At 44.8% G+C, this 144,179-nt stretch overlaps 3 protein-coding genes across 4 annotated transcripts; 1 reads left to right on the top strand and 2 right to left on the bottom strand.

The window, feature by feature from the left end:
* Positions 1 to 30,761: 30,761 nt before the first annotated feature.
* On the bottom strand, positions 30,762 to 53,565 carry UBE2V1 (ubiquitin conjugating enzyme E2 V1). 2 transcript variants are annotated; one of them, XM_075011659.1, is made up of 4 exons: positions 53,526 to 53,565; positions 37,744 to 37,892; positions 32,902 to 33,027; positions 30,762 to 32,507 (listed from the first exon to the last, which is right to left on the bottom strand). In XM_075011659.1, the coding sequence occupies exons 1-4, from the start codon at positions 53,545 to 53,547 to the stop codon at positions 32,361 to 32,363; spliced, it is 444 nt and encodes a 147-aa protein (XP_074867760.1). In that variant the 5' UTR covers positions 53,548 to 53,565; the 3' UTR covers positions 30,762 to 32,360. The 2 variants fall into 2 exon arrangements, with proteins under 2 accessions (XP_074867760.1, XP_074867759.1); XM_075011658.1 differs by lacking the exon at positions 53,526 to 53,565 and adding an exon at positions 42,608 to 42,656.
* Positions 53,566 to 67,822: 14,257 nt separating this feature from the next.
* Positions 67,823 to 102,284, bottom strand: PEDS1 (plasmanylethanolamine desaturase 1). The gene is made up of 6 exons (XM_075011657.1): positions 101,972 to 102,284; positions 92,078 to 92,197; positions 82,494 to 82,585; positions 78,251 to 78,395; positions 77,249 to 77,461; positions 67,823 to 72,336 (listed from the first exon to the last, which is right to left on the bottom strand). The coding sequence occupies exons 1-6, from the start codon at positions 102,126 to 102,128 to the stop codon at positions 72,215 to 72,217; spliced, it is 849 nt and encodes a 282-aa protein (XP_074867758.1). The 5' UTR covers positions 102,129 to 102,284; the 3' UTR covers positions 67,823 to 72,214.
* A 16,142-nt stretch (positions 102,285 to 118,426) lies between these two features.
* On the top strand, positions 118,427 to 120,791 carry CEBPB (CCAAT enhancer binding protein beta). Its single transcript, XM_075011619.1, has one exon. It carries the CDS (start codon positions 118,656 to 118,658, stop codon positions 119,655 to 119,657), a length of 1,002 nt encoding a protein of 333 aa, XP_074867720.1. The 5' UTR covers positions 118,427 to 118,655; the 3' UTR covers positions 119,658 to 120,791.
* The last annotated feature ends 23,388 nt before the right edge of the window (positions 120,792 to 144,179 follow it).

Raw genomic sequence — 144,179 nt, 5'->3', positions numbered from 1 at the left:
AAATGAACTGTGGGTTTGTCTTTGCCTTGTTTGTTCCTGTTAACTCATCCCTGTTTAGGTACCAAAACCTCACAGACCAAGGCAGTGACTTCACTTGGGTGATGTGGTTGACGGTTTGTAACTCACACGGTCTGTACAGAAAATTCTGGCCAACACCCCCAGGTAACAATCAATTACCGCTCCTCCTCCAGTCTCTTCCCACAACTCCTCAGGGTGCACCCAACTGGCATCCTGTCTTGTCACCTTCCTGTTCTCTGGTCCCTGACCGGGAGTCCCCTACCTTCGTATGGTACTGCTCAGCCTTACCTCACCCACCTCATCCCTACCCTCCTGGGCCCTACATAGCAACGGCTGCACTGCACCCACCCTCCTCAGTCACACAGTACTCCGAGAACTCTTAGCTTTGCTTGTCGCTAGAAGGTTGGCACCCATGAGTTTGTAAGGTGGCTTTTTTTCAATGGATTGGGAGAACGACCCCTCCGTATAGCCGCTCGACTTGATTGAAGAGTGGAGTCGCTCCCTTTAACTTACTTTTGTATCGAAACCAGCTACATGCAACCAGTACAGCGCTGGGAGAAGGGCTCTTGGCATGAGAAGCAGCATGGAATTGTCACCACCTTCTGCCAGTATTTTCCCTTCCTTGTGCCCTGAGGCTGAATGGCTGGTGAGGTATGAAAAGCAAAACCTGCTAGAAGCAACTCCCCAGGTCTGCCTGGCAATGGAGCAGCATCCACAGCAACCGGCCTGTGGACATCACCGGAGGAGATAGCGTTAACTGGGGAACCGCAGTGTGTATGTGTGTGGGAGGTGGATCTCACTGTAGCTCTCCTCTCTCATTTCTGTCTCTGCAAGGGCACTGAACAGCACCTCCAGTCTTGCAGGGCTGTTGCTCAAGCCATTACTTGAGCTAAGTGAACTGGCCGTGTTTCCTAGCCACAAATTGTGTTCTGTGCTAGATAAGATAAGGTGTGCAGAAGAAAAGACTTTGGAGTCCCTGACTCACTAGAGAGCCTCTTCCAATATCTCAGCTACAGAGACCGATAATGCACTTAACTATTTGATAGGCTTATCAATGAAACTTAAATGCCCATCTTTTCCTCTGGAAGGGAGACTCTTATCAGGAAACAAGGTCATCCCACCTAGGTGTTAAGCACGGAGGGCCCTAGCATTGAGCAATCGTCAGCATTGAAATGCAGCGTTTGCTTGCTCCTCTCCTGCAGCCACTTGGCCAGTCCTGCTCTGTGGATGCCCACAGAGCACAAGCCCTCGCTTGCTGGCAATAATTATTGCGCCTTTCGCGGTGCTTGGTGGTTGCATAGGGAGGCAGGGGTGTGTTAGCCAGGCCTACGATCCATGCAACCCCTGCACTGAGATGTTCTTTCCCTACCAAGCTGCCAGTGAAACCTGCTCTGAGCCCAGGGCTGCTAGTCAGAGGAACAGCATTGCCTAAGGAATACTCAATACACCTTGTTTGCTGGAGTCTCAGCTTCTGATCACTTAGTGTGTATATATGTATGAGCCTAGTCAGGCAGGCACTTGGCACCTGGAACTCCCATTCCTTTCCCAGATCAGGCCATGTAGTTTAGATTGCATTATTTCATTGTTTTGGGTCGTAGGCTCCTTGCCTGCTCCTGTGCTTTGTACACGCTGAGAACAATGATCAGCTTCTGGTCTCCTCTTTGCAAACAGGGTAATACTGTGCCAGACTATCCATTATGCTCTGGTTCTCTGTTGGAGGGAAACACCCAGCGGTCATAAAGCAAGAACAGCCAATTTCTGTGCCGACTGCCCTGTGTTCTCCAGCACAGGGAACTGGAGAGGCACTGGCAGAGCTCCACCCCACTACACTCTGCTGTTCTGATCTTTCATTAGCATAAATTAGAGCAACCCCAACAGTGCTCTAACTCATGGCAGGGCCAGGCCCACCAAGGCTCAGGGAACTGTCTCCTGCTCCACCACAGCCTCCTCATCGAGCTCAGCTGTACGAGGGAACTGAGCCGGTATCATTCAGAGCAAATAAATTCCTGGATGAAAAATCAGGCAAGGAAAGAAACGCTGATGACAAGTTGTCAGGAAAGGTGATTATTAGTTCACACCTGAGAAAACTGAGGCAAAGGCTCCAATGTAGAACAGAAACAAAGCTGGGGCAGAAGACAGGGCTCTTGATACCCTGACCAGTGCTCAAGCCAGACTCACTGAGCTACATGGTGCCCCTTGCATGACTCGGGTTAGAGGCTCTGGATGCATTGCAGTAGCACTGCAATGAAAACCTGCCGCACGGCCATGCTTGGCCAGGGCCAGCTGCCTGGAGCGCCGGGTGTGGGGTTCTAAGATGGCAGTATAGCTCTTCAGGCTTGTGCTGGAGGCTGGACTCTGAGACCCTGGGCCTGGGCTACAGCCTGAGCCCAGCCATTGACACTGCAATTTGTAGCCTCACAGCCCCAGGATCCTGCGTCAGCTGACCCAGCCCCACCAGCTGGAGCCGCTGGGTATTTGTTGCAGCGTAGAGGTCTCTGGGAGCTCGCCCACCGTAAGGCTGGCGGCGGGAGAGAGCCAGGCCCACTTGCCAGGCCTCCCATCGGTGCCGCAGTTCCTCTGTCGACTGCTCGAGGGATGCAATTAGCAAAGCCTCTTATTTCATTAAAATAGCGTTTCTCCCTCTCCCATCTGTTTCCTGTTAGCATCACGTTCCCAGCGTCACGGAGGCTGGAATATCCTGTTCAGCTTGGGCTCTGATGCTGAATGGAGTGTTAAATACATGCAGGTGGGCAACCAGCGAACCCCCTTCCCCTCCACCTGGCTGTGTGTGAGGTGCAGCAATATCCTGGAGAGGCAGCAATAAGGAAAGGATTAGAGACCGGAAGGGCAGGGGGAGGGAAGCCTCCTGCTCAGGCGGTAACAGGTAGGGCTTGGCCATCACAGGTTCTGTACCTGCCATTGGAGTTGCAGACCTGTATTGACCTGGCCTTAAAGCAGGCACAGAAAGGAGCAGAACCTTTAGAACAAGAGCCAACTGGTGCAGCTCTGGCACAGGCAAGGCTCCCCCTGAAGCAAATGAGCGTTTTTCTTGAGTCAAAATGAAGAGACCAGTTATGCCAGTGTGAATCTGGAGTAACTCCACTGAAATTGATGGACTTACGCCTGATTTAGGCCAGCAAAAATGGGGACAGAACTGTGGCCCTAAACTCTTCATGTGTTAACACCAGGAGCCTGGTTCTCCTGTCACTCACTCTGTCCTGGCCCTCCCATGAGGGAGAGCAGCCCCAGTCCAAATGGCACCATCAATGCGAGTGTGAACATTAACCCCTAAGGAAACACGATCAGCCCCAAATGCTCGGCTTGATTTGGCTGCATGAGAATCGCCTATCTCATGCTTCAACCTGCATTTCTCTTTCCCAAATAGTTCGTTCACATCTCATCTGGCTGCTTCAGGCTCTGAGGCCTCTCTGATTCTCTCACCCCAGCTGCAGTAGCCCTCAACCCTGGAGACAATAGGGAAGCTGCTGGCTGCATCATATAGGGAGGCTGGGCTTGTGATTAAGATACTCAATGGGGCCCTTGTTGATCAGAGGCCTGTTCCCACCTCTGCTACAGACTTTTTAAGTGGCCTCAGGCAAATCATTTAATTTCTCTGTACCTCAGCATAGACAGACTAATAGTGTGTGCTTTGAAGCCTTAGGGACCTGGCAAACAGCCTCATTTTTGATAAGACACAGGTGGAGTAATGCCTCCCTGGCAGTGGCTACCACTAATCTTCTACATCACTGCAGCCCTATGTGACTGGGGGAACGAAAGGTGCCGGGGGGTGGGGGGAGGGCTTGAGGAGCAGGGCAGAGTGGCCAGTGGGTGCCCCATGCAATTCTGAAGTAAGCTTCATGTCTGGTTTCTGTGCATAGCATCACAAGAAACAGGGAGCTCCAGTGACTAGGATCCCCTAAATAGGGCAGTATAAGCAGCTAAAGATAATTTCACGAGTGGGCTTCCCTGCTCCCTGCAGAGGCCATTTAGTCCAAGTTTCCAAAATTCACTCAGAGCCAGTGGTCCCGCTCATACTTTCCATCAATGAGCAGATTAAATTTTATGCGCACTGAGGCATGTGCGTATGTGCACCCCCAGGAGGAACACATGCTGCCGGCTGTGGGCACTCTGCTAATCTTTTGTGTGGCATTGACGTGGGGGGGGGGGCGGGGGGGGCACCCAACCACTCATCCTATAGGGAACACTGCCCATGCCAGGATTACAGAACCAGACCTTGAAGCAGATGAATTCAGATCAGTCTTGGCCGTCGCGTCCCTGGGCCTGACTGGGCAGTGCTTGAAGCAAGAGCTTGGGACGAGATGGTGAAGGAGAGATGACTGTCTGATATCTTTGTGCTCTACAATGCTGAAGGTCGCACAATTAGAGCACCCTCAGGGCTGTGTCACAACCAGCACAGTGCAAAAGGGCCATACTGAGGCCCAGGGTCAAAGAGGTGCAAGTTGTTCATAACGTAAAAGGAGCATAAAAATGAGACTGAGGTGAAACAGAAAATGACCCTTGTTGAACAGTCTGCACTGGTATATTTTTGAGCATCTAGGCGGGTGTAGCTTGGCAGCTCATACCCATCTCAGCTGGTCAGACTAACGCTAGTTGTTTATATACTAGCCATGATATTAAGGAGCTTAAAACAACCCTTCTGGAGATGGCATCGTCCACCCTGCTCAACAGCCAATAGTTATTGTTTAAGGAAAAACTCAGTTGCTCTGAGCACCATCAGCTTGCACTAGGGACAGGCAAACTCAGGGCACTCAGAAGTTTGCTCCTTTCAGACTATTTTGGTGGGGGCGGGCTCAAAACTAGTCCCAGCTTCCGATCATTTGTTTTTTTGCATGTTGTTTGACTTTTTAATCAAAACCAAACCAAACCTCAGGTAGTCACGCACCAGCCTGCAAGCAGAGATCTGGTCGCGTGTGCTATCCTTCTCTTCCTGTGTGCTTCCCCTATCACCAGTTTTCTCTGGCTCCCCTTGCTTTGCACTTTGCCCCTCTCTTGGCTCTGATTAGGCCCTATTTTTTTAAATTCTTTCTGCTCCTCTTATTTAATCTTTCCAGGTAATGCTGGAATCCAACATATGAAACCACAACAGCTGAGGAGTGATTCTGGAATTAGAAGTTTGCCACCCATCTTTAAACCTAGTAGCTCAGACTCTTATGTACTGATCCAATCCTGCAAATACTTCTCCATCAGGCGTTAGGCTCACAAGCCTGCCCTGACGCTAACGGTATCGCTCAGTGTAACAAGCGCTAGGGCCAGATTTGCAAAAAAGTTCAGCACTTGGCCATGGAACAAAGACATATTTAAATGTACTAAGTCCTTCACTTAGCTAGAAGAGCAAACTACTAATGTTCTTAGGCCATGATTGCTATTCATACATATGCTTGATTAATAATGGTATATTCCTGTTAGGGACTTGTCCAACTTAATGCAGCTGGTACACGGGACTCTGGAAATGCAGCCATCTTTGGGAAGAAGCACAACAGTTGTGCAATAATGCAAAACATCTCTGGGACTTTGCCTCTGAGAACAGTACTGCGCATGAAGGCCTGAGAACAGTACTGTGCATGAAGGCCTGAGAACAGTACTGTGCATGCTGAGTGAGCTAATGCATTGGTCGTACCTATCACACCTGAAAAGCCAGCCCAAGAGATTCTGGGCGGGGGGGGAGTTTTGGGGTCTTGGCAAGAACCTGTTCAAACTTTGCTGAAGCAGATGGCACAATTCAAGTCCTAACACAGAGGGAGCTTTCCTTTCCTTTCCTTTCCTCTCCTCTCCTCTCCTCTCCTCTCCTCTCTGGAAAGCCCTGCACATGAGCTTTTGATAAAGCCACTCTGTCAAACAAGGCCTGAATAAATCATGATGTGTTACCAAGACGCATTACAGCTTTTAAAACAACCACCATGGCATTCTACCCCACGGACTGATGAGCCGGGGGATGCCAGATCCCTGACGCTCAGCAGCCATGCTGGAGCCAGCGCACATCTGGAGTGCAGTAAACGTACCCAGAAGCAAGAAAGCAGCTCTGTAAGGGTCAGGAGTACAGAGAGCGGCTCCTGACACCAGGCGCCACCCCAGAACCCACATGCATTTCCTTATGTAAACACATGTGGCCAAAAGTCTTCCATGGTCACCTTTCTCCAAAGCCAGCCCTATAAAACCGCCAGCAAAGTGCAGAACAATGTCACTATTATTGTTCCAGAGGAATTCCTCTAAAGCAGAAAAGCATAGCCAGGCTGCCTACAAGAGTGGCTTTAAAAACAGGCCTGACAATTGCCTCCAGAGCTGAGGAAAATCGACCATTATTTGATCAGTTGCAGTGGTCCTGCCCTCATTTTAACCTGTTGTGTTCTGAACACGGCAGGTTTGCTGGAGGATGAGGGTTGAGCAAGACTATGGGCTGTCATTGGTGCTTAGAAAGCTCCTTCCCATGCACCGGCTCCCTGTCCTGCTCTCACTGCGGTAGGTACAACGGAGGTAGGATCTGGGGGTTAAAACTTAGGCATGTGATTCTGGAGAGCTGGGTGCAGGCAGAGAGTTGCTGGATCATGGGTAACTCATGAGCGGAGCTGCATTCCCTGTAAGCTGCGTGCTTGGGTGGCTGTCCAGGAGAGAATGGGGTGCTGCCCAGCTGGTTTGCAGAGCCACCACAGCAACCACAGCCAGCAGCATGTGTTTCTGAGTGGTACATATGGCTCAGCACACATAAAATTTATTCTACACATGCATGGAAAAAATTAAAGGGAACAGGAAAGGGTTATTATAGGTGAGTCACAAAACGCTGAGCTGGATTTCAAACACACAGGCTATGTCTACACTAGAGTGATCTGGCAACAGGAACAAGAAGAAGGCCTGTGGCACCTTATAGATTAACAGATATTTTGGAGCATGAGCTTTTGTGGACTTTGCCCGTGAAAGCTCATGCTCCAAAATATCTGTTAGTCTATAAGGTGCCACAGGACTTCTTGTTGTTCTCAAAGATACAGACTAACACGGCTCCCTCGCTGGCAGGAGTTACTGTCAGAAGAGATCATCTGACAAAACTTCTGTTGCCAGATTGCAGCCACCCGTAACAGCGGCTCAGACCAGCATTCTGCTCTGTCGACAGCAAGCAGCCAGCCCACCCAGCCGCTCTTGTGAGAGAACGGCCAGCTGGAAGCCCAGCAGACAGGGCTGCCTAGTGACCCAGAAGGCCTGGCTGTTGACAGAGCCCTCCCCCCGGCGCAGCCACACTGCTTTTTTTTGTTGACAGAGTCCATTGAGAAAGGCTGTCAGCAAGAGTGCCACGGTCTGGCGATTTACTGGCACCAGAACACATTTTTAGTGTGGACACTGCGCAAGTTTTGTCTCCAAAACTCTCTAGTGTAGACGTAGCTACAGTGCTCACAAGTGTCGGGTCAGCCCATCACAGCTGCCCTGCCTCAGTCTGTTGGACAGCCATGTTCAGCATTCGCCTTCCTGATATCTAGAGCCCTTATGACTTCAAAGTTATGTTCTCATAGGCACAAATGGCTGGTGGATGGGGAGGGGAGGAGGAATCTGTACCCCAGGCTTAGACATGAGCCTTTGGTAATGTTTTCTTCCTTTTATCACAATGGAAATAAAATAACAATGGCACAGCAAATACCACGAGAAGAAAAATCCCGTCTGGGTCAGGCTCTCACACGGGGTAGTTCACTTCACAGTTTAAGTAAATAGTTCCCATCCCTAAAGCCTTTGGGGGTCACATGAATGTGCCTCTTTGTATGGATGGGCCTATTTGGATAGTAACTGGGTGCCTAATGAATTTGCAGCTTTCCCAAATGGTGGGTGTCTAGAATGTGTGTCAGGTTTTTTTTCACAGTGAGATAGAAAAATCCTATCAATTAATCTAACTTTTATTGCGCCTCTGGGGCATGAACATGCTGCTATTTAAACAAATGGTTCCCATTACCTTCAATTATTTTATAAATGTTTTGCACTGATTTATAGGCATCTATTAAATGGACAATATACTTCTGTGCTCCTGGGGGTGGAGGGGGTGTTCAGGAATCTAAGGGCTTAATTCCCACCCGTGTCCTTTGCGCATGCAGACATAACCTTGCAGTGCCATTTAATTAAAGGCAAAGCGGTAGAGCCTGGCCAGCCAGACACCTCAGCTGAGGTTTCCCTTGAAGCTGGAGGCTGTGCCTGAAGGAAGCTTCAGCAGTGGCTTCTCCAGCTACACCCCCGCTTTCTGTGACCCATTTGCCTTGTCTGTGACCAGCTGCTACTGGGCTCACCATGAGGATTCTTGCCCGGGGGCTCTGTCTGCACCACCTTTTCCTAGGCACACCCTAGAGCCAAGTTTCTCACACAGGAAACCTGTCCTGAACTTGCCCATTTGGCTTCAGTGTGAGCAGGAATGGGCCCATTAGCTGCACCATGACACCACTGACACAACGAAAGCACCAGGCAGTTCTTTATCCACACTCATTGGTTTTGTAATCTAACCCAGCCCTCTTCTCCAACAGCCGCTAGGGCACTGAAGGGACTAGCCACCAAAAGCCAGCTCTCTGTTATGTCCAGGGGCATTAATTTGCTGGGATTACCTGAGCTTTAAGGGGGTTTTTCTGTTATGTGCAAAGGTTGCAGGATTATTTTTATTTATTGGGGGATTTTTTTTTTCTTATTTCACAAACACAGTTTAAAGGCCCTTTGTGAACACAAGTGCCGCTTCTGGAAAGGGCCGAGCCCTTTCAGCAGGTGGTGCAGGAAAAGCCCTACGAGCTGGATACTGGCCGATGTTTGTCTAAACAGCTTATTGTGGGAAAGACCCGCTGGGGGTTTCTCGCATCCCGCTGTCCAGGCAGCTTGTGGGATGCATCCCACAGCACAGCCTGGGACCCGCGCCACAGGAACACAGCGAATGGCTACGGCCAACCCGCCCCCTCTGTGCTAAAGGCACCGCTCCTGGCTGGCGTGCATAAGAGCCATTTACAGGACAGAGCCCAGAGAGTGTGAGTGACACCTGTCATACATGGTACGCAGCGCCGAGCCACCTTGCTGGAGATTGAAAGGGCTCAGCGTGCTGCAGGGGCGCAGGCAGGCATGCGAATGGCAGCATTCGGGGCATGGGCTGGCTGTGTTCCCTGCAATCTGATCACTTGGAAGGCCGCCCAGGAGAGATTCGGGTGCCACCCAGCTGATAAGCAGTGCACCTACAGCTGCCCGCAGCCAGGAGTATAGGTTTCCACTGGAGTTGCACACCCACTCATGCCTTGGTGCACGTAAAATTTATTGCATCTATGGGTGGAAAATACTAGCAGGAAAACTGCTGGCTGGTCACAGGGGCTTCCCCCACCCATGGCATCGGGACAGGCTAACTGCATTTTGGGGGGGTGCTCATTGGGTACAGGCTTCTGCTGAAGATGACTGTTGTGCAGGGAGCTGGAGCTGGCTCTGCAGCAGGTGGAATCACAGCCGCCCTTTGGAATTGCTTCTGCCACGTGCCACCCTACGGTGCTTTAGACAAGAGCATGTCCCCATGCTGACTGGCTGGGGGGTCGGAGCACCTGCTGCTCAAGGACAGGGGAGGAGCTGTTGGTCACATCAGTCTGAACCCAGCCACCACCAGCTCTGTGCTTCTCTGCTCTGACAGAGCACAGTGGGTGCAGACATCCTCTTCCTGCGTGTGCTGAGCACCCCCAGCTCCCACTAACTCCCAGAGGAACTGGTGGAGCTTAGCTGCTCTCAGGCTCTTGATATTGGTGTGGGGGCAGGATTAGCGCTCGGGCCATGGGGGCAGCTTGGGAATGTACAAGCTGGATCTGTGTTTTGTATGGGTTTTTTGACCAGGAGATTTCCAATTCGTTTAGCCACAAACCAGGATTCCCTCTTTTTCTCCATCCAGGAGCAGAATAAATTTTGTAACATGCACCAAGGCAGGTGCAGATGTGCCCCACCTGTAGAAACACATGCTGCCAGCCAGGAGCACTCTGCTAATCAGCTGGAGGTCCCCTGAACCGCTCCTGGATGGCCACTCCAAGCTCTCAGCTTACAGGGAACACGGCCACTAACCATGTCCCAGCTAACGCCAATGCCCTCACTGCCGAACTCTACTGCATGGCACACAACTGGGCCCTTGTTGTGCAGGAGGGGGACAGAATATTTCACCCCCCACGCCAAACCTGCTGAACAGGGAAGAGGACACCCATTCCCCAGAGGCAGCACAGACCATGCTGGCTTTGTGGGGGGAGGGGGTTGTAACAGGAGCATCACGGAGGGTAATGTGGATTGAGCAGAGAACACTTATCTCACCCAGGGGCACTCAGAGACTCGGCTGCTCGAGCAGTGACCTCCCGTTGCCATCCTCTGACAGGACCTCATCCATCTCCAGCACCACAGCATTAGCCTGTGACCCCTCAGAGCTGAACATGCTGACAGACGGGCCAGCCCTTAAGTACTTGGTGAACGAATTCACTTGAGCCTGTCTACATGTCACATGGGCTCGGAGCTAGACGCCTGTTTACAGAGCCTGCGGCAGTTTATTAGTTTTCGGAGGATGAGAGGGACTGCTTGCATTGCAAGCTGGGAGTTCGGTAAGGCACACGGCCCCATAAAGAGAGATTAGGAAGGAACAATCAGGTTCACACATACAGAATGGGCAGTGAGGGTCTAGGAATGAGTACAGCAGAAAGGCATCTAGGGGTTGTAGTGGACCACAAGCTAAATATGAGTCAACAGGGTGATGCTGTTGAAAAAAAACCAAACATGATTCTGGGATGCATTAACAGGTGTGTTGTGAACAAGACACGAGAAATCATTCTTCTGCTCTGCTCTACACTAGTTAGGCCTCAGTTGGAGTATTGTGTCCAGTTCTGGGCACCACATTTCAAGCTCATCACCTAACAAATTATTTTGTTAGTCTTTAAAGCGCTACTGGACTGCTTTTTTGTTTTGATCGTATATAGACTAGCACGGCTCCCTCTCTGTCACTACCCACATTTCAAGAAAGATGTGGAGAAATTGGAGAGGGTCCAGAAAAGAGCGACAAGAATGATCAAAGGTCTAGAGAACATGACCGATGAAGAAAGACCGAAAGAATTGGGTTTGTTTAGTTTGGAAGAAAGAAGATTGGGGGGGGGGGGGGAGACCATGATAGCGGTTTCCAGGTATCTAAAAGGGTGGCATAAGGAGGAGGGAGAAAACTTGTCATCTTGGCCTCTGAGGATAGAACAAGAAGCAATGGGCTTAAACTGCGGCAAGGGAGGTTTAGGTTGGACATTAGGAAAAAGTTCCTAACTGTCAGGGTGGTCAAACACTGGAATAAATTGCCTGGGGAGGTTGTGGAATCTCCATCTCTGGAGATATTTAAGAACAGGTTAGATAAATGTCTATCAGGGATGGTCTAGCCAGTATTTGGTCCTGCCATGAGGGCAGGGGCTGGACTCAATGACCTCTCAAGGTCCCTTCCAGTCCTAGCATTCTATGATTTCTGTACACACCAGTGAAGCATTCCCTTTTGTGCAGGATTACCTCCATTCCCACCCATGCACATATACCGCCACCCCCACTACAAAACCCACCCGCATACATCTGACCGGCTCCCATGATGCTCCATGGTAGAGAAGCCCCCAGCAGTAGTGATGAGAAAGGCAGAATGCTTACACTGATTTTCCATCTATATTGTTCTTTGCAAACAAGATAAGCTTCACAGCCCCCAGGGAGGCTTGTGGGTCAGTAGCATTAGCCCCATTATACAGACCGAGAAACTGAGGTGGGGTAGATGATATCACATGACCAAGGTCTCAGAAGGAACCTGTGTATCGAATCTCAGGACCTCCTGGCTCTGAATCCCATTTACAGGCCACAGGTCTCTCTCGCACTCTGGTCCCCGCTGGCAGTTACCATTTGTGAACTGGTGTAATTTATGCAGGGTGACACTGGAGGTCCATTCCCCATGGGAGGTTCAGACTGACTGAGTGGGTCAAAGCCATTAGCATCCTAGTCTTAATGCGATGGCTGAAAGATGTGCATTGCCAGGGTGGGGTGGGAAGGGTGCAGACATCAAGGGCCCAGGATAGGAAGCTCACCCACAATACCCATGGTGGCAGCAGGTGCAGGGCTGTTCCCTGGTGCACATGCTAGAGTTTGGTTTAGACGCCAATTACATGCGTGCATGAACTTTGATTGGCAGGCAGAGGTGGGCTCCAGCCCTAGATGCTGGCTCTGGGCTCAGACTGGGAACAGCCCCCTGGTGCGTGATGGGACCCTAGGTTGCTTTAGGTGTAAATTTCCCAGGTGTTCATCAAAACATCTACCTGCATTACCTTCTGGAGTCAGTGCCTAGCTCATTGCCACAGACTAGCTTCCAAAGCACAGCATAACAATTCCTGGGCAGGAATTTCCAATCTAGTGCTGCTGAATAGTCAACATAGGATATCTTAAACGGCCTGACTTTTAGAGGATGGGTGCTCAGCACTTTCTGAACCAGGCCCCTTCAAAGTGTGGGAAGTTGAGCTCCCTGGATGTGAGGCAGCACAAATCACCACTTTGGAGTACTTGTTAAGTAAGTACATGAGATACAACCGAGAGGAGACAATGCCATGGCTTTCGTTTATACGAAGATGGGTGAGATGCTTGGACAGCCTGAAGGAAAGAACCTCTATTCCACCGCAACGTTCCACTCTGTCAGGATTGAACCACGTCGCAAAACTGGGTTGGTTTTGCCAGAATTAGGCTGAGGAAGAAAGCCTGCTGGGAATGCTAGCTGTGTTGCAAGGTCCCCTTCGGACACTTTTTTAAACTGTTGTTTTTTATTTTGAAATGACTTTTCATTTCAATAGATGTAATACAGTGTCTAACAGCTTTCTTTAAACAAAAAAAAAAACAAAAAACAAAAAACCAAACCAAAGCATTTCAATGGAAATTTTGAAATCCATCATGAAACAAAACTTCTATCCTCTGCCTTGGCTGCAAAAGACAGCTGATATTTTGCCAAGAAATTTAGAGCAGCAACAATTTGGCACATGGATCTTAGGCCAGGCTTCATCCCCAAGTAGTTATCTTTTTGTGATGATTTTACCAAAGGGCAGTTTTGGTCCAGAAACAAAACATCTCCAATAGGCACCACATTTTGGTGCAAAAAGTGATGTTTCTGCAAACAACACACTGACTTCAAGTTACTGAAAGTCTTGCAGGGCTTTGGTTCAAAGACCCAAGCATAAAAATGGCAACGTCCTCCACATTTCTCACACAAAGTGACCTGGGTTTGAGGAAAACATGGAAATGTCACATCTTTGTGAAGATATGTTCCCTGACATTGCGGCAGCACCTCGGGGCCTCATTAATAGCCCAGGACCCCGTTGTGCCACGAGCTGCGCAAAAGGAACAAATAAACACCCCCATGCGAAAGAGCTTATGGTCCTGGTAAAAAAGCTGCTGCCACGCTGGGCCCCTCTGATTTTCACACAACCAAGTGTCAATTGTTCTGACCATATAAGCAAAGGCTGCTAACCCCATGGGAACTGAAGCTGCTGAATTACTTCCAGTACCAGGAGTACTGGAACAATTTGTCTAGTGGGGGTGTCGAGAGCCATTGAACCAAACTGTAAATACTGCATATAATGGCAACCACTTCAAGCGAGGCGGAGGAGGGCAGCAGCACCTCCAGCACCCCTATTTCCAGCACCTTTGTCTGGTATAGTTACACAATAGCCTACCAGATCATGCTGACTTCCTTAGTTGACTCCATCCCTGTAGTTAGCCCTGAAACCAGGAAGTGACTATCCCTGTAATGCACTCGGGCCCACTGAAGTCAAGATTTGGCCCGACCCCATACCTGCAGAAGCTCCGCAAGCTCCGCTTAATTTTGGCAGGACTGTTCCTTCAATATTTTGCTATGAGCTGTACTCCTACTAAGATCACTGGCTACTGGAGTTACAATGGAACACCCCAGATCCATTAACAATACCAAGGAGCTTTTTTTCTGAACCTGCAATGAATCTGAATCCAGCAAAAGCAAAGGTAGAGAAGTAACCGGTATTAGACTGCTCCCAACGTCCCTGCTGTAGCTCCTGCTTAATGCCACGGCTATCAGTTAAATGGCTCTGGAATCCTATCTATTAAGAGAGCAGAGCCACACCCAGGATTCTCCACATGCATCCACCTATCACACATCTCTGCTGGCAAGCTCAGTTTTTCCTCTCGCCTTTGATTTTTTTTGCTGGATGTTGCAGCAGGAAGGCTCAGTCTGCAGCAGGAGTGCGTGTACAGGATCATATGAACAGATGCCAGGCCTGCCCACACAGTGTTGAGCATCCTTTGCAAACCCACAGAGCCTTATAACTCCCTGGCACCTGCCCCTGCTCCCACTGAAGTGAATAGAAGCGGAGGAGATGGGCAGAGGTACTCTGCACCTCCCAGCATCAGGCCTTCAGCCTGCCTGAGTTGGCATCTATGAGAGACAGACTTCTCAGGTGTTATCTTCCACCCAACTCTTTCCCTAGCCCCAGTCAGAAGCATCCAGAAATAACCAGAAAGGTTGCTTAGGAAAAAATGACAAATGTTCACTTTTACATCACAATTAAATGTGAACCCAGGGTTGGCCACCCACTCTATCAGCAAGACAGAACAGTGGGACCTGCCTACTCACAGCATAGATGGGGCCTGATAGAAAATGGCCCAGAGAGGATAACTGACCACCTGGCCCTGAATCTGACCAGAACCAAAGGGTGTGGTGGGTCCAGACAGTACTCCGGGGGTGTTTACAGAATTCCAGAACTAACAGGGCAATCATTTTACACACACTCGCTGGCTACCTGAACGGTGCTGGGTGGAAGGAAACTTATTTTCAGACTACATTCTTGATGGAGCTAAAAAATACGCTCCTCAGGCCCTTTTCAAAGAGCTGCTAGTCTGGGGGTCTTGCTAAAAGGCATTTTGTCCTTTAATTCCCTGGAAGGTCTGTGACCCTTACACCAGCACAGTGGGAAAGCAGGAGCCTGGCTCCTGCTGACCAGACCTTTCACACTGTTTAACTCAGCTTGTGAAATCGGTCACGCAGCAGGGAGCTAATCCATTCATGGGGGGGTGGGGGAGAGGAGATTCTGAGCGCTGAGATGCACAACGTCGGTTCCACTGCAAAATTGCTCTCCTGCACCCTACACAATGCTTTAAACCACACTGAATTTCAGCATCTTCTAACCCAGACAAATGCCTGTTAAGATATAGAGTTAAGCCCCTCTCTGGGAATTCAGGGTGTATGAGCTTCTAAAAATGGCCGATTTATGGCAGCAGCAAAAGTCTGGAAGCCAGGAAATGGGTAGGATTCAAAATACACACCCAGATAACAACTGCAACGTTAACTCTGCCTCAGCAGACACAACTCCAACAAAGTGACAGGTGAACTCTAGAATCCCCATAAAGCTGCAGTTTAACACAGTGGTTCAACACAGACAGCTGTAGGCTGGAGAACTGCGGGTGGGGAGTTAGAGGGGCCCAGAGCTGGGACAGAGGCACTGGGCACCTATACAGCTAGCCAGGGGATCTGCCAGACTTACGAATGGAGCTTTGCCGCAGGACAGCATGTTCTGCCTCCTGCCCTTCCCCCGTCTGAAAGGAGTGGGATGCTGGGATCTTCATTCCCCAGACCCTGACCCTGCAGCTTTGGTGGTGAGAGGTCCTGCTTTCCCTTACGTTTGTCTTATATCCCTTAAGTCAGTGACATGACACTAGCATGAAACTGGTGTAAGTGAGAAAGTCAAGTTTCCATGAGCTGGTGGGTAAGGAAAACGATAACTTACAGGGAGGCTGGGGCATAGCAGGAAATGCAACCGACAAAGGGTGTAGGTGTAAGCAGCTTCCTGGGGCACACACATCACGCACTTTAACTCTCATCTTTCACTTCCATATACTCAGTAAGCAGTAAGCAGCTGCTGCCTTCACTACATTCAATGGGAGCCGCACCAAATCAGTGTAAGTTACTTGCATCGTACACATCTGTTGCTTGCTTGGCTGCTTCCAGAGCTTACATTATTTGGGATCCTTGACATCAGTGGTGAAAGTGATAGACAGGTAGCCACATTAGTCTGTATTCTAAAAAACAAAACAGCAGTCATGCAGCACCTTCTAGCTTGGGTTTTCACACTGTGCTCATCCCCAGGTGCTAGAATCCAAACTCCTCCTAACAGAATGCAGCACTTACTCTGGTATATAGGTCTGCTCATATGGCCTTTGCCCCAGTCATTTGCCATGTGTTTCATTAATCATCCCCATTTTCCGTTTTCTTTAAAAAAAAAAAAAAAATCATGTAAGTCTTTTCCTAAAAGGCTAAGAAATGGAGTGTGATGCAGGAGGATACTGCTCACAGTCTGTTCTGGAAGTCCACCTGGAACTGAAGCCAGAAGCCCACCTCAGACGCTAGGAGACATGTAATCATTTCCCTTGGCAAACGATGCAACTCTCAAACTTACAGGGTTCAGAACAGCTCATACCCTTGTGATCGTTCTACCTTTGTTCTAATAAAAGGTGGTATCTCAGTATAGATTTTCCCAGAGTATGGTTCAGATTGGTCTCCTATCCCCATGTATCGTAGTACAACTGAGGCCCTACTGGTCCATTGTGGTCGATTTCATGGTCATAGGATTTTCAAAATAGTCAATTTCATGATTTCAGCTATTTCAGTCTGAAATTTCAGAGTGCTGTAACGGTAGGAGTCCTGACCCAGAAGGAAGCTGCGGGTACTGCAGGAGTATCATTGGTGGGCTGTAGTATTGCCACCCTTACTTCTGTGCTGCTGCCACTGCCTTCAGAACCAGGTGGTTGGAGAGCAGCTGCTGCTGACTGGGACCCCAGCTCAGAAGGCCGTGCCATTGCAAGGAGCAACACAAAAGTCAGGATGGTGTGGTATTGCTCCTCTTACTCTTGTGCTGCTGCCTTCAGAACTGGGCCTCACAAGCAGCGGCCCATCTTCAGATGCCTAGCTCTGAAGGCAGTGCAGATGTAAGGCAGCAATATCATGACCCCACCACAATAACCTTGTGATCTGCCTGCAATTCCCCTTCGGATTAGAGTCCTGCGTTTGAGAAATACTAGTTTCCCCTATGAAATCTGGATAAGATAGAAGTGCGCAAAAGACCAGCGTGTGACATGTTTTTCAGCTACAACCGAAACATGCAGGAACTCTCCCCTAATGTTCTCAGGGCAAACTTACAGCTAACGTTTGCAATTATGACTCCCTGACTGTCAGAGGGTGTTGTTAAGGCCCAGGACATAAAGAGGGTTCAAAAAAAAGAGCTAGACAAATTCATGGAAGATGTGTCTATCAATGGTGTCCTTCCTTCTGTTTGTCAGACGCTGGCAAAGGGTCACAGAAGAGGGACTTGAGGACTACCTGTTCTGTTCACTCCCTCTGAGGCCTCTGGCAGTGGCCACTTCAGAAAACAGGATACTGAAACAGATGGGCTTTTGGGTTGACCCAGCATGGCCATTATGTTCATGGGCCAACCTCTGATCTTACATCAGTGAGACTCAATATTATTGTCCCCATTTTACAGATGAAGAAACTTGAGAGGAAAACAAAGGGATGTTCCCAGGACAACACAGCAAAGTCAGGATTAGAACTCAGGCCCCATCAATCCAACCGTTGTACTCAATATTTCAGACCACCTCTGAAACAGCACTGGATAACAATAGCACTGCCAGTAACGATGGAGACACCAGTTATCCTGCAACAGTAAATATGAACCTGCACACTGGGGCTGCACAAGCAAACTCAACTGCAGCACATCCCACCATCTCCAAGACCCATCCTTTAATGCTTCCTGCTTCTTTTGCCACAGGCTGTGAAGTTTTTCCATCTATTGAAACACTGTGGTCACCCACCACCCTGTCCTTTGTTTGCTTGAACAAGGTTGAAGCTGAGAGATAGAAATAGTGTACTTGGAAGTCACAAGTTTGTGAGAGACAAAAGTGGGTGTTGTCTCAAAAGACTGGCTGGGAGTCAAAGCAATGAAACACTAACAATCTTGGAGTGCACTCGCACAGCAGCAATTCTGAAATCATATTTCATGGCAGCAGGAGATAGTCTTCAACGCATTGCTCCAGATTCAGAAGGATTATTCTATTTTTTTTTTGCGCTGCAAGGTTATTAAAAACACTTGATCCTGAAACAATTTCATTGTGTCCATGCATTTGCTATTTATTATTCTAAAGGAAGGGTGTCGGGGCCATTACAAATAAATTGGAGGGGTAAAAAGCGAACAAGTAGTACAAGGAAATGGGATGATTGAAAACATGCAGCTCAGCTTCCAGGGCAGAAAATTCCACTTTGGAATAATGCCTTTCCTTGGCCAGGCAGAGAAAAAGACATCTAATTTTATTTTCCAATTAAGCCGCCTCCCCCTTTCACCTCTAGGGCACGAAGCACTCCTGTACCATAGGAAAGAATAGATCAGTTCGAAATAGAAATGAGCCCGGACATCTACCTCCAAAACACACCTGAACTTTGGGGAAGTTCAGACTTTGCTCTGCGTTTTGGTTCCAACTAAAAGGAGATGGGATGAGCATTCCTACTAGGATATGGAGTCTCCCACTTGTAGGTCTGTGGCTCCCAAAACAAACCTGCACTGGCTGTAACCGAAAGCTATCGACAACTCATGACTCTTGCGGTGACCTGCAAGTAATGAGCAGTGTTCCCTGTAAACTGAGCAGTTGGTTAGCTGTCCAGGAGAGATTCAGGTGCTGGCCAGCTGATTATCAGACCCCACTGCGGTCAGCCATATGTATCTACTGGTGGTGCACATTCACACATACTTCAGTGCACATAAAATTTATTCTGCTCATGGATGGAATAAATTAGAGGGAATCCTTGTAGTTTGAAAGGTGCCTCGATCCATTGCCCAGTGGACATTGTAAAAACCACCTTCACAGCTGGAACTCATCGGTCTCTGTTGGCTGCCTCACCCCAGAAAGGATTCCTCCAGCTCACAGCGGAGACAGAATGGGGAGTGCTTAGTTGGGGAGGAAGCTTGCAGTACTACACCAATGCTACACCTTCTATTGAGAAACAAGAGCTTTGCAATTTCCAGGCATCCATCCAGCATCTATCACATGGCCAGACTTTAAACAGGATAGCATCTATCCCAACCATTCACATTCATTCATTTCTCCCTCCCAAAAAGACACAAGTAAGAGTGATTTCCATGTAAGGGCCTTGAGGCAGCAAGATAGGTGACTTACTGACAAACCACCATAAAGACAACATGGTGAAAAATCACACGTGCTATTTAACAGGGTGATTGAGGCAGCATCTCCACAACTCCTGAATATATCAATAGGATTAAAAGGAGCCCCAGGAACAAGTTCCAAGACTGTTTTCTCTTTCCCTCCCAGCAGGAGGCAGCTCCAAGATGCAGAGAGGCTAATCAGCACAGAGGGATGTGGGATTACAGAGAATGTTTGGGGAATGATTTTGAAGAATGAGGGTCAAAAATTCCTGTATGTGACTGCAATCAATTAGGAAGAATGTAACCGTAGGAGCTACAGAAATGAAACATTGGCCTGCCTAGCCAGCAGCAGGCCAGCTCTGGATCAAAAAGAGCTGCTGGGCATGTGCCATATTATTAGATCATTCTAAATTAGCCAAATCTCAATTATTTGTCACTTTCATACACCTATATGCAGCTAAAAATAATGGGTCAGATTTTGATCTCATTTACTCCCATCCTTTGAAGATAAGAGTTATTCCCCATGGATACTGAACGTAGAATCTTGCTCACAGATCTTCAGAAGGAAAACTAGCAATGCTCCAAAAACATGAGAGTTCAGGATTTGACCAAGGAACTAAATCTGTGCAAGCTTTATAAGCATACTTTATATGTTGACTTTTTAATGCAAGATACTGCAATTAAAATAATTAATTGCTGTCAGTTTTATTCTTGAAAAGCAAAAGTGAATATTCACACACAGGCATCTCAGAACTGAAAATGCTAAGTTACATCATTAGTCAAATTCTTCTTGCTTTACTCCTAACACTCCCGTTTTTCATTACTTGCATTAGGATTAGCCGTACAGCATCAGAGCTCCCACAGTGTGTAAGGTGCTGTACACACAAGAGATAGACCCTGTTCTTAGAAGCTTACAATATAAATAGTAAATAAGAAAACAAAACAGCAGTCATGTAGCACTTTAAAGTCTAACAAAACGATTTCTCAGGTGATGAGCTTTCGTGGGACAGACCCACTTCTTCAGAGTGCTACATGACTGCTGTTTTGTTTTGTTAGAATAGAGACTACCTCTCTGTGACTAGTAAATAAGGAAAACAGACAAAAAAGTGGGCAAGTGGGTGGGAGACAGAAGTGAAGGGACTTGTCCATGATCACACAACAGGTCAGTGTAGCATTAGGAATGTAATTGGCACCGTTACATTGAACTTAAAGGAGTCAGACTGGGGATGAATTCGGTCCAAAAACTCTCAAGGTGAGCAGAGCGAATGAGACAAGGCAAAAGGCTCTGGATACGTTAGAAATTTTCCACTGGATTCTTATTGCTGTTTTTTGCTTTTGATTGTGATTGTGCATTGCTAAGTGCAGGGCTCATCAAGCCAAGTGACTTGGCAACTGTTGAAAACACAGGCGCCAGCCACAGACATGGAACCCCATTTTGTCCAGACAACATACATGGTTTGGAGGCAACTGGCAAATGACGGGGGTTGAGTGGAGAGGGAGACTGGCATCTTTCTTCCACCATCAAATTCTCAGTTCCATGATGTAGCTTCAATAGGGAAGACTCCAGACATAGAGATGGTGCTGCAATAGGATTTGAGTCTATTTTTTTCTTGAGAAGTAACGACTTACATTTGAATCTATAATCTGCCACCTGGGACGCATGCTGAGTGTAGCTGGAGAAGGCAGGATCTGGGCAAAAGGATGAGTCTGCTTCACAAGAATTATTCTAATCAGAACTGATGTTTCACATATGTTTTGCAAACGTTATCCAAGGTGAAACTTCGCCATTGGTATTTGCCCTTTCTGGATGAATTTTCATAACGGTGTTGCATGGAATCAAGTGGAGAACTGTAATGATTGAACTGAAATAATTCCACGAAGTCTTGGCAAAGGACTGCAAAATGAACTCCGTAGCTCAGGAGTGGGCATGGTGTGGCCCCTGGCTGGATCCAGCCCGCCCAGCCATTTAATCCTGCGACTTGGGGGAGAGCTATGCATGCTGCCCCCGCCACCAGCAAAATCTCTCAGCTCTTCTTACTAGCTGGAAATCAGCCAATGGAGACAGATAGTTTACTGGAGGGGCGGGTGGTGGGTGGGAGTGCAGCACTGTTTCTCGGCAGCCATTGGCTGGAAACTGGACAACAGGAAGTCAGATTTTCCTGGGGACAGGGACAGCAGGTGAAGCCTCACCCTATGGCTCAGAGAGCCAACAGTCCAGGGGTGGTGGCAGGGCCTTAAAATGCTGCTGACTGGAACGTGCTTATGTGACTACCCTCCTGGCTGGAGCCTGCCCCCACCCCAATTCCCTCCCAGTCACTGCACACCTCCTACACTCCTCCCCAGGCCAGAATCCTCTCCTGCAACCATACCCCCTCCCAGACCCTGCAGCCCAATCCCCTGCTCTAGGTCACAACACACTCCTTCACTCAAGCTCCCTCTCAGACCCACGCCCTCTCTAACCCAGCTCCCTACCGCAAGCTCCCTTCTGCACCCAGCCTCCACCCCAGAACCCTAACCTCCTCCACAGAAAAGTATGGCCCTTGACCACTTACCAAAATCTTGGCATGCCCCCCACCATAAAAAATTACTGCCCACCCCACTCTAGCTTGAAGTTTTGTAACGTCTCTTCATGCCAGGCCTTCCAAGGACTCTGCCTAGCTGTGTACATACTCCTCCACTCAGAAAGCAACAATTGCACTGAAAGTCATCTTCATATTGTACCTTTTCATACCCTCTTTGGACACCTAGCCCACACAAAACGCAAAGTGATTGAATGAAGACAGGAAGGGTAGTTACTGCCTGAAGCCCTCTCTCCCCCAGCACATACCCCAACAGGAAGTGACTGGACAGCTTTGGCACTAGAATCATATGAATCAGGTTCATTGATAGGGTGGGCCACAGGCCAGGATCAGAGTAGCACGTGTGACTCAGAACACACTGAGGTGCATCTCTAGAGGCTGGGGAGGAGTCAAGGCTGGAATCTCCAAATGGAGTAAGGGCCAGGATCATGAAACACTGGCAGCTGCTAAGAGAAAGCTTGCACAACAGCTCACTGCACTGGGATGGCTCATACCAGAGCTATTAAGCTTTCATTTTCCTGACCACCACATTGACTTACACATTTTAAAGAGCTAAAACCTCTGGGCCTGATCCAAAACCCATTAAAGTCAATTAGTAATTGCTGACTGAGGCCCTCTGTTAGATGAGGGGGGAACAAATGGAAATAATATATACCCAGCTCAGTTGTGTTAAAAACCATACAAAGAAAACACCACAAAATAAACTCACCCTCCTGAATTCCTGGTAGTGCCAAGGTGCGTAAGAGCAATCATTTCAAGTTGATAAACACACTAAACAGGATTGATTTAGTGTTGACTGAATTTCATTCTAGTGGTCTAACTGTAACACACTTCCAAATGCCAGCAGGACAAATTAAGAGCAAAAATAAAAGTTAAAAAAAGTTCAAGAAAGCATAAACCAAACTTTGTAACATCTGTAGACTTACGTAAAGTCCTAATGTGGTGTCAGGGCAAACTGTGATGTACAGGTTGAACCTCTGTAGTCCGGCAACCTCTGGACCTGCCCAGTGCTGGATGAGAGAATTTGCCAGACCACAGGAGGTCAATATTGTCTAGCAGCATTACCAACACTGCCACTGCTTATTGGGCTCTTAGAAGACATTTAGGGGTAAATTACACCTAAACAACAGCACAGAACACCAAGAGCCAGGACAAAGGCTGTAAACAAACTTTATGGGACCATGTGGGAAATTTGGCCACACACATGATAAGTAGTCTTCTGGCTAACTAAAATCAAGATGGATTATGGATGCTGCTGAATGAGAGAGTGACGGACTAGAGAGGTTCAACCTGTACAAGCATATGATATAATCCAACAATTTTTTTTACAATTTTTTTTTAGTTACTCAATCTCAGCAACTGAAAACTTCAGAAAAGTTCCTAAGGAACATATCTAACCCATAAGTGAATCTTTTTGTTTGTAAACAGAAATAAATGATTCAAACAGTGACATTCAAACAGTCCCCTTTGGAAAAGTTAGCTTTAAAAATTCTTATCTTTTGAACTTAATTTTTTTTTAATGTAATTACAGTTTAACAGGAAATGTTCGCCCCATGTAAAAATGTCACAAGGGCATCAAACTGATGGATTCAATCTGTAGATCAAGCACAGACTATGTAAATAGAATAAAATCTCACAGCAATACGCAAGATTATACCCTCCACCCAAGAACAGAATAATAAAAGCAGAGACTACTTATATAGAAAAACTAATTGAAGGGACAGCTATCTAAGGAAAACAGATTAATTAAAACCCTCTTACCTCACTGCATCACACAACGCTACTCAAAAAACAACATTTGAATGAAGATCTTACCAAGTGAAGAGCTAAGAATTGCTTGTTACTAAGGGTTTTGTTGTGGCATCTGGTAAACAAAATTGTAGACTAAAGTTTCAGTCTGGTGCCAAACAAGGCAGAAAATTGTCTTTAGTGCTGATATTTTAGATTTCAGAACAAAAATGGAAGTGATGGTCAGCTCAGAAGGAAAACTATTTGTGTTATTTTATTTCAACTATTTTTGCCAGTTTTTCAAGTAGAGGGGTAGACGTGTTAGTCTGTACCCGCAAAAACGAGAAGTCTGTGGCACCTTATAGACTAACATATATTTAGGAGCATAAGTTTTGTGGGCAAAGACCTGCTTCACCAGATGCATGTCACAAAGTCGGTTTTTGCCCACAAAAGCTTATGCTCCTAAATATCTGTTAATTTGTAAGGTGCCACAGAACTTCTCATTGTTTTTGCCAGTTTGAGTGTATTCAGTAGTAAAATTGTCAGATGATGATTTCTCAAAGAGACATTTTAAACCTAGCACCTTTAAAATAAAATCAACCTTTTAATACTATCACCATGGGTTAGTGGTTGCCAAGTTCTTCATCAAGTGAAATGCATCTGAATAAACCACTCTGAGTACCAGCTTAGTTCCAGACCAGTAATCACCCCAAAATGGGACTATCTGCAGAGTAAGAAACTACTCAGCACAAACATATCAGAATCAAGCCCAGAAAAAGCTGTCTGGGACACCTCTGCCCACTTGTGATCACATCATCAGAGCACTATGGCAACTGTTTATATGGCAAAGTACCCAGCGTGTTTTTAACTGAGTTTAATATGATTCAGCAGCTCAAAATAAGGAGACCAACAGTGTGTTACAGGTCTACTCAGCACACTACCAAATCTTCCACGGACCAGAGTTTGGCAGCCACATCTTTGGTTCAGATTGGAATGGACTTGGGTACATCTATGCTACAGGGAAGATCAACCCTGCTGCAATCAGTCTTGTGGAGTTTGACTTAGCACACCTAGTGGTCGGGCTAAATCGAATTTACAGCCCACCCCTACAGACTGCAATACTCCTGTCGCCGATTAGGAGTAAGGTACCACCCTGAGTGGAGATGGGGTGGAGGCCCAAATTAAGTTGCATCTACTTTAGCTATGTAATTAGCGTAGCTGAAATTGTATACCTTAACTGGACCTTCCCCTGAGGTGTAGGCCTGCCCTCATCCACGTTAAAGTAACGTCCTACTCTACTAGTAGTTAATCCCATAGACATCTATGACCCGTGGCTCATGTAGCATGAGTAAGGCTTTAACCATCTGAGCCACAAACAAACAAAACTAAGTCTTCAAAAAACAAAAAACAAACAAAAAAAAAAACTGCTGCATTTTGTCTGTCACTCTTTTTTCCAAGGCTGTTTCACTTTTGATTTCTCTGGAGTGAGGGTAAAAAAAGAAGAGGACTGGACAATATTTTCCATTCCTAGCACAATAGTTCAAACAGTCTGGTTTAGTATTCACATGGCAGAAGAACCCATATTAATGGATTTCTTTGTTAATGCAAGCGTCTTCATGGGGGACGCTAAAGATTCCCTTCTAGTGGTTTTAACCCAAAATCTGAACACTTGCCTTAAAACTAACTCTTTAAAGGAGCAAAGTTGAAAATGTTTTGGTTGGGAGGAGGGGAGGCAGAAGGGACACAGGACCGGGGATTGTTTTTTGCTGGGAAGCATGACGACAGCCAAGAATGAAGGGAGCAGTCTAAGCCTTCTGGCCTAAATTATCTGCTAACACAAATAATCAAATTCCCGGGACCACACTGCTCTGGCGCCACTAAAAGAAGGGGGAGGCCTAACTGAGGCTCTATGCTAGCAGGTGGCAGCCCAAGTCTGACCCACGCAGGATATTCAAGTGTGATATACAAAATACTGATGCTCTCTGAGGAAGTCAGCACCACTCACAATATCGTGGGAAGTTTTTAATGGCTTGCTCCAGGCTAGGCCCCTAAAATGTTTATATTAATACGTACATGTTGAATAGCCACTCACTTGGTCTCATCTGGAAATGGGTCCAACAGCTGAGAAACATCTGGTGGCTAACCTCAGACAACACTATCTGGTATCTCAGAGATTTCAGCGCTCTCTTTGGAGGGAATGAAGTTTGGTAACTTTCATATGGAGCTACCTGGTTCACCATTGTTCCTCATGTCCCCGTCAAAGCTTCATTATTACACTTGCCATAGAAAACGGATGGAGGGGTACCAGAGGTCCTATTTATATCACTTGTTATGCCTCAGCAATTTAAAATGTTTAATTACACATCACAATCCTACTCATCAGCCCCCATTTTGGAGGAATGCCTCTGAAGCGAACGTCTGGAGTCTTGCTCAGACAGAAGCAAGACAGACATCAAACGAGAAGGGAAGAAAAGCCTTTGCCAGTGTGAAAAGCAACCATCTCTCCCCAGAAAGTCAGCTCCTGAGCAGCATGTGTGCATGCCTTCAGCCTAGGGTGACCAGCCATCCCATTTTGGCTGGCACCCTCGTGACCTAACTGGTGATGCATGAGAGAATTTGCCAAACCATGAGAGGTCAGTATTGCCTAGCAGCATTACCACCCCTTCCACTGCTTACTGAGGTCTTAGAAGACATTTAGGGATAAATTACAGTTAAACAACAGCACAGAACACCGAGAGCCAGGACTGGTGGCTGTAAACAAACTTTATGGAACCATGAGAAGCTTGGACAGACCCTTGATACGTGGTCATCCAGCCAACTAAAATCATGCCGGGTTATGGATGCATGTGGATGAGTGTGCCAGACTAGAGAGGTTCAACCTGTAGCCCCAAGAGCCTTGCTTAAAAAATAAAAGTATTATATGGAAAAGGAGCCTTGAATGAAGTCTCTTAGCCTCTTGCGTGGCTGCGTCTGCTTTCAAGTTTCCCTACCTTGAGTCAAGTAAGAGGACATGTGCTGCATCATTTCAGCAGGTGCTCTGGTGAGCATGGTGGTGTATTTATGGTGAGTGTTTATGTCATTGTCTCTTGATGGAGAAAACAGTCCAACCATTAAAGCACTGGGCTCAGGTGACCTAAGTTTCACCCCCAGGTAAGCTGCAGACTTCACATGTGCTCATAGGCATGTCAGAAAGATTGGGATTTTCAAAAATTACTCAAATCGCAGTGACTCCTGAGTCATTTAGGCATTCTAGAAAATCCCACCCCAGGTTCCTCAGCTACACAGCTACATTTGCAATAAACAGTATTTTCCTTACTCCTACTGGGTGCATTTGCCTATTTCTACTACAATATGCTCCTAGAACTTTTAGGTGCACTAATGCAGACAATAGTTTCTGAGCAGCATGTTCTTGGATAAAGCCAATCAGTCCTTCATCCTTTAAATCACATTTGCTGCTACTGGGGGAAAATTATGGGTAGTAAAGAAGTGGCTCAAGGAAACTCTGTGGATTGAGCAGTGGCCTGGCTCTGTTGCATTCTTTAGCTCCTCTGCCATTACCTGGCTGTATGGCCTTGGTAAAGTTACTTACACAGCACTCATGAGCATACACAATAAAGGGCAAAAAAATTCAGCTGATCCTCAACTCCTCAGCAAGTTAGTAACAGGGTCTGGCTTACAGCTCAGAATTACCTGGCTGTTGGGCCTGTGCTCTATGGCATGCAGAAGACAGCTATGTCTGACTCTCAAATCTTTTTCCTATTTCATGCCTCAGGCCCAAAGTAGGCAATATGTGGACCCTGAGCCAAGGGAGCTCTGTGCAGGAAGAACAATCTACTGGTAAAATGCTCCTTATAGGATCCAGCTTCCTACAGTAGGAACTTTATCCTTTTGTTTGTTTGCAGAATGCTATCATGTTACTATACTTTTAAGTTGACAGTGGTAACTTTCCAATCTAATAAGTAATGTGCTATTAGGCAATTCCTTACTACACAGAGCACTAATTGTCTGGCTATGCATACGTCAATAATTCACTGAAAATTTTTAAACAGCAGATCAGATATTGCCAAGTGTTTACAACCAAGTTAACCAAAAACTTTCCCAATATGTGCATAAACAGTACATTTTCTCCCCTTCCCATTTTTAAATACAAATTAAAACCCAAGACCTATGTACCTTAATTCTATTGGAAAAGTTTCTCTCTCTTCTTTAAATCAGATAATTTCCAAGAAATTTTAATACTGAAGCTTTGTTCTGAAGTGCATGTGAATAACAAAATGAAAGTGAGTATTAAATTTGTCACTAGCCAAGGGGAAAGAAATGGGTAAAGCAGCCACCTAAAAACACTAAATTAAACCTTTTTAATCATGTGTTCTCTGAAGAAGCAAAATTATGTTAATTTAAACTTACTCCTAGTTTTTACAAAGTTTTTAATAGTAATAAAAATTATATCTAAAAAGCTACAGCAAGAACAACAGAGACAGCAAAAACAAATATAAATCCCATGGCTTTGCTTCATTACTCAGAGGAAGATGACTTAGAATCACAAATCACTAGAACTGAAAAGGCCTCGAGAAGTCATCAAGACCAGTCCCCTGCACCCACAGCAGGACCAAGCACCATCCAGACCACCCCGACAGGTGTCTGTCTAACCTGCTTTTAAACATCTTCTAGACAACGTGGAAGCATTCAGGCTGAACAGGCTGTTAATGTTTTAAATTAAGACAATACATAGAGAAGTGGCTTCACAGAAAGAGTCAGCATTTAAAACTGCATCTGCACCTTGCTCAAGAAAAGTGATGTAAAGCTCGCCAGCTCCCTCTGCTGTCTGAAAGCTATTTAGCTAAGTGAGGATGTCTCTCCCCAAACACCTCCAATTCCCACAGTGGCCATAGGAAAAGGAATTTCAGAGCCTGAGTCTACAGATACAGATATCTGGGACTCACTACAGGTCTAAAAACAGATGTGTAAAGGCTGCAGATCAAGCTTAAGCTTGGCCTCGGAAGCCCACCCTTGTCCCCAGGGTTCAGAGCTTCAGCTGTTTTTAGTGCCATAGGATGAGCTTGAGTCTGGAGACCTGGGCTATGAAACTCTGTTGGGGGTTTTAAAACATAGTGTAGGCATGGACATAACACTACCTTCTATGGCTACTGAGAGTGTAAGCGGGAGATTCGTTGGCAGGATTGTTCTTGCTGAAAGTGATGATATATAAGATACAGAGCAGCTATTAAAGGACTGTCAAGTGAAGAACTTCTCAAGTCAAATCTTCTGCAGTCCTGCAGGCTGTTATCACTAATTTCAGTCAGAGCTGCATGCAAATAATGGCCAACAGGGCTATGGTTTTCTGATTTCCAACTGCTACCAGTTCCTTATTCTACCCCTTCTCTCTTTACAGCTTTCATTTAAGATGACATGTTTCAGGGCCTAAATCAATTGCCAGAAGAGGTCAAGCAAAACCTCCCTTCACCTTCCCTCCAAAGGGTGATATAATAAGCCACCAGCCAGATGCAATACAAGATTGCTTCCTCTCCCCACCTCTTAGGTCTGAGCATGGATGAAGGGTGAACCTTGGGCTTTGGGAGGCTAGCACCAGCTCATGCCTTCTGCCTGAGGCCTCGCCACACCCATCCTGCCCCTTGCCAGAAGGCCCCTCTGCAATGCAGGCCCACTGAAGAAAATGGCACAGACCTGTCCTCTGAGTGCCAAGAAGGTCATCCCCTCCCTACTCCACAGTCAAAAAGCACGTGGCATAGCCCCCAACCCCAGAATGCTCGGCAGACAGCACAAGCACCTGCTCCAGCTACCTGGAGGCAGTCCAGCCTCAGCTCAGGGTTCCAGCCACAGTGGAAAGAGCGTCACAGTGCCTGCAGGAAGTAGGAGGGGGCAGGAAGACACAGGGCTGTCTGGGGAGGCAGGGCCTCCTTTGGCCTTTGATACCTGCCCATGGCTCTCAGGTACCTATGCTCGGTTTGCTGTCTGGCAACTGACAGTGGTCTGGTGGGTCTGTTCCACCAGGGCAACTGGTACACCATCTGCATTGGATGCACATCTCAGTGATCTGATCACTTGACTTAGACTGGAATACTGGCATGTCTCAAAAGTAGTCAAATACACACAATGAAGGTTTTAAATACACATGAAATCCTTTCCTCAGCAACTCTGGTATCCACAATTGTATTTAAATTATGTTTAAACAGGGCTGTTACTAGTGCAGGTTCAAGATTAGGGTGGAATCCCCTAACCATTATATCTTACCAGTTGTCAGGGAAGTTTGTGGGATTTGAAAACCTGTTTACTCGAGGAATGAAGGCCATTAAGTAAGTCCATGTTGTATGGGATACTGCACAGGCAATCTGAAAAAAAGAGCACTGGCCTCAAGCAGTACACTATCAGCCATGCTTCTGCTGCCCGTTTGAAACTATTTCAGATGTCAGGGTCTTTGAAACAAACACTACAAAGTGGAGGTCACAATAATCCTAATACCATTTCCACATTTTACAAGGTAACTCACCAAATGGTAAAGCAGAAGCATTTCAAACCAAAACACATCAGTACATACCACATATGAACATAACCCCCTCTCCCACGCCCCACACAAAAAGAGCCCCATTTCCTTAAGAGTCAGATGACTATCTCACTTTTTCCTTTTGAAAAAGGCTTTCCCCAGCTAAAAACAGAGGGTATAACACTCTGAACAGAAATCCACATTCTGAACTTTGTAGACCACACTATTAGAAAAAGCAGGACAAAATCTTCCGATGAGAATTAATCTAATTGACTTTCCAGCTCTGTTTCCCCTCATGTCTTTCTCCTTCTGTGGGTACACAGATAGTAAAGTAGGGGAGGTTGCAATGCCTGGTCTCCGTTCGCTCAGTGGGACTGTGGCAATGAAGGCCACAGCGGTAGGCACCAGGGCAGCAGTTTTTGTGTGTGGAGGAATTTCTGTTTCAGAAGTTCATTTATATCCTCATAAGGAGGACACTTCAATTATTTTGAATCTTTAACCTATACGATCACACTCATGCAATACCCCCCATTACTAAGTATTCTGAAGGCGGCAGCAGTACACCTGAATCAGGACAGTTGTTTCTTTCATCACACCTTTATATACAATATTTTCACATTTTACTTATAGGAATCAGATTACCCTATTACGATCTGTAAACAAGATATTCCCAAACATTTCAAGATTCCCCAATCGATCAACATTCTAAACATTAATACAATTAAAGCCATGTCATATTAATGCACACTTTTTATTATATTAAAATCAGGCAATGGTCTGATACAATAAAAAGGCTGCTTATGGAATACTGTTATGTTAAATTTTAATTACAGAGGATGTTAAATCCTTACAACTAATATTTTCCTCAAAAGAGTTAATGGAAACATCAATTGTTCATTGATTGCTGCTTTAAAGTGTGGGATTTTTACACAAACACTGAATTTGTCATAAAACTTAGGACACACTAGTTTGTTTATATTGAAGCTTGCATCCACATATCAGCAGTTTGTGGTCCAATACAGTAAGTCAGAAAAGGCAGTGATTTGCCAGGAAGCATTACCAGCAAGGTCTCTCTCTAACCTCTATGCATACCATTTCTCCCCAAATCTTCATGGAAGAGATCATGTCACAATGCTTCAAGTGTCCAAACAAAGTCTATACTAAGTTGATTTGTCTCTAATGGTCAGGTCTTTAAAAAGGAGTCAAAAGGTAAGTGCGCTGTTCTTTAGTTAACATCCCCAGGTCAACTTTGAAGCACCAACATTTGACTGGTTGTATTGGAGTGTGTGTTTAGAATTTCTCCACGCAGAGGTCCCCCACTAAAGTTTGGCAGCTAGCAAATCCAAGCAATCCTGGTAAATTACCGCTCTTTTCTCTATGTCAAAAGCCTATCTAATAACATCAGCCATGGTCAGCTTGGCGGTGTGGCAGCAGTGCCATGGGGGCAAGGGAGATCCAAGTTTGCGAGCAGAATAGATACTCTTGTTTCCCAGGCTGGTGAAGACTAAATTCATTGCAAAAACAAGAGGGGGGGGACAGGTCAGATGATTGCCCAAACACTTTCTCCTGCAGGCCACTGGCCAGGGGTAAGGAGAAGTCTCACAGAAGGGGCAAAAATAAAGCAGCACCCCCTCTATGAAGATGGGGGAGAGGAAAGATTGAAAAACCCTGAACCCCTCACCCCAGGCCCATGTTATTGTGGGAAGAGGGCAGGAGGAGAAATACAATCTGTGCCTTGGCCAAAGGAAAGAAGGAAAGCCTGCCCTAGATTACCAGGGCTTAAAAAAAAAATAAAACCAACCACAATCACATTCAGCCTTTACTAGAGATAGCACAAAGGGAGGGATGATTGAGGTTAGCACACATCCCCATTAGTAGTCCACAAAGCCCAGCATAGTCCTGGAAGCTAAAACCTTTGTGTCTATTCTAATAAATAGCCCTGAGCTTCAACACTATTGCAAAAAGACAGAGAAAGAAAAAAACCTAACAACAACAACCCAGGCCAAAACACACAGCAAGGTGATTGTGTGATATATGTTTTCACAGTTGAATTAAATGTGCCACACTGGTCTTGACAGTAATAAATTTAAATAGACTTTTCTTGATACCAGAAGTTCAACTATGTGGACAGTGGTTACACATGACAAGATTATAGCACAACTTATATTTCAAATGAAAAATTAGTATCATTTACAGTATCTCAAGATAAACTTCCTTTGAATGGGAACTTCCTTTCAAGTACTTTGAGGTCTACAAGATGCATCTAGAAAATTTACTACTGTGGAAAATGAAGACAGCTTAATTGAATAAAGGGGCATGATTTTTTTTAAATTAATTACTGTAACATTGTCCTTCAGGTGGCTGAGGAAGTTTCATATTTTCTTTAGACATCATTAGACGCCGAAGCTCTTGCAGAACAACTTTGATACTATAAGAATTCTGCCATTTTGCTAGGACTGATATGGCTCTGGGATCCACCTAAAAACAGATAAAAAAAACAGATAAAAAAAACCACCACTGCTGTCAGTCCTCGAAGTCCAGAAATACAGCTGCCTATCAGGTATGGTGATTTTTAATCAAATAATTGCCAGCAAGTTTGAAAAATTCAACATATTTTTAGCTTCCTTTCAAGCTTAATAAATGCTTATACTTTGTAACAACATGACTGTTGCTAAGGTCAATGACAAGAGCTGTTAGCAATACATTTCAATTTCTGAAACATGATCAATGATAAAATTAGCTTACCCCTCCCCTATTCACATTACTCCAAAAGAAAGCAAAGTATTTTGTTGAAAAATGAGTGAAAGTGTAGGTTCAAATTAAGGCTCCATGTTTAAACCACTTTAACAGAAACAGGAAAAAGAAAACTTACCACTCCATTAGAACTATTTATTCCATTCATATTAATTTTTGTTACAAATCTTACAAATGGAGGTGCTTCTGGATATTTAGGCCCACATTCTATTTTAAGGCTGTATATTCTGTTTTCATAAATTGTCTGGAAAAGAGGAATATTTGTGTCAGGAAATATCAGATTCACTTAATTACAATAGTTATCAGGGATACAGAGTTTGAATGTGATACGGAAGGTGGCTGTATATTTGCTAAGCTACACTCAAAATTTCCAAGAAAAAATCACTTAGCACTCAAGATAGATAAAGCTTGTCACGCTGCAAACTAATAAAACGGTCATCTATTTATACACTATAGAATAAAACTGAAGTCCCTTCCTGGTGATTAATTTAAGGTAATCTAGTATTTCTCTATAGACTTCTGATTCCTACTAATGAATTAAAAGGCATGTAACACTTTTGAGTTGTAGGTTCAAATGGCTAGATTATCTCAAATGAAACCAGTGGTTTATAATAGCCAACTATTTAAACACAATTTACCCCCAAAGCCTATAATTCTAAAACTTTAATCAGAATTGTTTAACTGTAAATACTATATAACCCTTCATTATTTTGCCATATTCATATCTCATTGAAGAAGTGAGACTTATGAGGAAATCAGGAAAATGCTCCAAAACAATACAATCACAGGTCACTCCCCATTCTCAGAGTTGTCGTCAAAGGATTATTATTTTTCATAGCAACTACACTGTGCTAGGTGCCTGACAGATATAAGACAGTCCTTATCCTCAGAAACTTAATCTAGACAAAATACAGACATATGGAAAAGGAGACCACAACAAATGTACAGGGACAGAAAAACATTTTGCTGCCTTGCAGTTTTTAAAGACAATTTAAGACAGCGGGCAGAGGAATAGGACAATTAATTGGAGGGGGAGGCGTCAATCATACACTACAGGAGTTTTAAGTGACCACTTGGGGTAGACTGGGTCAGGAAAGGATTCCAGCTGTATCTGCCACAATGAGAGGAGAATGACACAAGGCCACAAAACAGCCAGGTCTGAACAGAGTAACTCTCCAGGCCAGGAAATCTGAGCAGATTCCTGCAGAGACAACACAGCTCTGAATGACAAAAAACAGGACTTGCTCAAAATTACAAGTTCTGCCATCATGCAAGTGTACAGGTGCTCAGAAACCTAATGGTTTGCACATAGAGCTCTCTATATAAATTCCTACTGGAGATAACCTACAAGTACTGTTTTACTTTAATTCAGCTCACCAAAATCAACAGTATACCCCCTTATTTAAATCCTCCTCTGAACTCCCCCACTCATGCATCTGACAAACAGGGTCTTTGCCCATGTAAGCTTATGCTCCAAAATATGTTAGTCTATAAGGTGCCCCAGGACTTCTTGTTGTTTTTGAAGATACAGACTAACATGGCTACCTCTCTGACAGTATACCCTTGATGCACTAAAGAAACAATTACTTCAGATGTCATCAGGCTAGGCAGGGGGATGCTGTGAAGGTCAAAACTAAAAATGAATTAAAAAAAAAATTAATTAGATAAGTTCATGGGAGACAGGTCAAGATGGTAGTAAGGGCATCCCTAACTCCATACACAGGGGTGTCCCTAAGTTGCACGGCCTGATGCAGGGATGGACAACAGAGTATGGAACACTGGATGCTGGGCTATATGGACCATTGGTCTGACCCAGTGTGGCCATTCGTACGTAGCAATCATGAGGTAAAAATACTTGTGCTTTGTTTCTGCTAGGATTTTACACTGAGATAGTTCTCAGGGTAAATGCACTTGTAAGTGCACCCTCTTTGCAATTATCTTACAACTTAACTAAAGAACGATTAAGAAAGTAGAAAGCACACATTAGGACATGACCTATTAGAGTAAAAATGCAGATGCATATACATATTTGTAACTAGTAAACTAGAATCTGCCAGTGTGAAACTCAAAGAATCACTGTATTTAGAGACCAGCGCACAAATACATTTGCAGCTATATATGCAACAGGGACATCCAGTGGTCAGTTATGAAGAGCATGATTTCCTAATGATTTTTGGTAGGAGAGACCTTTTTTTTTTTTTAAAAAAAAAGGAACAGACAGAAAAGCTTAAAAAAAGGCAGTTGTGAAAAAGGCAAAAATTGTGCCACTTCTAGACAGACTGGATTATCTTTCAAGTTTCTGAGGTAAGATTCACTTAGCCATACTATGTATGCTCCCATGACAGCACTTACATGGTAAAAGCACACAAGTGTGGGCAGATTTCAGTCTTTTTAAAATATTTGTTTACAACAAAACCACTGACTGACAAGTGTTAAAAGATTGGCTCATATAAGAATCTATAGCCTCTAAAAATACTTACAGATAAGATTGAGGTCAACAATGTCTTTTTTTTGTTTTGTTTCTGTAAACACATACAAATGGCTGCAAAGCTATCTGCCCAAAACAAAGTATGGGAGGAAGAAGTATGTCTCCATGTATGAAGTAAGAGATAATCCAAAGGGTCAGTATGCGTCAGGTTTTAATATTTTTCTCTTTAAATCACCAAATACAGATTCTTCCTCCTTTTATTAATACTCCTACTTACAAAAGGAAACAAGTAGGTTTTTGAAGAAAATGCCAACATTCGGTATGTCTTCCTGAGAAGAAGGTAATACAACGAGCTGAGTTGTGTGCACAGAGAAGCATACCACTCCACTGAACAAAATCCCCTACTAGTTCCCAGAGCCCACACTTTCATAGTCTGCTGCCTTCAAGCAACACACTGAATTCTAAAGAGACCAACATTTGGATTACAAACACTGCAGCCAAAAGAGAGGCAGGAGAAAGAAGCACTACTAAAAATCTCCCTATGCTAGGAAAGCCAGCTTTAAACTGGAGAACAATATGAGAGAATTTGCCAGCCCATGGGAGGTCATTGTCTAGCATATTACCAACAGCACAGAACACTGAGAGCCAGGACTGGTAGCTATAAACAAATATTATGGGACCATGGGAAATTGGCCATACCCATGATAAGTGGTTGTCCGGCTAACTAAAATCATGGAGGATTACAGAGGTTGCCGGACAACAGAGTTCCGGAACAGAGAGGTTCAACTTGTACCTATTTTAACCTATAATTAAATTGCAAATCTAACTATTAAAAGTTTCACTGTGGATCAGTTCAGATACTGCACAACTCTGCTGTGGGCTCACTAATTAAATATCGCCTCCCAAGTTAGGTGCTAAATCAACAACTGTCACTCCGGCGAATGACGTGGACATATGAACATATTTACATGTATTAACAGTGTCAAAGAGCAAAAACAGTTAAGCTGAACAAGGAATGAGAGATAATGAAAGTGTCCATTATACAATAAACTCTTGGCTTTACCATTAATTTAACAGGATTTTTTTAAAAATGTATTTGAGACTGATAAGAACATATAGTCACATTATCCCTTGTACTATATTGTTAAAAAGTTAAGATAAATCTTCATGAGTCATGATAAGGTGTAGAGGAGCAATGGTCAATCATGAAATGTGAGTGGGCTGCACAAGTGGTCCTCCTTCACACTGGGGTTTCACCTGCTCCCCTCATGCATCTCTTGCGTACTAGGGTGCCAGAGCCCCACACTTTATCCGTTCCTTCCCCTCCCTCCCAGTGCTTTCAGAGCACATTAATGGGCTGATTAACACCCCATCCATGCTCTTCTCCCTCCCTCCCAGAGGTGGATCATTGTGAATCAATAAAGTGGGAGTTCCAGTGCCCTGGTGCACAAGGGGCATGTGGAGGCACAGGGCAGCCAGGAGGCCCATGGCCACAGGTTGCCCATCACTGGCCCAGAGGCCTAAAGGGGCTCTCCGATTGTAGGGACATCTACAAAATTTATGCTCAAAGAAATTAGCCCAATTTGTCCAGTACAGCCATTGCATAGTCACATGCACCATTCCTCTGAAGAGCCATCACACCAGCCATGTTTTGGACTAGCTGTAAGACACTAAGCTTGTCACCACTGCAGATTTCATACTGCAAGACAAGTTAGTACATAAGTTAATATGAAAATATCAAGTGCTATGGAAGCACCATGCCTAATTATTTGTCTCACACATAATACAGCTGTACTGCTACATAAGTTAATATGAAAATATCAAGTGCTATGGAAGCACCATGCCTAATTATTTGTCTCACACATAATACAGCTGTACTGCTATCATCATGATAGCTCTTTGTTAACATCACTAAAAGGAGGCCAGATATTCTCCAGTTGCTGTATTACTCTAAAGAGCACAGTAGCATCATAAAAGCAACTCTGAGGCATACTGAATACAGGTCGGTAGACAGGTGACAGTCAAAAGCATTATTTATTTTATGGTTAGAACCTCACATTCTAACAAGTTTTCTGCATTAACTGACATTTAAAAGAAACAGGCCAGTTTTGCAGCAACAGAAATACAACCCTCACCCCTGAAATCCTCAAGAAACTCTGAAGATGATGACCAAAACTGAACTAAGACTATATGATGACTGGTTAAGGAGATAAGATCAAGCTCCATGTTTAACTGGGACAGGCTTTCTATACTTTGCTGTAATTCAGGGCTACAGGACACTAAAAATAAATGTACATAGTAATCTGTATGTGTATGTCACTTGTGTAACAGTGTGAATCAGTGAAAAGGTATTAGCATTGTTTAAACTCATAAGCAGAAAGATATATTGGCAATTTATATGCCAAGTAAACCTGGTTGCAGATATGTAGCCACTCAGACACATGCATGAGAACATCTGAGATGGGAAAAAGGAAGAGAGGAAATCAGAATTTTGAGTGATACTGGAATTCATATCTGTAAGTTGATGCTTACTCTTGGAGGCCCAATAATCATTCCTGTCCATCTTGTAAGTGTCATATCTTCATCATCTTCAAGACCCCAGCTAACTGTACCATCTCCTACTCCTTTCTGACCTTCTTCAAGTTCTTCCAACAGTCGAAAATTACGAGGAACTTTTACTCCTAAAAATAATCAGAAATAAACTTTGAACTGAGAATATCAGTGATATGGGACTGGATAACTGAACTGCTATAATCCTATATCAAAATATTTAGAAAGCACTGAGAAACAGCAATCTGAGACAGTATTTTCATGGTGTGAGCAAGATATTTTTATATTTAACTTTTGATCTTGAAAATGGAAAGAAAGACCCTTTTGCCTTAAAAAAAACATGTTAGTTAGCAAGAGCAACTAGGCTCTGCATTTAATGCACAGCCCAAGATGTGGAAGAGGACCTCTGTACATTCAGAGATGTAAGCAGCATATTTACCTCCTGTTTCCTTACAGTCTCTCTTCCTACTTTATCATCATTTGATTTAAGAAGATAAAAGTAGAAGCTACAATATTGTGAGCTTAGACATCTATGAACCTTTCCAGAGCTTTTAAAAAGTAATAAATCAATCTGTTCTATAACATAGACAAGTTTATTTGAAGTTAATTCTAGTGAACTTCCTCAGTACAAGGTCTTGCTAACATACTTATATGGGCCCCCATTACTGTAATATCTGAACACCTCAAAATCTTTAACAAACTTATACTTCAACACACTTGCAAGATAGGGAAGCACCATCATTACCATTTTACAGATGGGAACCGAGACAAATAGAGGTTCAGTGATTTTTCCCACCAAAACCAAACCACAGCCATTAAGAACCCAGAATGACTCCTGTTCTGCATAATGTTCTTTTATTTGTGCACAGTACATGCTTAAGAATAGTAATAAAAGAAACAAAGATGCATTGATAGGACATTGAATGCTAATTGAGATATTTTCCACTTGACCTTTTAAAGAAGATTTTGCTTACTGAAATACTGAAAGGTTAACTATTAAATATTGCATATTATGGAACCATGACTGAAGAAACTGCCCAGTGCCCATCTTTACCTTTTGGCTAGCACAGAAGACCAATATTATTCTGTTTATCGGACTTAAGTGTTCTCAGTGGTAAACTCATCTAACACTCAACACACCTCTCTAGTACATGACACCATAGAAGAGGCAAAGCAAGAACCTTGAAAATATCCCCCTTGACTGCTTTAAAACCTGGAAGAGTTCTCATATGCAACTGACAGTGCTTAGAGTATGACAACTTTAGTATATTTAAAGTCTTCCTCAAAAGCCATAGCCAGCTAAGGCACTGAATATGTCAGTTCCGATTCTGCTGGGGAACCAAAACTCTAATCCTCAAAGACTACAATACGCATTAAGAAAATCCAAACCCAACACATGACCAGTAATTCTGAATAAGTCAGTTGTCTCAAATTGGGCATCTAAAGTTATGACACTTGACAAATTTGGCATTAATAATCATTCCATCTCAGGGCTTCATCTGTATAGTGGGGATAATACCAACTCAAGGAGGTGCTATAAGACTATAAGAGCCCAAGATGAATTTAGTTCTGTATTCAGGACAAGAGTTGGATGGTTTGTGGTAAGGCATGGAGCCACATACTGACAGGAACAAAATGAAATATTAAATAGGTACCCAGTAAGTGAGAACCATCCATTTTGAGCACTGAATAAGGCAGGAGTTCTGGGGGAACAAATGAGTATGTGATCGTGTTATTAAAGACAATCATAATGTAAATGCACAGGGAAGTTTAAATGGCAACATTAACCGTCAATTGCGAACATAAGTGTGCTTGACTTTGAAAATGTAGTGCGGGAGAGGGAGGAGAGAGTAATATTAAATACAAGTTCTTATGGGAACAGAAGACACCTTTGTTTTAGGACCCTTTCTGAATCAGGCTATTTGGATGAGTTGGAGCAATGAAGCAGCAAGGGTCCTAGAAATGAAAATCAATTGTAGAGTAGCAATTAAACTAGCCCGTGAATCGCTGGTAGTCCACATAGAATTGCATGGTCCTATTGGTTCCTTGTTCCTAACTGTTATATCACACGCAAAAAAGGCCAAAAATGAACACTTAGTATTACTGCTACAGAAATTTAATAGTGTCACAGGGATATTATACAATTGCAAAGTAGTAAGTTTACCAGTCACTATTAAAACTTTGATTTCACACTATATAAAAACATGGAAAACTCCTGTTGGGGGGGGCGGGGGGGAGGGGGATCAGTGCATGACCCCAGTGCACCTTGTACAAAGGTGTCTCCTACCATGCTGCTAAAGCATTACACGGAAGTTTAGTAACCAACATGGTAGTTGAATGAAGTTCAAAAAAAAAAAACATACAAATTGACGAAAATCAGTCTGTGAGTTTAGTGAGAGGATGAGGAAGTAGTCCAAGAGAAAACAGTTGTCCAATCATGCACTCTAAAATATGTTCTGATCTGTTGTGTGCATATTTAGTATTTACTAAGTTAATTTTACAAGCTAGATCCAGGGCACGTTCTACGACAGAAAAATTCCTATACCAGCTGACTCTAGAGTGAGTCATCTACTCCACATATGGCAAATACCTGCATAACTATTTTTTTTATTAAGTGTAGTTAGGGAGACTGCCAACATAATAACAAAAACCTGTTTGTTTTAACAGTTGTTCAATTAAAAAATACAGAATATAGAAGACATAATTAGCTCAGTTCAAGTATTTAAAATAACGACATTGCTAAAACAGGTGTTAGATTATAAATTTTAATGCATCCAATTATTTATGAATCTCATATACTCTGAGCACCAGCTTCAAATTTCACATTAACTAGGACACGAAAGGAGAAAAATCGACATCATCTTAATTTGAATGCCTGCAGATGTCAGGGAAATATTCCAAACAGAAATATATGATAATGTTAGACCTAAAGTCAAAAAATTAAAACTGTTTAATACTTACTGCCACAGTGAAACCTGCTAGAAACTTAACTACAGCAGCACTTAAAAGGTAAGCTTCCAATTTCATGAGCTCGTAAAGTGGATATACATTTTAAGTTCTGAGCAAATTTGTATAAACTCTGGTCTTAAGACTTTTGTTTACTAGCACTGACAAACCCTATGATGGACATCTACTTTACAGAGGGGATTGGGGGAAGATACTTCACCGGTCAGAATAAGTGGAAAAAACTATTTCTACATAACTCAAGCTACAAGGGAAGAGTTTCTAGCCTTATTGTTATGCAGATAGCATATTAAGTTATACAGTGCCCTCTTTATTAGTCTTTGCTCTTCAAGCATCTAGCAGAAACAGCCACCTAAAATTGATAAGCAACTTCAAAAAATGCAGTCCTATTGGTCAAGTCATCTCAGATCTTAAGCTGGTTTCCCACAATGATCTGCCAGATCCAGGCACAACAGAATGACTTAACAATGAAGAAGATTGACAGGATTTTTTTTGCCTTATCAGTGAGAACCTAAGATCATTTTTGTATTAAGAAAGAAAAATTTACTTCCAGACAGAGGTATGAAAGTCCCTAGTTTGACAAAGGGTCTTGAAGTTTTCCAAAGGTCAACTCCTATTACTTCAGTATAGAAATTAGCAGGATGTATGCTAACTTTTAAAGCTTTCGCATCTTGTTACTCTAAACAACGTTATTTCCACTTAGAGCACAGAAAGCCTTGATACTTAAGTATCTTAGTTTGTTTAAAAACACTTAAAATAGTTCATCTAAGTCACACAAACAAGCATAAATGTGATGAGGCAAAAATAAAGTCCTTACAGTAAACCCTCAATTTAACAGATTCCAAGTTAACGGACTATGGAATAACGGGCACTGTCCATCAGCTACTCCCCTACCCTCGGCAAATAAATGCTGGTAACTCACCAGAGCCAGAGGACCTGCAGTGCAACACATTCCAAGAAGGGACCTGGAAGGAGACATGCCTGTGTACAGTGCCTCTCCCCGTAACTGGCAGAGGAAGATGGAGGTGTGAGGGGGGAAAACGGGGCAGGAGGGGAGAAGGGAAGTGGGGCAGAAGCCAGGAGTGAGTGGGAAGGTCAGTACATTGTCACACAGCAGAACCACTTGGATTTCATGGACCTTCGGCATTAACGGACACCTGTTCCCCCGATTAGTCCATTAAATCAAGGGTTTAGTGTACTCTGCTTTTCTGAGCTTTTCCAAGTGACTTTTCAAAAACTGGATCCATTTTGAAAGTTCCAAACTACCTTGGCGCTAGTAACTTCAGATACAATACAATTATCAAAATACTTTCAGGGACAGATGCATCATGAAAGTCTAAAGGGGGTACTGTCATTGATTTCAATATGCACAGAATCAAACCAAATGAAACCAGAGTTATCTTTAAATTCACATGACAATAAAAGAAACCATCAGCAGCTTTTCTTTCTAGGCAGGAGTTAAGATACAAGCATTTATCTTTTGGCACATATGAATTTTTCTCAACTGTAAGGAACAAGGCACAAGAATTCATGGCTAATAATACACTTCAGTATTTAAGAACTCTAAGAAGTTCTTGTTCAGTCAAGGAAAATTTTATGTAACCAATTTAAAAAAGAAATATCAGATTCTGATCTCTCACCCCAATTTTAATGTTGATATCAGTAAGTATTCCAGATTTAACTAGAATAAAAAAAAAAAAAAAAAATCACATCTTTCAACCACAAAACTTGTTTTTTGTACCTAAATACACAAAACTGCTTGCAAAAATTCTAAATACTTTCCATGTTATATGTGGTATTACGGCCTCAACAATATTCACTCCAAGTATTCTTCGTAGAAAATATTGTACTGGAACAATTTTTAAATACAGATTGAACCTACCTAGTCTGGAACACTCTTGTCCAACAACATCCATTATCTGGCATGATTTCTATTAGGCCAACGACTATTTATCATGGGTGTGGCTAAGCTGTCTGTGATCCCATAAAGTTTGTTTCCAGTCACCAGTCCTGGCTCTCAGTGTTCTGTGGTGTTATTCAGCTGTAATTTAACCCAGAGTGTCTTTAAAAGCCCATTAGCCAATGAAAGTGTGAGTAATGCTGCTAGACAATACTGACCTCCTGCAGTTTGGCAAATTCTCCCATTCAGCACTGGTTAGGTATAGAGGGTGCCAGACTAGAAAGGTTCAACCTGCACTCGGGTTTTCCAACAATCACAAAATTAAGTATCCTTTTAGATGCATAAGTTTGTCCTCAGTATACTTTTGAAGTGACGCAATATTGTGTGTTTAATTAAAGGCTTTTGGTTATGATACTGTTAAGACAGGAAATTTAAGTTCTTATATTGCCCTTACAGGTCACCGTACTGAAACAAGACTTCTAGGACAACAGAAGCTGACTTGTACTGAGATATTTACACAGCCCCTAAACCTTATGAAATGTTTCTGAATAAGCTGAAGAACTAAGTGCTTGCTTTTATACTAAACAGTGTTCTTTAAAAGAAGACTAAGGGCTAGTCCATAGAAGCAGCACTACAGTGCTGCAAGTGCACCACTGTAGTGTGTCTGGGGAAGAAAGACAGTGTAGACAACAGGATAAACACTCTTCTGGCAGCAGAATAAAAGCACTTCCCAAAGAGGCAGTAGCCCACTGACTTAGTACCGTCCACACTGGTACTTTGGTCATTCACGGAGATGGTTTATTGACATGCATGAGCAACAAAAGTTATATACGTAACAGCTTATGTTGATATAAGCCCTACAATGGCTGACAGAAACTTGCATTTCTATTGAAGAGGTCTCAAACCAAAGAAAACTTTGCAGTACAAATTAGATGGTATCAACATCAACATGGTTCTTAGTTTTTACGCTGTGAAACAAGCCATAAACAGCTGTATCCTCTACAATTTATTTTACTAAGGAAGGCATTCAAAACTAATATTTTGGGTGAAATAATTACACCAACTCTTATGAGGGAAAAAAAATCACCTGTCTTTATGTGACAAGAATACTGGTGATGCTGAGAACACCATCCTCTCAAACTTCTACCTTCAAAAAAAGGGTAATATTTCCTTAATTACTGCAAGAATTTCCAAAATTATTCCACTTGATTAAAAAGCTTCTATACAGCTGACTCTTCGTATCTTATACAATAAAAGGCAAGTCTTATGTGGATATTAAAATTAATTTAAAACAGCAGGAAGGTCACACCAAGAAATTAGAGCAAAGTTACTCATGCAATACTGGGTTTTAGCTAAAATTTTGTATTGGTTTAATATCAGATGTCTAATAAGCACACAGTAAACGGGCATACAGGATCAGCCCAAGAGCCATCTAGTCCAGTAACCAAGAGGGTGTGTCTACACAGGCACAAATCTTCGAAATGGCCATGCTAATAGCCATTTCGAAGATTACTAATGAGGCACTAAATTGAATATTCAGTGCCTCATCAGCATTAGGACACTTCTGGCCACGGCGCTTTGAAAGCACCCCTCAGCTGAGCAGAAGAAAGGGATTTCAAAAGGTGCGGAGTCCTTGCTAAAAGGACCCCCATGTAGCTGCACCAAGCCGCACATGTTTGAAAGCGCTGCTTTCGAAGCGCTGCGGCCGGAAACATCCTAATGCTAATGAGGCACTGAATATTCAATTCAGCACCTCATTAGTAATCTTCAAAATGGCTATTAGCATGGCCATTTCGAAGATTTTTACCCATGCAGACACACCCACACTGAATACTTCTACAGAAGTTCTAAGAAACCGATCGTAGGTAGATGAGAGGTAATCTGCTGTCCATGTTAGATCCCATCTTGCTTTTTTTTTTTTTGTAGAGACTGGCTTAAATCACGAAGCCTGAGCTTCAATTCACTTCGTTTTAACTATTACAATTCTGGATATTCTTGTTATCTGTATACTCGTCTAATCCCTTTTAATCTTACTAACTTCTTGAGATCAGCAACATCTTGTGCCAATGAGCTCCACAGGCCAATTATGCACTGCATTCAAAAAAAAATTCAAAATTGGTAAGAAAATGTTTTGGCCTTTGGATTTAATTGTATGGGCCTTTGCTCTTGTATGAGACAGGACGAACAGATGTTACCAATCTTGTTCACACCAGTATTTTATGCACATTCATTATGTGCCTTCTTACTCATCTGCTTTCTAAGGAAAAATAACAACTTCCCACTCCCCCAATCACTTGTTATCCTTCACTAACTACCCTCTAATTAATGCTCCTTTCTTGAGAGAGAAATATCACACAGTGGCCGGGTCTACACTAGCCCCAAACTTAAAAATGGCCATTTCGAAGTTTACTAATGAAGCGCTGAAATACATATTCAGCTCTTCACTAGCATGCGGGTGGCCGCGGCACTTCGAAATTGACGCGCCTTGCCGCCGCGCAGCTCGTCCAGATGGGGCTCCTTTTCGAAAGGACCCCGCCTACTTTGAAGTCCCCTTATTCCCATGAGCAGATGGGAAAAAGGGGACTTCGAAGTAGGCGGGGCCCTTTCGAAAAGGAGCCGCGTCTGGACGAGCAGCGCGGCGGCGAGGCGCGTCAATTTTGAAGTGCCGTAGCCACCCGCATGCTAATGAAGAGCTGAATATGTATTTCAGTGTTTCATTAGTAAACTTCAAAATGGCCATTTGCATGGCAATTTCGAAGTTTGGGGCTCGCGTAGACATGGCCAGTGCTCCACAACATGGATTTATATGGTAGCATAGTTTTTTTTTTTTTTTTATTCTCCATCCTATTCCTTACACATCCTAATGTTCTGATTTTAATTCTAGCTGCATTGTAAGCAGAGATCTGAGCATCTACAACGAAGCCTAGAATCCTAAACTGTATTAACTCAGGAGGAAAAGCAGACCTCTATAATGTGTAGGAGTACAGGTTTCACCTTCCTGGTGGAACACTTTCAGGACCTGAGCAATCCCAGATGCGGGATTTTGTCAGACCAAGGGTGCTCAATGCCCTCAAGGCCCCCCAGCCATTTTGCAGCACCACCTCCACGTCTCAGGACTGCTGTGGGTACCAACTTCCTGGTCCTAGCTGCGGTTTCTGCGTCTTGGCAGCTGCAGCCCCATCGCGCCACAGCATCGGTTACCTGGTCAGTTGTCCCAGAACAGCTTCCTGTTGGCTACCTAGCCTCTGCAGCTCCCTGCCTGGCTCACTGGCTCTGCAGTTCCCTGGCCAGCTTCCCACTTGCTCCCAGGTCCTGCAGCTTTCCAGCCCCCCAGTTACCATGCTGGATCCCCATCTCATGGTTCCCTGGCTGGCTTCCCAGCCTCACAGATCCACAGCCACTGGGGCCCCATTGCTTACCACTAGCTCTCCAGCCACTGGGGACCACTGGCTTCTACTCCCCAGTTTCCCTCTTCCTCCTCCTGCAAGACTTTGGCCCCAGCCACACGCTCCAGCAAGGGGTTCTGCCTACCCCCACATCCTGGTGCTGCTGTAGGGCTAGCGGGAGCTCCAATCCTGGCCCAGGCCAGGCTGCCAGCCACTGCTTAGGCCCCTGCCCCTATTCCCCAATGCAGTACCAGCCCCAGGACTCTCTGGTCCTGCAACATCCATGGTCATGCTGAATGAGAGTGTACTGGATTTAAGAGGCTGAACCTATACTTTATTTTTACCCCTTCAGTGTATATTATTTGTATTTAGCAACGCTGAACTTCATCTACTCTAGTTAGCTCACCCTGAAATGCTTCACAGTTCTCTCTGCCCTACATGCTAGAGGTATAGACTGAAGCTTTGTCTATACTTGTAAGTTTGAAGTACAACCATGGCAGCACTTTTAACAAAGCAGCATGGTCACGGCACCAGTGCTGGGAGAGCGCTTTCCCAGTGTAGTAGGTAAACCGACTCCACAAGGGGAATACCTAATACCGCTAGGATCCCATCGGTAGTTTGAGCATTGGCCTGCTAAACGTGGGGTTGCGAGTTTAATCCTTGAGGAGGGCATTTAGGGATTGGGGCAAATGGATGTCAGGGATGGTGCTTGGTCCTGCCAAGAGGGCAGGGGACTGGACTAGATGTCCTCCCAAGGTCCCTTCCAGTTCTAGGAGATGTGCATGTGCAAAGTGCCAGAGTAACTTCGTGCACTGGGGGGGGGGAGGGGGGAGGAGAAGGGAGGTGGTTGTGTTTTTACACTCCAGTCAGGGAAAGTTATAGCTCAGTAAGGTGGCAGTAGTATAGACAAGCCCTAAGTAACTCTCTGTTATTTGCAGGTTACCTTATTATTCACCTCCTTTCATGGATTAGTTCACTACATGACACTGGATCTAAGATGGAACTTTGGAGGTACCATGGAGTTAAATTTTTGCTATAATAAAAGTTGACCATTTCATCACAATCACCACCACCATGCTTTCATAACACCTCTGATGTTCAGGGCAGCAATGAAGCTCTTCCACTCCTGTCTTTGTAGCAAGTCATTCAGTGGTTCCCACTAATCCCACTGGTTTTTTTTTTTTTGTCTAACAGCCAGTTTTTGATCTATTATAAAACTCAGCTGTTCTCTCCATGACTGCTTAGATTTTTCTGCAGTCTCTTATGAGGGACCTTGTCAGAGGCCTTTTAAAAGTCTAAAAGAAAAGTTTAACCACTTATTGTTTATTCATACATATAAAGAATTTTAAGAGATATGAAAGAGAGCGTCTACCTTTGCAGAAATCATACTGGTTAGACTATCATATCAAGATAGTCTGGTAACTTTCTTATTCCATTTTTAATTATTGTTTCAATCTATTTCTTACACGTAGATGTAAGGCTCTCTGGTCTGCAATCCTCTCAGTCATCTTGGAGCCTTTTTAAAATATAGATACAACTGCTAGCATCTAAGCCTCTGGATCAGTGCTGTTTTTAAAATGAGAATTTGTGCATTTGATAAAGAGGAAGTGGCTGGGCTCCTAAGTGCCTTTATTGAAGCACTATATGCTAAAGATATTAATCAAAGATACCAAAGTGCTTTACAAATAAACACACATACCTCACAAGGATTTTGTGAAATAAAGATTGTCCAAACCTACTTTACTAATACAATAGTAAACTGCTTATCCAAAGCCCCACGATAAAGCAAAAGAAAAAAAACCAAAAAACCCAAACATAACACAAACAGAAGAAGCCCAAGAGATTGATTTCCCAGGTCCCTGTTGTACCCATAAAACAAACACTTCCGGTATCAACTCTGTATATCTTGCCAATAGTAATCACTGTAGTGTCACCATAACATTACTGAAAGTGACTGAACACTGCTCTCTCTAGCAAGACAGTCTAAAAAAATTTGAATAGTTAACCACGACAGAATCTACTACCAGCAGTGAACAGTTACTTAGTCTACTAATGGAACAAAACCCTAAGTTAAAACACAGGCCAACAATTTAATTGAAGGTTCCACAATTATAGGTTATGGCAAAGACTCAACATTCTTACACTGTGTGTAACAAGTTGCATGCCAATTTTAAGAGTTTTTGCCAAAAGTTGTTAAAGTACACAACACCCCACCAGCAGCAATTTAAACACGAACATCACTATTCTCAAATGCTTTTTACTCAGGCATTACAAGGACTGCTTCTCTTCCTTTGATGCTCGTAATTATCTCAGGCAGGACACTTAACCTCCCTCCTCCAGTCCTATTTGATTTGTCACTTTTTATTGCAATTTTTTTGGTCCTCTGTACTTATATATGTTAGCCTGTATTGGAAATTAGATTGATCTGATGAAGTGGGTCTGTTTCACGAAAGCTCATAAATCATTTTGTTAGTCTTTAAAGTGCTATGTTTCTGGTGTTTTGTCATGCTTTTAGCCACGCGAGGTTCCTGTACCTATTTTTCACTCTAGCCAGATATTACCTCAATGACATATTGCTCTACTTTCAATACTAAAAGACCCAATAAAGAAGAGCTTTTAGAACTACATGGAGATAGAGCATGATCCATAAGAGGCAACATACATATTATCAAAATAAATTTTACTGGTTACTTAAGAATGTAGGCCAGATCTGAAGAATGCAATGTCATGTGGAAGCCAGGTACCAATAAAAAAATAAAATCAAATCAAGATTTTAGGGAGGAGAGAGGGAAAACAAGGAAAGTTTTAGATTTTTGTCTCCATGAAGTGTAGGTTCCACAGGTCCCATGGTATCTTGTCAGGTGCATTCTCTCATGGTCACCCAGGCAGTGAATTTAGGGATCTGCACTAGTTTAAAAGAAAGTCACTTGATGTATTCTTCCAGACAAACATAAATTGATAAGCAAGCAGTTGTATAGGATTATTGGAAAAATACGGCTGCCACAATGAAGTCACATGAGAGCCTGATGAGATCAAAGCAGAGCTTCATGTTTTATATTGAATGGTTGAACATGGTGTCCCAGAATATACAACATATTTGCAGCAGAACAGTAATGATACCAGGTTACAAAAACTTTTATACATAATAGCTCTATCAAATAAACTTTAGGGCAGTAGCTATTGCTCTGCTATACCATCAGGTTTTCCCCCTTTTAAAGCTTGATTCTCTACAACCATTGTTCTTATAAGCTTTAACATGTCTTCGGAAATAGGCCATCGGAAGAGAAATCTTATGATTTGTTCATTTTTGGAATGTCCTGTGACTGATGCATGGATGTTTAATTCTAAATTTCAGAGATTTTAAAACAACTATTCTCCTGGAACATTTGAAACCTGCACACTGGGGCAAGAAACCAAAACTGAAACTGATTAAACAAAAGTGAAAAACTGACTTATTTTCATTGTTCACCTTGAAAAAATGAAGTAGACAATGCCCGTAGACTACTTGTAGAATCTGGACCTAGATTTTGAATATTTTTTCCAGTTTAAATCTAAGGCGCCTAGATACAGATGTAAAGAATTTTTTTTTTAACTGTAAGAGATTATCCTGGCAGTGTTGCTTAGCTTTGCAAATTAGACTAACAAAATTAAAAGGGATAAAGGTGTGAATTCTTTAAATATTAGTCCTGTATAGGATGTTATGTCAAGCCAGGCATTGAAAAGCTTTATGCTGCAGAGACAGCTAACTTTACCTAGACAATACCAATTTCAACCCAACAGGAGACCAAAATGACCTTCAGAGGTTCTCAGGTCCCACTATTTAGCAGGGATGGGGAACCTTTTTGAGTCAGGAGCTGATGACCCATAGAAGTCAGTTGTGAGCCACTCAGAAGTGAGAAGCAAAATCAACAACAAAAATTCCCTCACTGGCATGGTCCCCAACTGAGAGAAGGAAAAAAAGACACCCCTTCATTCCCTTTGCACACCATCCATAGGTTGTGGGGTGGGACCAAACATGAGAAGTTCAGTGCATGAGAAGGGGCTGCTCAGAAGCAGGCTTGAGGTGTGGGGTCTGAGCAGGAGGGAGTAGGCAGGATCAGTCTGGGGGTGGGAGGTAGGCTGCAGGAATGAAGTGTGGGTGCAGGGTCTCGTCAGGAAGGGGGATACTGGCGCAAGCTGGGGAGTCTGTGAGGGACATAGGGTGGAGAAGTGGAGTGAGGGTGTGCAGTCGGGGTGGGAAACAGGTGCAGGAGCAGGCTCAGGGGGATCTGGGAAGATGGCCAACTGAAGCAGCAAGGGCAGAATTTCCTTACACTGCCATTCCTCCAAAACAAAAAGCAGTCAAGTAGCACTTTAAAAGACTAGCAAAATAATTTATTAGGTGAGCTTTTGTGGGGCAGACCCACTTCTTCAGACAAGAGCCGTACCAGAACAGACTCAATATTTAAGGCACAGAGAACCAAAAACAGTAATCGAGGAGGACAAATCAGAAAAAAAAAAAATGATCAAGGTGAGCAAATCAGAGAGTGGAGGGGTGGGGGGGAGGAAGGTCAAGAATTAGATCATCTGCATGCTTGGCTTAATCTAATTCTTGACCTTCCTCCCCCCCACCCCTCCACTCTCTGATTTGCTCACCTTGATCATTTTTTTTTCTGATTTGTCCTCCTCAATTACTGTTTTTGGTTCTCTGTGCCTTAAATATTAAGTCTGTTCTGGTACTGCTATGGTCTGAAGAAGTGGGTCTGTCCCACGAAACCTCACCTAATAAATTAATTTTGTTAGTCTTTAACGTGCTACTTGACTGCTTTTTGTTTTGATAGTATATAGACCAGCACAGCTCCCTCTCTGTTACTGTTGCCATTCCTCCAGTTAGCAGCTTCATGTACTGCTGCTCCTTCCCCTTTCTCCCCCCTTGCCAGGCAGACCCACAGTCTAGATCTTGCCCGACTCCAGACTGTGTGGCTCGGGGCTCCCCCCAGTCCCACTCCCCACAGCAGGGAGCTGACACTGGTACTCCAGCACTGAAAGGGGATGGAAACAAGGCTGGAGCACCAGTTTGGACTCATGGATGCTGAAGTGGTGGTGGGGTGGGGAAAGAGCTTCAGCCCCGATTCAGGTTTAAAAAAAAAAAAAAAAAAAATGCATGAAAATATATTGCCCCACAAGTCAGTTCATTTAAAAAAAAAAAAAATGAACCCAACACACATTATTTTATCCAGTTGCCAGGGTCTGAAAACTCATTTTAAACTTTCACCCCAGAACTGAGATAAATAAAGTACCTGGTAAGTGAGAACAGATGAGGAAAGAGAAACATTATTCTGGCAGGCATAACCACTGACAGTTCAGGCAGCTTTTCCTTTACACACTGCTAGAAAGAGGTCTTGAGTTTCCTGCAGAGATTTTAGCTGACTCAGCCTCTCCCACCAGGTCAATTTATACAGCTTCTGTAACTTGAAGGGCTGAGCTACTTTAAAATGCTGCAGCAGCAGCACTACAGTGCTTCAGAAAAAATGCCACCTATGCCACATAGGTATTTCTCCTCCATAAGAAGCAGTACTTATGTTGAACGGAAAAGCCACTGTCTACACTGGAAGTTGGTCAGTTTAGCTGTCACTCAAGCATGAGTGACATAGCTAGTGACCTAATTTCCTAATGTAGATTAGGTCGCATGCTTGTTTTGATGGCACCCAAATATAAAGGGTCAGTTCATTTCAACCCATATGTAACACCTTTTGAAAACAGATTCTCTCTCCCTTCTTCCATTTCTCCCACCCCTTCTGTGCTGTAATGTCTCAGAGCATACTTACACTTAAACCACTGTGGCTGCACCATTGTAGTGCTTCAAGCCTAATCCACGCTACAAAATTAGATCAGTTTAGCTATGCAGTTAAGCCAACCTAGGTCCTCACAAAGACAGTGCTTTGCTGACAGAAGAATTTTTCTGTTGACATAACTATTGTCTCTTGGAAAAGTGGAGAACCCCCTCATTGGTGTAGGCAGAGTCTACACTGAAGTATTTAGTAGCAACTGTGCCACTGTAGCATCTTAAGTGTAGACAACTGCCCATCATAGAAACTGTCTACATCAAGATAAAAGGCTCTCCCATGAGTGCATGTGATGCACCTTTTGAAGAGGTGATATCGAGGCTGACATAATTCTTTGGTCAACCTAACATTGTCTACGTGGGGCGGAGAGGGCTGGTGAAGTCAGCATGGCTATGTCTCTCACAGATATGAATTTTTTTAAACTATCCTGACCATGTTTAAAAAAATAACACCAATACAAATTCTCAATGTAGACCAGCCCTCAATAACTTAAGGTTTATTTTAATAGCCCAGGTGTTCAGCGAAAATATCATACTCAGAAGGGATAAAAGAACAGATGAAAATGAATTTTTGAAAAAGGAAAAGCAGCCAAGAACATCCTCAAAACTTGGAACAAGACATCTCCATTCTTCCCCAAACTGTTTTTTCCAATGACATACCGCCTTGTCATCCCCAGCCTGGTACTCCCAGAATCCAACTCCCCCAATGACGCCCATCCTGGCACACAAGGCAACCCCCGCTTCAGCCTGCTGAACCCAAGTACCTAAAAGAGGATTACAAGGAGGAGGGAGAAAAATTGTTCTCCTTGGCCTCGGAGAATAGGGCAAGAAGTAATGTGCTTAAATTGACGCAAGGGAGGCTTAGATTGGACATTAAGAAAAACTCCCTAGCTGTTAGGGTGGTTAAACACTGGAATAAATTGCCTAAGGAGCTTGGGGCTCACTGGAGATATTTAAGAAGTTAGATGAATATCTAACAGGGATGATAAAGATGGTGTTTGATCCTGTCGTGAGGGCAGGTCACTGGACTCAGTGACCTCTTGAGCTCCCTACCAGTTCTAGTGTGCTATGATGCTAACCCTGATAGCCCTGGAGCACCCTGACACACAAGGCAGCCATGCTCCAGCCAGCACCCTGGAATACCCTTCCACCCAACCCCTGCAGAGAAGTCAGCCCCTCCCACACCCTGATAGTCCCCGAATGCCCCTTTTCCCGGGGGCACCCCACTCTAGCATACCAGGCTGTGCCTGCTCCAGCCCAACACCCCCAGACTGCCCCTTCCCTCAGGGGCAGCCCTCTAGCATACCAGGCAGCCCCCTCCATCCTGGCACCCCGAAAACGCCCCTCCCCTAGGGCACCCCCGCCGGCCCACAAGGCACCTCCAACCCAGCACCCCCAGTGTCACTCTTCCTCTGCAGTCCCCATACCACCCCTACCCCGCAACGCCGCCTCACCCTGGGACCTCGCCCGCCCGGATCGGGCCCCCAGCCTCAGCCCCCTCATGCTGGGACCCCGGCCTAGCGCCCCCGGCCACCGCCCCTCCAGACACGCCCCGCCAGCGAGTCCCCGCTCCCGGGACCCCGCTGGGCCGACGCCGGTTACCCCGGAGCCCCCGGCACCAGCTGCGTCGCCAGCGACGGAGAGTCCCTCCTCCCCGGCCTGGCCTCAGCCTACCCCGAGCCCCACTTACCCGAGCCCGTGGTGGCCGCCATCTTGCGCCGCTATCGCCCCGACGAGCCCGGCCTTCCTCCCGCCCACGTCACCTTAACGCGGGAAGTGCGGCCGGAAGCGAGGCCGGGGCCTGACAGGACGCGGTGCAGGCGGGCGCAGTAAGAAAGCACTAGGGAGCTAGGCGGGCGGGGCTGACCAGCGGGACCTAGACAGAGATTTCTGGATGCCAATATCGTGAGTGGGAAAGGAGACGCGTGGTCGGGTGGACTGCATGTGAGTTTCAGAACGATAGACGTTAGGAGAGAAGATGAGACCAATAGCAATACTTTGGAGCCAGATAAGGAAATACAGAATTCATAGGGGAGATGAACGTTCCATAGCAATATGCCAGAGATGAAAATAGTACCCACAGTGGCATCTATAGGCAGTGACTCTGGAATTAGGGTGCTTTGCAACCCTGGCTTGAAGTAGTGATAACTAGAGGTGAAAGTAACAACTTTCTTACAGGTGCTGTCCCATTGCAACCCAGGGCCCTGCCAGCTCTTTAAACAGCTCTCTGCTGGCTTTTGCTGCAGCTCAGCCAACATTTGCCACAGCTGCACACCAGGGCACACCCACTTTTTCCATCTCTGGTAATAACAAACAATATATGGATTCTGTCTGCCACATCTGCCCTAAAAATTATTCCACCACCCCATCAGTAGTTGAGGACCTGGCAGGGATAGTAGCATAGGGAACAAAGCCTGTTTCTGTAGGGGACACTTTGTAGAGATACTGGCACTGTGATAACCTACAGGGAGGTAATGATGGTCACACTATTGTTACATATTATTTAGCAGTCTCTCAAGCTCCCTGTCCCAACCGAATTTCAGGCATGACAAAGCACAGGAAGAGGTAACAAATTAATCAGGCAGGAAACAGGCAACACCCATAAAAGCATGTGGTTAGTCAGGTAAGCCACATACATGAGCCACTTCATACAGGAACAATGCCAAATATGAGATGTGCAAGCTTTAGATCTTCTGAAAGGGAGAATTGACCTAATAGAGTGAGCAGGGGTACGGCTTTGGATCTCAATACCCTGTCAAAAAGGGATCCAGGTGGCTTCTGACAGCACCGCTAACTGGGCCATTGAGTGGTTGGCAGAGCTCTGCAGTGGGGCTGGTAGGCTCCCTGCTAGCTTCCGCTCCGCCCGGCTTCCAGGAAGCAGCCTGCATGCCCCCCCCCCCCCCCCCCCCCGCTTCTGGCTACCACATGTAGAGACAGCCAGAGAGCTCCACATGCTACCCCTGCCCCAAGCAACACCCTGCAGGGATTGTTTGCCAGGAACCTGTGGGAGATGCAAAGGTGGTGCCTGCAGACAGGGCAACATGCACGGCCTTCCAGAGCTGCCTGGCCTCACCACCACCTGGAGTGGAATGTGCCACTGCTTCCAGGAGCTGTTTGAAGTAAGCACCACCTGGAGCCTGCTCCCCCCATCCTGTGTCACAGCTTCCCAGCCCAAGTCCCTGCTCCTCTGCCTGCCCTCTGATCCCCTGTCCCAGTCTGATGCACCCTTGTGCACCCCAAATGCCTCAGCCAAGAGCCCCCTCTTGCACCCTGAACCCTTCATTTCTGGCCCAATCCTGAAACCCAGCTCAGAGCTCATACCTCCTCCCATGCCCCGAGCCACTGCTTCAGCCCAGAGCCTCCTTCCATATTCTGAACCCCTCAGCTTTCCCCCAGGCCCCTCCTGCCCCCTACACCCTCATCTCACTGCAGAGCCCATACCCCATCTTGTATCCAAACCCACTGCTTCAGCCTGGAACCCTCTCCTGCACTCTAGCCTTATTTCTGGCCCCACCCCAAAGTCCTCACTCTGGCACCCCAGCCCCGAGCCAGCCCAGTGAAAATGAGTGAGTGACTAAGCAAGCAGTGGGGGCAGGGTAGGGCAAAGGTATTCAGTTTTGTAGGAAAAGAAAGATGGCAATCCTACTTTTAGGGGAAAAGAAAGGAGACTCTACAGCATGTCTGTGTGAGACGCTAAAGCTGATCTATGGGAAGACTAGAGAGAATAATACTGTATTAGTGTCTCTGATAACCACTCAGTATCTATTGGAGTATGTATTTTAGAGTTACGCTATATTTAGTGACAAGTATCAGAGAGGTAGCTGGGGTCATCTGTATCTTCAAGAATAAGAAGTCCAGTGGCACCTTATTGACTAACATATTTTGGAGCATAAACTTTCATGGGCAAAGACCCGCTTCATCAGATGCAAATGCAAATCAGATACAGATGTTTAGTGTTGCAAAACAATTTCCAATACACCACCTGTTTCCATACTTTTAGAACTGCTGCAGTGTTGTGCCTTGTGAGAGAATATTGTCCATGCTGGATCTCTAACCAGAGAACAATGGTTCTGAAAAGTGTCAACAATGTTGAACTTTAGCTGGGTGGGAGGAGGAATGTGAGACATTACCCACCTGTGGCTGCTTCAGTACATCTCCTTTCCAGCAGGGGCCACCCCACATCTATGGAAATACACAGCTCGCTGCTCATTTCATGATACACATTCTCGGAAACGGGCAAAACAGCTGCCCGTTAGGGGTGCTCTGTAGCCCTGTCTCAAAATAACTTACACAATTTGTGTTTTAAGGTAACTTATATTGAACCTGATGCTGGCTACACAGCACCAGTGTTCTAAATAAGTGTCTGCAACAAGGGATAGCAGAAATGAAATACCGTGCTCAGAATAGCAGGGCTATTGCAAGTGAGGTGTTTGGCTGCAGGGTTTTTATTTTGGAATACAGACATATCCCAAAATAGAAACCTCAGTGTAACTTTAGTCCAGAGTGAAAGTCAGTAAGGTCCTGTAAAAGTGACGTAGAGCATTAGATGTACTGGCCCAGTGCTTTCTTCAAAATCATGCTTCTTGCCTTGTTCACAGCAGCTTGAAGGTTGCCCTAGCATACATGGGGTTTGCAAAGAACACAAGGAACTGAATACAGCTAAGTGTCAGCATGATGCAGGGGAGTCCTGATTGTGCCTCTTTTTCTCTCTTATGCTATGTTAGTAGCAGGGAAGATGTGCAGTGTGATCTGGGATGCCAGGGCTCAGGGGCTGAATGCGGGAGAAGGTTCTGGGTTGGAGCAGGGCTTCAGCACACAGGCCAGGTAACAGGAAACCAAATCTGCCAGCACCCACCCAACTACCCACCCCAATGACAGGGTGGTGAGGACATGCCAGGACAGAGCACCACTGTGATGGAGCTGGCGCCTGATCGGGGGCTGGTAGGAACAGGAGCTTCAAGGGGTGATAAGCTGGAGCCATGAGACTGCTGCAGGTTACACAAAACAAAATGTTCTCCAAAGCTTCAGGATCCCACAGCCCAGCTGACCCAAGCTCAGCCCTTTCACTACAGCATGTCAAGGAAAGATTAGTTAAATGCCCTCACATGAATTCTAGCATTTCTCCAGTAGGCCCTATGTAGGACTGTTGCTTCCAGCACATGGGAAATTAGAGCTTAAGTTAATTTAGCTTGTTTATGAAAGTGGAGCATAATGGTAACATACTTCAGAGGGTCTCTCTGGGCTAGTGTTCAGGGTGGGGGGGCTAACACTCAGCAGGACCCTTGGAAGTCAGGGGAAATGGGGGGCAGAGCTATGCTCAGAGAAGGGGTAGGTCCTCAGGAAGAAGGGGTGGGTCTGGGACAGCCAGCCCTCAGTACTGCCTGGAGCATGCCATACTCAGGTCCCCCACCCTCAAGTCAGCCCTGAGAGGCACCTGAAGCATGCTATTCACCACTCCAGCAGCAACTTAAAGGGCCTGTGGCAACTACCCTGACCCCCACCACCAGGCCTGCATCTAAAGTCAGTTATACCTTTGCTCTAGCTTATGTTGCTGCTCAGGTACAGGACAGCCATCTGCACCCAATGAGCTTGCCATCACTTAGCGGGGGATGCAAATACAAACAAGACTGTTTCCTTTTGGATGTACTCCCATTGATCGATTGCTGCCTCTTGATCACGCAGGTAGCAAAGACGTGCCCCATGAATCTAAAACATGCCTCTCTTCTCGATGATATACATGGCTGCATTATCTGAATTAATTTAGCATCCATCCCACCCTTTCTTGAGGGCAGTAGTTGCTGATACCGTAACTGACATTTCTGACTATCAAGGTCAGATGCATGAATCCATAATTTGCATTAAAATCTTGTTCTCCAACACCATGCAAACTGTTTTATTCTTTGGCAATTTGTCAGGGGGGAAGAAGTTGTTAGTATTAAAACTCAGGATCATTGTCCATTTTAGACGGAGGAGGACTGTAAGGCTATGCCTACATGACAACCCTATTTTGAAATAACACAACCAGACACACAGTGCATTTCAAAAATAGTGTTTCTGGGTCCACAGTGCTATTTCAAAATAGGTGTTACTCCTCAGGAAATGAGGTTTACCAGAATCAAAATAATGCACCCATTATTTTGAATTTATTTCTAAATAGACTGTGCATCATTTAGATGCAGCCAAAGTTATTGCAAATTTATTGAAATAGCAGCAGTTAAGTCTTCAGCTCTGTCTACACAACCAAGGTAAGCTAACAATACAAGCAACAGAAACTAGGTAAAGTAGGGCTAGGCTTTTAGCTTTCAACCTCTTAGCAAGATTGATTTAAATCAACGTAGCTATATCAGCACTTTTTTTTAAAAAAAATTTAAAATTAAGAACAAACAAGGGCCAAATTCTATATTGGCTTCATTTACATGTTGAGGGAAGCATGAGTTACAGTATTCTTGGATTCTGGTCTTAGCTCTGCACCCGAGTCACTTTGAGACTTGTAGGTCACTTAAGGTTAACACACTTCAGTAACTATTTGTGAACATGCATATCCCCCATCTTCACAGACATACATTGAGGCTCAGCAAGTTGTCTAAGACGACTTCTGAAATCAGAAAAAAGTGCTAAAGAAATGAGTGGTGGGGAAGTTGTAGGTCCCAATAGTAAAAAGGGTGGATGAGGTAGTGTCTTTTCTTTTATACCAACAGAAATTTGTATTAAACTCACTCGCAGGCTATACCGAGCTCTTCTTCAGGTCAGACCTTGCCTCACTGCTCTAGAAGTGGTACTAATAAATCCACAGTTACTTAGGACATCAGGGTTACCAGTACACTATGCACCACGGGTGGCCTGGCCACAGGCCACTACCTGCAGCTCCTGTTGGCTAACAGGAGCCATGAGTGGCCATAGCTGTGGCTGTGCAGGTAAATAAAGCACTTAGCCCTGGGAGAGTTGCCATCTCTGCTGAACTGCCTCCAGTCGGGGGACCATTTATTGCCGACCCCTGCAATACACCTTCCTGCTTGTAACTTCATGGAAGCCACAGCAGGAATAAGTCTCTGCTCTAAACTGCTCCAAAAGCACAGGAGCAGCCAATGACACAAGTGTAATTCCAGCCGGTAGAGAGCAGCATTACACATGCCATAGCCAGTTCAGACTATGCAACACAATGTTTTGGGATCTACATACTTGCAGCAGAATGAAATGGCTCTCTGTAGTTGGTAGTAATCAGTGCCTTAAAAAGAAAAAAAATACCACAAGAGAGAGGTGCCAGTACTCACATGGTTCTGCAGCCAATCCCATGGCTGGAGCTGCCAAGTTACCAGTACTCAATACCAGCAAGTACCAGCACAAAAAAAACCCCACCAGTAGTAATCATTGGTTTTAATGTCTTGCTATTGTAGTGTATGACACCATGTAGGTGAACAGATGAAGAATTCACTATTGGACATGTCAAGGACATGAGGTAGTTGTCTATCACTCTGACCAGCCACCTGAGCACTAGTTTTATGGCCAATATGGGTCAGAGCAGATCAACAGTGTCTACAGGGCTCTGGGGGCAAAGGGTGAAGGAAGCAATGTTCTTATCTGTCCTCCCCCTCAAGAGTTAAGGCCCAGACAGAGATACGTGAAAACTGTAGATGCCTTTAGGGGTGCACCAATGATGTTGAGTGGAGGCCTTTTGAGATGCTATTCTGGTAGGCTATGGTTACGCTGACCCTAACAGCCAGCAGCAGTATGCAAATGGATGCTCATTTGCCTATTCACTCACCCCCAGAGGCTGCCTCCAGCACAAAAAAAAGCTGTGTAAAAAGTGGTTCTGGTGGTGAAACCCCTCCCTTTGTCCACAGCCTCTTATGCCTGGGAAGAAAAACAATAGATCAGGCATAAGAGGCTGCCAAGAAAGGGGGGTGGTTTTTGTCAGCAGAAAGAGAAGTTACTCACCGTAGTAATGATGGTTCTTCGAGATGTGTCCCTGTGGGTGCTCCACAATAGGTGTTGGGCTCGCCCAGCGCCGCAGATCGGAAACTTTCCAGCAGTTTCTCCTGGATCGCGCATGCGCTGGCGCGCGCCACTCCCTTACACATCCCCAGCCACATGCGCGATCCGGTCCCCGCCAGTTCCTTGACCAACCGCCTGAGATGCTCCTGAAAAACACTAAACAGAGATCTGAAGCGGGGAGGATGGGCGGGTGGTGGAGCACGCAGGGGGACACATCTTGAAGAACCATCGTTACTACGGTGAGTAACTTCTCTTTCTTCTACGAGTGTCCCCATGGGTGCTCCACAATAGGTGACTACCCAGCAGTAACCCAAGTAAGGAGGTGGGTGATCCGTTTATGTGCAGCTTGCCCCCAAAAGGACTGCTGTCGACAGACGGGTGTCCTCTTGGTATACCCGATGTAGTGCATAATGTTTGGCGAAGGCGTCATAGGATGACCAGGTCGCCGCTCTACAGGTGTCTTTTAACGCGATGCCCTTGGAAAAAGGCTGTTGACGCCGCCACTGCCCTGGTGGAGTGAGCCCTAGGCGGGGCCAGCAAAGGAGTCTTTTGAAGTTCGTAGCACGTTTTTATACAGGACACAATGTGCTTCGAGATTCTCTGTGAAGAGAGACACTCACCTTTTGACCTGGGAGTGAGAGAGACTAGAAGTCTGTCCATTTTCCAGAAGGACTTAGTTCCGTCTATGTAGAAGGCCAACACCCTCCTCACATCCAGGAGATGTAGGCGTGCCTCCTTGCTGCAGCTGTGAGGCTTCGGGTAAAAACGAGGGTAAAACTATGGGTTCGTTAAGGTGGAACTCTGAAGAAACTTTTGGAACGAAGGCTGGGTGCAGCTGTAAAGTTACCACCTCCTTTGAGGATACTGTGCAGGGCGGCGTTGCCATAACTGCTGCGAGCTCACTCACCCCGCAAGCTGATGTAATTGCAAGGAGGAAGGTTGTTTTTATCGTAAGGAGACGTAGGGGAACTGTGGCTAAGGGTTCAAATGGTGGGCCCGTTAGCGTGCTGAGCACCAAGTCCAAGTTCCACGATGGTGGAAGCGGTTTCCGAGGGGGGTACAGGTTTACCAGCCCCTTCAGGAACCTGGTAACAATAGGATGGGCAAATACCGTGGGCCCCTCCTCTGCATGCCGAAAAGCAGATATAGCGGCGAGGTGGATTTTTAGCGAGGATAGGGAAAGCCTGCCCCTCTTGAGGTCCAATAAGTATTCTAGTGTTACAGGTATAGGAACGTCAAGGGGAGCTAACTGCTTGGTGGAACACCAGGCAGTGAATCGAGTCCACTTCTGCTTGTAAGTCTTCCTGGTGGAGGTCCTTCAGCTACTTTCCAGGACTTGTTGTACTCCCTCCGTACATGTGCTTTCTAGGGAGCTGAGCCATGGATTAGCCATGCTTGTAGGCGCAGACCTTGAGGGTCTGGGTGCACTATGGACCCCTGGGCCTGCGTGAGTAGGTCTGGCGCCACCGGAAAGGGGAGCGGTGGGCGGTCCGACATGCGCAGAAGCAAGGGGAACCATTGCTGTCGATCCCGTGTTGGGACTACTAGAATCATGCGGGCTCTCTCCCTTCTGGCTTTCTGCCAGACCTTGTGGATGAGCACTGTGGAGGGAAACGCGTAAAGTAGGGGGCCCTTCCATGAAATCATGAATGCATCCCCCAGGAACCCCTGCCCCAATCCTGCCCTGGAGCAGTACTGGGGGCACTTCTTGTTGTGCTGAGTGGCAAACAGGTCGATCTGGGGAAACCCCCATGTGTGAAAGATCGGTCGTAGCAGATTGGAGTGGATCTGCCATTCGTGCGTGAGTGCGAAGCGCCTGCTCAGCTGGTCTGCTTTCACGTTGTGAGCGCCCGGCAAATACGAGGCTTTCAACGTTATATTGTTGGCGATGCACCAGTTCCACAGCTGGACTGCTTCCGCACATAGGGCACGGGATCGGGCTCCTTCTTGTCGATTTATATAAAACATGGTGGAGGTGTTGTCTGTATCGATCCCGACTACTTTGCCCTGTATGTGGTCTTGAAAGTGTTTGCAGGCATTGAACACTGCTCTGAGCTCCAGTACATTTATGTGCAGTGACTGTTCCGCAGGGGACCATAGTCCTTGCGTCACCTTGTCACCAATGTGTGCTACCCATCCTATGTGGGAAGCGTCGATAGTAAGAAAAATAGAGATTTGTGGTTGGTGAAAGGGTACCCCTGTTAGCAGGTTCTTGGGGTTTACCCACCACTGCAGGGATCTGCGCACCTCTGTCGTGGGCGACACCACCCTGTGGACAGTGTGGGATGCCGGCTTGTAGACGCTCGCCAGCCAATGTTGTAGGCTGCGCATATGCAATCTGGCATTCTGCACCACAAACGTCGCCGCCGCCATGTGGCCTAGCAGCTGCAAGCACGTTAAGACCGGCACCGTGGGGCTGTATGTAGTGACTTGCACCAGCGAACTGATGGCGCGAAAGCGGGCGTTGGGTAGATACACCCTTGCTGTAATAGAGTTTATACGTGCCCCTATAAACTCTATGTCTTGTGTGGGGTTGGTCTTTGACTTCGCGAGATTGATGACTAGGCCCAGCGATGAAAACGTGTCTGCTGTTATGCGTATCATGCGTAGGACCTCTGCCTTCGAGGCCCCTTTCAATAGGCAGTCGTCCAGGTATGGGAACATAAATACCCCCTGTCTGTGCAGGTAGGCTGACACCACTGCCAGGGTTTTGGTAAAGACTCTGGGGGCCGAGGAGAGGCCAAACCTTGTACTGGAAATGCTCCTTGCCGACCATAAAATGGAGGAAGCGCCTGTGTGCCGGGTGGATCATTATATGAAAGTCGAGGGCTGCAAACCAATCTCCATCGTCCAGTGCCGTGAGTATGGAGGCGACTGCGATCATCCAAAAACGTTGTTTGCGCAAGTACTGGTTGAGGCCCCGAAGATCTAAGATGGGCCTCCAGCCTCCTGTTTTCTTCTCTGTAAGGAAGTAGCGTGAATAAAAGCCTTTCCCCTGGAATTGCTCCGGCACTCTTTCCACCGCCCCTATGAACATAAGATGGTCCACCTCCTGTTTGAGTCTCGCCTCGTGGGAAGCGTCCCTGAGGTGGGGCCTGGGCGGAGGTTTCAGCGGTGGGAGTGACTGGAAGGGGATCGCGTAACCCGTGGCTATGATCTCCAGTACCCATTTGTCTGCGGTGATCTTTTGCCATTGGGGTGGAATGGTTGGAGGCGATGATGGAACATTAGCTGGGAATGGCATTGCGCGATGGTAGTGATAGTGCAGCCCTCGACCTGCCCGTCAAACTTGTTGCCTTTGGGCCTGCCCTGAGGATGCGCGGCTTTGTTGAGGACGTCGCCTGGAAGTTCTATACTGTTGCTGCTGTTGCTGTCGCCCTTGGTCGTAGCCCCGTTGGTACTGAGCACGCTGTGGTTGGTACAGGTATCGTCTTTGCTGAGGGTAATACTTTTTCTTCCTATATGGAGGGGTATAAAATACCCAGGGTTCTAAGTGTAGCTCTGGAGTCCTTACTGGAGTGGAGGACCAAGTCGGTTGAGTCTGCAAACAACTTCTGCGTGTCAAAGGGAAGATCCACAATCTTCGCCTGCAGATCCCTCGGGATACCCGATGTCTAGAGACAGGATTCTCTATGCATGACCACTGCTGTAGCCGTTGAGCGTGCTGCCGTGTGCGCCACGTCCAGGGCGATCTGGACTCCTGTCCTCGAAGCCACGTAGCCCTCTTGCACAATCACCTTTAGCACCGGCTTCTTATCTTCCGGAAGCGAATCCATGAGAGAAGTAAGCCTGGAGTAGTTATCAAAATTATGGTTCGCTAGATGTGCTGCATAGGTTTGCCATTCTCAATAGCAGGGTGGAGGAGGAATACACCTTCATGCCAAACAGCTCTAGCTTCTTGGCATCTTTATCTGAACCCCCCAATTTCTACTGAGAAGTCTTTGATCTCTGCTGGGACGATTCTACCACCAGTGAGTTTGGTTGTGGGTGACTAAAGAGGAACTCCATGCCCTTCGCCGGGACAAAGTACTTCTTATCTGCTCTCTTGTTCATAGGCGGAGCGGAGGCCGGGGTCTGCCATATGGTAGTGGCTGACTCCATAATGGCTTTGTCGAGCGGGATAACGATTTTGGATGAAGCCGGGGGTCTCAAATTTTTCAGGAGTTTGTGATGTTTCTCCTGTACCTCTGCCGTTTGGATGCCTTGCGTGAAAGCCACCCTTTTAAACAGCTCCTGAAACTGTTTGAGGTCGTTGGGGGGGAGCAACGTCCCCGGGGGCTGTGGCCTCGTCAGGGGAGGACGAGGAGGAACCACTAGGGTAAGCCTCCCTCAAACTCTCAGGTTCTTGTGGCCGATGGTACGCCCGCTCACTGGAGGCTTGCAGAGGAAAGTCTTGGGGTTCTACAATTAACTCTCCTTGAGCCAGCTGTGTTTCCATCCCCGGCCGGGAGTGTCCACAGGGGTATTGGATGGCCGGGGGGGCGGACCTGCCCCTAGGTGTATGCCTGGGGTGTCTGTGTCCAGCATGATAAGAACGACCATGGCAGCACGGGCACGGGTCCAGGGATGGAGACCTGGACCACTCTCGGGGTGCGTACCCCTGACGTCTGGGAGAGCGAGATCTCCGCGATGATTCAGATAACGGTGAAGCTGGTTTGCGATAGTACTCCAAGGGATCCAATCCCAGAAAGGGCGAAGGTGGCCCAAGCCATGGTGACGTTGGTTGGAGGAACGGAGGCGGCGGCTCTGGATAGGCCGGTGGAGACCCAGATCTTCTGGGTGGTGTGTGCAGCATAAGGGGAGGGCTTGTTGATAGCAGCATTGCAGCCCTGTCTAGAGAAGGGCTGCGGTGCCGGGTTTTTGCTCTCGCCTTTCCCCTCCCCTGCGGGGCTGGCACCGCCCCCTCCCGTGCCGGGGATCTCGGCCCTGCTGTCGGCGCCGTGCTCGGCCCACTCAGTTGCGGTGCCGCGCGGATAACGTCCTCTGGTGCCTGCAGGCTCCGTGCCTGTTGGCCCTGCACCGCTGGCGCTGCAGGGGTCACTGCCGCCTGTGGCGGTGCCGCCAGTTCCAGTGCTTGCCTGGCCGCTGCTCTGAGTGCTGCGCGTGCCGGCTGTTTGGTAATCAGAGGCTCAGCCTCTGCCACGTGCGCTGCTGCGCTGCCGCTTGTTTGAGTATGCGGCTGGGGGCTGTGTGCTCCGCCCATCCCACTTGCTGAGACCACCAGCAGGGATCGGGCTGGAGAGCGCTTCCTCCGTTTCTGCACCGAGGGGGTTAGGGAAGCCGCCTTCCTTTTGTGGAGCCCAGGGGGTCCCTCTGGTTGAGGCCTCTCCAGCAAGTCAGGCTGGAGAGCCTTACCAAACAGGAGCATTTTCAGCCGCATTTCTGTTGTTTTTCCTGGCCCTGGCTGTGAGCCTAGCACAGTGGGAACACTTCTGGGTAAGTGTGATTCCCCCAGGCACCGAATGCATTCGCTATGCCCATCGGAGGCCGGCATAGCTTCGCGGCAGGACTCACACTTTTTAAAGCCTGAAGAGGACATCGCGGTGACTCTTTTTGCTGTTAATAGGGCACTTAATTCGTGCCTGTTTACCCGTCGCTGACACCAGCCTGCAGAGGCAGGAGGCCTACTGGCCTTCACGTCCACGCGTCTTCTCCGCTCCTCTCGCTCTCTCTTTTTATATATATATATATATATATATATATATATATATATATATTTTATTTTTTTTTTTTGGTGAAAAGAAAAAACAATTTACACGTAAAAAACTCTAGCTAATCTGACTCTGGCCGTAGCCTGTGCGGATTCCGTTTGCAGCCGATGGCGGTTGAGAAGGAACTGGTGGGGACCGGATCGCGCACGTGGCCGGGGACGCGCAAGGGAGCAGCGTGCGCCGGCGCATGCACGATCCAGGAGAAACTGCTGGAAAGTTTCCGATCTGCGGCGCCGGGCGAGCCCAACACCTATTGTGGAGCACCCACGGGGACACTCGTAGAACCACGTTTACACAGCTTTTTTTGTGCCGGCAGCAGCATCTCCCAGTAAGCAAATATGCAAATGAGTGGTCATTTGCATCTGAAACTGTCCATTTGTGTACTGCTGCCAGTGGTTCGGGTCAGCGTAACCATAGCTGTAAGGACAAAGGCTGGAGAAAGACAGAATACCAGGGTACACCTGTCTTAGAACAGAAGCAGCATCTTTGTTCACTGGTGCCCCAGCCTAGTGAGAAGGGCTTTCACTCTTTGAACCTAGTTAAAAATGCTCACAGCTAAGCATGAAATAAAAGGTCGCAGATGGGTGGCTCCTGGGAGTGGGCAGAGGGACATGGAAAATTACAACTGGATCATAGACGCATCAAGAGGAAAAACTGGTTCAACTGTTCAGTATCGTAGATGTCTACTCACACATGCACGGAATAGAGGGAATAAACAGGAGAAAAACCCAAGCAGAAGTATGATTTAATTGGTATTGCAACCATGTTCCCTGTATTTTTTTCCATCCATAGGAGGAATGCATTAGGTTATGTGCACACCAAGGCACGTGTGGATGTGTACCACCAATTGAACCGTGTTGCCGGGTGGGTGCATGCTCTGCTAATCAGCTGGGCAGCACCTGACTCTTTCCTAAGCAGCTACCCAAGCACTCAGGTTACAGGGAACACTGATTGCAACTTGCCAGGGCTAAAGCTCACATCTGGAATAGTTATAGAATGGTATAACTTGTTCAGGAAGAATATGCTTTGTAAAAATCAGGGAGACTGTTGCATTATACAGCAGAATGTTACTATGTAAAGACAAGAGGAGAAGTCATGGTAGGGATATACTGTAAAACTCAAGAAGAGGTGGTGGTTGAGGCACTTCTAGAACAAACAGAAATGGCCAAAACACAAGACCAAGTGGTAATAAGGGACAAGTACCCAGACAGCTATTGGAGAAAGTGAAGAGAGCAAAACAAAGTCTCCAGAAAGTTCTTGGAATGTACTGGGGACAACTTTTTGTATCAGTAATGGGAGGACATAACCAGGGGGACAACCAGACTTGATTCAGAACAACAGGGAGAAATTGGTTATATATCTGAAGGACAGGCTGAGTAAAAGATCGTGAAATGATAGATTTCATTGCTGTAAGGAAAGGAAGGAGCGAGAGGAGGGCCGTCCTTATAATTAATGAGACCCTGCACAAAATTACCTGAGGCCACCTACCTAACTTCTGCCAGTGCTCAGGTTCCCTCCACCACCTTCCCCCAGCACAGCTTCTGCTGGATCCTGGGGGCTTCCCTGGAGCCATCTCCAAGCTACAGTCTGGGGACTCTTCTCCACCCCCAAGTGTAGCAGGAGGGAGCCCTCAGCTCAGGGGCCAGCTGGCTAACATGACCCACATGGGCAGGGAGGAGGCAGGCCTGCTGGTGATGGTTAAGAGAGCAGCCAGAGGGCAAGGATGGAGAAGCTGGGCTAGAGAAGAACTAGCGGATCGCCATCAGGGCCATCCTGTAAGTGCACGAGCACACATGGGTGCACAGGGGCATCCAAAAATAAGAACAGCTCTGAGTGAGAGCACCAGAATGAGGACAGATGACTAACAAATGCAGAGAACTGGTAAGGCCAGGTCCCATGGATAAAAGGAAAGCTGGCAGTTGCTCAAGGTAAGGCCCAATTGAAAACTGTCCCAATGTAAAGGAAAGAAGGGGAAAAATAGTAAGAAGCCAATATGCTTCCATGTAGAGTTCTTCAGTGACACCAAAAATCCAAGAAGGAGTTCTACAAGAGGAGGAAATATGGACAAATGGCTAAGGAGGAGCATAAGAGAATAGCAAAAGCAGATAGGGTCAATCAAGAAAGCGTAGACACAAAATGACAAATCTATCAAGGGTTCTTCTCACACACACACCCCCCCCCCCCAGGAGCCAGAGAAGGATGAACAATGAAGGTCTTTTTCTTGGCAGAGAAGGCAATTAAATAACCGATGGAATCACAAAGGTTGAGGTGTTTAATCTTTTTAGTGAAGACCGATGCAAAACATGTTATTAATGGTCACCAAACGCTCAACGTTAACATTAACAAGGGTAAAGAATACAAACCAAAAGTAAGGAAAGAACAGCTAAAGCATATACAGGTAAGGTAGACGTATTTAAGTCAGCAGGGCCTGATAAAATGTATCCTAGGGTATTTAGGGAACTAGCTGAATAAAATCTCAAAACCATGAACTATCTCTGAGGACTCCTGGAAGAAGGGGAGGTCCCAAAAGACCAGAGGAGGGCAAACATAGTACCCATTTTTTTTTTTTTTTTTTTTTTTTTTTTTTAAAAAGGCAGGGGGCGCGCACCATGGGGACCTGAGGAATATTATATCAGTTAGACTTCAATACCTGGAGAAATACTGAAGCATATTATGAAACAACCAATTTGTAATCACCTAGATCCATGATTCTCAACTTACTTTACCATTGTGGGCAACATGTGTAGCTATGAGGGCTGCATCCACATATATTACCTATATGGCCCTGAGCAGGTCACATGGGCTGCCGTTGTTTGGTGACTAGGCCACAAGTAGCCCACAGGTTGGGAACCACTGACCTAGAGAACAAGATGATTATGAGGAATCTTTCAAGAACAAATCATGCTATACTAGCTTAAACTTCCTTCTGTGACAAGGTTACTGGCCTAGTAGATAGGAGGGGAAAACAGAAGATGTATGACAGTCCATTATGCACTTCTGAAAAGCAGTTATATATATAAAGGTACATTCAAAACTGGTTTAAAAAGTCATCCTGAAAGAATCATCATCACAGGTTCCTTGTGAATCTGGGATAAGGAATCCAGCAGGATCCCAGAGGGATCAGTCCTAGTCAATATTTTCATTAATTATTTGGAGAACGAAGTGAGTATACTTGTAAAACGTGCAGCTGACAGCAAGCTGGGAGGGGCTCCAAGCATTTTAGGGGAAAAAAGGACTAGAATTCAAGATTGACTTGACAGGTTGGAGAATTGGTCTGAAATCACAGGATGTGATTCAATAAAGACGTGTGCAAAGTACTACCCTTAGGAAGGAAAAAATCTAAGAGTACAACTCCAAAATGGGAATAACCAGCTGGGCAGTAGTTCTGCTGAAAAAAGATTGAGGCATTATGGTAGATCAGAGATTGAATGAGCCAACATTGCTACACAATTGTGAAAAAAGTTAATATGCTGGAGTGTATTAATACAAGTGTCAAATGTAAGACACTGGAGATAACTCTCCCACCCTACTTAGCATTAAATACTTAGTTATGCTTCAGAGCATGGGGCTGGATTTGATGACCCCTTGAGTCCTTCAAGTCTAAGTTTGATTATGCTTTTTCTGATCTTAAAAAAAGTGCATCAACTCATTTCAGATAGGTCAAACAATTACTAGCTGCTAGAGCCAGTCATTAACACTCTGCAAAGGCAGAATAAAGTTAGCAAAGCCCTGCAAGCATTTTTAAAAAAGTCTAGGGGTAAAATCCTCACCTGGTTTATTCATACCTCCCCTGAAGTCAATTTTATATTTGTTTCAATGGAGAGCTGACAATTTACTCCAAGGAACTACTCCCTTGTACTCTGTCTTTCCCTAGAAATTTTATCCTTTAAAACAGGAGGATTTTGCTGTTGCCATCCTTATGATCACTCTTACCCACAACACCACATATCAAGTGAAAATTCCACAACTGCCTATGGGTTGTTTAACTCCATTGGGATTTGTTCATTCCCATTATTTTATTACTGAGAGATTGTGCACAGTCCCCAAGAGAGGGAAGAAATTCCAGTCAGGTCTAACTGCCAAGCAAAGTCTGTGTCTAAATCTTTGAAGTTATCTGCAACTATTAGTTTGGACTACTTAACTTCAGAGAGAAAGGACAGCAGGTTTTATTCTCATTACACAGCTAACTTAAGGCTGTAAACACAAAGCACACACTTAGATTCTACTCTACAGAAGTTTTTCTAGTTGAAGGCTAGTCCCAAAAAAAACAAAAAAAACAAAAAAAAAAAAAAAACCACACACCACGAAACCTCAGTCCCACCACATTCAAATGCACAACTGGAAGAAGTCTTTCTTCAGATTCCATTTGGATCCAGCTGCTACATCACAAAAACATATCTACAGGCCCTAGGAGGCACATAACTGCCACCATCAGTAGCTGAAGTAACATGAGAAGAGAGATTTTAGTAGCCAGACCAAAGTCAGTTTGGAATTAAATCCAGGTTGTCTCCTCCTCAGCACCTAAAGTCCAAGAATAGAAAGCTTCCTACTTGGACATTGCATGAGACCAAAAGAACACTGGTTCCTGTACCAAAGTGTTAATGCAAAGGCCACATTCTTCAGAAAAATAATTGCTGAGACAAAGCCAAGACTTGTTCATACAAGTCATACTTAGCACAGTGACTCTTACCTTCAAAAGTACTGTTCAAACATTAAACCACCTCTGAAGAGGGAAAGCAAAGAAGGTGCTAATTCTACTTGTTCTTTCAGACAGCCCAGTTCATTCCTTCTCTAAAGTGCCTACCACAGGCAGCGTCTAGGGAATGATGACCAGTCCTCTTGAGTTTTACCTTTTCCAGCTGAAGCACTGAGGCTCCTGACTCTATGGGGGCAGAGAAGCAGGGCTGAGCTCCCACCTTGTGTGCTGATGAAAATCGGCTGGCATCTTACTCAGCACCTCTTTGGGGGTTGCTGACCACTGGTGTAGCTCACGGTATTTAAAAGTTTAGACTCAGAATTAAAACAAGGCCAGGATTCTTAGACCAAGGCTATGCATAAGCCACAATTTACCTAATATTTAATCTTAAATACAACCTTCTTATTAACAAAGGGACCAAACTGAAGTTGCGTTGGCTTTACTATCCCACATTGAAGTGTACTAATTTTATACTGGACGTACAAAGAATTACAACTGGGAAAAAGAGGAATTAATTTCAGATATTCTTTTTTGTGCACAAAAAAGGGAAGAAAATGGCTACTATACTGATCATCTTCACTTCAGCAAGGGACTGATACGAATAAAAGTGTAGGGTATTTCTCTCCCAAGTACTGAACAAAGGGTCTACCCTATGTAGAATTCTCAGCACTAATTGGTTGCAAATCTTTTCTGCAGAGGGGTAGAAAACTGGAATGGTCCTTTGTTATAATGTCAGAGGCTTACATAATTGAAGAGTTAAAAATAATTACATAAAACCCCCACAATGCTATAGGGTAAGCAAAGCTATTGAAATTGCAAGTTCCCCACCTTACCCAGGCTGCTGGAGGACTCATGCATTCATCCTGTGAATGCTACATATTTCGGACAAAGAGTTGACAATGAAGTGTGACTTTACACCAACAAATAAATGAAGAACTGCAACAGGACTTAACAAACATGATTAGTATTATCCAACTGCTGTTATAAATTATGTACTTTCAGATCACATTAAAATATTCCATGTTACATCAGAAAAGTTTAAGGCTTCATATTAATTTACAGAAACCAACACACACCTTAAAAACACCAACCATTAACATTTCTGTGCTAAAGTTACATTTGATACCTTTTGCTCTCAAAAGACAATTTGCAGATGTGCCCAATGCTACACCTGCTTTAAAAAGTGATTACTGAAACAAACACATACCAGCAAGATCCCATCTGTGAGCACTCAGAATTAATACAAGCACCTGGAATACACATACACAGTGTGCCATCCAGATACTCCGAATGTATTAATGTAAAGCTGAAATGGCTTGCCCAAATTCCTTATAAATCTGTTCTAATTTTTAAGAGAAACTGAAGCTATTTAAGAATTCTTTACCCACTGATAGACTCTGGATTTCAAAATCTGCTCCATACCACATTAACAAGACTCAACACGACAGAAAAGATGGAACCGATATATTTATCAACCACTAAACACACTGAAACGGTGATAATTTTATTGGCTTCCATCGCTCTGACACGCTGTTTTCATGCAGTATATCTGGATGGGACTTCTTAAAATGCAGTGACAAATTATCTCCACTATTCTCCATATTGGTTTTAGACAATGAGCTATTTTTAAGGTTAAATAATGTTGATACAACACATGTTTACTGTGCCACCAATGCATTAGAAGTGATGGTGCATCTTCCTCTCTGGCTCACCTGATGGCTTTTTATGAGACTTGGTGATGAAGTATTTCCTAAGACATCAGCAGACATGGCTAAAGAAAAGTGCTCAGTACAAACGGAAAAATAGCCACTCACATTTCAAGTATTCTTTTAAGAATGAGTTAATTGCAGTTGATGTTAGCACTTTTTAGTCTGTGCTTTAGAGAGTCCGTTATTTCTTTATAAATCTTGCATTTGGCTCATGGCTTTTTAAAAAAAGGTTGGCAACAAAGATAAGAAATGTAGAAGGCTGGTATGAGTTTTATTTAACTTTCTGAGCCCACTTCATGTCATCTGCTCTTGGCTTTTCCCCTGTCACTCCTTGGATAATATTCTCCAAGCATCTCCAAAATCCAATTTTCTCTAATGGATAGTTCAGCCAACCTGAATGACCGGAGGAGAAAAAGTAAAAATAATCAAGAATTAGCTTAAACCATAGCAGCAGAAACTCAAGTTTGCATTAGTTTTCTTCTCCACTTAACAGTGTTACTTTAAATAGAACATAAACATTTGTTACAAAGAAGTTGAGTAGTAGAAGAATGCTATGAGCAAACAGTGTGCCACTTTGCAAAACTAAGCAGATCCTAAGAAAAAAGTAACCAAATTTCCCGTCCCCAAAAGTAATTTGTCAATATAGCCACTATCAATTTAGATATTTCTGTTTTAAAATGTTTGGCTAGTTATACAGATTGCCAACTGCCCTTCACTCAGACCAGCCAGTTTCACTTGTTAGTCAGGTGGTTTCCTTTTTTGAATCTCATGCACTACTGGACAGATACAAGCAATACAGAAGAAATCTCAAAATCAAAATGCAATAACTGGTGACCAACATTTAGACAGAAGTACTAACCTATCAGATTTTGTAAAAATATCTGATATACACTCATCGCTCGCTATATGAGCATTTTTGGTGCCCAACATTCTGTTCACAGGCGAAAACTTGTAAGAGGGACACTAAATTACCATTAAATACACGTTAAAGTCTGATTGGTTCCTAGTGTTCCTCACTTGGCGAAGGAGTGACAGCAGGTGGTGCTGTTTTTGAAAAGTAAGTGAACCTTGAGTTGGCAGGAGGAGGGGGTGGAGAGGGTTAAAGGCTGGGGGCAGTTTGGGGCCATGAGCCGGAGGGAGGATTAAAACCTGGTGACAGCTCCAGTGGAGGAGGTGGCAGCTTATTCTTCCAGGCTGCACCAGTGGTACCGGTTGGGGGAGCAGCAGGCTGGGGGAGTGTTGGGAGCAGGTTCGTCTGGGGGCATGTTGCAAGCCAGGGGGTGTGCATGGAGCAGCGGGCTGGGGGAGTGTTGGGAGTTGGCTGGGCTGCAGTGGAGCCAGCCCTGGGGCTGCAGGTCTTCCTGCTCCCCAGCCGGGGACCCAGCAGCTGGAGTGAAGCCTGGACCCGAGCCTCCCTGCCCCACAAGCCAGGGACCCCGAGGCTGGCTGATATAAGCGGGGGAAGTTCACTTGTTTTATAACCAAAAAGGTACGTATGTATGTCCCTCATTGTTAATGAGTACTTCCCTTATGAGTACTCACTAAACGTGGGATGAGTGTACCTAAATTCTGAACCTAGACTACTTATACCCCTAAAACAAAACAAAGTTGATAACAAGCTAACTCCTTTCTCCCCAAACTCAAAAGACATAACCAGATCTCCACTTTTGACAGTGTAAATACCCCAAATTTGGTTTTTCCAATTAAAAAATTACTCCACTTTCACATGGTAAGATGTAATACATGTTGACCCAGGCAGAGCTAAATGTGCTTTATATTAATTCCTTGTTTTCAGTGGCATAGCCAGCGCAGTGGTAGGAAAAACAGCACATTTAGACTAGGACAGCTCCAGCTTTTAAGACATGAACTCGTACAGGTCTAAACATGGCAAGTCAGACCAATAACTCTGATGCTGTTGTACACTATGCACTATTATCTGTACTTTGGTTACCATGTTATTAGAATGCAACCATGTATTCTAGATGAGGCTATATGTAGAGAGCATTCAGAAACTGAAGCTAACACAGCACAGGGCCAGCTGTGCTTATTAACAGCATCACAAAGGGAGCACCAAACTTCAGGTGTCCCAGGACCTGAATTAGCCCTCAGAAAGATCACTGGCAGTAGTAAAAGGTGTTGGTATGACTGTTACAGGTGCTCTCCGTCCCTGCCTCTCCTCATGCAATACTGCCATGGAAGCAATCCCGAATGTTTGAGCTGTGCTCTTGATTAAGAAAGGGAGAGGCTTGTAACACACCTTTGCTTCCAGTTACTTGGTTAGACTTTAAAAGAAAGTTTAGGATCTAAACTGTAGCAATCTGAGGATGCCCATTTGATTTTAAAAAAAAGTTTGGGACTCCTCAATCCTCCTCCAAGGCCACAACTTCTGACCTGCCCCTTCTTCAAAGCCCCAGCTCCGTTCAGTCCATACTCTCTCCCTCCACTGAGTGTTGTTGGGATGCAGGAAGTGGTGCTGGCTGTGGGAGTTTGGTGTGCAGGAGGTGGTGAGGGGTGTGGGCTCCAGGCAGTGTTTATCCCCAGGACGTTCTCAAAAGGTGACTGGCACATCTCTGGCAACAGCTCCTAGGCAAGGGGCCCAGGAAGCCTCTGTGCACTGTCCCCCCCCCATCTCCCACAGGAGCAGCAGCAGCACTTGGGGCGAGGCCAGCACACAGAGGTCACTAGGCACCCTCCTCCGCGAAGCGCAGAGACATGCCTGTCATTGCTGGGAACAATACAGCAGTACTGGGGCAAGTAGGAAAACTGTCTTAACTGCACTGGCAGATAGTGTGTGTACTGGAGGCACAGGGCAGTGGTGGAGTGGATCAGCAGGCCTACAGATCCCAGGGTACCCTTGGGGCAGAGCTCCCTGTAAGCTGAGCCCTTGGTTGGTCACCCAGGAGCGATTCAGGTGCTGCCCAGCTGATTAGTTGTGTGCCTACAGCAGGCAGCATATATAACTGATGTTTAACATGCAACAAGCAAGACTCAGGGGCACTTGATGTGACACCTTCATAATCAGAGTAGTTAATGATTTTTTCCTGATACCGTACTTTTAACCTGTGGTTCTCAATCAGGGATCCATTGGGGGCGGGGGAGGGGGGGGGGGCCACAAGCAGCTTTCAGAAGGTCTGCCAAGCTGGGCCAGCATTAAGTTTGCAGGGCAGAAAGAAAGTGGAGGCCTGAAGGCATTGGACATTTGCCACACTTGCCATTCCCCACCATAGCTTTGGCTTTTATATGCTGAGAAACAGTTGTTGTGACGCACCTGGGCAAAATGTGTTTTGCATGGGGGGGGGGGGGGGAGGAAGAGGGGAGGGAGAAAGAGGAAGGCTGAGAACCCCTGCTTTAAACTAACCCACAGACTACCTCTTGAGAGCTACTGTGAAAAGCTTACGTCCATCTTCTCCTATGCAGAGGCATTTAAGTTTGTCAAGCCAGTGACTCCATACTCCTGAAGGGGAGAGTGAGAGAGAAGGGAAAGCAGCAGGCAGAGAGGAGAAAAGCAAAAGAGAACCACAGATGTGTGGAGGTGTCAGGGTTATTGTGTAAGAGACAGAATGAGCAGGAAACGCAGGGGAGAGAGAGTCTAGAATGTGAACTGGATGGGAGGCAAAATAAGGAGAGGAGCTCTCCCACAGCCAACTGTGTCAGGTCACACCACAGCAGCACACAGATTCAAGCTGATGGGATGTCATGCTGCAAATATACCCATCACGGGATTCTAACATTACAGCGGTATCCCTTGTTCCCAAAATAAGATAGGGGCATTTTCAGGGTCACCTCTACACTGGCCACCAGTGCCCCACTCCTCCCTCCCCATCCCTCGCACCCAGTCTGTCTATAGGCTAATGACAAGTCAAGCCCTGTTCCTTGGGGTCAGCGTTTAGTACTTTCTTGCTAGCAACCCCCTCACACCTCCATCCCTTCTGGGAGGGCCACAAGTAAAGTCTCCTCAGAGCAATGCTAACTGCACCTTCTGGTAATGAACCCCTCTCTTCCAAAACTTCTAAATGGAACAGCTGCAAGCTTTGCACACATGATGCAAGGAATCAGATGTGGACAGCATGAATTCACAAGTGGACATGTCAATAATATGTAGCTAGTTGATAAATGATAACACTCATGTGCAGCTTTGCTTCCTAGCCTACTTTTTAGTTTATGGACAGCGTGTGATGGAGCGGGGGGTGCACGTGAGAGAGCCAGCTTGAGGCTGGATGTGCGTGTGTGACAGGCAGAGCAGCTCACAGCCACTAAGGGTGACTCCCTGGGGCTGTAACCTAGGCTGGCAGGTAACATCTGACCTGAACAAAGAGCTGGGAGGAGCCGAGCTGGTTTTGAATCGGAGACGGCAGTTGTAAGCTGTGAGGAGAGAGAGTTGGAAGGCAGCCAGCCAGGCTAGGGGGGGAAGCTATACCCCAGATGGGGCACCCCTTGTGCTCCTCTCCCCAGGATGGGTTGGAATGACTGTCTCTGCCTGCTGTACTGACATCTCTGTGCTGAGCTGTGCCTATGTCATCTAATAAACTTCCTGTTCTACCTGCTGAGTGAGAGTCACTCCTGCCTGCGGACGGGGTGCAGTGCTTGGGGACCTGTGAACCCCTTTACGATCAGTAATGAGATGGGTTCACAAAAATCAGCAGGCCATTCAAGCACAGGACACAATGCAGAGCGTAATGTGCATGTGTTAGTCTGTTTTAGAATAATCTGATTTATACTTATGTACTTGGCAGTTGTAATGCACCTTAGCCCCATCCCCCTCTGCCTGACTACCTCAGGTGTACCTTTAAGAAATGCCAACAAAAAGACCTCTATGATCAGTCTGGATTCACGCCAAATTCAACCCTAAAGAGTACCTGGGCATGAGAGTGGGAAAGACCCACAGCCTGCCTCTTTCTTCACCTGCCTGGTGATTCGGTCTCTTTTCTGTATGATTTTGTGAGAACCAATACCATTCCAGGCACATTGTCCTGACACAACCAAACCCTTACCTTGTTCCAAGTTATGGTAAGAGGAAGCTCTGTACCAAGTTTGGTGGTTGTAGCTCTTACCATTTAGGAGGAGGAGTTCTTGAACAAAAACAGAGAAACTCTCAAAATATACAGCAGATACCAAGTAAAGAGCCTGTGTTGACTTGTACAGTAAAAGCTAATCACACTCCAAGTTGTGGCACATAACATCTTCTGCATTTGATAAACTGCTAAACAGTAATAATATACATGCAACCAAACTACATTCTTGCCACCTGTGCTTTCTGGTTCAGTGAAGAAAAACACTTGGTCCAGGAGCACAGAGTTTACTTTACCTGTAGTAATACAAAAATAAGTCTCATGGGGAGACACATGATGGATTCGGTGGTGTTTCCGTGGCAGGATAATATGCCAGTCCTGCAGAAAGACGACCCAACGAGGAAGACCAAAGTATGTATGAGACCACTTGTGAATCTGGTTTGTCAAGGTTACAAAGATAGCCAGGGCAAAGACAAAACACTCCCAAGGGCACGTTTGGTACAATGCTTCTGCAAAAATAAGATACATTAAAAATAAGTTTTTAAAAAGATCAGTCTTTTTTCATTTCATTGAAGCAGCTGATTTGTAACAGACAGTACCTAGTCATGTCTCCATCCTGCTTTCCTGAGAACTGAAGGGCAACTTCTAAACTATTCCAGCAGTTGCTGACACTTCACGTTGATAAGTCTCAAGACCCAATTACTTCAGCAACAGAACCACTGGGTCATGAACAATTCATGACATTCTGAAATGCCACAAACTAAATGAGCTGTAAGACTAGTATACACCACAGAAAATTAGTCAAGTTTGGGAACCTGAGCTACGGATTTACTACCTATTGTACAATTAAACAGGAGAAGAATTTAATGCTGTATTATTAGGCTTTGTATTTGAGCTACTTCTGAAGAAGCTGGATATATTGCAGCTTTCAGACTTGAGCTTTCTTCCTCAATTGCCACAGTTTCAAGGTCCTTTAAGACTGAGATGCCAGTTCTTGTGCCAAATTTACATTCTAAGGTTTCCTTACTGAACTCTTCAGTGAGACACTTCCCTGGAGATGGGAGATCCTTTTGGCATGGAACAGGTTAATCACCCATTATCAAACAGTGGGAAGAGTCTCCCTTTCCTCCACACATCTACTTCTAATGTAAATTAGAGCAACTGACATATCACAGATTAAAATTTAAAATTTTAAACCCTTTCGCACATAAGAACAAGACTTATTCAATTTATCCACTGGTGAAAATTCTAAAGTAATAGGATACAACAACATGTTATAGTCACTACAAATAGCTTACCTGGGGAAAGAGAAACAAATTTGTAGGCCATGTTTGCTAGTGGCACCAGTGTCATCATGCAGTTATCTCCATTGGTCTCTATAAAATCATGTCTAGTAATTGCTGTGGGGTCAATGTGATGTTCTCTAAAAGGTCTGATGAAAGCCTGAGAGCACAAAGCCAGAAATGCAAGGCCATTACTCATAAGAATGAAAGCATCAAACTGGGCTTCCATACTACCATATACCTAGGAATTAAGATTCAAGCTTTCAGAACCCATGTTAGAGAATTAAAATAAATCAGTTTTACACTTTAAAATCTTCATACAAAACTTACACGTCAGTCAATTTTTTGCATCTGAAAGCAGCATACTATACTTTTGAACACATACCCAGTGCTTTTCATCTCAAAGTGCTTTATAAAAGGAGGTAGATATGCATTATCACAATTTTACAGATGGGGCATGGGGAAGCACAGAAGTTAAGTGGCTTGCTAAAGGTCACATAGCTAGTCAACAGCAGATCTAGGAACAGAGACCACTCACTGCTATTCTGTTGTTACTTCTGCATATTAATACTGTCATTTACATTGCATACAATAGAATCGAGACTCCTAGACAAATCAGCACAACAAAAATGAAACACTTCTACAGGAGGAGAGATGGACAGCAAAAGTAAGCAGTCTCAGGAGATAAGATTGAGTTATGCAAAATAATGAAAGATACAGAGAAGGTTGAATGGAAAGAAGTATCTGTTCATCTCATAAAACAAGAGCCAAGATCATTGAAACTGAAAAGCAATAAATTTCAGACTTGCAGAGGAAATGTTTTCAATGTGGCAAATTAACTTATGGAACTCACTCAAGACAGATTTAAAAAAAAGAAGCCACACCGAACACCAAATTTATAATCAACCCTAAATACATCTACAGTTACATTAAGTGTTCTATGTATTTTAAGGGACATGAACCTCATATTTCAGGGCACCCACTAAATAAGGGCTAGGATTCTTGCACTTTTCTCTGAGCATCTGGTATTGGCCACAGGATGCTGGACTAGAGATGGATCACTGTTCTGATATACTGAAACAGGAAACTCTTAAATCTAAAGTATTTGTTTCTGTTCATCACCACAGTAACATTTTTTCAAGTACTTCACTTCTCCCTAGTCGGTATCTCTCTCAGCTCCCTTGAAAACTATTGAAATGGCACTCACCACCCCAGGGAACTCTCAGGAGTTCACCCAGATTTCAGACATTTCCAAGACTACTTTCACTGCTGCTACATAGCTTCTAAATACATCTGATGTGCACCTAAGTATCTTAAATGACACTGTTGTTGGTTCTCAGAATATGCTGCAGAGGAGGAGTCAACTTTCTGATGCTTGGAATGGGTGAATAAAAAGAAGAAAGCACCTCCTGCAATGAAGAGGTCATAACCCTTTTATCTACTGATGCTCAGATTCAGTGAAACTTAACAAAAATCTGGACAGTAACAGAGAGGTAGCCGTGGCATTGACTGGAACGCAGGATCTGGTCCAAGAGGTAACTGTTACTGGACCGCTTGGAAATAGTGACCACAATATAACAACTTTTAATATTCCTGTGTTGGGAAGAACACCGCAGTGGTCAAACACTCTGGCATTTAATTTCAAAAAGGGGAATTACACTAAAATGAGGAAGCTAGTTAAACAGAAACTAAAAGGTAGAGTAATTAAACTAAAATCCCTGGAAGCTGCATGGAAACTGTTTAAAGACACCATACTAGCGGCCCAACTTAAATGTATACCCCAAATAAAAAAAAACACAGTAAGAGACCTAACAAAGAACCGCCATGGCTAAACAGCCATGTTAAAAAGGCAGTGAGAGAAAAAAAGGGCAGCTTTTAAAAAGTGGAAGTCAAATCCTAGTGAGGAAAATAGAAAGGAACATAAACACTCCCAAATTAAGTGTCATATGTAATAAGAAAAGCCAAAAAAGATTTTGAGGAACAGCTAGCCAAAAATTCAAAAAACGATAGTAAAATGTTTTTTAAATACATTAGAAGCAGGAAGCCCGCTAAAAAAGCAGTGGGGCCCTTGGACGATAAAGATATAAAAGGAGAGATCAAGGAAGACAGTGCCATTGCGGAGCGATTAAATGATTTCTTTGCTTCAGTCTTCACGGCTGAGGATGTTACAGAGGTTCCTAAATCTGAGCCAGCCTTTTAGGTGACAAATCTGAGGAACTCACTCAGATTGAAGTGACATTAGAGGAGGTTTTGGAGTTAATTGATAAGCTGAATAGTAACAAGTCTCCAGGACCAGACGGTATTCACCCAAGGGTTCTGAAAGAACTCAAATGTGAAATTGCGGAGTTATTAACAGTGGTTTGTAACCTATCCTTTAAATCCACTTTGGTACCAAATGACTGGAAGACGGCCAATATAACGCCAATATTTAAAAAAAGGCTCTAGAGGAGACCCTGGCAATTATAGACCGATAAGTTTAACATCAGTACCAGGCAAATTAGTAGAAACACTAGTAAAGAATAAAATTGCAAGGCACGTAGAAGAGCATGAATTGTTGGGCAAAAGTCAGCATGGTTTCTGCAGAGGGAAGTCGTGTCTAACTAATCTATTAGAATTCTTTGAAGGGGTTAATAAACATGCGGACAAGGGGCACCCAGTGGACATAATATACCTAGATTTCCAGAAAGCCTTTGACACGGTCCCACACCAAAGGCTTTTATGTAAATTAGGTGGTCATGGGATAGGAGGAAAGATCCTTTCATGGATCGGGAATTGGTTAAAAGACAGAAAACAAAGGGTGGGAATAAATGGTAAATTTTCACAATGGAGGAGGGTAACTAGTGGTGTTCCCCAGGGGTCAGTTCTGGGACCGATCCTGTTCAACTTGTTCATCAATGATCTAGAAAATGAGGTAAGCAGTGAGGTGGCAAAGTTTGCAGATGACACCAAGTTGTTCAGGACAGGCAAAACCAAAACAGATTGTGAAGAACTACAAAAAGATCTCAGCAAACTGAGTGATTGGGCAGCAAAATGGCAAATGAAATTTAATGTGGGTAAGTGTAAGGTAATGCATGTTGGAAAAAATAACCCAAATTACACGTACTGCATGATGGGGTCAAATTTAGCTACCACAGGTCAGGAAAGGGATCTTGGAGTTATAGTGGATAGTTCTCTGAAGACATCCACACAGTGTGCAGCGGCAGTTAGTAAGGCAAATAGGATGTTAGGAATTATTAAAAAAGGGATCGACAATAAGACAAAAGATATCATACTTCCCCTATATAAAACTATGGTACGCCCACATCTCGAGTGCTGCGTGCAGATGTGGTCTCCTCACCTCAAAAAAGATATATTGGCATTAGAAAAGGTTCAGAAAAGGGCAACTAAGATGATTAGGGGCTTGGAACGGGTCCCATATGGGGAGAGGCTAGAGAGACTGGGACTTTTCAGTTTGGAAAAGAGGCGATTGAGGGGCGATATGATAGAGGTATATAAAATCATGAATGGTGTGGAGAAAGTGAATATAGAAAAATTATTTACCTTTTCCCATAATACAAGAACTAGCGGACACCAAATGAAATTGATGGGTAGTAGGTTCAAAACTAATAAAAGGAAATTTTTCTTCACACAGCGCACAGTCAACCTGTGGAACTCCTTGCCCGAGGAGGCTGTGAAGGCCAGGACTCTACTAGGTTTTAAAAAAGAGCTTGATAAATTTTTGCAGGTTAGGTCCATAAATGGCTATTAGCCAGGGATCAAGTATGGTGCCCTAGCCTTCAGAACAAGGGCAGGAGATGGATGGCAGGAGATAAATCACTTGATCATTGTCTTCTGTTCTCCTTCTCTGGGGCACCTGGCATTGGCCACTGTCGGCAGATGGGATGCTGGGCTGGATGAACCTTTGGTCTGACCCAGTATGGCCATTCTTATGTTCTTAGATCACTCCTGTCCCCCTGCTAAGGTCCAAGAACACTGTGTAGTGACACAATACATAGGATAGACTAACTCCCAAAACAGAACACAGCAGAGGCCTCAAACTTTCTGGCTTGTAACAAATCTAGAGGAAGTTTAAGTGTATATGTCAGATCTATTGACAACATACCTGGCCAACTAAGATGGGATAGAGAAAGACAACAGATCAGGACTGGCCAGTAAGAGTCACAAAATTTCTATATAGTGCATAGCACATTTAACATGATAGCAAATTCCCCTAAAATGATTTTATTTGAAATTTTAATTTTTAAAAAAAGTTGCAAACCTTTCCAACGATGGGCAGCTCCACAGATCCCCAGGTGTCCGCTCCCCAGTGCACTAATCCCGATAAAAAGTCAGCAGTAATAACTCCTGCAACTGTAAGAAAACAGAGTTAGGAATCCAGAAGCATTGTTTCATTGCTCACAATCCCTCTGAGGAAACAAAAACAAAAAATTACCACCACTGGTATTTTCTGGACATACACATTCTCTCCCAAACAAGAGCCATCTGCCACTCAATGCAAAGATCAACGTTCAATGAAAAGTGGGTGACCATAGCAGAGGGCATTAAAAGATTAACTTGTCTCTTGGGTGACAATGGAATCTGACCTTTGATCCTATTGTCATCAAATAATAAATAGTGCTTGTAAATCTGACAATTATGTGTTATTTTTCTGACAAATCCAATCAGTGAAACCAATTACTCCTTTACACTGAACACGATCCTCTCTAAAAGGCCTAAATATATACCTGGTAGATCTAATATACATACCCAACAGCCATCATAAAGGTATTGTTTAATTTCATCTAGTACATACGCTGTTTAGACTACTATTCCATACAAACACTAGCATTACTGAATAGCACCATCCTCAAAATAGTTGCTATTGTTCCTGCATACAGCAGAGACTCTGACCAACAGACCCCCGTTACCACCAAAGACTCTTAAACCTAGCCAAAGCTTTCCAAGCATAAGCCAAAGACAACTGTTTCATCTTAAATATCAGCTACAGATGCACACTTTAGTACATGGAAGGGGTTTCCAACATGGCTCTTCACAGCTAGGCTACTTACAGAGTAAGGTTGAAAGCCTACCAACCAGCTAGACCATGGGTGTCCAACCTTTTGGCTTGCCTGGGCCACATTGAGTGAAGAGGAATTGTCTTGGGCCGCACATAAAATATATAAGTCACATAATGTTAAAAGTTTACGATCTTGTGGGGCCGCATTACTAGCTGTCCAGGGCTGCATGCGGCCCGCGGGTTGGACACGCCTGAGCTAGAGAGAGTGGAGTCACCTATAACACCACAATGAGGAGCAACAGAGGCCATATGGATGATTCCCTGCAGAATGTGTTATATACTGAAGAGTTATTTAACTGGCATGGTAGCTGTAGAAGAATGAAGTCCTGTGGCACTTTATAGACTAACAGATTTATTGCTGCATACGTTGTCATGGGCAAAGACCCACTTCATCAGATGCATTACAGAAAAATGTGGCTAAATCTGTAGACAGACACACCTAGTTAGGAAGACTATTTTTAGATAAGCTGCTCAGTGTATTAAGTTTGCAATTTAAAATTTAAGCTCCATTCTTCTGTTCTTGCACAAAAACACATTTATTTAGATTTTGGTTTTATACAAACCAAAGGCACCCATCCAAAAGCTCAGGGTAACTCGGGCATATTGAAAGGCAAATAAAAATTGATTGAAGCCACAACACATTTTCCTCTCAGACAGCTGTGTGAAAAATGCATTTTTAGACTACCATTCTTCAATACGTTGAAATTCCACCATCAGCTGCCTCAGCTCTTTACCAGACAAGATTTACAGCATGCCCAGAAGGTCAATCCGCTGGGTGCAGATAGCAGGAAAGGGATCCTTACAGAGTAGTTTCTGCCATCAGCCGCTTATTAGAGGTCAAGGTTAAGGGTGTCTGGAAATCAAACTCAAAGGCCTCTGCTGATGACACCTTTATTAGTAGCATGGCACAGACAAAGACACTTCCTCAAGTAGGTGAAGTCCCAAGGTATTTAGGGCTGTACAGCCACACCCAAACCCTTAACCATGGCTCATAGCCAGCAACAGGTACAAAATCCATCATTAATAATAGGTTCTACAGATCCAGCTTTGTCCTTATTGCTCTGAAAAGGATTTCAAGGTGTAACCAAACCCTGCCCTGGATGACAATTTTGTTGATGCATAAGAAGGAACAGAATCCAAATCTCTTGCGTAACTGCATTGGCTCTGCAGCTATTATATCTTCCTGTGCATTTAAAAAAATGCTGCTCTGCTGAATTCAACTGCAGAGAGGAACTGTACTGAGTAAAAAAGCACATTAATTTCTCAGTGTGTAATTCCACTTAAACTCTTAGGAACAGCAATACTCCCCACTCCTACACTTTCTGCAGCTCTGTTTAGAGCCATGCAGTAAATTCATGACTAAATGTCCATACATCTGCAAAGTGTAATATACAAATAAGATACCTGGAAACTGATCAGGTATTTTGCCTGTGGGAGTCTCACGAAAACTTTACACAACCACTGGGAAGCCAAGTATCACACTAATATTTCAAGCCATTGTCACAAGGGTACCTCAGGATCAGAGAAGTAAATAAATGAGAGGGATGTGTGCATACATGTAGTACATTTTTAAAAAGGGGCTGGCTTGCAACCAGGATAAAACCTAATGAAACACGCCATTCATATCTCACCCTTGGAATGTAATTTTCAAGGCAGAGGCATGTAGTGCAGCAATATGTATACTAAAGGTGGGTACATGCTACACTGAGAGGAGCTTGTTTACTGTTCATAGGAAGTCACATAATAGAACTATCCATATAATCTGAGTCACAGTTTCTGGGAGAGTTCTCTTTTTTTTGTATTTCTTTTACATTCATATTGACATTTTAAAACAGACTCAGATATAAAAATAGACAGACAGACACTGACGTTAACCTAGAAATACTAGCCAATTTTTAAAGCACGCTAAGAACAGAGTTTTGGTTTTTGTTTTTTTTTCCTTCTGCTGTACATAATTGGATAGCAATACCCCAGCTACCTCACAGGTTCTCCCCTGAACCCAGGCCTGTCATGCCAAGCAAGTAGGGGGGCTCTTGGCTTTCTACTCAGCAGGCAAGCATCTTCTCATCCACATACTGCAGGCTATGTCTACAGGGCAAGTAGATACCCATGGCAGGCCCAAGCCAGCTGATTTGGGTTCATGGGCTCGGGCCTTTTAACTGTGGTGTTAACCAGCATTTCTTAAACTTTTGGAAACCACAGAACCTTAAACAATAATATTATGTGGAACATCTACGAAAATTTTTCTTTAAGAAAAACCCATCAGACCAAACAACAACCAACCAACACACCCAGCAAAACCAAAATGAAGTAACTGAATCAGGCATCACATCATTGAAGCATTAACACTGTATCTGGTTTTAAGAACAGGAAAATATATGTCAGTGTATGATACCAAAAAGGTGTCAGATGCTTGCTGCATTCCGAGCTCTGGGACTCTCCCAACTCACAGGGTCTTACGGCTGTCACCCTGAGCTCTGACATCTATACCACAATCAAACAGTCTCAAGCTCAAGCCAGTCACGGGCATCTAGCTGCAATGGAGACATACTTTTAGACTTCCCTTCTACCTCAGCTCCCCAATAACAGCATGTGGTGATTTTGTCACCTGGGTCTTCTAGAGCTTCAGCAGAGACTGCCCGAGTCAGTTTCCTGTCTCTGCAAGTGGAGAGGAGCTGGGAACCAGGTGGTGCCCCCTGATTCCCAGCTTCCTGCCACTCCCAGGACCAGGAAACTGCTCCTGTCAGGGCAGCAGCCAAGAGTCTGTCTGCTGCCCCGATGGGAGCGAGGAAATTTATCTTGTCAGGGATGCCAGCCTGTGGCACACACAACTTGGTTTCATGCATCTTGAGGGTTTACTGTACAGAAGAAAGCCCACACTTTGATTAAGGGATGCATGACGCATGCTGAACAAAAACAAGGCCATATTGGTTCAGGAGCATGAAAAGGCCCAGTTTTGTGAAGCAACACACATTTCTAGAATACCTGTCACCTTGAAGGATCCCAGAGCATTCCTCTACATACTTTTATGGGCACTGCACCCTTCTACAATACAGTTGGCCATGGGATACAAGAGCACAGAGCTATGCAAAAGTACCGAATGGGCGATTTTCTAGCCAAGAAGTGTACTCTTTCAGAAAAGACTACGCTGCGTCTACACTAGTAGGATTCCCAGCTTGAGTTAGATAAAGATGTGCTAGCTCTAACTGAGCTAGTGTGCCAACTTGGGTATGTACCTGGGACAGCATGGCATTCAATGTATAACTCAAAAAGATAAAGGGATAAGCATCTCGCCTACCAAGATTCATACTGTGCTTGGTATCAAACCACCTTATATTTACAAAAATAAATAGAAATTCTTAAATTTCTCTTGATCCTTTGAACATGTTCTAGCATGAACATACTTCACGCTCGATCCTTACAAAACAAGATTTGAGAGATAAGCACAGATACCACAAGTCAGTTGTAAAGATACAAAATAGATTTTAAGTTTCATTCTGCATTTGTTGGGTTTTGTTTTCTGATTAACATACACACACTGCAGGCCTAAAAAGCAAGGGAGAAAACCCATTTGAAATACCAACACCAGCAAGTCTTGTCATCATTAGTTTGACAGTAAGACTTCTTGATTGGAGACTGGGTGGGGTGTAGAGAGGAGTTGTACTGTCTCACAATCTAGTCCAAGGTCTTAATTGAGGGCTAGTCTATACTACACAGTTAGGTAATGCAGCTTAGGTCAACATAATTATGTCTGTTTCTACACTACAGTCTGCTTCCAACTGACGTGGCGGTGTAAGGCACTTAACTCCATCTCCAGGAGAGGCACAAGGCTTATGTCAGTATGGTTAATGCAGTATCGGCTCTTCTCAATTTCATAGCTTCTGCCCTGAAACTGAGAAGGCTGGCAACTAGAAGTCAGGTGCCCCTTTCCACAGGCTGACTTGCTGTTTCTATCATAGAAATATCCTGAGAGGGCAGATGTATTAAGTGTTTGGCAAACACATCCATGCAAGTATGCCGTGATGTTAAACAAAAGCATTAAGAACTCCAGAGTTTTAAACAGCCTTCGGCAAAACCACTTCCCCCTACAACAGCTCGGTCTTGTCTCATGATATGACTTTCCACTGCTCTTCAGTCACTAGAGAGATTCCCAGTAGACGAGACCTGAACATCTAACATAAAAACAAGTAGACCCTCCCACTCTCAAACAAGAAAACATAACCCCAGTTCTCACAGGTTGTCTTTGCACAACAGGAAGAGTCATGAATAGGCACATTCCCATATTATCCTTTCCTCTCCAGCTCAGCTTTGAGCACGTGCACGCGCGCGCGCACACGCACACACAGTCTAACTCAGAAATTGCTGCAAAACCAAAGTTCTTGGCCAGCTTCTCTCCCTGCATTAGACTTGGCACAGAATATGATTTGGCACAGCACATACCACATGCTGAGTCAGATGATATTTAATAAAAGAATCTGTTCACATCACCCAGGGAAGCAACTACCTTTGTGACACCCTGTGAAGGGCTCTAGAGTTGGAAGCGTGTCTGGAGTTCATGAATGAATATTTAAAAAAAGTTCAGTGGTAAAAAATTAAGAGGCTTTTTTTGTTTTCTTATTCTTTAAGGCACACAGAGGGAGTGTACTTTGCCGGCACAGCAAACGGGAGCCTGGGTAGACAGATACCAGCTGGCTGCACAACCTAGAGCTCAGCATTAAGGACCAGCGACAGGCTTGGACTTCAGCAGCTAGCCTGAGCCACTGTCAGTGCCACAACATCCACATTATGTTCAGCAAACTGTTGTAAGGGGAATTAGCATGGCTGCCTTATCTCCAGGCAATCTGAACCTTATACTCAAAAAAAAAAAAACAAACACCAGAAAACTAAGCATGAAAATACTATTACCGTAGTTACTGCTTCAACACTTCTACTACCTCTTAATATTTAAACTGTAAAACAAAAAAGATTTTGTTAGTCTCCCATATTTTCCGTAACTCCCCCCACTTCTTTTGTTTTTACATTGGAAAAAAAAAATGTAGTGCTAGTGAACGGAATCTTGAGCCAGAACTTCACTTTACCCACTGAACTATGTGCTTTCCAACACAAACAATTCTGCTCCCCCCCTCAAAAGACCCACTCCCATCTCCAAAGCCAAACCAATCTCACTAGCAAGAAAGGAGGCAAATAACTTAATCAGCAGATGCAGTAACGGAACATCCATCTACTAACTGCAGGAGACCCTACAGTTAATATCACAGGCTAGACAAATGGAAAGAAATAATGATCTCTATTGATCCACGCCACATTAAAAACAAATGACAGGTAGTACTGAATGTAGCTCAGGATTCTCAATCAAATATTTGAGGCCTCCAGCAACACAGTAGTAATAATGGAGCTCTCCATTGTTACTATTTGCTTCAGTCTTTTAAAAAATTAGACCTTTGAAAATGAAAACTTTTAAAACACAGTGGCAGATTCATGTTAGCACATACACCAATACATGCCATATTTTGCAGTCAGAGAACAGGATAACTCTGGGTCTTCAGCTCAAAGCCCTTTTGATTTAGGCTCTTCAGCAAGGCAGACATCACTCTGAACGCCTGCATTAGCAATCTCAGACCAGTCATTTGTTTCTATAAACCTCTGCATTCCCATACTCAAAAGGGTCTGAGGAAAATTAAGTAACCCTTGATGACATCTAACACTGGCATTAGCCCCCGCTTCAGAGGAATGAGCATGACATTTATATTCCTTTATGGCACTCATTTTTGAATAGTTTATCAGCTATTTCCACACTACTGTATTTACACAGAATCCAAATTCTACTACTTTAATCATTCACTGCTATTTAAATAGTATTATCAGTGAATTGGCTACCTTATCAGTTAAGCTCCTAACTGGGACAACAGAGGGATCAGGTTTTCATCACTGTTCTATGAGGAAAGCCAGGTGGGAACACATACTATGGGTTAACACATAATTGCTGATCTCTTCCCCTTCTATAGTTTCTTGATCATGGGGTAATCCCCATGCCAGATGTCCTTTGCTCTTCATTCCCATCCCATAAATGAGAAACAGAGATGGGAAGTGGGGACAAGAATTCTAAAATTCAAGCAAGTCAGGTGGAGTAACTTACAAGTGCAAGGAGGAAAAAAAAATCCAGGCATATGAGCCAAATACAAGAGTTTGAGAGCAGACCAAGCAATCTTACTGCTCAAGTTCAAGGATCAAGCTCAGGCAAGCAATGTCTAACAGCAATCACCATTGTACTTGCTTGGTATACTCTAATAAGCAACATTGCTCACATTGAACGTGGATTCAAATTTCCATCCACTACTCAAAAGCACCAATTTGTAATGTAGCCCTCACATAACACTTATTCAGAGCTCCTCCTCAGAGGACAAGCATAGAAGCAGCCAATTCACTGGCTGAGAAGAGTTTAGGGCAGTGGTGGGCAACCTGCAGGTAACATGAGGCCCGTTGGGGCTCTACCTGTGGCCCATGGACCCCCTGTTTACCTCCCTCCCCCCAAATCTCGTGTGCCAGGGCAACAGAGCCCCAGCACTTCCTATGCCTCCTCCTGCCCTTCCAGCCCTTTTGGAGGAATGGAGAGGTGTGTACAGCTGATTCACGGCATTCCAGCTCTGAGAGGGAAGGGGTGGAGCACTTAAGTGCAGGCCTCCAGTGCCCCAGTGTGCGAGAGCCATGTGGGGAAGGAGGGGCAAATGGGGTGGAGCGGGTCACAGGTTGCTACTGTGGTCCATGGAGGTGAAGCAGGGCCACACATGTGGTCAACTCACGATCTGTGGTTTCCCATCCCCGGCTGAAGGGTCTATCTTCAAGTATGTTCTCATTGCTATTAAATTAATAAAGCAGTTTCTCTAAAACCCATGTTTATGTTTTTCCCTCCCATCCCACCCCTAGTACATGGTACAAAAGTCACATACATTAGAGGGGGCAGAAGGTTAATCTTTCTGGGACAATTGTTAGCACCACACTTTGTGGAGAAACTAGTATTTAACCTATAATTTGTCAGACAGTTAGGAGAATGCAGAGTATAAGACAAGTACTACACAAGGGCATACTCTCTAACACTTTTTCTGCCGATTGCCACTATGACTCTCTGTATAGGCTGCACCTCTGAAATCCAGTGCACTCTCATCTGATAACATCCATGGTCTGGCAGAACCACAGATGTTAGAGGACAAGAGAGCAGCAGGGTGGACTGTGTTCGGTGCAGGAGCCCCTTGCCTGCCCCATGGGCCAGGAGCTGGAACCAGAGCCCTGGCTGCCCTGCAGCAGCTAGGAGGCAGGGGCTGGAGCTGCAGAAGCCCCAGGAGCACAGGGTTTTCTGGGGGCAGAAGCCCTGGATCTCCCCTCATCCAGCAAATTCTCTTGGTCAGGACTTGTCCGTCAGGGTCGGGACCTGACAAGGGAGGTGCAGCTTGTACGACACTGAATTACACTATTTGCCTCTATAGTGTAATCCTGTAGTTTTCCCACAGCGGACAACTAATGGTGTTCTTTGGAAGCACCATGATTCCACTAGAATGCTGACATCCTTGGGGATATTTTTTGCCTTTTGTAGATTGGACAGCATTTCAAATGGTTAAATATGCAACTTGCTACAAGGAACCCCAGTCTATCAACAGAACAGCCTTTGACTTAGTTTTGTTGAAATCAATACAACAGTGATAGGCCACATGTGGCCCATCGGGGTCTACATGTACCTTGAGCACCCCACAACAATGCTTAAGCCACAAGCCTCCTCTCTCAACATTTTCCCCCCGATTTCACTGAAGGGACAAGTGAACAGAGTTGGAGCTAGCTATGCAGTGCTATTTTCACTCCTTCAAGCAAGAGCACCCTTCTACAGAAGCCATCCAGGCAGCTTCCAACCTCTTCCTGAAGAGGCAAAGTGAACACACCATCTCCAGCAATCTGCAAACCTGTAAAAGCAAACTGGTAAAATAAACAGTCCAGATCAGATAAACCAGATTTTGTCTGGCAGTTTACTTTATCTTTCCAATTTGCATTATGGGTTTCCAGCCCAGCAGACTAATAACAGATCAAAAGTCACTTCTTTATGGATTACTTACAACATAGAGATAAAACAAGCCTTTTCTGCTACCTCATTTAAATGACAGAATCAATATTTTGAAGGTGAAGGTCAGGTCTCATATTCTGAAACTTCTGAGTCTTATTTCCACAACTGTAATATGGTCTCAGAAACTAAGGAAGAATGTACATCACCAAAAGCCCAAAGTGTACACTATCTGCCTTTATAGTGCAATCCTATAGAACTTTCCATAGCAGGTATTAAATGAATAATTATCCCTAATAATTTTTCCTAACTCAGTTACATGAAAATTGTTCAAAAAGGTAAACAGCTATTACAAAAGGAATTTAAAAACAACCGGGGAAAAATATAATAATTAGTGATCCTCATGACTTCCTTTGTAAATTTCGTTGAGATTCACTGATGAACGGCTCTCACAGGTGAGCATCAGTCTGCAAGACAAAGTCAGTTTTATCTACAAGAGCCTATAAATAGATGGAATGACAGCCAGAGCAGTAATGAACCTCAATGTTAAGTTGCATATTACACTGAATAATTAGCTGAAGATACTCATCCATCTCCTCGAATCATGAGACAAGCATCTGAACAAAGGCTTATAATCATGTGCCTACTTCCAACTTCACAAAATGCACTTCAGTGACCAGGGAAAGAGGACCACTTATATTGGTACAATTCAATTACTGACTTGTGAATGGCTTCTACTTACATATCCCAACAATGACAGACAGAGTATGGTCCAGGCTCAAGTAGGAGAGGAGATTGTAGAAATTGAAAGTGATCAGACAGAAGCATAAGATGACACAGATCCATTCTTGCAGTCTTTTCCCTGTTGAATAAAAAGTGGGCACATTAACAGTAATATCTAAAACAGCTGGTTTTAAAAGCCAAGGTACTATGGTAGTCTATTGCCTATATTTGCTCAGTTTCTCTCCTTTCATGTTGTTCAGAAATGATGAGGCAGGAATTTACTTAGTGGTGGGAACAGTCATTTTGTCTCATGCCAGATACACTCTATGCGCCATTAGTTAAAAAGAGAAAATATCAAGGACAGAAAAAACCATCTTTCCACGTAGTTTTCAGTTTCTTCCTTGCCGTGTTCACTTGTGTCCCCCAGCTTTGGCCTTGCTCTTCTAGCTGCCACTCCTTTTCTATGCAGCAACAGGAAGCAGCACATCACTTCATTGCTAATGACACATTTTCACTGTTGCCAGCAGGGGAAATTTCAGCTTCAAAATGCTGATTCCTTTGCTAGGCTTCTAACTTTCAGTCTTGGGAGTCTCAGAATGGCTGACATACCCTTTGTCTCCCATATCCAAGTACACAGGCTATTTGAAAAGTGGTCATGAAAAGCAAGCTTCTATTATATTTTGGAAATGAACAGAAAGTGGTTTTTTATATGTTTCATTCAACATCTTCAAACAATATGCAAATGAACAGGGAAATGTGTTCTCTGGTATTCCTCTGACCCTATCAGAATTGCTTTCACAACCTCTTTCATATGTGAGAGCAAAAAAAGCAGTTCAATAGCACTTTAAAGACTAACAAAATAATTGATTAGGTGGTGAGCTTTCGTGGGACAGACCCACTTCTTCAGACCATAGCCAGATCAGAACAAACTCAATATTTAAGGCACAGAGAATCAAAAATGGTAATTAAGGTTGACAAATCAGAAAAATATTATCAAGGTGAGCAAATCAGAGAGTAGACGGGCAGAAGGGGGTATGTGTGTCAAGAGTTAGATTAAGCCAAGTATGCAAAAGAGCCCCTATAATGACCTAAAAAAATTCCCATCCTAGTTCAAACCACGTGCTAATGTGTTGAATTTGAATATAAAAACAAACAGAGTTCAGCAGCCTCTCTTTCCAAAGCCACCATGGATGTAGAGGCTCCGTACACTAATATTCCACATGAAGACAGATTACAAGCGATCAGGAATACCATCCCTGATGTCACCACAGCCAATCTGGTGTCTGACCTTTGTAACTTTGTTCTCACCCACAATTATTTCCAATTTGGGGACAATTTGTATCTCCAGATTAGTGGCACTGCTATGGACACCTGCATGGCCCCACAATGTGCTAATATATTTATGGTTGACCTGGAACAACGATTCCTCAGCTTTTGTCCCCTATTACCCCTCCTCTACTTAAGATACATTGATGACATCTTTATGATTTGGACCCATGGTAGAGACTCTAGAAGAATTCCACAGAGACTTTAGCAATCTGGACCCTGCCATCAACTTGTATCTCATGTGGAATAATTGAGGCGTATTTCCTGGACACTACAGTACAAATCAAGGATGGCCTGATTGGTACCACACTCTACCAGAAACCCACTGATCGCTATACTTACCTACACGCTTCTAGCTTCCATCCTGCACACACAACTAGATCCATTGTTTTCAGTCAAGCCCTTAGGTACAATCCCATTTGCTCTGATCCTACTGACAGACTGAAAACTACAAGATCTTTGCCAAATATTCATAAACCTGAACTACCCACCAGGAGAAAAAAACAAAAACAAAAACAAAAAACAAACAAACAAACAAAAAAAAAACCCTCACAAATTGACAGGGCCAGATGAATACCCAGAGACCAACTACTCCAAGATCGGCCCAAAAAATCCAAGAACAGAACACCACTGGTCATTACCTACAGTCATTATACACACCAGCAACATCATTACAGGACCTAACTGGATCAGCCACACCATCGTGGGCTCATTCAGCTGCACATCTACCAATGTAATCTATGCCATCGTGTGCCAGCAATGCCCCTCTGCCATATACATCGGACAAACTGGACAGTCTCTATGTAAAAGAATAAATGCACACAAATCAGACATCAGAAATGGCAATATACAAAAACCCATAGGAGAGCACTTCAATCTCCCAGGACACACAGTAGCAGATTTAAAAGTAGCTATCCTGCAGCAAAGAAATTTCAAGAACAGACTCCAAAGAGAAATTGCTGAGCTACAATTCATCTGCAAATTCAATACCCTCAGCTCAGGATTAAACAAAGACTGTGAATGGCTGGCTAAATACAAAAGCAGCTTCCCCTCTCTTGGAGTTCACACCTCCAGATCTACTGATGACAATACAACTCAGCCTGCCTCCCTGAGCTAACCTCGTTATCCCCAGCCTTGCTCTGGCCTATTTATACCTGGCCTTGCAGATTTCCAGGACCAGCATCTGAAGAAGTGAGTTAACTCACGAAAGCTCATGCTCTAAACTTTTCTGTTAGTCTATAAGGTGCCACAGGACCCTTCGTTGCTGCTACAGATCCAGACTAACACGGCTACCCCTCTGATACTGGACCTAACCAAGTTATTCACAGAATCATGGGCACTTTCTCATGTTCTTCAACTAACATCATATGCCATCATGTGCCAACAATGTCCAGATGCTTTGTATATTGGACAGACTTCAAACTCTTACACAAAGAATTAATGGGCATAAAACAGACATAAAAAACACTCCTAACCCACAAGCCAGTCAGCCACCACTTTAATGGAGTGGGCCATTCTGTTAATGACCTGAAATTTTGTGTCTTGCTATAGAGGAATTTTCATAACACTTTGGAAAGAGAGGTGGCTAAACTCTTTTATATCCAAATTTGAAATATTAGCACATGGTTTGAACGCGGATGGCAATTTTTTGAGTCATTATAGGGGCTCTTTTGCATACTTGGCTTAATCTAATTCTTGACTCCCCTGCTTCTGCCCCTCTACTCTGATTTGCTCACCTTGATCTTTTTTTTCTAATTTGTCAACTTTGATCACTATTTTTGGTTCTCTGTGCCTTAAACATTAAGTCTGTTCTGGTATAGCTATGATCTGAAGAAGTGGGTCTGTCCCACGAAAGCTCATCACCTAATAAGTTATGTTGTTAGTTTTTAAAGTGCTAGTTGACTGCTTTTTTGTTTTAAATGCTACGGGAGTGCTTTTTTGTTTTGATAGTATATAGACTAGCATGGCTCTCTCTCTGTTTCTTTCATATGTAGTTCTCAAAGATCTTTAGGCATTAACCAGCCAAACCTTTATGGCCTCATCTTTACGGGAGGGGCGGGGGGAGAAGAAGAAAAAAACAAACAAACAAACAAACACCTAACATGCACTTAACTTGAATTAAGCCAAGAGAAATTATTTTCACATAAGTTAGTTAGAAATATTAAAGTTGAGTCTTCCCAACAGCATTTAACTCAGCCTGTAAACTTGTGTGAAAAGCAGAAGTTGCCTGACCTTGACAAAGTTTTACCCCATGTTCACCAACTCAAATTAAGAACCCTTTTTCCCCACCCACAGAGAATGCCTGTGAAGCATGATATTCAGTGCTAAACAGACACACAGACAGGTCCGCTTATTTAACCAAGGTGGGTCTGTGACAGGACTGCAAACAGAACCCAAGAATCTTGACTCCCAGTTGCATGCAGAGCCTTGAATATAGAAGAACCTCAGAGTTATAATCCCCAGAGTTATGACCAGTTAACCACACTTCTCATTTGGAACTGGAAGTACCCAATTAGGCAGGAGCAAGGTCAGGGAGATAAAGAGAAAAATACAGGACTGTTAAATGTAAATAAAAATAAAGAGTAGTAAAGTGGTCTGCATAGTAAAGTTTAGAAGCTGTATTAAGTCAATGTTTTGTTATAAATTGTTTTTTGGGGTGGGAACCTCCATAATGTTTTGTTCAGAATTTAAAACATTTCAAAGTTATGACCAACCTTTACTCCCAAGTGTTGGTCACTCTGAGGTTCTACTGTACAGTGAAATAACAGCACAAAAAAGAAAAAGAAGTGCGTCTGTCCCATGAAACTCGTCACCAAATAAATTATTTTGTTAGTCTTTAAAGTGCTACATGACTGCAGTTTTGTTTTGATACAGTACAGACTAAACACAGCTCTCTCGCTGTGAAATAACAGGGCATACATCTATGACAAGAAACTCAAACACCTGGACACTTGTGAAGACAGTGAGGTTGAACAACCAGTGATTTCAGCTGAATCTTGCTACAGTTCTTCCCATGTCAACAAATGCTCATTGCTTTTCCTTATGAGGAGGAAGCAGATATTTCAGGATAACATTGTCTGCAAATTACTACCTTTCTGGACTGAGATCAGAGCTAGAAAACATTCGCTACTGGCTAATCAAACCTAGAAGAGCAAGACACAACCTGGTATAACTCTGCTTTCCCAGACAAACAAACAAACAAACAAAAAAAAAAAAAGATTAATTTACACAGTCTTTTACAATGCCCAGTAAGCACTGATGTGATTACTAGTCAGAAATATTCTGGTAGATGTGTGAAGTCTCAATCAATCCCCTTCAGATCTCACCTACCCTTGCAATTCTCTCAAATCTGACAAGAGTCAGCTGTGACAAAGTTGAAGTGGGGATGAACAGCTTCATTGTAAGCACTTCTCAAGCAATAGTTACCAGCTATAAACACTTACCAGAAAAGGTACTGAACACAGTTAGCTACGGACTACTTTTACAGTGAAATCATATTCAGCACCAGTTCATATGTACCTGTTGCAGATATCAACCATCAGAAAGGGATACTTTCTGGAGCGTAGAAGACAGCTCATCAGTGCAAACTATGGCAATTTACATTGAATACCCATAGGTGTCCATGCCGCGGGTATGCTGGAGCTAGAGTGTCCCCAGCGAAAAGTGAGTGGAAGCTGAGCACCCACAAGCACCAAGCTCCCGCACTCTGCCTCCCCACCCCACCTTACATCTCTTGCTCACTGATGGCCCCACTGAACAAACTCCTCCCATGCCCTTCCAGAGCTCCCTGCATGAACAGCTGATTCACAGCATTCAAGAAGCTCCACAAGGGAGGAGGCGGCACAGGGACAGGCATGCTCAGGCAGGAGGTAGCATGGAACAGGGCATGGGCAGGAGTTTGGGGGAAAGGGTAGAGGCAGAGTCCAGCATTTTTTCCTGTTGATGTCTCTTATTCCTCAAAAGGAGCAGGAATATCAGTGCTCTCAGGGGTTCCCCACAGGTTCATTTTAGCACGTCTCTACCAGATGCGCTAAACTGAACTGTGGAAGATGGACTTTGGCAGCACTGCTCTTCTCAGTGAAGATGTGCCCTTAGAAAAAACCTTGCTGATTTGCATAGAAAGAAGAGAAACAAATGAGTCATGGTGACCAAGGATCTGTAAGGCGAGCAGGGTGTTTTGCTCATCTCCAATAAGCCGAGTAGCATGGTAAGCCCAAAAAACATTACTTTAATAAATCAGAAATACAATTGGACAGGAATCAGAGTCTTAAGAGGAAAACCAACCTCCTAATCCAGGGGTTCTCATACTGGGGGTCTCAACTGCCAAGGTTACATGGGGGGGCTGCAAGCTGTCAAACTCCACCCCAAATCCTGCTTTGCCTCCAGCATTTATAATGGAGGTTAAATATAGAAAAGCATTTTTAAAGTGGGGGTTGGAGGTCATGCTCAGAGGCTTGCTATGTGAAAGAGAAAAAAAGTTTGAGAACCACTGTCCTAACATGACCAGGGCAGAATTTTGTTCCGAGAAGGGTGGACATCTCTAACTTGGATGCTGGATAGCAAGTGAGCAAGAGAGATTTAAAGGAACATCCTCAAAAATGGTTTTCAAACAAACAGGTAAAAGGTTAAAATAAGGAAGTCTGCTCTAAAAAGGCCTCCAATGTACCCAAAGTTAACTAACACCCACATTGTGCACAGGAGAAGCAGCACCCTGATGAGAAGAGCTAACTTGAGAGGGCCACAAGAAGCAATTAGCTGATAATGCAGGAAACTCCAAGGCACTTGTGTGTGTGTCCCAAGGTGCGTTAGTATCCCTAACATGCAGGCTTGTAGGGCTCTATTAAGACCACCTTCATATTGACATCTGAGACTAAGAACATGGGCCCAACCTTGGCCAGACTGGTCAATGAATTGCCAGTGTGCAGGTCAGCACTCGTCACCTGATATTTATTAAACACTTTAACAGCTGCCAAACAAAAAAGATCAACAAAATACCTGTTTTAAAAAAGGATCATGTAACAAGAGAAAGGAACTTTTATTTGACAATAAAAATGGCTATTTGTGGAACTATAGCAGTATAGTTATACCAGTAGTTTCTCTGTATAGACCTTTTCGCTGTATCTAGGAATTCTTGTTACTCCTCCATAAAATCATTGGTCTAGCTTCAGATTTGGACCTCCAATGTATCAGAACTCACAAATTTAATTCCTGCTAGCATTAGTGAGTTACTGGTGTAAAACTCCCTACAAAATCCACAATATGCAATTCTCCCTAATGTATAGCTGATGGCCACAGTAGCAGTCTCATGCTTCAGAAAGTAAACAGACCACTAGACAGAGTAGGGGAGAAGTTCACCTATGAATCATGACAGACAGAAAGGTAAATTATAGGGTACCTTCCTTTAAATCCTAGACTTTCGCTGGTGGAGTTAGGTTAGCACCATGTTTCTCAACTTGTGATATGTGTACCCTTAAAGGTATGCAAGATAAGTCTGGGGGGTATGCATTTCTTTGAGCAATGAAATGTGGCTCCTACTCCGAGTGGTGTGCCAGGAGTGCTTATCACCACTCTGCACAAACACCCGAGCACCTGGAGGGTGAAGCGGAGGCGGGAGCTTCAGTGAGTCCCGGCACTGAGTTAGAGAGCAGGGATGGCGGGTGCCTGGTTCTGGAGGGGACACACACACACACACACACACACACACACACACTTATGCATTACATATCAATATTTGTATGCCTGAAAAGTGTGGGTACTGGGGGTACTTTCTTTTTGGAAAAAGGGGTACTTTATAAAAAAAAGTTTGAAAAAGACTGGGTTAGCATACTTGAAATAAAGGTCTGACAAATACCATTACATATCTGAATTTACAGCACACATGTGGCATGGCCAATATAAAGAAACAAGTTAAACTGGGTAGGTCACTTGGAATAAACAATTCAGAAAACTGAAAGGCTAGGAAGCTTAAATGCATTCACTGACATTCATGTTCCGTCTGTGTGTGAAGTTGATTTTTACTAGTCACCTCAAATCCATGAACGAAGCTGTTTTAGCTGAACTGTCGTTTATGGCTGTTTTGCTGGCAATAGCAACAGTAGGCACAGGTTCATTAAGTGCTGAAATATGCATTTTTCCTTTTCTGCAGATTTAAACTCTCATCTCAGGAGGAATCCATTGGTAATAATAAAAAGCATCAAAAATTTCTCTACTCTTCATTCCAAATATATATATTTCTTTTATATACAGTACTTTTTCTCCTTAAAAAAGGTGCTGGTACTCACCCCTGGCCAGGGACTGAGAACCCTCTAATCAAGAGCCAGCTGCGACGCAGAGCTCTGCCAGCAGCCCCAGCATCAGGAAAGATTGATGTGAAGGTGCTGGTATGTACCACCACAAAACAAGAGAAAACCCCCCAAACTGTGTTTGTTATATATTACACCCCCTCCCACCCCTACTCCTCTGCTTCCATGGTATTAAGATGAGTTTCTACTGTTATTTCTACATAGACTTTTAGGGCTTTTTTTGTTTTTTTTAAAAAAAAAAAAAAAAAAAAAAAAGACTCGTTTCCAGATTTTGCTGCACATACGGAAAAGAATATTCAACCCCAATCTCAAAGCAGTATGTCATTTGCACATGCCAATATCATGACTACTTCTGTTAGTACTGCTTTGCCTGGACACATGACTTGAACTGCAAGGCTGGGGCAAGGGAAGAAAAACAGTTTCTCTCACTAGGCAACAGGGAAGGCTGCACTCTCTGGGGTAGAACACTGGGCGCAAGTCACAGGACCTGGATCCAGCCCAGTCCTTAACTATCTGGCTTCCACAGCCAATCATTTTGCTTGTCCAGACTTTACACCTCTGTAAAATAGAGATACATCCAGCTATCTTTTTAAGTGCTTTATGATATCTGCTTGAAAATGGATATATAAGTGCTGGGTATTTTAATTAATATTAATCTGCATGCAGAAAAAAATTGAGTGCCTTGCATTAAGTGTTTATTTTTGCAGTTCTGCTTCAGATGAATTAATTCCAGGCATTTTCACAAGACACACACTTCACCAAACACAGATACTGAGCAGTAACAGAGAGGTAGCCGTGTTAGTCTATACTTCAACAAAACAAAGCAGCAGAAATGTAGCACTTTAAAGACTAACAAAATGATTCATTGGGTGATGAGCTTTTGTAGGACAGACCACTTCTTCAGATCTTGGACCTGAAGAAGTGGATCTGGCCCACAAAAGCTCATCACCCAATAAATAATTTTGTTAGTCTTTAAGTGCTACATTTCCACAGATACTAAGCATGGGGCATTGCTGTATCACAATATTCCCAAGAAGGATGACAAAAAAAGCCATTTGATATGAGAAGTTCACAATAATGTCCATGTCTACATCTTGAGGGAGAGGGGTAGTGGTGGTTTAGTAGGTTAAAGAATAAAAGGATGGTTTTCCAAAGTCTGCAGAGGGAAGAACCTGACAAGAGAGAACTAAGCCAGACAGGGATGCAGCCTGCGGCAAATTAGCTATGCCTCTCTTGGTATACATAGGCTTTGCTATCTAGAGCCAAGAAGGTTATGTTTTGCCTTTCCAGGCAATACACAAGAAGCCTAAAGTTCACTTTAGGCTAGAGATTTTTCAGATGCCCCGCTTCACCCCAATTCTGCATTCTTCCATTACGGGCCTCACTGTCCCTGGAATTTTCCTACTCCAAAGGCCCTAGCCTGTGGTTTTACTTGGCCAGCATTAGCTCCTTTAAAGCATACTTCACTACCCTGTGGTGTGAATTACAAGAGAAGTGACAAGTGGTAGCCTGGTTTCAGCATCACCCTCTATTTGGACACACTCCTCAGTTCTGACATAAATTCAGGCTCAAATTATCAGCTGCTCCACAAAGAACAGGAGGACCCAGACCAGCCCTGGTTTTCCTTCTACATCTCAACCTACACCCATGGGATTCAATTCAAGCTGAATTTCCTTCTGGCTACAAAGACATGAAGGCCATGGGATTTCCTCTTCAGGTCCCAAACTGAGAAACTGCTGTCCTTGGGCAAGCATCTTGAAAGAAGTTCTACCAGAGCGAGGGATATGCCCTAACCTAAGGAACTAACAGGTCAACTTCATACCTAGCTGCCTACTTGATCTGAGAGAGAAGACAACCCCACTAAATTTTGGGGATGCAGATACAAGTAAGGCTGTCATTCCCCCCCCCCCCACACCTGCTCAACCTAGGGGAGGGGGCTTCCCTGCACAGGCATCATTCGGAAAAGACGAGGATTGCCTTCCCTGCACCCTCTGGGCAGAGCCCCTCTAACCCTTCTATAGCCCCCAGCACAGAGCATCTGCTCTCCCACTGCCACACCCCCATCCCTCACTCAACACCCCCCATTTCCCGCAGCAGAGACACCCCATTCCCCACACCACTGCCCGTTCTCCCACTACGCTGCCCTAACCCCTCACCCAGTGCACCCTGCCTACCCGCAGATCCCCCTCCGTCCCTCACATCACACCCCCACACTCCCATCCTGCTACTGCCCCACCCACCGCACCGCACAACCCCAGGGCAGCCACCATCCCTGCCCCGCCCACCTGGGGAGTAGAGCTCCGCCAGCTCCCGGGCCCCGACGTGCTGGGCTCCCCAGCGCCGGCTGCCGTTCTCGGGCTCCTCCTGGGCGGACACGGCCTCCAGCTCCTGGCCGGCCCCCTCCGCCTGCAGCCGGGCGCGCTCGGCCCCGCCGCTCGTCATAGCCCGGCCTCTCCGCTCCGCCGCCTGCTGCTCACGGAGCCCGGCCACAGGCAGCGACTCGGCGTCAGGCTACAGCCCGGACAACAGGGCTCCAGCGCCGGGGAAGCCGCCCAGGGCCTCGACGCTCGCTGGGACCAACAGCAACCTGCCAGGAGCCGCCGGCCTAAAGGGCGGGGACAGCAGGCGACCACGCCCCAGCGCCGCTCTTCCAATCACCGCCCCCCCCCGGCACGGCCCGACGGCCAATGGAAAACAGCGGAGGCTACGTCTCAGCCAATGGCAACGCAGCAGACGCCTTCGCATCTGGAGCGCAACCTCCGCCGGGGGCAGGCCAGTGGGAGGGGCCGCACAGCTGGAATCGCGCCATGGAGAGGGTGGCGGGGTGGCCGGCGGGTTCGCCGGCGGATTGAAGGGGGCGGAGCAAAACAGCTGGAGAAGGAACGCCATTGGACAGATGCCGTAAGAGGGAGAGGTTTCACATCTGACGCTGCACCTCTGCCTCCAATAGACAGAGCCCGTACAAAATTTGTATCACCTGGAGCATCCGCAAAAATGATCGACGCCCACGATGTAAAGCGGATATCCCCGAATTGTCAGGACTCTGCCTATACTATCTAAACGAAAAAGCAGTGAAGTAGCACTTTAAAGACTAACAAAATAATTTATTAGGTGAGCTCTCGTGGGACAGACCCACTTCTTCAGCCCATAGCCATACCAGAACAGACTCAATATTTAAGGCACAGAGAACCAAAAACAGTAATCAAGTTTGACAAATCAGAAAAAAATTACCAAAGAAAGCAAATCAGAGAGTAGAGGGGCAGAAGGGCGGGGGGAGTCAAGAATTAGATGAAGGCAAGTTTGCATACTTAATTTAATTCTTGACTCTCCCCCCACTTCTGCGCCTCTACTCTCTGATTTGTTCACCTTGATCATTTTTTTCTGATTTGTCATCCCTGATTACCATTTTTGGCTCTCTGTGCCTTAAATATTGAGTCTGTTCTGGTATGGCTATGGTCTGAAGAAGTGGGTCTGTTCCACTAAAGCTCATCACCTAATAAATTCATTTGTTAGTTTTTAAAGTGCTAGTTGACTGCTTTTTTGTTTTAATAGTGTGTAGCCTAGCACAGCTTTCTCTCTGTTACTACCTACACTACTGCGAGAAGGGCAGCACAGCTGAAGAAGTGCCTTTGCACAGCTGCCTTCATGAGGCTTGGGTTCACAGCTGGAGTGAGAAGCACCTCTCCCTCCTATAGTATGAGCAGGGGGGAAGCACAGATGAATGAAAACCTCTGCCCATTTGTAGTTCAGTGGTTTGAACATTGGCTTTGTAAACCCCCGGTTGTGAGCTCAGTCCTTAAGGAGGCCATTTAGGGGTCTGCAGCAAATAGACTAAAAAAAAAAAAAAAACTGGTAGGGATGGTGCTTGGTCCTGCCAAGAGGGCAGGGGACTAGACTCGATAACCTCTTGAGGTCCCTTCCAGTTCTATCGGAGAGGTAGCTGAGTTAGTCTGTATCTTCAGAAACAACAACAAGTTCTGTGGCACCGTATACACTAACAGATACAGTGTCTGTTAGCTTGTAGGGTGCCACAGGGCTTCTTGTTGTTTCCAGTTCTATGAGGTATGTAGATCTCCATGTATAACAGGAGGGAGCAGCACAGGGCTGTGACTAAGACAGGGAAAGAGGAGCAGCTGCCCAGATGCAAAGCCAGGAGGCTGCAAAATGAGGTAGTACACAATAGGTCCCAGTGGCACCAGCCCCGAACCCCCCTCACCCACCAGCTCCAGTAGCATCAGCTGGCATCACTAGGCAGTCACCTACGTAATCCCCAACGCTGGGGCCCTCTGGGGTTGGAGTGCAATGGAGGAGAGGGAGGGGCAGGGCTTGGGTGACAGGAATGGACAACACCCACCCACCCACCCCCATCCCCAGTGGTGTTCCCAGCCCAAATTGTGAATCTACTCTGGCTGGGCATGACCTGCAGGCTGGGAGTTTGAGACTCCACTTTAATCGTAAAAGGCACATCTAGCTTGTGGGTGAGTTTAGCCACCCCTGCTATATGGCCAGCACCCTGTTAGCTATATAAGGGTGAGTGCCTGTTGTGGGGGGGGGCAGAGCAAATAGGGCAGGGACCTCTGGATAAAGGGGATGTAGGGGTTAGGGATGAGAAGGAGTGGGGCAGACAAGAGGCTAAGATAAGGGAAGAAGAAGAGAAGAAGATAAGGGAAGGGAGAGAGGGATGTGGAGTGGGGAATGGAGCAGGAGATCATGGGGAAGGGGGATAGGATAGGGAAGAGAAGGGGGACAGAGAAATGGAACAGACCACATGCAATGTTCCCTTAGCACACAGTAGCAGAAGCTAGGGCTCTCCTGTTAAGTTGTCCTTTCTGCCCCAGACCTGGCAGCCCACTCCAATTGGTACCCTTGCTGCACGTACCCTCTCCAGCGCCCTCCAGCACTACCCAGATAACCCTCCCTGTACATGGACATCTATTTGGTACCCCTCAAACACTCCCTTCAGCTCCTCTTAACCTCCCCATCAGTGCTGTTTGGGAACTTGAAATACAGCAACCTTAGGGTTGGTTTCCTGAGCTGTTGGGAGCAAGTCTGCTCTGCCAGCAGCCACCTGTCCCCGGAGCTTGTGCTGGGCACTGGGCTCATATGCCCGAGCTCAGAGCTTGGGCTCTGTAGACCACACTGGGGTGGGGCAAGCAGCCCGGGGAGGAAGGGGAAGCTCCAGACTGCACGCAGGGCATGGGGGGTGAGCGACCCATCTGTAATGGACGGTCCCCAGGTGGTGACCAGATGACTGGGCAGCTGAGAGGCAGGTTCTCCAAGGGGATGAATCGTGCAGGCAGCACCTCAGAGAATATCTCCTGGCAGCCAGGCTCCACGGGCAAAGGCCAGCTCCAGACGGCATTACTGGCCAGGGCCAGGGTCCTTCAAGGCAGAGGCAAGAACATGCCAGGAGCACAACTTAGAGCTATGCCACCCACCCTGCCTGGGGAGTGCCCAGCTGTGCAGAAGCAGTGGTTTGGGGCGCAGGGCAGGGAGGGCTCCCAGGCAGCCAGCAAGTGCCCTGGCTTCCACAGCAGGGAGAGCCACAGATGTCTCCAACCAGCTTCCGATCTGCCTGTTCCTGCAGGAGGCAGCCACATAGTCTGACCACCTCTGTGATAAAGAGAAGGCAACAATCTGGGGGTGGACATGTGACGCCACACAGCCCCACAACACAACACTGCTAAGGACTGCAGATATATACAGCTCTGGGGCCAGAGCTTCTAAGGGGCACAGCCTCATGAGGCCAAACACAGAAATCACCCCCCACTCTCAACACTGGAGCTGTGCACAGCAGCATCACCCTCCACTGCATATTACCAGTGACACTTGACTATCCACAGCAGCTCCATCTCGTGGCACCCTTCGCCTATGGCAGTCCAAAGGGTGATTAGATCCCAACTCACAACCAAGGAGTTCGCAATGATCTGATGCCCTGTAAGACTCATTCTAAACTGTCATGTGCTAGAAATCAATTCAGATTTTCAAAGCGTGTTTTGTTCCAAGTTGCATCTTTACAGACTTTCATGCAGGTTCCAGTTGCTGTAATAGTTTCAAGGACCAATCCTGCAACAGAGTGAACCAGCAGAAGCTAAGGACACTTAGCATTTTCCCAGGGGTACTCAGCACCTTGCACAATTGCACCCAATACAAGACTTCCCTTTTGCGCTGATGGGTCCCAAATCCCAAAGTTGAGAATGACATTCTTTTAAGTTGAAGACACCTTTAACCAGAGCCAAATTAACTCTTGTGGAGGCCTGAAGCTATCAGATTTGGTGGGGCTGTCTAGGCTCCAAATGGAGTCAAAATGAAGTGTTCAGTAGGCAGGATAGGACTGTGGGATGAGGTGGGGGTTGGGAGCTGGAGGGGGTGAGGGCTCCGGGTGGAGATGCAGGTTCTGGGGTGGGGGCAAGAGATGAGGGCTTTGGGGTGCAGAAGGGGGCTCTGGGCTGGGACCAAGGGGTTTGGAGTGCAGGAGGGATCTCAGGGCAGGAGGTTGAGGTGTGGGTGGGAGTTAGGGTGTAGGAGGGGGCTCAGAGTGGGGGCAGGGTATGGGGCTGCTAGGTGCTTATCTGCAACAGCTCCTCTTTGGTGGTACAGGTCGCAGGGAGAGGAGGGGGCATGTGGCTTTGTGCGGTGCCTTGCAACTGCACATGCCTGCAGGCTCAGCCCCTGCTCCAGCTCCCATTGGGTGCAATTTCCAGCCAATGAGCTATGCAGAGGCAAATCTTGCTGGTGGGGGAAGCATGGATGGAGCTTCCTGGTGCTTGCAGCTCCAGCCAGTGGGGCTGGGGAAAACGGCATTGCACTGAGACATGTCCCACCCCTGGACACCCCAGGCCAGGCAGGGCTGGATTGCAGGGTCATAGGCTTAGAGGGCCCCATAATAAAGATCTGCACTTTTGGCAGCCTGGAAATCTTTTTGCCAGGTCCTCTTACCTGGGGTCCTGGGCTGGAGCCCCTAAATCTCCTTTCTTAATCCAGCCTAGACTTTAACTTGTTAATAACACAAGACTCCCCAGGCCACGTCTACACTACAGTGATCTTTTGAAAGATGATCGTCTGGAAGATCTCTGCTGGAAGATCTTCTTTCAAAAGAGCATGACTACACACAAAAAAGTGGATCAAAAGAGCAATCTGATCTTTTGAAAGAGAGTGTCCACACAGCCTCCACTCTTTCGAAAGAATGGGCCAGGGATTGAAAAATCCAGCATCAGGAGGACTGTTCTTTTGAAAAAAGGGCCCCCAGAAGAGAGCCTCTGGAAAAAGCGCCACGTTCTTTTGAAAGGAATTTAAAAGAGCACATTTTGTGTGTGGATGTTCCGCTTGTTCTTTCAAAAGAGGGCCTGATTTTCTGAAAGGACTTGCTAGAGCAGATGCAGCCTAAGGGTATGTCTACACAGCAGCCTTATTTTGAGATAAGCTATTCCAGAAAAGCTGTTCCAGAATAGCTTATTTTGAAATAACGCTGCTACACGCAAAATGCATTTCAAAATAGCACTTAGCTATTTATAAGACTTGTGATTTATTTTGGAAGGTGTGCAAAAGGAACTATATGTGACCCAGCTCTCAGGGTTGCAAAAAAAAATAAGCAAACCACCATAGGGTTGGTGCCTCTGTGATCAGGGGTTGCAAAAGGAAGACAGCCTGTTCCGTGGCACCAGCCACAGGATGCAGAGGGTGGGGTGCTAGTAGATATATGTAAGTCACACTCTGCATTCTGTGATCTGGGATAAACTTCACTAACAGAGTGTCAGCTCTCTCTATCAACCTCAGATGGGGCCTTTCATCTGACTCTCAGATGCATGCCACCAATCCCTGGTATGGGGGAATTTCAATAGTCTGTACCTCTTGTAAGGGAGTTTTCATTCCTCCTTCCTTGGTGGCCAGTGCTTCAGAGTAATTTGCTTACCAGACAGCATATGGGATGAAGCTGGCTTGTCTGCTGTCTAGACCTTGGAGCTCATTGCTTCAGGACCTGAGATCTTCCAAGATTGCTCCAGGAGATGAAGCAACATATGCCTTCTTTTGAAGAATGAAAGGCACATAGAGCATGAACTCAGTATGGGGGACTATCATGAAAAGAAGAGGCTCCTTCTGTGTCCATCTTTCCATGCAACCAGCTCATTACAGGATGGGAAAAACTTGAAGCTTGCAGGTTTCAAATCCACCCATGCTGGGAAGCCCTGTAGAGGGATGACTGTTCCAGGGGCCCTGATTGTGAACAGAGACCATTCACAGTGATCATGTACCAGAGATCAGAAGAGTTCTTATGATTTTATTAAGAGCATGAAGAAAATTAGCTGAAATTAAGGACTAGTAAGTAAGTCAGGAAGTCAACAGGTCTCACCTTGCTGCCATGGACAGCAGGCGGGAACTGAGGGATGCCACTTTGCCATTTATCCCCTTCACAAGGCATGGAGTGCACGGGTGGCACTAACGGACACTGCTCTTCCAAGGAATCCAATTTTGTGCTCTTCCAAGGAATCCAAGAGGGGCATGCAAACCTGCCGCGGGATTCACACTGATACATGTGTGAAGAACTCTAAGGCTTTCTGGTACAAACACTCTTGATGACAAGTTTGAAATCCACTTTCAGAAAATAGTCTATCATGGGCACTTCAAATTCATTCCTCTCAAAAATATTTCTGCCCACAAGCTGATTTGCCAGGGCAGTCATGTAAAACAAACACCAACAGGGAGTCAAGCTGAGACAATGTTTGTTATGGAAATGCCTCTGAGATATTCTCTCAGTCTAGGTTATATATGTCCTACTGTATCCATTATCTCATCTGCTTGCTAAGCTTGGAGCAGCTTCCCACTACTCAGACCCAAATGCCTTCCTGCTTCTCCCTTCACCTCCATCCTTAAAACTTCCTTCTTTTTACAGTCCTCCCATGTAGATTTCCCCCTACAGACACAGGCTGGAGTCTGTGTCATTCACCACTTCGCAAAGCACTTGAAATATCTGCCATTCTAAGCTGCAGACAGAACATCCACTTTACATTCACTTTACGTAAATATATATGATGATCCAAGGGGCAAGACTGGAAATTCAGGTTCTGTATCTTGAAAGGTGCTGGCTTGAATTGGAACAGAAGTTCTTTAGGGCAATGATTCTGGATAAATTTCTGAGTCTACTGTCAACAATGGAAAAATTAATTCCAACAGGGCCAGACATTCATTCTTCGGCTTTTCAGAAGTTTGCCATGTGGCAGGCTTGCTTTATGAACATGGCATTATGCAGCTGGTGCATAATGCAGTGTCCAGCATCCTCCACATGCACAATTTCAGCTTTGCATTTGGATCAGGCTGAAGTGCTGCATACTGGTATCTGTAGTCTAAGTAGGACACACATGCATTTTAAAGAAGTACATGGCCCCTTGACTCCTGGCAAAATGCTACAGTTGCCCTCATTTGGGCAAAATTCCAGCACCCTAGATCAAAACGTGAATGTTGCTTTTTAGCATAATGTCACAGTCTAAAATACAGAAGCTTATTCAACTCCTATGAAGTTTCTTCTTTTGAATAATTGTTCTCCTCACAACCTACACAGCATGCAATGTTCGGAGGTAATTTACTTTACCGTGTGTATGTCAGGTAGAGTAGCTATTGTGTTTATTTGCCATCCACAAGATTTCTAGGAAAACTAGTTATATAAAGTCAGTGAGTTGATATGTGCACAGTACTTTGAAGGGCTAAACAAGAGGTCTGTGCTAAGGATTGCATTTTCTGAAAATCCAGCCATCCGTTTTCCAAGCAGAGGTTTTGGTCCCCCATCTCCCACACCACTTCCTGATACATAAACCCCAGATTCTGCTTTTCCACTCCATTTCCATCCAAAGAAGTTCCATCACAAATGTCCATGACCTATTAAATGTTAGTCTCCAAGGTGCCACAAGCCAGCTTGTTTTTTGTAGAGCTACAGACTAAGACAGCTACTACCACTCTGAGACTATCAGCACAATTTGCACCAGTAATTCATGTTGCTGGCAGAAATATTCACAAACATACTTCATGAGTGTGAATGGAGGGAGGGCCTGAGCTCTTTGAAAAAATGTATCTTTTTTCAGCAACTAGTCAAAAAGTAACAGAGAGGTAGCTGTGTTAGTCTGTACGCCAACAAAACAAAGCAGCAGAAATGTAGCACTCTGAAGACTAACTACATGACTAACTAACAGATTTATTGGGTGATGAGCTTTCGTGGGACAGACCTACTTCTCCAGATGAATCTCATTTCCAATACAGACTGATATAAGTACAGAGGGCCAAAAAAAAAAAAGAAAAGCAATAAAACCTGACAAATCAACTAGGATAGATAGGACAGAAGGCTCTAGGTGACAGGCCTGTCATTTTCTATAGACAACCTCCTAACTTGGGAAAGATCTCACCAGCAATCACAGGCTACACCACAGTAATATTAATCCTGGAACTTTTCCTTGCAACAAACCCCACTGCCAATTTTGTCCACATATTTATTGTGGGGATACCATCACTGGACCTAACCATGTTAGTTACAAGATCAAAGACACATTCTCATGCACATCCAGCAACATTACATATGCTATTATGTGCCAACAATGCCCTGACTCTATGTACATTGGACAGACTGGGAAAAATCTTTGCCAAAGAATAAATGGACACAAACAGACATCAAGAAATTCAGTACACATAAGCCGGTCAGTGAACACTTCGAAGGAGTGAACCATTCTGTTAAAGACCTGAGAATATGTGTCCTGTAACACAAAGAATTTAACAACAGATTACAGTGAGAGATTTGTGAGTTAGAGTACATATTCAAATTCGACACATTAACATGTGGTATGAACAGAGACATCAGCTACCTCGCGCATTACAAGGACTGCTTCCCTTCATTTGATGCTTGTAATTATCTCAAACAGGACAATTAACATCCCCCCACTGCTCAGCCCCTTCCTTTAATCCTATTTGATTTGTCAGTTTTTATTGCAATTTTTTTGGTCCTCTGTACTTATAGATGTCAGTCTGTATTGGAAACGAAATTGATATAAAGAAGTGGGTCAGTCCCACGAAAGCTCATCACTGAATAAATCATTTTGGTAAAGTTCTACATTTCTGTTGCTTTGTTTTGTTTTAGTCACAAGGTGGCAGCATGAACTCACCCACCACAGTCTTTAAGCGTATACACTGGGTGGAAAAAATGTCCTTGGACCCTGAAGTTCATTAAGGGGTTGTCTCCACAGGACAGTGAAGAATGTTAAGGTGAATCAGCTAAAGGTATGGAGTCAATGTGATGATCTTCCTTGTGCTTAATGCAATTCTGCTGCAAGATTTTTCCAACCAAACACACCATGAATATTAACTAGAAACAAACCTCTTTTGAGTAAAAAAATCCCCACATTATATTAATGCAATGGTATAACGTACAAATATTCCAGTAAAAGAAAAAAGTCCCCATGAAATCAGGAATTGTGAAAAATCTGTGTCAGATATAAGAATTGCCAGACTCTCTAAATACTTTGCTTTGCACATAGTTGTGAACCTATATACAAGGCGCTGCCAAGGACACAAGACGCCTGGGGGGCCACAAATCACTCCAGAGAAAAGAGGCAACTTCTCTAAGCTTCAGTTGACGTTGCATCCATGTAGATGTGGACTGAATTTCACCCTCAAATTGTAATTTTTTTAACCCAAAACTTATTTCTACTTTCAGTTGTCATAGCCCATGTAATTCTTTGTATGTATTTCAGAGCTATACATGACTCTTTACAAATCATAGTTCCATTCAGTCAGGTCTCATCAGTACAAAAGCAGTGTGCACATAGAGTGTAAAGTTAAAAAAATAGTTAACCCCCCTCCCCCACATATTAGCGTCTAGCCTCTGTGTGCATCCTTTATTACAAATTATTACCAAAACACAGGGATTTCAAATACTTTGTAGAATGCCTTGACAGCCCCCTTTTAAAAAACATGTGTAGCCCCCTGTAGCCATATCTACCCCATTATCATCCATTGTTAAGGCACTGACATGTCCAGCTTTGCATATGGCACAATATGGAGACTGTCCTCGATCCAAAAAGATTACAGTCGAAAAAGGATTATCTGAGCTATTTAGCATTATAGTGCCTGCAATCATCAAGATATCATCTCATTCAGGAGGGTGGCACTAGCTATCCCTGATAGCTTTTCTCCTCCTTATACACCTCTATTGAGAGGATAGTTCTGGAAGTGCAAGTGACTTTCATCAGATGCCAACCAGAATGAGGTTTATTGCTGGCCTTTCATGATTATTGTGAGATGAAGGTGCACACGACAGCAGTCATAATTGTTCACTTGTCAAGATTTGGAAGTTCTGGAGCTTGAAGACCATTTCCTCCTGCTCATTGCACTCGGTTGTGTGCTCTGTGTGGACTTCTCCTTAGCCTGTATAGAGCAGAGAGAGACCACAGCTCTCTGGTTTGGGATAACCCAAGCATGGGGAGTCTCCAGAGGTGTGGAACCAGTATAGGCTGTTCCTACATCCTTTCCTCAGAGCTCTAGTGTGGGGGGGTCTAACAGGTGTGGGGAAGGTCATGACCAGGAAGGGAGAGGCTGGAACACAATATGCTCTGGCTACCTCCAGTTGTTACATGGTCCATAAGAAACATCTGCCAGCTGACATGATTTAGAACATCCTGAAGGCTGCTCTAGCTTGCTGAAAGAGAGAATCAAAGTCATACTTAGCTCCCTGGCAGCTCACTCTCTCTGCTATGTTCAGCAGAAACAAACAGCTGTCAAAAAACTGGCCCTTGATTTCCAGGTGGAAAAAAATGAATTGCAAAGGTAAGAGGGTAGTACACCAGCTTCTCTCACAGCTCAGCTACTTGCTTGTAAGACAGAAACAAGGGAAAATCTCCAGCTATGAATGTTCTGTGGCTTTCCAGCCACGGAATGGATTCCCCTCTCTTTGCCATCCTCTATATAGCATTCTATGCTTTATGTTAATAACAAGCAGTCCTAGGGTGCCTTAGAGACTAACACATTTATTACAGCATAAGCTTTCATGGGTAAGATCCATTTTTTCAGATGGTTTTACTCTTGAAAGTTCAAGACCTAATAATTTTCTTGCTCTAAGGTGCCACAGGACTGCTTGTTATTTGTGAAGCTACAGACTAATACACCTACCCCTCTTGATGCTTTATGTTGTCACTCACAGCACCTATAGTGATTTACTATCACTTGGCTCAGGAAGTAGAAGGACTTCATGTGTCTTTCCTGTGCAGGAATTTCCCAAATAAATCACTGTCATTGTCCATTGATTCCAAGAAGTGACACTTATAGTGGTTTCCCATTGATAACAGCTTCCCATTTCATCTCACTGGATCATTTCAGAACCGGTGTAAAACAGAGGCGCATCAATACTACGCTGCTCTCCTTTCCAGGAGCTATGAGAAACTCCCCAGTTTAGGAGACCAAAGGAAACAAGACAATTTCCTGAGTAGGAGAGACACTGAATGGGTTCATTTGCCAAGATCATCACATTTAAAATAATACTGAGCTGGGACTTTTCAAGGATTATCTTTGGCAATCAATTAACTCTCAGTAATAAAATGCAACCATATAAAAGTCAGGTCTGCTCCTGCAGTCCTCACTGAGACAAAATTGGGCTACATCCTGAGAGGTGCTGAGCACTTGCCACACCCATTGATTTCACCAGCTGCTTTGCTTGTGGTACACAAGACCTGAAGATGAACGGATTTGACTGGTCATTACTAGCTAGTCCCTACCCTATGTGCCTTCGTGCTCTCTCTTTATTCCTTCCATAGAACCCATACAGCAGCTGATTTGACCCTGATGTTGCACTGGAAATTTTTCAGTCGTCTAGTAGAAGAAGGTATTCTGGTCATTTTGTCCCACAGGCAATAGCATCCAGGTATCATCTCTTCAGCACACAGTAGGGCAAAGAGCAACATGCAGACAGATAAAGCTGCTATTGAGCAATCTAACATTGCAGAGCCTGGGTGTGCTGGGTCAGAGGTTAGCAGAAAGTAAGCAGGGGGTGCAGAAAGAATACCTAAGCACGACCAACAATTCACGGCGGGGGTGGGGTTGGCAACCAATCACTGATACATGCTCTGCAAGGCCAGAGTTGAATGAGGCCAGCCTCAGTGTGCAGTCAGCCTGTGAAACCCGTTGAGGCAGGAGACAACAAAGTCAAATGTTGTAACTAGCTTCTGAAAGGGGATGGAAATGTTATGCCCAATAATAAGATTTGTAGCTTTGTATATGAAGGTAAGAGTCAGGATGACAGGAGTGCGGGTCAATTGAAAAGGGATCCAACTCCCTCCGACTTCAGGTATTGACCACCATCTGGAGCAGGAGGAAGTGCAACACATGCACTGTTCGCAATGTGGCAGGAGTTGTGAGTGAAAAACTTTCAACTGCAGACATGTGATTTAAAGCAATGTTAATGGAGAGGTAGGTGCATGTAACTAAGGACCAGTGTGCTTGTGGAAGGAGCAAGAGCTAGAGTAGGGGACAAAACAGAGTGACCATGATGCACTGTATCTAAACATGTATTGGGGGGTAGCCATGTTAGTCTGTACGCGCAAAAAAGAAAGACAAGTCCTCTGGCACCTTACAGCCTAACAGATTTTTCTGGAGCATAAGCTTTTGTGGGCAAAGGCCTACTTTATCAGATGCATCTTTGCCCATGAAAGCTTATGCTCCAGAAAAATCTGTTGGTCTATAAGGTGCCACAGGACTTCTCATTGTATCTAAACATGATAAAGATACACTGATATTTTAGTTCTGTGTGTGGCAGCCTTTGATACAATGATCCTCCAGCTAGCCTTAGCAGAAGTTAGCCTTACCTACTTACCTCCCAGCCACCAGATTTTTTTTCAGCAGCATCACTGTACTCTCTCCCATACTGCACAATATGCATAGAAAAAACCTCAACTATAGGATCCATACAGCCCTTACCTTCTCTTCCTTCAAAACCCACCCTGCTGATAATGTTTAGGCAGGCGGCAAGCTAATGTTATTGCTACTGATTAGCTTATTGTGTCTCCAAATTTTGGGAAAAAACTTGTCCCATCCTGCCCTCCTGCCTCCCCTCTCTCCTCCTGCTGGTCTAAAATGGTGTCCGGTCTTTTATTTTGCAACAGTTTGTGACTGGATCTGTCTCTTAGGCTGCATCTACATTAGCAAGATCTTTTGGAAAAGCTAGTTTTTGAAAACTTTTTCAAAAAAACTCATAGAGCACCTAAACACAAAATGTGCTCTTTCAATCTGAAATCGAAAGTACGTGGCCCTTTTTCCAGTGGCCCTCTTCCTCTCTCAAAAGATTATTTCAAAAAAAGGTGTGTGTAGACACTCTGTGGTCCCTTCTTTCGAAAGAGCAGGTGTCATGGTGCGAGATTTTTCTATCCCTGGCCCATTCTTTCCAAAGAGCAGGGGCTGTGTGGATGCTCTCTACGGAAAGAGCAATCTGCTTTTTTGTGTGTGGACGCGTTCTTTCAAAAGAAGTTTTTTCGGAAGATCTCTTCAGGAAGAATTTCTTTCGAAGGATTGATGTTTGTACATGCAGCCTTAGGGTAGGTATATCTACACACCAAAGTTATTTCAAAGTAACTTTGCTAGCATTTACACAATACAACTGCTATTTCAAAATTATTTCACAATAGTGGTTGGTTTATTCCAAAATAGGTAAACCTTATTCCATGAGGAATAAAGTCTATTTTGAAATAAAAATTTCAAAGTCAGGGCTGTTTAGACAGGGAATAGAGCCCAGTTTGAAATAAGCCATAGTGCATCCAATGGCTCTATTTCAAAATAGTGCCTATTATGTGTACCTGCTCTATTTTGAAATAATATATTTGTTAGTCTTTAAAGTGCTACTTGACTGCTTTTTTGTTTTGATAGTATACAGACTAGCACGGCTCCCTGTCTGTTACTATTTTGAAATAGTTGAGGACTATTTCAAAATGCATTTTGTGTGTAGGAGGGTTATTTCAAAATAGCTCTTCCAGAATAGATTATTCTGAAATAATGCTGCTGTGTAGACATAGTCTTACGATATGTCCGTACAGCACCTAGCACAATGGACCCCTGACTTTGCTGAGGTCTCCAGTGTCTAACTGCAATACAAGTAATAAATAACAAGCTAACACTTGGAAGTAAGAAGCATTTTCAGTTTTTATCCAAAAGCTTGACTCTTAGTAGAGAGCAGTTAATAGTGTAATTTCAGTATGCAGACCTTCCTATGAACACTTCACTGTTTGATCGGTTGTCATTAAATAGTTATCATCTGTCCAAAGCCAACAGCAGCTTTTTCTGGACAGTAGATAGAGGTGGGGATGCAGCACTGGAGATCCTGGAGCCACTGAAAAGGAGGACAGAGCAAATTTCCAAGTAGGAGAACTTCTGCAATGCTTTGGCAGAGCTCCGAGCCTCTGAAGAGTACATTGGGAAACCAGGTGCCCTGTGATGCTACAGTGGAGTTGTGAATCGAGTAGCCAAACACAAGATATGATTGAAAAGCAAGTGTGATCTCTGTAAAACAGATCTGAATAGGCTGTGTTCTTTTGGCCTTTTCTCTTCTACATTAATGCTCTTTTGTTGTTTGCATCTGTCTTCCAGGACAAGAAAATTAGTAAGAATTTGTGTTTTATTGCATTAGAAATAGAACTGGCTGGAAATTGGGGAATTTTTCCATAGAAAATGGAAATGAAATGTTTGAATAAAAATAAAATGGAACAAAATTCAGGCCTCTCCTGCCTCACAATACAACAAAATTTCTAAAACTGCAGACACTTACTGAAAAAAATGTCATGTTGTCAATAATCCAGTTTTCTACCAAATAAGCTATAACAGAAAAGTTTGGATCAGCCTTAATAAAAAGTGCTGTTACTTTCAGTTTCTTCTTGGAGAAATAACCAGGGACCAGCTCCCTTTAATTGGAATATCTCCTTCTCAATTCCTGCACAGAACAGCTTTCCAGACCAAAAACTCCTTAGGGGAATGAAGACACAGAATGTAAGTGTAAAGAGCTATAAGAGCAAGCCCTGGCTCACTGCAATTTACTGATATTTCTATCCTGTAGAGATGTTTGGGTCTATAGAGATGTAGGCTCAAGTCACAACATTCAGATTCAGGCCTGGATCCAGGATTCTTTGTCCAAACCCAACTCCACAACTAAATGTTCTTATTAACAAATGCAATTCACTAAAGACTACTGCAGAAAGACAGAAATATTTGAAGTCTACGAACCTGTTAGTATATATTGCAATTGAAGTTTTAAACTTTTGAAAAGAAAGAAAGAAAGAAAGGATGCTTCATAGCATGATTTTTGAATTCTTCCTCTTTTCAAAGTCTGAGGTTTGAACATTCATGAACAGTTGACTGTTTGAATTGTATAATGCAATACCTGTTCCTCTGGCTTAACGTTGCAATATTTCCCACACCGCAGGATTGCTTCATATTATTCTATGAGGCAGTGTCATCTTCTCTGCAGTGCTGGGTCTTCTTTACTGAAATGAAGGACACTCCTACTTCCTTTAATTATATGTTTTGCTTTAAATTGATGTCTTTTATTCTGGGCATGAATCACCAGCTTGTAAACAGGTAAATGTGGGAGTAATAGGGAGCATACAAGTTTGATTCCCAAGGTGGGTGTCTTTTAATTAAAAGGTGCACACAAATTTATTCTTACTTCTCAAATTTACCATGGCCTCTCCAAGTAAATGCTACTGAATAAATTAATAAATCATGGCATCACATGCCTTTATGCACACATAGCTCACTTTCCCCCATTCTTTTTAATTACAACTCCTGGGGCTCAAACTCCCTATCACTTGTGTTCTCTGACAATTGCAACATGCCATATAAGACAAACATGCCAGGCTAAACTTTAAGGCCATCGGCAGTGCATGCAGAGGTGACAGGGGGAGTTTCAGATTTGTCTGTTCCAATCACAGCCAGTTACAGAGCCGGTCTTCTTCCCAGACAGTACCTAACCCTGGCTTGAGCCCCTCAACATAGTGTGCTTTTTACACCCAGTGTGCCAACCTAGTTCTGAGTGCGTCTGTATGGTACAATTCTGCTTGCCAGTCTGATAAAATTCACAGGACACCGAATTGGCATTACGATCTGGCTTCTCTTCCTTGCTCTATCCCTGAGTTCCCGAGGGAAATCCCTTAAGTTCCACGCCTTAATTTCGCCCTACAAAAACGGAGATACTGACACTCACCCACCGTAGTAAAAGACGCTTTGAGACATACAGATGAAATCTACAGCTCTCAGAAGCCTCAGACGCAATGGATCCAGCTCCTCCCGGCTCCCCCAGCCACCTCTGGCTACCTGCTAGCCCCACAGCTGGACACGCACGGGGGCAGGAGGGGAAAAGGGCTGGACTCCGGGGGAGCAGGAGGCAGGGGAGGTGCCACGTCCTGGGTTCCCAGCAAGGGTGATCAATGCCCACTGGCATCCCCGACAGATCTGCCCACAGCTAGAGCCACAGGGGTGCCCGCTCTGCGGGCCACCTCTTCCCCTCCCCCCCCCCCCCCCCCGCGCTGGAGAGAGCGTCCCCTGGCTCCGCAGCCGGCCCTGCTGGCCTGATGACTGACTCGGCTGGAGCCCCACGCCCCGAGTGCCTCCCGCGGAGCCCGAGGCGGGCTGCCGCTGTACAAAGTGTGCACCCTGTGGCAGGCCGCCAGGCAGTGACGTCCCTGTTGCCATGGGATCCGCCGCCCCTATAAATAACAGCAAAGGAACTTTCCCAAGTCAGAGACTTGGGGACTCGGGACCTCGAACCAGATGGTCCGGAGGAGAAGCAGCAGCTGCAGGATCTGAGCCAGCCCCGGTGGGCAGCGCAGCTGGGGAGTCGGAGCCGGCACCAGAGAGGGAGGCAGGATCTGGAGGGGCCCCCACGTCACCTGCGGCAGCTTGATCCGGCGGCTGGGGGGCCCCCTGCCCTGTCTCCTCCTCCCGGCACCCCCCTTTGCTTTCATGCAACGCCTGGTGGCCTGGGACCCAGCATGCCTCCCCCTGCAGCCGCCCGCCTTTAAATCCATGGAAGTGGCGAATTTCTACTACGAGGCGGACTGTCTGGCTGCACTGAGCAAGCTGCACCCGCGGGCGGCCGGGGGCTGCTCCATGACCGAGCTCACCGTCGGGGACCACGAGAGAGCCATCGACTTCAGCCCCTACCTGGACCCCTTAGCAGCATCCCAGCCGCCGCCGCAGCCGCCGCCTCCTGCAGCAGCAGCAGCAGCAGCAGGGGGCAACTTCGAGCCTCCCTGCAGCAGCGGCGGCGGCGGTGGCGGCGGCGCCGGCCAAGATTTCCTCTCCGACCTCTTCGCCGAGGACTATAAAGGCGGCAGCAAGAAGCCCGACTACGCCTACATCAGCCTGGCCCGGCACTGCCACCCGGGAGCCGGCCAGGCCCACAAGCCGGGGGGGCTCCCGACCTGCTACCCGTCCCAGATCCTGGAGATCAAAGTGGAGCCGGTCTTCGAGTCGCTGGATTCTAGCGCCGGGCCCCGGAAGGAAGACGGGGGCGCGGGGCCGGGAGCTGGGGGCATGTCCTCCCCCTACGGCAGCGCCGTGCGCTCCTACCTCGGCTACCAGTCGGTGCCCAGCGGCAGCAGCGGCAACCTCTCCACCTCGTCCTCCTCCAGCCCGCCCGGCACCCCCAACCCGTCCGACTCCTCCAAGGGCGGCGGGGGCTACCCGGGCCCCCCCGCGGGCAAGAGCAAGGCCAAGAAGAGCGTGGACAAGCACAGCGAGGAGTACAAGCTCCGCCGCGAGCGGAACAACATCGCGGTGCGCAAGAGCCGGGACAAAGCCAAAATGCGCAACCTGGAGACGCAGCACAAAGTCTTGGAACTGACGGCCGAGAACGAGCGGCTGCAAAAGAGAGTGGAGCAGCTCTCCCGGGAGCTGAGCACCCTCCGGAACTTGTTCAAACAGCTGCCCGAGCCCCTGCTGGCCACCTCGGGCCACTGCTAGCCCCGCGGCTGGAGCCGCAGCGGCCGGGCTTGGCGGGGTGGGGGGGCTGGAGTCGGGGAGGAGGAAGAGGAGCAGGGGAGAGAGGGGGGCTGCTTCCCCGCTCCCCAGGCGGACAGACTGGCTCGGGGCCGGGGAAGACCCGGGGAGAGACTCAAGGGGGCCGGTTTGGTTTTTGTCTCGTTTTTGCAGTCGGGCGGAAGAAACTTCCGCCCCTGCCTGTGTGTCTATCCTAGGAGGGGACTCCCCTGCCGGGCGCCGGCTTGCTCGGCAGCTTGTGGCGGAATGAGTTGCCGCTGGTGGGTTTTTTTTTTATTAATGTTACAGCCCCGCCGAGCCCCCCTTCCTGCTTCCCCTGATCTCTGCCGGGTTTGTTGAATGTTCGTGTTATTTAAAACAGAGCGAGAGAAAGAGCAGAGAATGATGCAACCCTTTAAACATGGCTGGGAATGCTGCGTACACATGATGCAATCTCGTGTAACTGTCAGTCATGGATTGAGTAATCTGTTAAAGATGTTCCTGCGGGGTTTTTTTATGATAAAGAATAATTCTATTTCTATAAGAAAAACACATATGTATATTTTGGGATCTATAGACGTTCTTGCTACATTTGAAGCATTAATGAACCATTGTAATAAACTTTATGGCTAGGAAAAATAAAAGGAAACTTGTTTTATTTCCAAGGTACCTAAGGCCTGGAGGACATCAGCTGAAATGCCAGCTAGAGCTGGCTGTGTCAGGAATTAGGGGGTTTTTTTGGTTTTGTTGTTATTGGCCTTTTGACTTTTCTCTGTGACAGCAACAAAGCAAGAGAGAACCAGAGAAGGGCAGATGTGGGAGCTACAGCTAGTTTTCTCTTGCAGCCTCATTAAATTTCCTCTAACCCCTCGAATTAAATGCTGCTTAGGTGGTTTTTTGTTTTTTGGGTTTTTGTTTTTGTTTTTTGCAATACTCATAATTCTCAACATGCAACATGCCAAGAACCAGATGCGCCACCCAAACCATGAAAAATGTTTGAGGAAGTCCCTCCCAGCATGGGACAAAGTTACTGCATGGGAGAGGGCAGGGGAAAGAAAAAGTTGAGGAGGAAGCTTGAAGCAAGTTGGGATTTTGCATTAAAGCTCAGTTTTTTGTAGTCTGGCAGTTTTGTGATTCAGCATTTCTGGTATCTGTGGTTTACAATAACACACAGTGATAACATGGTGTTTTTGTGTTGGATGGCTGTACATTTGTGCCAGCAATGGGGGACCTCTCACCTAACTAGGTAGAGTGAGAAATGTGTGGACAACTCTTCCAGTAATTTCCTAATGAGGTTTATTAAAAAAAAAAAAACTGTTTCTAAAAGAAGCTGTTTATACAGATGAGTTTTTGCAAGGTGTGTGCAGTGGTGGTAGTGAACAGATCAGGGATGTGTTTTAGGGTAAAAGGTAGGGTATAGGAGGATGTAGGTATGGAGCCCTAAGAAATGTATGATAAAGGTAACAGAGGCTCTGCTAGCAAATGTACTATGTTGGATTTGTCAAGGTCTGGGAGGTGCACATCATGGCTCTCTATAGTTTGTTCTAGTGTAGGTGCCTGTGGAATGTTATGAGAGTCTATAGGTGATTACGTGCAGGGAGCTGGGTACATGTTCAGCTCTTATTCAGCATTTTCCAGCATACTAGACATACTCTAAGCATACCCATCTCAATCCAGATGTCAAAAACTACCAGGAAGGAACTTCCTTAACCCTTCCAGAACTGTGCTTTACAGTAGGACACACATGTTCTATTTCTTTAATGGTAGTGGATTTGAACTTGCTGCTTGCGAAATATTTTACGTAAAGGACAGTGATTGGAAACAGGTGTGGAGCAGCCTTGAATTTGGAATTTGTTGATAATGATTTTATTCACAAAATATGTGGTTTAATGAATGTGGTGTTGTTTTTAAATTTTAAGTCAGTCTTCCTCAGGCCAGGAAAACTCCTAGAGTCGATAGTGGAGTTAATGAAGTAACTCTGGGATCATGCAAATCTGCCGTAGCCCTCACCAGAGGCTATGCAAGAGTAAGGAGTGTGGGGTTAGACGCAGTGCAGCTATATTTCCCTTTTGCTTTGCGGTTTGTACAAAGTGAGTAAGGGGCTTTCTAGAATTAGTTGTTTTTAGATTAGTTAGTCAACGCTCCTGTCCTGCACCATGGCAGGTTATCTTCTTGCAAGATGAATGGATGAAAGCTCTTGCCTTTAATCTACCTAGGCGCTGTCTAAACTACAAAAATAACTTTGAAGTTGCTTACTTCAAAGTAGTAAGCAACTTCTACACACACACCCTATTTTGAACTTAAACTTCAGAGTAGGGCACTACTCCATTCCCAGGAATGGAGTAAGTAGTTGGAAGTTGGACTCCCTACTTTGAAGTTAACCTCGGATTAAGGGAAAAATGTGTGTAGACTCTCTGCTGGCTACTTTAATGCAGTGCCTAACTTCGAAATTAACTTTGAAGTTAGTTCCTAGTGTAGACGCACCCCTAGTGATGTTGATTTCCACAACCTCCCACTACCACTTGTTGAACTGTTCTCCTAGTTACAGAATTTATCCTGATATTCAAACCATACTCTCCTCTCTGCAGTGAAGGCCCCTTTTTATCAAACTTGTAAGTGATGGTTCTGAGTTACATGGGAGGACTACTGGCTTGAAAGTTGCAGAAGAGCTGGAAATATCACCTGGAACATTACTTATTTCATTTACAAAAGACAGAATGTTCATCCAAATCTCTGTGTGGGAGGGTGGGGGCAGATGTCAGTGGGAGGGGAACTGAAAGAAAAGACATACTAAAGATCCTAATATTTATTTAAAATATCTTGAAAAATCAGTGGGCGAAATTCCTGTAGTGGAGTTGTTCCAGAGATGGATGGACTAACCCACTGTCCTTAAATCTGGACTGGGTGTAATTTAAGTGGGACCCACACAGCTATAAACAAGACAGAGTGAAAGAGAAGTTGGAATATTTTTTCTCGTGGCAATGCAAAGAGCCACTGAACCAAACTGTAAACCCTGTGAATAATGGAAACTATTTCAAGCTGTGGGGGTGAGGGCAGCATGAGTAACCCTCCCCTGCACCTTATTTCTGGCACCTGTGCAGATTGAAATTACTAATTGGATTATTGCTACAGAATCTAATGCCCCCTTCACCCCCCGCCCTTAATTGTGTAACTCAGCTGGGATGTCTCAGTCCAACGCTGAGCCTTGGTGAGGTAGGTACTATCCTTTATCAGAGGGGTATCCGTGTTAATCTCTATCCACAAAAACAACAAGAAGTCCTGTGGCATGTTATAGACTAACAGATTTTTTTGGAGCATAAGCTTTCGTGGGCAAAAACCCACTTCGTCACATGCACGTCAGACATACATGCATCTGACGAAGTGGGTCTTTGCCCACAAAAGCTTATGCTTCAAAAAATCTGTTAGTTTATAAGGTGCCACGGTACTATCCTTTGTTTATAGAGAAAATCTGAAGCAAAACATTGTGATTTGACATAGGCCTCAGAGGGCATCTGTGTCACAGCTATGGTAAGAAGTCACAAGTTTCTGGTTCTGCGTGTTTTATCCAGGCAGCTGCCTTACAGTTTAGTACCTTGGCAGTGCTCTCTGCTATGTATGGGTCATAGAATATTACTCTGCAGCAAAAAAACACCTCACAGTTCAAAGGTTTCCCAGTGTAAAATGTGCTGGGATTGTTCCCTATGGGAGAAACAGAAACAAGAAACAAATAAGTTAGTCTGTGCAGTCCATCCAAGTATGATCACATAGGGAAATGGGAACCCTCCCTGTCCAAAACTATCTCATTCTCAAGTATTGAGAGTCCCATTAAATATACAGTTCTACTGAGCGAAAACCTCACTTATCACTTTGCACGGTCTCTTCAGCTTCTGCATGTTGAGGATGCTCATGGAGTAATTAAATATATATGGAGTCCATATGCCCACAAATTTCCTTCTGAAGTAAAGATCAGGATGAGACCCATGAGCACAATCTTGTCTCCTTTGAAATACACACATATTCAGATTCAGCAATTTTTGGGGAGTTATTGGTAACATTGATTGTTGATTTCTACCAGGTTGCCCCTGCTGACCCCAGTCAGATTGACCTGGTGGAGGAGGTAGCAGAGTTACCTCATCTTTAGAAATAAAATAGTGCTAATGAGAACATCAGATCCCTGCCCCTTACATTCTACTTTGAAAGGGCTCTAGATTCCATTTCTGAATCTGCTACATCATTTGGATTCAGTACTATTTAATTCTACAACAGCAAATCCATGCCTCAAAATGTATTGTTTAAATGAAAATAATTTAAAATATTAGTAAGTTTTAACTTTTAAGCAAGTTATCTTTCAATTTCTCTGCCTTGTATACTTGTCGCCCTGGCATCAGTGTGTAACAGATATTTGCAATTGGTTTCTGAGTTGCTTTACTGATGTTATGTGCAGTTCCTTTACATTTTAAAATTACCCTCCATTAGTTAGCCCTGGGATTGGCAGCAATAGGAGTTACTGTTAAAAACTATACTTGTTTGTGTCTGCAGTAATTTTTCCTGTGTGACACTAATAAACACAATCTTACAAAATACAAATATTCATAAAAGGATTATTAGAAGGGTCAGTCATATATTAATTAAACAACAAAAGGGTTGTCTTCTTGAAATCATGTGATGGCCATCAGATATCTAAAAAACAGCCCAGGGAAACTATAAATGAGGCAGTATGACTGAAATTTACTTTTGCAATCATAGTAGTTTTAATTTAGAAGGAAGGATGCTGCAACTCAAAATAATGTCTGCTTTAAGAATTTGGAAAAAACATTTGCAATCCAGATCATACCTCATCATTTATATTTATATTTTAATTTCCAGGGCCCAGTTATGTCCCTGCACCTTGTGCAGTAAACCACATAAATACAGAGTGAGCACAAAATATGAGTAAATCAGAAGGTAGGGTTTGCATCCATTTTGCCAGGATGTAAGACAAATGACTACACAACGTGTTGAATTGGGTCCTAACTTCTTTTGCTACATATAAATCCTCCTAAACATTAAAGCTGGATGAAACAATGCAAACAAAACCCTGCAAATTTTTGAATGAATCCTGTTTGCACCTTTCTTTGCTTGCTTTGTGCAACTATTCAAAGGACACTTGATGTCTTTCAAATTTGCATGCACCAATGTGAATGGAAAGTAGAGGTGAATTCACACAAGTATTTGGGCTGAAAATGCTCATCGTCCAATCAGGGAACAAAACCAATAGCACAAACTTAACTAACCAATCACAACTAAACAAATCAGCTCAAATATTGAATATTTGTGATCAGTCTGTAAAAATGTGATATAGCTATAGATTTAGATATAGATATATGGAAAGTTGAACAGAAAGTTTATTTGAGGGGGTTGTCTCTCCCTTGGCAAGAAGTCCATGAATAGGAAAAGGAGCTCTATTCATCTAATAAATTTTACTTTCCAAATCATTTGCTGAGCTCCAAAGATACTTCGTTACTAGAGCCATGGGAAGTTTTTGCAATAGAATGTGAGACCATGCAAATTCCATTGGCATTGTTACAAATTCAGATAAAATCTCCCAAAATGTTTCCTGAGGTTCCTAGTCAGGCTTTCAAGTATAATTGGGCTTCATTTCAATCCAGGCTGGGTGGATGAGCAACAGGTTGCTATAGTGACTCGTGCCTTATATAAACACATAGATTAGATCCCATTTTGGATTGGCATCAAACTCATGTGAAATCCATCATTTCTCTATGGTCCTGATACAAAAGTAGGTGCAGCCACAATTACGTTTCATTTTGAATTTCTGGATATGTTTTAACCTGAACCCTCAAAAGACAATTTTAGGGGGCGTCATCCCCCATTTGGACCGAAGCCAAAGGAAATGTATTCATGAGTTTCTGCGAAGTGAAACTGCTGAGCTCATCCTAATTCTTACGCTCCATCAGTATGATTCATTCACAACCAAAGCGTCTTTTGGTGGCTGTTACCACCTGCCTGCTCAATTGCGTTCTAATTTATTTTATTGTATGATAGCTTTTGTTCCCCTTCTAGAAAAGTAGGTGGTTATGTTATATGATATTCCGCTACAGTAGAGATAAAATTCAGCTCAGATGTAAATGCTGTCACTGAGACAAATGGAAGGGCCTCTGTTTACCCCAGAGCTGAATTTAGACCAAGATCTTCACTGGCTACCACCAATTTCACACAGAGCCACAATATTCTCTTGTCTTCATAAGGCTCTTTGTCTGCCCAACTTCCCCAGAGTTTCAAGGTTTTAGATCCAGTTATGCTCAGCCCATTAAAGGGACAGAATCCGCATACATATTTTGATCCACATGGTGACCTCCATTTTTGTTCTCTCTTATCCCTTCCTTTCCTTTCTATGGTATTTTTAAGCCACCTATCAGCCACAAGGGTATCAATGCTCTTCTTCACAGGTGTTTGCATCTGGGTTTTATTTAGGTCCCATGTTGCAATGTTATGCAATTGATACAAAGCAAAAATAGCCTCTACAAAGCCAACATATACCCTGCATGCAGTGCTCTTTAACATCACTATCCTTTTGTGAACTTGCTTGTTTCTGATTTGCTCTAACACAGAACAAGTCTGCACACTGAGCCAATCAGAGTGAAGTGAGGAAATGAAGTCCATACACGGCCTATTAAGCTTAATAATTTCTGTCCTCCCTTTAAAACCAGCACCATCATGGCTTGTTTTCTCTAAATACTTTGGCATGCTAGTATGTTGAAACTGCAGATTATGAACTGTGTGGTAGGTAATTCGTCAATCAATGTTGCCTCCAAATGACAGAAACAGTAACTAGCACTGTCTAAAAATAACATAAAAATCCCTCTGATTCATAACCTACCAGTTACTCTTCCACTGCTGCCCTGCCTGTGATTCGGGTCTGCAGGAGCTGATGGAGCATCTTTTGTATTTTATATCAGTGAGCAGAGGAACATCAGTTTCAGAAATGAATGGCACCATGATGAAACAGAAAATATTTCTGTGCAACATGATGAAACAATTACCTGGCTGAAGTAAATCAGGAAGTCAGTCACAGGAAGAAAAGAAAGTGTCTGGAGCCCATTCAACAGGCAGAAGTGAAAAAGTGCCGCTAGCCAGCTAATAGAAAAGTTGTTTTGTGAAGTATCTACTGTAACAGTTCTGTGGGTGAAGTTTTTTTTACACTGAGTTGCACTGCTCGTAGTTGTCTAGGTACCTTGTTCAGGTTGTCTGCCTCTGTCCTTATGGGCATTTTTAAAAACAAAAAACGAGAAAGCTAATCTAGAATATGAATTACTTAATACAGGCTTAATTATAAGCATATGAATAGTAATTAAGTGGAGGGAACAGCTCACTATAGAATAATTCATGGAACTAAAGAAAGGAGGGCTCATTTCAAGAGGGACTTAGTTTAGCTGTTGGTAAAAGGGGGCCCAAGTTTGCCCAGTCTTCTTATATTAAAAGCCTCAGCCTGTAACACAGGCTTCTCTGCATAGTCAGTGAAGATCTTCTTCCTACAGCTCTGCCTGCCATTTCAGTTACTGCTAAGGAGCCGCTGCCGCAGTGAATTTGTGCTTAAAGTTAAGCATATGCTCAAGCAACTTGCTGCATCAGGTCCCTGGTTCTAAGAAAGCAGAATGGAGGGCAAAGGACTAACACTACTAGGTGTACGTACAGTGTCCTATGGAAATGCTGTATTCCCAGATACTTAGTGAGGAAAATAATAACGGGTGAGGGGGGAGGGAGAGCAAAGTTAAATAATTAACAGTGCAAGACAGCGAGGGGAATGAAGAGGGATGGGATGAACACTGTGATTAGGCATAGCCCTGTGAACCACAAGGTGGGTTTTGCAGACTTGGCTCTGCCACTGATTAATTATGACTTAAGAGGTTGTTGGGCCTATATTTCCAGGAAGATGTAAACACATATATGTAGCTCCTATTTTGAATGCAGTTGCTGTAGCGGCAGGGGGAAATGGTCTGTTTCACATCTAGCTAATTATTTGTGTGTGCAGTTGTGAGTATACATAAATCATGCTTAAATAGGCACACTAGTGTACATTTTTATACATAGAGAATGTGCAGTTTTCTGAAAAAATCAATTTTGCTTCATCATCTTCTCCCTATTTGTACAATGGAAATAAACAAGATTGACTCTTCCTCAGGAGGCTACTGACAGGATAAATCTATTAAAGATTATAAAGCATTTGAAAAACTCAGCTGGAAGGTGCTATGAAAGGGGGATATGAAAACTAATGACAGGCTACTGCAGTGGAAGGATACAGGGCAGCTGTTTGGGGCAGCAGCAACTGCAGAGAAGAAGGCTCTTGCACCGTTTGGAAGGACAACAAGAGGGCTGCTCGACCAGTGAGAAAGGACACAGCACTACAGAGAAACTAGGTCAGGGAATTTAGCTAAAGGATTTTGAAAGCAAGGACAGGGATTTTGAATGGGATCTTGTTTGTCTAGTGTTTTTATCAATCCGCCATTTTAGACCTGATCCCGTAAAGACATGCTTAGTTTGCATCCAACTAGTCTTAATACTTCTTTGGGATTTTTCATGAAAGCAGATAAGCGCATGCACAAATCTTTTCAGAATCAGGGCCTGTGATTGTCTTTGTGGAAGCGATTGTGTCTTTGTACAGCATCTAACAATGTGCAGTCACTCAAGAGGAGGACTGTGGAGCTGTCTGCAAATGGGGATTTCACAGGCTACCTGTGCAAAGCAGCATTTTGTAATGTCCAGAGGAAAAATGCACACCACAGGTCAGGAAGAAATTGGCTGCTACTTTTCTCCTCTGCACCCTAGCAGCCAGTTCAACGGTGCGCGTAAACCCTTGATAAAGCTCAGCACATGCTAAAGTGCTTTGCTGGAGAAAAGTGAACACAGGTTAGCTTGTGCTTATATGCTTTGCTGAATTGGAGCCTTCAGAGTTCCAAATGCTGCAGGCTGGCCTGCTGGCTATGGCTGGGATGTGACAGTGGTTTATCCATAAGCAGCAGGGAGGGAAATGTAGGAACTGGATGCCCAGAAAGGTGTTAGGTGAGCTGTTGTTGATCAGTTTGCGTTCACATGGGCCAAAAGGACTCCTGCTTTACTGCCAGGGCTGCATGTGCTAGAAAGGCTGCGCAAGCTAACATTAGAGTAGATTAGAGGGTTAGCACCTGACTTGTAATCTATCCTAGATCAGCAAGAGCTGCGGCTATGGTCTATGGGTTTCTGTGGTGGGGTAGGCAATGGATAAAGCAGGTGCTCAGAGTGGCGTGGCACAGACAGCAGCATGCACGGGGCAGTCTAATTGGTGCAAGTAATTCCTGAAAAGCGTGATCATATTTCTACAGCAGCCAGCCTGATGCAGGGCAGTTGAGCTATTACTAATTAGCATTCAAACAGAGAGAAACCTGTGCTAGTCTATATACTATCAAAACGAAAAAGCAGTCCAGTGGCACTTCAGATCTGAAGAAGTGGGTCTGTCCCACGAAAGCTCATCACCTAATAAATTATTCTGTTAGTCGTTAAAGTGCCACTGGACTGCTTTTTTGTTTTAATTAGCATTCTGTAGGTCTTTTCAGCCCTGGCTCTCAAAGCACCTTATGCAGGTGGGAAGGTCTAATTACCATCCCCTTCCCCACCATTTTACAGCTGGAGAGGTGGAGACGTGCCTGAGGCCCAGCATGAAGGAAACACTCTTGGGGAAGTGCAACAACTTTACCCAGGCCCTTAGGACTCCATCTAGCCTCTTGCTTGCTCCTCTCTGTTGTTCGCGGAGCCCAAATAAGATCCACGCCAAGCTGTGCTTTTCTTTAGCAATGACCCCACTGATTTCAGTGGGACTTCTTGTGAGGTAGTACTCAGTAGAAATAAGGGCCCACCGTGATAGCACTCAGTACAAATAACAGGGTCCCAAGCAGGCCCAGTGTGGTGAGGAGAATCGGCAGGGTTGGGGTGAGCACTGGAAGGGGTTTGGCTACTGGACCTGGGTTTTGAGAAGGGTTTAGAAAATGTAAGGGAGACTAAAAGGCGCCCTGGGCTTGGGAGGCTGTTCCAGGCCAGGGAGAACTAAGAGAAAGGACAGGCCACTTTTTGTGGCAGAAGGAAACCGAGGCCATGAGGAGAGTTGAACTGACAGGGTGTTTTCCTTTAAGAAAAGCCCAGGCCCCGCCTCCTTCAAACAGGACAGTCTGCTGCTGCTCATCTTTGCCATGTTCTTAAAGGAAAAATCACAGAAAAATGGCTGCTGTTGTATTCACACCTTTAGCGCCATGCAGGTTCCACAGCGGCATTGGGTGCTCTTCTGTGCAAGCCCTACGAGTGCCTTATCATCAGGCTCATCAGCTATCAAGCAGCCATAAGATTGTTTACGGTAGTATTCTGCCTCTTTATTACACACGGAGCAGGAATGCCCTTCTGAGCCCTACAGGTGGCCCCTCCAGGGCAGGGCTGAGGCCCATTGGTGGGGAAGGGTGAGGCTGGGTGGGGGATGCTTGCATTGCTGCACCACCCGCTCTGATCACTCTCTGGGTCTGACAATTAGGCATGTTTTATTGGCCCTAGATTCACTTTATTATTGTACATACAATAAAATATCTGGATTTAAAAAAAGAAGATGATAATGATGTAGGGCAAAGTCCAGCTTTTACAAACCTTACGGTGGGGTGCAGGGCACAGGGTAGCACATAGTGCTATGCTGAAGCTTTGTAGCATCTCAAAGTGCCAGGGACCAGGGCAAGTACACAACTGAGCTAAACACCTTCACACTGCTCCAACATGAAAATGTGACTGTCTAGGACTGGCTGTCCTCACATCACATGTGCGTTGCGGCTGGAAGGTGTCAAATCAATATTAAATCAACAGACCAAGGCCATGGAAGGCCTGTAGAGGAACTAATGGTACTCTCCAGTTAGTGCTCAAGGCAGTGGTTAGACTGGAAAAAATAGTGGTGGCACTGCCCCAGGGTTACACACAACTCAGCCCGTTTGGGAGGCCAAAATGAGATACCATGCACAGTAGACAATAATGCTGGCATCTAAATGCTCCCAGTCACGCTTCAGAGTCAACATGCTCTGCGATGAACAGGAGCATTCTGCAACCCTGAGAGCTGCAGTATCAGGCCAGAAAAGGGCTATGTTCACATTTCTCAGAACTGCTGTTTCAGGCTGTCAACAGTCTCAGTTGGACATCATTCTGTCCATTCACGCCAAGTTCTGAAGGTTAGCACAGCCACTACAGAGTTCTTTTGTTTGTTTTTGATAAAAGGTCACAATGGCTACTTCCACACAGCAGCCTAAACTTAAACCACTTAGAAATGATGGGTGTGTGTCAAAGACCTTTGATATCCCACAATAGCTCTGCCGTGTAGATGTAGTCAATGTGAAGCATCTGCTGGGGACAACACTAACACTGGCTCACCAAATTGCCATAAGGGAAAGCTTCCCTAGCTGCATTTGCTGGGCATGGAGACGGGAAACATCTCCGTGTGTTCTCTTCCTCCTTGCCATGACCAAGACCCATCACACAAGGCAGGGTTTTGCCCTTTATTGTTTAGCTGCTCCTGCTCATCTCCAAGCAAGCAGTAGGTATGTCTGGTCTCTGCAACGCTAATCTGCTTCAACGTGGGTTTCACCCAGTGAAGGATTTGTTATTGATAATGGGCCATGCAGTAACTTCATTGAGGAAGTGGAGTTAGGCCAGAACAAATGGGGAAAAAATGAATCACCTTCCCATGTAAAACCCATTTCATAATGCATAAAACCCCACTGACAGCATGACCTGTATTGTCAATCCATGAGTCAGACTTGCCAAAATAAGGAGATTGGCACAAAAATCACAAGTTTCTAATAAACAATAACTCCGGGACCTTTTAATTAGCCTGATGGCATTTGGAGCTGTTCCCTGCAAGTACAAGGGTTAGAAATTTACTCTTTTTAAAAATCAAAGCGGAGTTTTTCACAGGTTCATACAATTCCAGGAAAAACTCCAAACATCCCAAGATCACAAGAGTTGGCAACATCAATTGCTCTGGCTAAAAGTAAATGTGCCGCTTTTAAAATTAGCTAAATTATAGATTAAAATGCTCCATAACTCACTGAGGGTCAGCAAGGCACAGTAATCAATTCCATCCTACTTAAGTCCTACCTGGAGAACTAAGACCCTTGTGCTAGTTCCCTGTGCTCGGTGAGATTTCATTCCCAGGGATTTACTCACTTCATATCTTCAGCTTGATTTCAGACAATAGCTGAGCTGGAACAGACCGTGCTTTCAACAAATCTAATCTGGAAAACATGCTTTGAAACAACCCTCTAAACTGAGCTCTGTCTCTTCTTTCCCTGGATTCTTGATATCTAGGATAATCTAGTTCTCCTGAGTCCTCAGAATGTTCCCTTTGCGTTCTCCTCATACTGCATGACATGCCGCGCGTTGGTGGGAATAGTCAGTTTTATTAAATACTTAATAACACACTGTGCAGTGACAGTCTCGTATGGTAATAAACCAGCCATGTAATTCTGCCTGAGTCATGAAACAATGTGGGGCAATATGTTTGAATGCAGTTCAGCATATGTGACTTTAAGAGGTTCTTGGCAAGGGAAAACCAGTTTAACGCTCCAAGAAATTAGCTGGGCGGACACAGTGTTTTATATCGTTAAAGATTTGCAGAGCAGAAAATGAAGTGCTGTTGGAAGAACACATTGTCTTCTAGCGTGTCCTCTTACAAGTTGGTCTGTTGTTTTAAACAGCAGCCGGAGTGGGTCATTGACAGCAGTGAAAACAGTCCCAATGGGAGCAGGATTAAGTCCACCAATGTATTCATGTGAGTAAAGCACGCATGATCACCCATGAAATTCTTTCCCGTGCTCAACGGCCAACAAGCCACTGTGTACACCAGCTCTCAACATTTCTACAGAAACTCCTTTTTTCAATGGAAAATGTGGGGTTTGACATCACAAAGCTCTCTTCAGAAAATGCCCTGCTTTCCCACAGAAAATTCTGACTTTTCATCAGATACCTCAAAACTTTGCAGGTGTTTCTCCTCTACCCTGTCCTTGTTTTACAAAATGAAAAAATATTATCTTAGGGGAAAGAAATATGTTTCCAATCAGTTATGCTATGGACGCCCCTTATATGTGCAATGCTCATTGCCTAAGGCTGTTATGTCCAACGTGTTAGCCACTAGCCACATGAGGCTATTTGGCCGGTTGACTATGGCTAATTAGCTTGAACAATAAATATATTTGCAAAAGAATGTGGCTAACTTGCTATAGCAGCAGCCATTGCTTCGGAACTGTTTGGAGTCTATGGGGCTAACTGGTACATGGGCCTTGTTTTGGGCATCTGCACATGGGGGAAATTCATCCATGATACAACAGCACATTTTCAAGCTCCAGGTGAAACAGAAACAAACAAAATGACTTCCTTTATTAAGAGAGTTTAATTTCATTGAACTGAATTGAAACTGCACGAGCAAGCTGCAGAGGTTGAATCCCGATGTAGGGGGTGACATTTAATTGAGACACTGACAAACAAGGAAGCAGATCAGATTACAAGCGTAACATCATCAAAAGAAATTCCCGTTGACAGACAGTGGGACAACTGGTTGCATCAAGATAGTGGGACATTGTTCCTAGACATTTGTGGAAGCAGTTGTCTTTTAGCAATTAAACTTCAGTGCTGGATCTAGTCATACCTTAATTTATACACACACACACACACACACACACACACACACACACGCTTAGCCCAGTGTTTACTCGATAACGGTGGGACTAAGTAAGGGTTTTGCAAAATATTTATTAATATGTTATTGCTAAACAACAGCCGCATAAAGATTCAGCTCTGTATCATGTTCCCCAGAAACATTCTTAACTCTTTCCTATATCCACTGGAGTACTTCCAAGAACCGTTGTTGAATCTGGCTGTTTTTTAGTCCTGCAGGTTTTGGGGTGAAGAACATTGCTGGCATATGTTGGCCAAAGGTTATAGGAGGCCTAATTTTCAGACAAGTTAGGAACACGAATGAATGAATTTTGTGCTTGAAATTAAAATGCTTGCATATGCAAATCACAAATTAGACATTTGCATATGCAGTTATTCAAACTATAGGCATGGTAGGTTGCTTATCAAAATGACACACATAACCTCACACTCATTTTTCATATTTGCAACTGTGAGCCTGAACTTCCCAAGAATTACACCCACAATCCAATCTAGTTGTCAGCTCTCCTTCACCCCCTGCCCCTGTACCCCTCATCAAAACTGACAGGAAGGACAAACCCAGGGCAAAGCTATCCTCAGTTGTTCCCTCACCCTGAGAGTGATCAGGAATTGTAGAGAGCTAGGCATGACTGTGAACAGCAGAACTAAAAGGCAAGATGGACAACACAGTTTGCAGGTGCTTGCTCTTTGTCAAATGCTCATCTTCATTATTAGTTCAGTTTAACCCCAGAGTACTGCTGGCCCATCTTCAAGGCTAAGTCTACACTGCAGGTTTTTTTCAATGTTACTTATTTTGATGTTCTAATACCTAAAGAAGTAATGTTGGAAGATCATTCACACGGCCACAACATTGGGAAACGGAGCGTTCTCACTGACAGCCACAGCATTGCAAAAGGAGCCTTCACAGGAGCCGATAATAGCTGTACTTTGTTCACACACTTTCCTTTTCAACCTTGAAAGTCGGAGGGGGTTTGTCAGTCAAAGTTGTTCACAGAGTTGAAGTAATTTCAAGGGAAACGCCCTCTTATCTTGAATTATCCTGCTTGGCTATGTGAACGCTTTGGGGGGCGTTATTTTTTGGAAAAACGGGATTTTACAACAAAAACCACCACCACCACAACACAGTAGTGTACACAAGGCCTTAGTCGAGAGCACAAGCTTTGGGCAACCTGTCATTTTATTTACATTGACACAACTGAAATTAGCATCTGGGCCGATGTATGTGTCCACTTAGAGATAGCTATTTTGTGGTTTGCATGAGGTTAAAAGAAGATGGAAATCATAATCATGAGAGTCATAAAGGCAACATATCCCAAGCCAAATAGTTCTGTTTCCAGCCCAGGCTTTAATTATAACATGTCACATAATGATGACATAGAGTTATTATAATAAGCACATATAATGCATTAATCTGATATTATGTCTTGGCTTTAACAATAGGTACAGTGAACCAGTCTTAGCTGCTAACTCATTCTGAATGTATCTGCACACTCCACCTAGATACTTATCAGTCTCTTTAATTAGTGGAGGGAAACATCTGGAGGCCATACCCATAAAGCCAGACTCTGACGATAGCAGAGTTACTCTTTGGTTAATCTCTTACTCCCACATATTGTCATGCGGGTCCAAACTTTGATCCTCTCCTAATTTCAGTGCCATTTATTCTCTAGTGTGAAGACAAAAGTTAAAAAACGGCACAAGCCCATTCATGTACGATTCACGGGGCTATTCATGTGCTCAGGTGACTTCAGTACAGGACTCAACCTATTATTTACTTGTATGGAAGACAATGCTTCTGATACCCTATCACTTATTCAGTGCCCCTGCTTAAAAGGCCAGCAATGAGCTTTGTCAACAGGTAGAGTCCAATGGATATTTCATTTGCATCCTGATTTTAGTTAGCTGGAAGCCTACTTACCCTGGGTGTGGCCAAGTTTCCAGTGGTCCCATAAAGTTTGTTTCCAGCCACCAACCCCGGCTCTCAGTGTTCTGTGCTGTTATGTAGCTGTAGTTTACCCAAAATGTCTTCTAAGAGCCCCGTAAACAGTGTTTGTGTTGGTAATGCTGAAGTGTTGGTAATGCTGCTAGACAATACCGGCCTCCCGGGGTTCAGCAATTTCTGTGGTTCAGCACTAGCCAGGTCCCCAGGATTCTGGACTAGATGCTGTGAACAAGGTCAAACTAGGAGAGGAATGCAGTGCTCTGCGTCTCAGGTTACTAGGAGCAGATATTTCCAGTGTGTGGGACAGCTACTGTGTGTATTACCAATATTTGAGACTCTCACTTCTGGGCCCTTCCACGTACCGGAACCATGCATGCCAGACCTCCTGGATGGGATCCAGAAGAAGGTACAGTGTGAGAGAGACAAGGACCACACAGGGGTAATTTTCTGCAGTGATTAGCTGTGTCTACACATGCATGCTACTTCGAAGTAGTGGCACTAACTTCGAAATAGCGCCTGTCGTGGCTACACGCGTCGGGCGCTATTTCGAAGTTAACTTCGACGTTAGGCGGCGAGACGTCGAAGTCGCTAACCTCATGAGGGGATCAGAATAGCGCCCTACTTCGACGTTCAACGTCGAAGTAGGGACTGTGTAGACGATCCGCGTCCCGCAACGTCGAAATTGTGGGGTCCTCCATGGCAGCCATCAGCTGGGGGGTTGAGACACGCTGTCTCTCCAGCCCGTGCGGGGCTCTATGGTCACCGTGTGCAGCAGCCCTTAGCCCAGGGCTTCTGGCTGCTGCTGCTGCAGCAGGGGATTCATGCTGCATGCACAGGGTCTGCAACTTGTTGTCGGCTCTGTGGATCTTGTGGTGTTTAGTGCAAGTGTGTCTGGGAGGGGCCCTTTAAGGGAGTAGCTGGCTGTTGAGTCCGCCGTGTGACCCTGTCTGCAGCTGTGCCTGGCACCCTTATTTCGATGTGTGCTACTGTGGTGTGTAGACGTTCCCTCGCTGCGCCTAGTTCGATGTGGTGCTGCGCAATGTCGATGTTGAACATCGACGTTGCCAGCCCTGGAGGACGTATAGACATTATTCATCGAAATAGCCTATTTCGATGTCGCCACATCGAAATAGGCTACTTCGATGTAGGCTTCACGTGTAGACGTAGCCATTATGTCACCAGAACCAGAGACATAATATTTCAGCACTAGTTAAGCAGCCCATATCAGCAGGGGCATAGCCATTGCTATTCTGCCGACTGATCTCCTTCCCTTTTCCCTCTTTTTCCTTTAGCTTGCATCCAACCTTCCCCAGTACGGAATGCTTTGCCAATGCCCTTTGAACTGACTGTGTTGAGAAACTGATGCCAGAGTTTCTTAGTCCTGTGGTGGCGCCAAGATATTATAGTGATGGGTATTGCAATGCTGAAAAACAGATAGACAGATAGCTAGATAAAATGTGGACATAATTTAGCCAGTTGTCATATAGAGCAGCTAACATGAGTTCATCTACTTACAGTGAATCCTATTGATAAAACTGCTTTAAAAAGATGTACCTTTTCATTTAATTGAAAACACATCTTTTGATCTCAATTGTTTTGGCAGCACGCACTCTATTTGAATGACACTTTACCTGTCCAAATAATACCACGTTCACATCTGTTGTTCCTGGTACATAAGTGTTTCATGCATGTATGCATATAAATAGCTAATAAGCAAAGAAGATAACTGAAAGTTATTGTAAAGATACAGACTAAAAGCAAGATCATCTCTCTGTACTGATGTGTGGATATAGACAATAGTTCATAACAGAGACAAGCAGTCAGTTGTCTGTATTAAACAAATAGAAACCTGACAAGGTTTTACATTAAATATATCCAGGATCTGAATTGTTTCACTAAGCAGAAAAAAGACATTTTCTGGTTTAGTACTTAAGTCGATGAAACAAATAATATGCACCTCATCTCCCTGTTTTCTCTTCTTAAAAATGAATATTTATAAATTTCCCAGGAAGGAGAAGGAGAAGAATAAAAAGAGATCTGACAGTTTCATTATTGTTTACGGGCCAGCTATTATGCATTGGTGCGCATGTTGAAACATGTGGGTTGCACATGTTGTGGGGGAAAGTTTATTTAAAAATAGCCCTGGGAATTTTACAAGTGCTATTAGGTGATGCAGATTATTTGTAGAAAATCTAAATTTTGGGCCACACTGACAGAAGGCTGTCTCGTAAATGTGACAAGATCAAAATAGCCAGCATGGAAGTGTATAGTTCATTAATCTGTATTTTCTCTGCAGATGACATTCACCCCCGCTGAGGGAGGCTTGCACCAGGACTATGCACCACTTGAGTTCCGCTTAAGCCAAGACTGCTGGGTACAAAAAGAAAACACAGATGAATAATTCTGTGTCTTAGTGATGGATAAACCTTTCAGATGATTCTATGATTTTTATTTGGATAAGCAACAAACAAGTTCAAGCCTCTTTAGTTTATAAATCAAGATGGAAATTCCTCTCCAGAGCTGTCTCTCTCATGAAATTTCTAATATATCCTGATTCCAGTTGGTTAGAAATTCTGCACTGATACCACCTCTCATTGGATTTTGTCTCCACATCTCAACCTTCTAGCATCAGGAAAACCGAAGGAGCACAAAGAATGAAATGACGTTGATGAACACAGCTCTCCAGAGGGCATATGGCATGATCCTGTAGTCTGCAGTGATGTACACTCTACCTTTCTGTGTGTTTGTCTGTGAGTGTCTTATCTAGCCTATGTTTCTCTGTTATGCTGCCTCTTTATATGGTCATGTTTCTGTGACCATTGTCTTGAACCTGAGAATGGCCATCATTGGCTGTTTCACTTCAACTTCACTGTAAATTTTGTTGTGATTTTGAATGCCTGATTTTCAAACACGATAAATAAGTATGCAAGTAAACATCTAAAAATTGTGGAATTACACACCTACTTTGGAGACTCAGCCTCTGATTCATCATTGCTGTGTATATTGCATAGTTATATATGAGTGCAAAACATTGCCTTTCGAATCCAATAGCATTCTGCTTTCACTTTGCATAACTGCTAATGACAGCACATGGTGTAAGGCAGTGGAGAGTCAGACCCACAGCTACTATCATTGTATGTACAAATCAGTTATGAGCATATACAAATAGCTGCTTATGCATCCAACTAACATTTGCCGAAGCAGTTACCAAATTTGTGCACTGTCATTGTAACAGTGTTTGTAGTTAGCTGTTCATATTGCATGCCAAATTCCTTTAACAGTCAAGGCCAGAGTATGTAACACACTAAGGAAACAGTTCAAAAATAGTTACCTAAAAATAGTTCACGTTTAGGCTCTGAGGAAAGTCGCCTGATTTTCAAAAGTGCTGAATAGCCAGCAGCTCCTGTCCATTGGCTTTTGAAAAATCAGACCACTTAGTCAGGCATCCAAACTGAGATTTAGAATCCTGATTTTATGTATTTATTTTTCAGGACCCATCAGCCAAATAACTTGTTAAACAGACAGCACTGTGTTAGCAGCACAATAACACGATGTTCCGTGCCAGCTGTATAAAAACCAAAGGTAAGTAGAAACTTGTAGTAGCTGAAGATATAAGGTATTGTCATTTCTCTGAAAAGAATAATAAAAAAAGAAAGTTTAAAACAAAGCGAGACTAATGGCCAGTTCAGGACATGGGGCACAACTGGCCCTTTGTGTCATTGAAATATGTGTTCCTCTGTTTGTTGTTATAACAGTAGCTTCCACTCAAGGAGAGTAATTTATTCTTTCAAAGCTCTGGACTTGCTCAAGCTAATAAAACAACTGCATCTTTAAATTAAATCTTACTTCCAAAATAAACAAACCATAAAGAAAAGTTGTCTTTTTTTCAAAGTTCAGAAACTTTGGCTTGGCTTTTTGGGCAAAAGCTTGCTAGCATCTTCCTCTTTTATCTCTACCAGCTCACTCAGCCTTAATCTTTTTCATCTAACCTACATGATTAATGCATCAAACTTTGGAGCAGGCCAGGTCCCAGCAGGAAGCTGCGAGTCCTATCATGTCTTCACAACATTAGCCAGCCAAATAATTGTGGTTTGTTCAGTTAAAAAAAAATAACCTCCTCATTTACATGTTTCTCTTGAAAGAGCTTCCTTCCCTCCACCTTTTCTTCATGAGGTTGCAGACTTTCGTTCTTATAACCTGAACTGCAAATTCTCTCCTTTGCAGTTGGAATGTTTAGCCCCTTTAATAGTCCTCTTGCCTACAACTGGGATGCTCACAATAGTAAACAGGTTTGATTCCCAGTGGCCCTGATGTTCTGACAGTGTTGCGCAGGGTGGTAGAATGTAGCCCTACTGACCAGCTGGGAATTCTCCTGCCATGGGCAACTATGTCTACACAGCAGAGCTATTTTGGGATACCTCAGTATCCCAAAATAGCTACTCTATATCTTTGAAACATGCCTGTTATTTCAAAATATTTTTCCGAAATAAGGGGCACACCATTTTGGCATCCCTGTACACATCGTTGAAGGAGAAGTAAGGGATGCCTTGAAATAGTGCTTTATTTCAACATTTGGCACTGTTTAGACAGTGCCAAATGCCAAAATAGCCTATTTCAAGTTTAGTCTGTCATCTAGATGAAGCCCAAGTGACATACAGCTCTGACACCAGCTGACTCCTCCCACCCTGGCTTAGTGGTTGGGGGATTATTGAATATATCGTGGGGAAAGTATGTAGGGAGTGCCTGTGCTCTCAGAGTTCCCACCTGGCATATTGTCTCCTGGTGTTAGAGTAGCCCCTAAACTGCTCTAATTTACACTAGTGTGCTGGGACCAACGTTGAGGCAACAAGAGAATTAAGCAGACAAAACTTCCCCATCGTGCACTGATTATATCTCAGAACTAGAGAAAATCTAGGCCTTGGTGATCTTGGTGATCAGTTTTTGGCCATGGCCACCCCTATAAGACAGGTGGTAGGGGGAATATATGCAGCAGTGCTGACAGCCACCATGAGCCCCAGGGGCAAGGTGGGCCAGGTCCTGGCTCTACACTCCAGAAGGGGCTGGACCAAGGGTGGAGGGGCAGGGTCTCGGGCATTCAGTTCTCTGTGCTGCCCAGACCTTGGAGCTGGCCGCCACCCCTCGCTCACAGCCACGCACAGCTGTGCAGCAGCGCTGCTGTGGCAATTCAAAGGGGCCCAGCCCTCCAGCTGCCAAAGTAGGAATAACTGGCACTCTGGGCCCCTTTGAAATGTCAGGCCCTGGGGCAATTGCGCCCTTTGCCTACCCCTGTTGACATGCCTGGATATATGGAGAAAGTAAAGCCCACAAGAAGAAAGCAGCATGTATTAGCATGAAAAGGTATAGTCCAGGGTCATTGTGACACCCACTTCCCCAAAGAAACACATCAACCCTCAACTACAGAATCAATCAGAGTTAATTTCTCAGTGGTTAGCTCTGTGCTTAATTATTTCTAAATGGAACAGCTGCTGCCTATTAGCTTGGCTGAAATACGGCCCGAATCATCCTCTCACTTTTCTTGCATCAGTCTCAAGCTGCTAGTCTTGGGTGTCTGAAGTCCCAAGTCTGAAAGATCTCCTGGAGAAACCAGGGGAATGGAAGTCAGGACTCCCGGGGTCTATTTCTGACCCTGCTGCCATGAGGATTCCTTCTATCAGGCCCCAGAGGAGAGGACAGGTTTTACCTTTGTGTGAATGAGCCAGGTGCCTAAAAATAGCCTGGAGCCATGAAGAGACAAAGGTATCAGATGTTGGGGTCCAGGTCTGTGGGCCATTCTAGAGACAAAGACCCAGCTGTGAAGCCTGGATCTGGATTCTGTGCTATGACAGGAGCTGAGATTTTGGTCCAGGCCCATTCCTGATGCTGCAAGTAGCAGAAGGGAGAAAACAGCCCAGGAGAGCTAGGGCCAAGTGCTCAATGGGTAGCCTGCCTTTCATTGCTGCTGATTATGCCCATGCAATTGGAATCAGTAATGTTGCACTTGGGTTTGAATGAGGGCAGCAGGCCCAGAAAAGGCAGTCAGATGTGCCAGGGCTCAGCTCCTGGGGCTACATCCCATTGTGAGTGCAAAAGGGAGGAAGAGCCTTAGCCCAGCTGAAAATGTAGGCCTCAGACAGCATGTATTGCATTTCTGTGTCCTCCTCTTGGGTCAGTCCGTTTGGTGACTGTTAGGCCAGGGCCTGAGGAGCATTTCCTTGGAACGTGCTCTGCACAGTTGAACGTTCTCTTCCCGCATTTCACAAACAACCACAAAGAGGAAGGAAAAAAGCGGGGAGCAAACCTACTGAAATGAACTGCCTGCATCTTCTCTCCCCCACCTTCTCAGCCACCCTCTTCTGTCCTGCCTGGCTCCTGCCCACCTCCCAGAAGCTCGCTGAGTCTGTCTGTTGTATGTCACTCTTTGCATAATCTTCCATTAATTTATGAGTGTCCACATGATCGAGTGGTGCAACCCTTTGAAAGGGAGTCAGTTTCTGGGTTCTAGTCCCAGCCCTGTCATCAATTTGGTGTGACGCCACCTGTAAACTTTCCTGGTTGCCCTTCGCAGTGTCTATCCATTCAGAGGCACTCTCAAGTCTAAATACGAATACAGGCAAAAATCCCCCATTTGCCAATGAGACGAATTGTGCAGCAGAGAATTATCCCATCTCACTTCTGCACTTGATCCAAAATCCCCCAAAGTCAATGGAAAGACCCCAGTGATCTGAATTGGTTTCGGATCAGGTGCAGGGAAGTGAACAGCGTGGGTCTGAAATTCGAAAGAGAGCTGTGAGAGAGGGGAGTTGAGAGCAAAAATGCCCCCTGCAGGATACTGGGAGTGAAGAAGTTGCGTGGGAAACAGCTTGACTGGGCTTGGCAGGCTCTGGGGCCCCACCTTTTGCTGGCATTTGACTCTCTCTGAAGGAAGCCAGCTCCCCACCTCAACCTTTTAATTTTACTTCATTATTTGTAACTTCGGGTGATGCTCATCCAGAGTAAAGCAACAAGGTGTCAACTCCTTCTTCTGCTGTGCTCAGTAGCAGAACTTCCTCTGCTTTCTCGGGCAGCGGGACCGGCTGAGCTCCTCCCTTTCTCTTCACTCCTGGTACCGCTCTGGGGTTCCCTCTTTACTTTCTCTCTCTGGTGCTGCATGGGGCCCAATCCATGCCTGCTACTCTTCTCTGCCTCTCTTCCCTTGACACACTTAACAGTGTAAGGCCCAGGCTGACTTCTCCATCATAAGGACAAGCTCCTGGGTTCCCTCTACCTTTTTGTTGTATGCATCAAGACAGAGGGGGATGTGCGCCAGCAGTAGATACACATGCTGCTGGCTGTCGGTGCTCTGCTATTCAGCTGGGCAGCACCTGACTCTCTCTTGGGCTTCTGTCCAAGCACTCAGCTTACAGAAAACACTGAGGGAGGTCTTCACTACCCAGAAGATTGACCTGGTCAGGGCCAATCTTCCAGGGTTCAATTTCACATGCCTGGGGGGGACGTGTGAAATCGAACGATCAGGGGTTGACAGTAGATCCCTGTACTCCTCAATCTCACAAGCGGTAAGGGAGGTCGATGGGAGAGTTTCTCCCTTTGATGGCCAGGTAAGACAATGGTAGATAAGTCGATTCCAGCTACACAACTGCTGTAGCTGGAACTGTGTATCTACAATCAACTTTAAGGTCTAGTGTAGACGTGGCCTGAGTTTTTATAGAGAGTAAGATGCAAGGCAGAAATTTTGAGTTCTTTGCATTCACTGGTGGGTCCTGTGTTAGCTTCCATGGACATCTCCCTGGTTTGATGGCATGGCGTTCCTCCTTCTTGCTTTTCGTTACAAGTCTCCTGGGACTGCCCAGCTGATTTGAGGATGACCGGCATGTCTCTTCTTAAGTACCATGGTGTAAACGAAGGAACAAAAGCTAGCTAGACTCACTGTAATTTTGAGACACAAACGGATTGCATCCAAGTTTACTGGGAGCTCCTTAACTCAAGGGGCTGAGATTCCTAAGTGAGATCCAGTGGTGCCAATTCTTGTGATTTTATCACAAGTTTCACAATATTTTGGCTTCTCTTAAAGCCCCAGCTCCTGGAATCATGTGATCGAGACTCTCCACTTTCATTTAAAATAAAAAGTTAGTTTATAGCCCTCATGGTTACAGAAGAAATCTTTAAAATGTGACCCACATGCACTTCAAAGGCTCAGAAGGCAGATGGCACATAAAAAAAAAAAATTTAGTTCTAAGCTAGTCTTGAGATGTTTGGAGTTTGAGTTACGATTTTTGAAAGCTTGTAGCAGGCCATGCTGGCTCCACAGCAATGAGCATTATTGAATATGCCTCTGCTATATGGCTATGTCTACACTAGCCACTTCCTTTCGGAAGGGGCATGGTAATGAGCGAGTTGGGAAGATGCTAATGAGGCACTGCTATGAATATGCATCACTTCATTAGCATAATGGCAGCCACGCACGATTAGAAAGTGCCACTTTCAAATCGCATGCTGCAGATGTAGACAGGGGCCTTTCAAAAGGACCCCCCAGACTTTGAAAGCCCCTTCTTCCTAAAACCAAATAGGAAGAAGGGGTTTTCAAAGTCCGGCGGTTCCTTTCGAAAGGCCCCTGGCTACACAGGTGGTGCGCGATTCAAAAGCGGCACTTTCGAATCGTGCATAGCTGCCATTATGCTAATGAGGCACTGCATGTTCATGGCAGCGCCTCATTGGCATCTTCCCAACTCACTCATTACCATGCCCCTCCTGAGAGGAAGGGGCTAGTGTAAACATAGCCTATGAGTATCCACACAGCACAGATGAAGAAGATTTTCCAAGGCCCCAGGGACAGCTGTGGGGCC

Source organism: Carettochelys insculpta, chromosome 17 (genome assembly GCF_033958435.1).
Source record: "Carettochelys insculpta isolate YL-2023 chromosome 17, ASM3395843v1, whole genome shotgun sequence".
In the NCBI taxonomy this organism is placed as follows: domain Eukaryota; kingdom Metazoa; phylum Chordata; order Testudines; family Carettochelyidae; genus Carettochelys; species Carettochelys insculpta.
This window is presented reverse-complemented; position numbering and strand designations above follow the sequence as displayed.

Coding starts and splice junctions, on each gene's coding strand:
- CEBPB (XM_075011619.1), top strand. CDS start 118,656: ATGCAACGCCTGGTGGCCTGGGACCCAGCATGCCTCCCCCTGCAGCCG.
- UBE2V1 (XM_075011658.1), bottom strand. CDS start 42,641: ATGGATGTTGTTGGACAAGAGTGTTCCAGACTAG. Junction 37,893..42,607: donor ACAAGAGTGTTCCAGACTAG/GTAGGTTCAATC, acceptor GATTATTTTTAG/GAGTAAAAGTTCCTCGTAAT. Junction 32,508..32,901: donor TAAATAGTTCTAATGGAGTG/GTAAGTTTTCTT, acceptor ATCTGTTTTTAG/GTGGATCCCAGAGCCATATC.
- PEDS1 (XM_075011657.1), bottom strand. CDS start 102,128: ATGACGAGCGGCGGGGCCGAGCGCGCCCGGCTGCAGGCGGAGGGGGCC. Junction 92,198..101,971: donor GGCGGAGCTCTACTCCCCAG/GTGGGCGGGGCA, acceptor TTTATTCAACAG/GGAAAAGACTGCAAGAATGG. Junction 82,586..92,077: donor GTCTGTCATTGTTGGGATAT/GTAAGTAGAAGC, acceptor GTTTTCTTACAG/TTGCAGGAGTTATTACTGCT.